At 44.7% G+C, this 144,179-nt stretch overlaps 2 protein-coding genes across 2 annotated transcripts; both read left to right on the forward strand.

The window, feature by feature from the left end:
• The first annotated feature begins 1,531 nt into the window (after positions 1-1,531).
• NAP1L1 (nucleosome assembly protein 1 like 1) lies at positions 1,532-82,558 on the forward strand. Its single transcript, XM_029597147.1, is given in 16 exon segments — positions 1,532-1,559; positions 3,068-3,101; positions 11,454-11,542; positions 13,287-13,389; positions 28,832-28,973; positions 36,523-36,607; positions 50,882-51,006; positions 52,310-52,381; positions 52,850-52,904; positions 52,907-52,988; positions 65,300-65,445; positions 65,540-65,559; positions 67,024-67,146; positions 72,196-72,228; positions 80,077-80,127; positions 81,814-82,558. Coding segments are annotated over 16 exon segments (1,209 nt in total). The 5' UTR covers positions 1,532-1,546; the 3' UTR covers positions 81,850-82,558.
• Positions 82,559-116,736: 34,178 nt separating this feature from the next.
• On the forward strand, positions 116,737-120,512 carry PHLDA1 (pleckstrin homology like domain family A member 1). Its single transcript, XM_029597149.1, has 2 exons — positions 116,737-117,324; positions 118,192-120,512. Exons 1-2 carry the CDS (start codon positions 116,835-116,837, stop codon positions 118,194-118,196), a joined length of 495 nt encoding a protein of 164 aa, XP_029453009.1. The 5' UTR covers positions 116,737-116,834; the 3' UTR covers positions 118,197-120,512.
• The last annotated feature ends 23,667 nt before the right edge of the window (positions 120,513-144,179 follow it).

Raw genomic sequence — 144,179 nt, forward strand, 5'->3', positions numbered from 1 at the left:
TTGCCTGCCACCCTGGAGAGTCAACTACTTAGCTAAAGCAAAGCTCTGCAATCAACTGAGGGGCTCATGAACTCGTGTTCAGAGCGAGGGGTCTGTTTGCTGTCATCAGATGGGGTCCACATGTTCTAGCTTTCATTCTGTTGTAACTGAATTCTTCCCAGAAAGGCAGATCTTTCTTAGTTTGGCTTACCTATATTGCAGAACTCTCTGATGCATTTAACACAGGTAATGAGTTTTGTTCAGCTCCCAAGGTTTCAAACTTTCCCTATGAAATAAATCTTAAGGTAGAAGGGGGGCAGGAAACCTACAAGCAAAGCAGCCCTTTTCCTTCTAAAATTCCTCTCTAAACCCAAGCAGTAATGCCCAGTAAATAAAGTAATGTAAACATCCCTATTTCAAAACATAAGCAATGAAGAAACCATTCTCCAAAATAAGGTCTCAGCAGTTGAAATGGAGTCGAATATTGCCTCTGTAATGGAGCTCCTCCGTGAATAGCTTTTATATGCTGTCATTTACTATATTGCCAGGCTTTTATGCCTCGGGTGTCTTCCAGGGAGAGGAAGACCACACTGGGAATGGAGCCTAGGTTTCTACCCCTTCCCCTACACATGCATATTAATGCTTTTGCAGAGTGGTGGAAATATGTTTAGAAAGCCTTGGTGCCAGCATGGAGGGGGGAGTAAGAGGGTTCATGTCTCCTTAGAGCCGTGATCCTCGCACACTCCTGCTGCCCAGCTGCTGCTGCTCTCACCCCCAGCGAGAGGCAGACATCCTCCTTTTTGCTGCCGTTCCCGCCCGGACAGGAATGGCAGTGTCAGCAGCTGGCAACTGCATCACGGCCTTCTCTTCTGAGGAAGTGATGTGTGTAGTGGGGGGCATGGCAGGAAGAAAGGGTCATGCTGCATTCAAAAGTAGAGGCAGAACATCAGCTGACTATCTGCAAGGGGGGGGGGGGGAAGCTGCTTTAATCCCTGCAGCCGATGGGATTCATTTCTTGGGCTGGAGGGAGGAGGCTGTTTGCAGCTCCCATTTGTGCTGAGGGGGAAGTGAGATTGAGAGCAAGCCAGCATGTGTGTGCAAATGAGTGAATGTGACTTTACAGCTTGCATGTAAGTGAACACACGTGTGTGGGAGTGACTGGTCGTGGACCCTAAGGAATAGGACGGAGCTTCAGCAGCCGCTACGGTCTGCTCTGTGCTGCTGGCCTGCAAGGGAAAGGGGTAAATGTTGCTGGAGAGGGCAGATTAAGGGGGCTTTTTAAATTCATGTTTCTTGATTGACTGTCATCTGAATTGAGAATTATGTGCTGTCTGCTATTTGAAATATTTTATTGGTGTTTGGAGAATTTAATGAGTTTAACTACTGTTTTGGAACATTTATTCTTAGTATAGTTGCAATCATTTTAGTTTTTGAGGAATGTATAAATAGAAATGTGCAGAGAAACTGAACTGGAAACAGCAAGAAGCCAAACTCTCTCTCTACGCAGTGCAACAATGGAAAAACAGCTTTATAGTCTCTCTTTATTCTGTTTGAGGGTCTGTTCTGCATGCCTGACCCAGGTAAGGCGGTTCTACAAGCTTGTAGCTTCTGTTTAGGGATCTATAGCAAATTGGCTTCTTCTGTTTTCCAAACAGGTGTATCGGTGTTTAGGGCCTGGTTTAATATTTGTAGTGTTGCCATTTCATAGATTTGAGTTAATATTTGAGTTTCATAAATCAGGTGTAACTTTGCAACTTAGTTTGTGCGCATTATTGCAGATCCCGGGAGTGTTAGGTGCTATTTCTTTCCACGTCTCCAGGTTTGCACTACATGCAGAGTAGCTTTTTTTGGCTTTCTTTTCCAGTTTGTTTCCATATTTGTAATGTGTGGTCTTTCTTATTTGAAGGTTGGTTTTGAGTTTGACCAAGGTGAGGTATTTTACTAGCATGTAGGCAGATGCTAATTGACATAAGGCTGGACTTTCTTGTACCTGGCTGGGATAGTCTAACCTCCAAGCACATCTCTTTGAGGCACGCACCCTTTGACAAGTGAAATAGTCTGACAATGAGGGGGGTAGCCAAAAACTTGTTGAAGCCCTTAGTGTTTGCTTACACTCAACACAATGGACAGTTTGCTAGATATTTGGCAGTGATGGTTTGCAAGCATCTAAAATCCAGCATCAGGTACTAAATCTGGATAGATCCAAACTCCACTGGAAGGCAATACAGGAATATGATCAAACTTCTCTTGCCAGTCAATCAGTCTTTCTGCTTTGTTTGGAAGAGTTTGTGTTTAAATTTGTTGCTATAATGCTTTGGTACAAAACATTGCAGGATATCAGGTTACTAGCAATGCATGAATTGCCAGGGCTGAAGCTGTCAAATATGGTGCCAGCTACTAAATAAGCTCTGATCCACTGCAGTAATAGTCTCATGCATAGACGAGTGAGTCCAGTTTCACCCCTAGACTAGTCTGCCTTATTGGGATTAAACCCCCCAATATTGCTGGAAATGGCCAGTGTCCTCCCTTGCTGACTAGCCCTCAGAGCATCTGCCTTAAAAGGTTTAATTTTAGTTTTAACTACTTAAGCCAGTGAGCTAGTACATTCGCAGCAGCTTTTGGAGTACATTATCCTTGGCTATTGAGCACATCTCAAATTAATGTTACCACCAGTTTATGTTGGCTGTTGTATACATTTTGATAGTGTCTTCTGAATAAACAGGAAAAGTTTTTTTTTGTTTGTTTTGGGGGGGTTCATATTTTAAACGAGTGCTTATCCTGGGAACTTGATCAGACTGAGCATAAGCTGCTTTGAAGGGAAAGTCTACTTGAATCTTTCAGGGACTTTGTTTGTGTACTACTTGCTATTTGAATTACCAAGGTACTCCTGATTCATTGCAAAACTTTACTCTGTAGTCTGGGGTTTGTGTACCAGTAATCTTTTGATCCATGGTTACCAGCTCTGGTCACCAACACTGATTTTCTGAGCATGAAGTGGTTTGGGTTTTTTAAAAATCTTGTTCTGAGTGACACTTTATGTGCAGAAACTTACTTCAGCATCCTAATCTCTCCCTTTTGTTTTTGCTAGGTATTGTGAACTTTAACATGGCGGACATTGACAAGTAAGTATGGACTCTGTCCTATATAAAACAATTTGAAATACCGTATTTTCCGGCATATAAGACGAGTTTTTAACCCCTGAAAATCTTCTCAAAAGTCGGGGGTTGTCTTATAGGGCGAATAATTACCGTATTTTTCACTCCATAAGATGTACTTTTTCCCCCAAAAGTGTGTGTGGGGGGGAAATGTCTGCGTCTTATGGAGCGAATATAAAAAAAATAAAAATCTAACACCACCCCCCCCCCCCCCCAAAGACCTGCTAAAAGTCCCTGGTGGTCCAGCGGGGGTCCAGGAGCGATCTCCTGGACTTGGGCCGTCGGCTACCAGCAATCAAAATGGCGCCGATGGCCCTTTGCCCTTACAATGTCACTGGGGTCGACCAATGGCAGCGGTAGCCCCTGTGACATAGTAAGGGCAAAGGGCCGTCGGCGCCATTTTGATTGCTGGCAGCCGACGGCCCAAGTCCAGGAGATCGCTCCTGGACCACCAGGGACTTTTGGCAGGTCTTGGAGGGTCAGGAGGGTGGGGGTTGTATTTAATTTGGCAGGTCTTGGTGGGGGAAGCTGAGGTATTAGTTTTAAAGGGTCAGGGTGGGTTTTTTGTTTATCGGCTCGGGTGCAGCTGATTTAAAAAAAACAAAACCCGATTGGGCAGGATGAAAAGAAAAACACGATGTGAATCTGAACCGGAATCGGTTCAGATTCACATCTCTATTACCGGTACCTCCTTCTCTGCCTCTCAGATCTCGCACATGCCCGTCTGCGCCGCTTCACTGCAGTCCTCAGGAGCGAGATCCGAGAGGCAGAGAAAGAGGTACCGGTAATAGGATACAAGGGTGGGCCAGAGGGATGCGGTACCGCTCTGATAGTCTTGGAGACGGGGAGTGCTGGGCAAGCAGGGAGAGCTGACCAAGTGTACCTTACCGGCGATTGGCTGGTTGTTGTATATCGCTTGCCGTGATTGGCTGGTTGTTGTATATCGCTTGCCGTGATTGGCTGGTTGTTGTATACTGGGTACCACATACAGTATGGTTATGTAGTGACACAGAAGGGTAGTCTTATACGGCGAGTATATCCCAAACTCTATATTTTAACTGGAAAAGTTGGGGGTCGTCTTATATGCCAGAAAATACGGTAGCTTAAATTGTATTTTCTTCAACTAAATTAGTCACTTTTTTCTCCCATTCTTTTATAAAAATCTTACAAGTAAACTCCTTGAAGATTTTTATAGTGAGTAGATAAGCCAAACTGCTTTTGTTCATTTTTAAGAACTTTTTACTACAGTCATTGAGGGAATGTGCAGGCATTTTTAAGATTTAACACATCCCTACTACAAAAATCACTTAGCACTTCTGAGGTTCAGACTTATCTGTACTATTGCTCTAGGAACACTGAAAATTAACAAGTCAATAGATACAGCTTACACAAGCTGGACTGATCACACCCCTGCTCCAAGTAGATGTTGAGATGTTATAGATACCAAATGGTTTGTCTTGCAGTGGCATCTCACTGCAAGAAACCACAAATTGTCAAACATCCCATGATTATAAAGACTGACATACCTATAGGTAGTCACATTTGTCACTTGCCAGACAAATGCTTGTGGCATGGCACAATTACACTTGCTCTCTTGCAAAGTATCACACAGTCTGCGCATACTAAAGCTCATCATACATTGTACATCCTAATAGAGAACTTTCGGAAACAAAACTACTTTCAGTTGGTGTCTAAAACTCATGGGTGCAAAAGTACAAGAAGCTAGTTCCATAACTTTGGGAGTACAGCACTGGTAAAGTTCAGTCTGAGTTTTTACTGATGGCCCAGCCAGTAAAGTACTCTGAGGGGATGCACTGGATGTCAGTTTGCAGACCTGCAGAATTTGAAGCAAAATCAGTCAAGGTATAGTGACATCCAAACAACTTCATAGCTGTTTTCTCAGCCATGGTTGATTTTGATACCATTTTTTACATGTATATCAAATTCAATAAGAAGTAATGCTTCACTGAGTAGAACCAGTTGGGCATCCTGTAGGTTAAAATGTCAGTAAACTTGGTGCTACTGACTTCATCTTGATATGTTCCTTGACAGCTACGTGGAACCTTCACTGAGACGGTTGTAGTAATTTTTAAGTCACTTCAATTATGAAGTTGAAGTCGAAGCCTATCTACAAACTTATATCCTGCAAATCAAATATAGGCTTATCAGTACCCAAATAAGTGGCCATACTCAAGCTCCATGTCCTTGGATGACCTCTTTCATTTCTTACTTCCTGATTGGCTGGGCACCATGGCCCATTAAGACAGGAATTTGCAGCCTTACAGAATGGAAGAGGCATTTTGTCTTGTTTAATTTCAAGAACTGCAACACTACTGGAATTTAGGAAACTTTTTTATATAAATTTTGTTTTTCCCCCATCCCCAGCAGACATTGTGTTCTCTCCATCTCCCCCAGCCTCAGCAGTCTCTCTAGTAACCCCCTCCCCCCACCATCCCCAGCAGTTAGGCTCAACTCATGCACTTGCTCTCAAAATATCCCCACCATCCCCAGTAACTTCTCTCTCCCTCTTCAGCCTGCATTTTTATATGCCAATTTCCCCATGATGGAACTTCAAGGCTCAGGAGCCACAGGTTGCAGACCTCTGCACTAAGTGTTTCATGTACGAAGCTTTATTTCCTGAACATACCCAGATCAGTCCAGACAAGTGGGGTTTGCCTCCCTACCAGCAGATGGAGTCAGAAACAAAACTGAGGCACTGCTACCTGAGTGCTACCTGCAGTCCCCTAGGTATTTCTCTGACTCCAGCAGATGGTAGAGGTGCAGTCTGAGATTAAGAGAATTTGAGGAAGCTCCTTGGTGCACTATCCCTCAGGTTGAGCCAGGCATCTGGGGGGGGTTGGGAACCCCTGCCTTGTGCTCACCCACATTGTGCCAGAGGCCCTGAAAGCCAGGGCACTGGTTCCCTCAGGGCCTCAAAGGCCTCTGCCTGCAAGGCCCCAGAGTCAGGGAAGTACCCTTGTGTGTTTGCTTTTGTATCTGATTTTAAAGTTAGTCACAGCCGGTTGCTGGGGGCAGAAGTTATGGCCATGAGGCAGTGAGGGCTGCAGGCCTCTGCAGACAGAAGGTAACTGCTGCACTGGTGTGCATGTGTCCTGGGGGGAATGGCATTAGCAGACAGGCCTGTAGCAGTGGTTGGTGTGGCCGCGTTTGTTTTCTCGTGTGTGTCTGGGGGCCATGCTGAGGCCAGATAGCAGCAGTGCCTGGCTGACTTTTCGATGTTGCAGGAAATGGCACAGCAGCTTACGAAAAATGTGCATCAGAGGCGAGTGAGGCTGGCGGTGTTTGCAGGCTGCAGGGCGGCCATCGGTGCAGGAGTATGTGTTATGGTGCCAGTGGGCTGGAGTCTACACACTTTAATTCTCACTCCCTCTCTCCTGGTTGTGCTTCGGGAGAGGAAGGTTCCTCAGCAGGGGTGCACCAGGGGAAGCTGACTTCCCGCCCTTTGGGGGGGGGGGGGGGAGGGTCTTTGGAGGCAGAGGGGTTCGGGGGGGGGGGGGCCCTGTGAGGCAACTGGATCTGAAGTGGGCAGGAGTCCTTAACTAGGGAACCCAGAGATTCTCCTCCCTTGTTTTTTCTCCATGGTTCAGGGGGACTCTGAGAGGGGACTCTGACTCAGCCTGGAGTAGGGGATGGATAGCCCAGAAGGATTTTTGCCAAAATGTATCCTCTTGATGCATAAAACCTTCCTGGCATGGAAGGGGGGCAAAGGGGAAAATAGGTGTGAGTTGGGGCTCCCCTATCTGCACTGCAGAAGCCTAAGAGGGCTGCAGTTGGGTCCAGGGTCAGACTGTCAAATGAAGTCAGAGGTGAACCTCATGGATTGGGGGGGGACACCATGGATGATCCGCAGGATGTCCCTTTGGACCACCAGGGGGTGGTTCCAGACGCTGACATGACTGTGGCATTGGGTGTGGACCCAGATGTAGCTAAGGATGACCTGGATCAGGATGAAATATCAGAGGGGATGATCTGAAGAGTTGTCAGTTTTATTTAAGAAGGTGGAACTATGCCCTCTTATTTCCCAGGTCTTGGAGGAATTGGGGGTTAAAATGATTCAAGAAGAGTCCGATAGTGAGGGGGTGAGTCTGTTCCTGGATGGGCTGAGAGGCCCACCCAGAGTGCCTTTTCCTTACCTGGTAAGAGCAAGACCACAAGTTAGTCACCTAAAGCAGATGTCTGTGGTCCCTGCACTGAGTCTTTGGGCCACAGTTTGTGACAGCTTGATGCAGAGGGCCTGTCTGTGGGTGCAGAAAGCACAGGATCCGGCTTTGACAGGAGATGGTACCCTGCAGTCGGCTTGTTTAGAGGCTAGGGTGGCTTATGTAGCTGATGCGGTGTATGATTTGGTTCGTACGTCAGCCAGGAATATGGTCTCGGAGGTGGCAGCTCGCAGACTTTTGTGGCTGTGCAATTGGTCAGCAGTTTTGGTTGAAGGCTCAGCTGTATAATCTCCCTTTTCAAAGGGAAGTTTCTCTTTGGGGAAGATTTGGATCAGCTGATACAGACGGGGAAATCTAAGGGGAATAGGCTGCCTGAGGATAAGTGTGCTAATAAGGTGTTCTTCCTCGAACCAGGTTCAGGGATTTGAGGAGATTCTGGTCTGGGAGGACCACATCCAATGTGTCTGCAAAGCTGATGGAGCAACTACCAGCAGTCCTTTCATGGAGGTTCCAGGGATGGAGCTGGTCAAGGTTTAGTAGTGGAAGTAAACAAAGAAGCCAGGGTGTCCCACTCCTGCTTAGAAGCCATAGGGGGCAGCTTGTCTGCTTTTTATGTGGAGTGGACCAGAATTACCTTGGACTGTTGGCTGCTAGGTCATGAGATTACATGCTTGAATTTTTGTGCCTGGTTAGGAAGGCCTTTCTAGAGTCTCACATGGTCTCTCGCAGGAGGCTGTGTGGATGCTGCAAAGGTTACTGGATCTATGTGCCATAGTGCCTGTGCTGTGGGAGGTACAAGGGCAGGGCAGGTACTCAATTTACTTTGTGGTTTCCCAAGGAGGGTACCTTCCATCCCATTTTCAACCTGTAGAAGTTGAACAGGGCCCTTCAAGTGCCGTATTTTTGTATGGGGACACTGTGCAAGGTTGTAGCAGCAGTCCGCAAAGGAGAGTTCTCAGTGTCCCTGGACTTGGAGGTGTATCTTCATATTCGGATGGACCATCAGAAGTTTTTGTCTTCATAGTACTGGGTCAGCATTTTCAATTTCAGGACTTTCCTGTCTTGACTAGTGACTAATGATGGAGGTGGCTACAGCCCTACACAAGGAAGATGTTCTAGTTCATTCATACCTGGACGATTAGAGCAAAGTCGGAGGAGTGCAAGAGGTAGCTTCAGCGGTGATGAACACCTTGCAATCAATAGGTTGGATCATAAATGTCAGAACCATCTAGTTCCGACCCAATCCTTCAAGTATCTGGGGGCTCTATCAATATTAGGAAGGGCAGGTGTTAGTGAGGAGGTTGCAGGCACAGGTGACATGCCTGCTGTGTCTTACGTTGCCAACGGTTTGGGATTACTTTCAAGTGCTTGGTTCCAAGGCAGCCACGTTAGATTTGATTCCATGGGTGCTTGTGTACATGAGACCTCTGCAGCAAGCTGTTGTCCAGGTGGGACCTGTTATCAGGACAGTATCTGCCATTGCCCTGCTGTGAGAATCCAGGTCTCCTTTCTATGGGTGGCTGTTTCAGCGCGATCTGAAGAGAATGGACCTGAAACCCCTGGCCTCGGGGGATGGTTGTCACGGACGCAGGTTCGTGTTCTTTTGGACAAAGCAACAGTGGCATACATCAACTGTCAAGGCAGGATGAATAGTTGGGCAGTAGCTCTGGAGGCACAGCATTTTTTTGTTGTGGGCAGAGCATAATCTTCAGGGCATAGCGGCCTCATATTGCAGGGATGGAAAACATAGGCAGTCTTCCTCAGGCAGCAATTGGACACGGGGAATGGGAGTTGTCCCACAAGGCTTGGAACCGCATTTGTGCCTGGTGGGGTATTCCCCAGCTGGGCCTCATAGCGACACGGTTCAATGCAAAGACAGAGGTTTCTCAGTCTCAGAAGAGGTTGGTTCGGTAGGCCTGGATGCTCTAGTGTGCCCTTGGCCATCAGGGATCTTGCAGTGATCCTGCAGTACGTTTCCTCCTTGGCCTCTGGTTGCTTTCTGAGGTGTATAGAGGCACATCCCGGTTCCATGGTGTTGGTAGTGCCTGAGTGGCCATGGTGTGTGGCTTGCAGATCTGGTGCATCTGGCGGTGGTCTGATCCCTTCAGCTGGCTCGTCGAAGGCACCCATATTTTCAGATCAAGAGGATCACTTTTGCCTCATGGCTTGGTTTTTGAAAGGTGGCAGTTGCATGTGGAAGACTTGGAGCAAGTTATCGCCACGTTTCTCCAGGCTTGTTGACCTGCCACTTTGGTGTATATTCAGGTCTGGAGGGCATTTGAGTTTTGGTGACTTCAGAGATAGGTGCATCCCCTGTAAGTGGAGGTTCCTCTCATCTTGGAATTTGTGCAACAGGGGTTGTCTAAGGGTCTCGCCTATAGTTCCATTTGCATTCAGGAGTCTGCTTTGGGTTCTCTTAGGAGCAAATGGCAAGGGATGTTCTTGGCCTCACGTTTGGACGTGGTTTGTTAAGAGGTCAAGCATTTGTGACTTAATGGTCTGGAAGTTATGCCCAGTTTGGAGCCTTAATTTGGTCTTGTTTTGTGGGGCTATGTTTGAGCCTTTGAGGAGAGCAACACTGAAGGCTTTGACTCTCTGATGGCAGTGTTTCTGGTGGCCGCCAGTTCGGCCAGACAGGTTTCAATTACAGGCTCTGTCTTGCAAGAATCCCTTCCTGTGGATTTCCCATGACTGGGTTTCCTTGCAGATGGTCCCCTCTTTTTGGTCTAAGATGGAGTCATTTCATGTTACTCTGTATACATTCTGGTTTTTCCAGAGTGGGCTAAGGATTCCCCTAGGGGCAGGGAGCTGCATCTCTTGGATGTGAGGAGAACTGTTATCTGGAGCTGTTGAATAGTTCCAGCACTTTGTTCACCTTTTTTGTCCTGTATGGGTCAGGAAGAAAAGAGGAGGCCTCTAAGGCTACCATTTCCCATTGGTTGAAAGTGGCTATTTGCACGACCTATATTTGTAAGGGCCATCAAGTTCCAGAGAGGCTAAAGGTGCACTCCATAAGATCACTAGCCACTTCCTGCACAGAATGTCAAGGGCGGTCACCTCAGGAGACTTGTAGGGCTACAGTGTGGTCCTTGTTGCGTATCTTCACCAGACATTACTGCATGGACGTGAGAGTGCAGGAAGACTCGTTCTTTGTGTTCTCGCCCAGTCTAGAGGTGCTTTGGTATATCCCACATGTCTGGACTGGTCTGGGTATGTTCAGGAAAGGAAAGTTTGGTTCTTACATGCTAATTTTCATTTCTGTAATCCACATCAGTCCAGAGACCCATCCAGTCACTGTTGAAAGTCTTTTTTTGCCAGCTGGTAGTTTGCCTTTCAGGGTATTTGGGCAGTTGTTGACCATGGTTTGGGTTTTTCAGATTTAGTTTTTGGGAGTGTTTGGTCTCCAGTTTGAGGGTTTCCAACCCTATAGTTTTCCCTGTTAACCAGAGGGATTTTGGCTTGGGTACAGGTCAATACTGAGGAGACTGCAGATGGCACTTTATGTAGCAGTGCCTCAGTTTTGTTTCGCTGACACCATCTGCTGGTAAGGAGGCAAAACCCACTTTTCTGGACTGATCTGTGGTATTACAGGAATGAAAATTAGCAGGTAAGAACCAATTTTCCTTTCCTATTGACACAAAATGGGAAACAAGAGTAGGTTCTGAGAACAGAGATAAATCTAAACTCTTGCCTAGCTAAAGGAAAATGCACAGTAATGTCCCACTTTTAGGAGGTTGTAATTGCATGAGAGAAGGCTCTGTGATAGAGCAAGGATTAAATCTGGCCATCTGATAGGAAGGACTACTTTCATTGCTGTAGAATTGGATGCAACTGTGGTCTGTTTTGGGATTATGTAGATAGCTGTTTCGCATTTGGGAAGAGGTGGACCCAGTAGATCTGACCTTTCAACATAAGCACAAAACAGTTTGAATTGTAATGAGCTTTCACATGTTTTTAAAATTATGCCTGAGTATTAACGAATTATTTGGAAATGCCACGCCATGCTTTACTTGCTGCTTTAGCAGCATCCAGAGGAAAGGTTTTTGAAAGCCACATAAGACAATCCTTAGTAAATTTACTCTTCTGATAAGCTCACTGCTGCATGATAGGCTGAAAATCTGCAACTTTTTTAAAACAGCAAAGAGCAGAATGAATTGGATCAACAAGACATGGAAGATGTTGAAGATGTGGAAGAAGAAGAAACTGGTGAAGATGCAAACAGCAAAGGTACCATAATACATCAAAGAAGCATTGTGAATGGCTTGCAAGACTACTTTAATGAGCTGCACTCTTATTTAATGTAAGGGATAGAATTGGTAGCTGTGCAAATATATTTGGTGACTTTTATCTTGATTTGCAGCAAGTCAACATAGTATTTGCGCCTGCCTAAGATGATGCATCACTATGAACCTGTCTTGCCCTGGGGAGTAACTGAGTGTACATCCTGGATGATGGAACTCTTGCATTTATGGTGCAGAAGGAGCAGAGTTTCTGTCCTCAGTCGCTGAACCTTATAGCATGAAGCAGCCATGCCAAAACTTCTAGGAGCCAGGATTTTTTCCCCAGTCTTGCTTTTTTTTTTACTGCTTTAGACTTTCATTTTTGCTTGACTTATTTTATCTAATCTTGAAACTTATTCTCCCTTCTGCAGCCCCAACCTTCACTAGCTTCTTCTGTTAGTCCATGCTAAATAGTCATTTTTAGGCTCCCAGTATCTCTTCCATCCTTGGCCATTCCTGTACTCTAAGGGAGCTTTTGTCATTACTGGGTATAGGATAACTGACTTTGGAAGTAACATATCCAGGAAAGTGTGTTCAGATGGATAACTTCAGAAGTTTCCTAGTGCAGAGATTCTCAACCTTTATCCCATCGTAGCACATCTGATGGCCAATGCTCACATGTGACACCACTCAACAATCCATAGCTGAACTAAAAAAAGCCTTAGTATTAGTTTTAAGAATGACACAAAGGAAAGATAAACCACATCTATTCTTTTTTTTTTTTTTTTTTTTTTCAAGCTGCATTCTGTCCCGTGCAGGGCCATAAACCTTTTTCTTCTGCTATCACTTTTGGGCCCAGCAGAGGAAGATAGAATGAGTTATTACTGGCCTGGAAGAGAACAAGAACAGCCATTACCCACAGACTGTCTCACATGCAGTCTCCTCCTGGAAGCACAGGTGACCGCAGCAGCTTCAACCTGTCCTCCAGCCCCTGTGCCTAACAGGAATCCTTCTTTCTTGGGGCAGCTGGGGCTGAATCTGTACCTCTTCAGGTTTGGCTCGTACTGCTCCTTCCTCAGTCCCCACACACAGATCCAGCTCACTTCCTCTTCCGGGCATTGCCAATAAGGAAGCCATAACATGCAAATGGATCCCTACCCCTCAGATGCACTCTCTAGGTGGCCCTTTAGTGCTGCAATTGGCTCTGCTACATTCCACCCAGGTAGAGGAGGAGATCTTTGCGTTCTGCTGCAGCAGAGGGAGAGGGAAGAGTAGCTGCACAGCAGGAGACTGAGGAGCGGGTTATGCTGGTCGTGGAGATGGCCACCCATCAGCTTATGCTTTGTGACAGTGGTGTGTTGCGACGCACCGGTTGAGAATCGCTGTCCTAGTGGTGGTTCCTGAATTGGAGGATAATCTCTCGGGCATTGACTAGCCACCAGTATAGTTCAAGAAACATTCCTACTAAGTTTTTAGGGGGGGGGGGAATGAGTTCCAAAACCCAGAATGTTAATACTAGCTCAGCCTAGATTGTTTACGGCAAACATACCTGCTAGGTAGTCTCGTTTCTACATCTGTAAAGTGTTGGTCCAGAGTTGGCTGCAGCTCCTGGATACAAGGAGGGAGCATACCTTGCTAGAAGGTTATGGCCAATAGATGAGGGACTAACCCAGGTTTTCAGATGCACTACAATGTTAGTATATTAAACATGTCTTTTTTTAATAGTAAAGTTTGTTTGACTTTTACTTTAGCTCGTCAGTTAACTGTGCAGATGATGCAGAATCCTCAAATTCTTGCAGCTCTTCAGGAGAGATTAGATGGCCTTGTTGGAACTTCTACAGGGTACATAGAAAGGTAAAACTATAACTTTTTACTTGCCTTGCTGATGTCTTGATATCCTACTGGCCATTAAGTTTTTTTTTTCCTTCATAACCCTACTCATTACTGTGCTTTATGAAAAGACAGATTATTTTCCAACTGTATTTCCACTGAGGAAACCTGCTGCTAGCTTTTGAAATTAACTTCTTGGCACCACGTTTCCTCCATGCAATCCTTCTTTGCTACTTATTTTGTAACCTTTAGGGTGAAATGAAATTACCAGACTCCTGAAATGAAGGCACTTCTATAGTAGTAGGACTTGAAGTTCTGGTCTTAGTACTTCTATTGAGACTCCAGTATATCAAATGGTGCTTTCTATTGACAGACACCACCAGAAGTTGGTGCACACTGGTGCTTTGTAAACTTGGAGTGTGATTGGAAGCAGAAAATCCTCTTCAGATAAACTTTTTGGAGTTACTACCCAGTATATATTAAAGGCTTCTCATCTGCTCTCAGGCAAGAGGATCTTGATCTACATGGACAATCAGGTGGCATCTGTTCATGCCTCCTGCATGAAGGCCCTGAGAACTTGGCCTTAGACCTGTTTGTCGTCTGTGTTCAGAATACTCTAGCAGACCAACTCAACTTACAACAGCCTCACAAGTAGATCCTAAATCTGTTTTGCCATTGGTAATTGACCTGTTTGTGTCCTGACAGGCAGCTGTGTTCCATGAGACCAAGCAGCTAGTCAAGCTCCTGATGCTTGCATGCTCAACTGAGTTTTCTCTAAGCATCCTCTAATTCTTTGGTTCTGGCAATGAAAGTCTTCAGGATAAAGCAGTGATCATTCTCATAGCCCTAATGTGACTTTGTGCAGTAGCCAAAGAAAGCAAATAGAATGCTCAGAATTATTAGAAAAGAGTAGAAAATAAAACAGAATATCATGTCTATCTCTCAATGGTATGACCTCTTCTGGAGTAGTGTGTAATTCTGGTCACCACATCTCAAAGATATAGCAGAATTAAAGGTCAAAGAATGGTAGATGGGATGGAATGATTCCTCTGTGAGGTAAGGTTAGGACTCTTCAGCTTGTAGAAGACAGCTGAGGTGGGAGATATGATAGAGGTTTTATAAAATGGAGTGGAACGAGTAAACGTGAATTGGTTTACTCTTTCAAAAAGTACAGACTAGGGCACACAAACCTACCAAGTTTTTTTACATTTAAAACTAAGTATTTTATTCAATGCATAATTAAGCTCTGGAATTCATTACCAGAGGGAGTGGTGAAAGCTTAGTAGAGCTGTGTTTAAAGGTTTGAAAATTCCTGGATGAAAAGTCCATAAAACATTAAGATGGAGTTATAGAAATCTGCTGCTTATCCTTGGAATCAGCAGCATGGAGTCTCTCTGCCCTGTGGGATCCTGCCAGGTACTTATTTATTTTTAGCTTTTCTATACCAATGTTCCTGTAAAATATACATATCACAATGGTTTACAGTGGAACAACTTTTGCTCTGGGCGTTACAAAGAACAGAAGTGTCGATTAACAGAAAAACTGGTCATAACGTAACATAAAAACTTATAAGTTAGTTCAGAACAAATCATCTCGAGGTAGAGGAGATGAAAACTGGATAAAACGAAGATGGAAACTAGACTAAGGTGTCTGCAAGGAGGGTTTAATTGGGAGAAGGAGTGAGGAGGATTACGTGTCCGTGAAGGCTTGGCTGAAGAGCCATGTTTTAAGCTTCTTTTTGAAAGCAGCTGGGCATGCTTCTTGTCTGAGGTCCGGGGGCAATGCATTCCAATGATGGGGACCTGCTGTCGCTATGGCGCATTTTCTGAGGGAAGTTTTCGCTTGAGGGGCATACAAGGTGTTCCTGTAGGCACTCCTGATCGGTCTAGAGGAGGTATGAGGTCTTAGTTGGGTAGATGTATGGAGAGATGTGAGGTTATTTTTAGCTTTATGGATGATCATGAGGACTTTGAAGAGTATCCTGTATTTGATAGGTAGCCAGTGGAAGGCCCTGAAGGGTGGGGGTGATATGTTCCCTTTTTTTGGTATTGGTAAGGATCCTAGCCGCGGAGTTCTGAACCATTTGAAGGGGCTTTATGGAGTTGGCCAGGAGACCGAGAAGAAGGGAGTTGCAATAATCCAATTTTGACATGACATGGATTGACCACTGTCTGAAACAGGATATTGGGTTTGATGGTCTGACCCAGTATGGCAAGTCTTAGGTTATATGAAATCCTTACCTGTCTCATTTAGCCACTAGTCTAGTTGTGGGTCTTGGACTTAAACAAATCTGGGAAGATCTGCCATGCAAATCTTCCTTCATCCTTGCAGTATAGCTATTGAGTGCAAGGACTATCCTCCTGGCTGCTTTCCAGGGAAGTAGAAAATATCTAGGATCTTAGTTTCAAGTGGAAGAGAATTTCTGCTTGGTATGAATTCAGTTTTTTGACCCCCCCCCCACCCCACACACACACTCCACCTCATTTCTCCTCCTGTCATACTCTGGGCTCATCACTTCTTTCAGCATGTCTCAGTTCCATTGCAGCTTTTCAGCAGTGGATTGATGGAACGCCTCTCCACCCTCTAGCATCCAGGCTTATGAAGGGTCTGTGGTACACAGTCTACTGGAACATCAGTGTGGTCCTGGCTCAACTTGAGGAAACCTTTCAAACCTCAGTGGTCCTGAATCTTGTCTAGAAGATGGTGGATGAGTGAGTGAATAACTGGCCCTGGTTTAATGTTATACCTAATTGTGAAAGTTCTTTCAAAATTCTCCTTTTTCACCCCAGGTTTCTTAAAGTAGTGGGTGCTTTCCACATCAGTCAAGCTGTTCTTTCCAAAACCACATGCAGACAAACAGGTTCTTCACTCCTTGGACTGTAAGAGCCCTTGTGTATTGCAGAGGACTCCATCTCACCATCATGTTTGATTCCAACCAGTTGGAAGGGCAGTAACCAAAACTTTAATTGGCTAGTAGACTATTTTATTCATTTTTATATACAGATATTTGTAAGAAACATATCTGTTTACAATAAAATGTCAAACTATATTCTGCCTGGATCACAACATATGTGGCAGAATCTGTGAGTCATGTCTTAATGGCTCATTGGATGACATCTGCAAAGCTGTCTAAATGTTCTTGATGTCTTGGACAGCTAGTTATGTGCATCCTGTTTGCCACACAGTCTCTTCTCTACCACTTTGATTTTGGGTTGTCTACTGATTTTTGCTCCTGTAAGTCAACCCTCAGCTCAGGGCTCCCCACAAGCTATAGCTGATTCATCTTGCTTGATAGTGAAAGCCAAATTACTTATTTGTAATGGGGGGGGGGGGGGGGCTCTTTGTAGCAAGCAGGATAAGTAAGCCATATACTTATTACTCCTTGCTTCCTTAGAGTAAACTACCTAGCTTCAGTTTAAGTTCTGGAAAAGACTGAGGGGCTCACAAGGCAGAGACTGCAGATGGAAACACTTCTTAACCTGGGGGGGGTCCATGTTGCTATCAGATGTCCCCCCCCACATGTTATAGCTGACTTGTCTTGCTGTCTACAGAGAACTCTGTATTCCTATTATAGGCACGCAACTTTCTTCTAGGGTAGGAGGGTCTGCACTGAAAACAGGTTAGGCTATGGTTGGGTGTGTTAATAGGATAAAGAGGTCATGGAATTCGGGTACACTTTATCTGGGACATGTGGATAAAAGGCTGCACCATAAACATCAAAGTAACAGATGCAAAAGCCAGTCTCAATCTGTTGTATAACAGTGTAATAAACGCTGAAACTGCTTGTGAAAACCAACAGACTTATTTAAATCATAAAAGAGCAGCATAGACAATTATTGAAGCAACTGAGTCCCCAGACACGTTTTGCAGACATGCTGCATTGGTAAGACAAATTACTGGTTTCCTAGCGTGTAGCCAGATTGACTCAAGACCAATGGGTTATGCTCCCCTGCCAGCAGATAAGACTTGAGTCGGATTTCAAAAGCTGACATCACCCTGTGTACAGCCCTGCAGTGACTTCATCTCTCCAGCAGATGGTGGACATACCTCTTCCTGTGGGGATTGCTGTACATTTTGGAAGGAGAAATTCTACATTTTAAATTGGAGAAAAATCGAGCCCTGCTCTTTCAGTGATACCTAAAAGGTCCCTCCCCAGTTGAGAATTCCTGAGGCAATTTCAGAGATCTGAGGCTTGCCTTGGTCTGGTAGCTGGTTCCCAGCATGGACTTGCTGCTTGTGCAGCTAAAAGGGAGCAGGAAGCAGAGTGTGGCAGTGACAGCCAAAGCTTCCCCCCCTACAGCTGGAGACTGTCTCTGTACTCAGCTGGTAAGTGCTAAACCCAGGTAAGTTGTGGGTTGTCTTTGTTTTATTTTGAGATCTACCTCCCAGTCAGACAATTAGTGGGGTTTCAGTAAGCCTTCCTCCAATCTCCGTGCTTGGTGTGCCGTGCCAACGTCATTCCCAAGCCCGTTTTGGGGTAAGGGGAAGTGGACTTCAGAGTGGGTTTAGTGGCCCCTCTGGGGGGCTGGGCCCAGTTTTGGGCTTGGTCGGCACATCGCATAGTAGGCTGCTGTGGCGCCATGTTGTGCATGGCGCCATGTTGTGCAGGGCGTAGTTGTTTCTATTACTCCGGCGTTCCGGTTTAAAGTTTAAGACATTCAGCTGTAAACGTCATTCAAGATAAGTACTTTCTATAAAACAATAAGTGATATTCAAGATAAGTACTTTCTATAAAACAATAAGTGATATTTAAGATAAGTACTTTCCACAGTATGTTATATTCTCTCTAAAAATAATCCAATACAAAAAAAAATATATAAAAGAAAAAAATGAAGAATGCAATGCAATTGAGCTTCACAACCAATGATTAAAACCACAACGCACATAAGCTTTCCAAGATATGTGGTATCCACCCAGAGCATTTTGTTTTAAAGCTCTGGTTAAAGTGTATGAGGTCTGGTTGAAAGCTATACATTAATTCATTTGCCGGATCCTTCCAGCATATTACCAGTGTTGTGTGATTTTTGAATGAGTGATACACTTGGTTTAAGCAGTTTTTTGAATAGCCATGTTGTGCATGCCATATTGCCCTCCCATAGGATGTCTGCATTCAGTGCGTTGGCTCTGCACACATCCCATGCGCATAACCTCAGACGCATACCTATGTGCATAACCTGGTGAGCACAGGAAATGATAAACTGGGCGCAAGGGCTGTGTATGTACAGCACCCCGCCTAGGCGCTCAATCTGTGTGCACAGAATTTTCAGCGCAAGCCAGTAGAACAATTAGTGCTGCCAATGGTGCTGGCAGCTAAGAAACATAAGTGCCTTTCTCTCTGTGCTGCTTGTCATATTAGGGCTTCAGTCTGACCTGGATTCCAACTTGTCAGCAATGTGAGGATGCCCCAGGAGTTGCCTCTCTGGACTCTGCTAAGCCTGGCTCCTTCCATTCAGGAGATGAGTTAGCCACAGCCTTAACTGGAAGTACCCCAGATCTGTGTACTCCCTTGACTGGGTCATCCATGGGAGGGAAATTCAGCAGCACCTACCTCAGTACCTCCTGGGCTAGGCACGGACCCGGCTGCCTTCTCTTGGGTGGAATTTTTCTAGGGTCTATGAGCCTTGGTACAGGTGCAGTCTGCTACCTTGTTTGTCCCTGTCTGCACAAACCTCAGTCGGTAAGCCCTTCCCATCTCCCAGATCGCGAGGCATGCCTTGCCTTACCAAGGGCATCCCTGGTAGGGACCCAGATGAGTCTGGACCCTTTGGAAGAAGGAGAAATTCCCCCAGGGTTGGAACCGTATTGAACCATGTTGCAGTTCTTTCATAGAATAATTTCCGGTCTTGGTTTCCTAAACCCTAAGGATACTGGGAGCCCCTGGGACAGATTCCAAGAGCACCACAGGGGATAAGTCCTACTAGTAGCTCCAGATTGGCCCAGGTGTCTGTTATGCAGACAGTCATGGTGGAGACCCCCTGTGCCTCCTACAGCAGGGACTGGTCCTTCACAAGGATCGGACTCTATTCTTAGTCTGGCCCTTGAGGGGGCTTGCCTGATGAAGCAAGGATATTCTGCAGTGGTAATTGCCAACTTACTCAATGCTTGGATGTTCTCTATGTCCCTAGCATATGTGCAGGTCCGGAGAGTATTTGAAGCCTGGTGTGAGGAATGCAGTGTTCCCCCTCCCCTTGGGCGGTCAAAATCCCACTTCTGGAATTTTTGCAGGATGCCTCGAATAAAGTTTTGGCCCTTAACTCCTTGACGGTGCAGGTAGCGTCTCTCTCCTGTTTCAGGGGCAAGGTGAACAGAACCTCCCTGTCAGCTTATTCGACATGGCCTGTTTTCTGAAAGGGCTGAAGCACTTCCAGCCACCCCTACAGTGGTCTGTTCCCTTGTGGAATCTTAATCTAGTATTGTAACTTTTGGCAGGGCCCTCCTTTCGGCTATTGCAGTCTTTCCTTGCATTTATTAACCTTGAAAATGGTGTTCCTGGTGGCTAAATGCCTGGCATGTTGCATCTCTGAAATATAGGCATTGTCAGGAACCGTTCCTCTGGCTGACTCCAGGAGCGTTACAGCTTCGTACTGTTCCTTCCTTCTTGCCCAGGGTAGTCTTAGTTTCATTTGAATCAGTCCATCTCATTACCATCCCTAGATGAGCACAAGGACGCGGAGGAATACCACCTCTGTCACTCGAATGTCAGACTTTAGATGCGGTATCTGGAAGTTTCAGAACTGGTCTGAAACAGTTCTGTATAGTAGTGAATGATATAGATTTAATTGGCATCTCAGAGACATGGTGGAAAGAGAACCAATGGGATAGTGGTATATCGGGGTACAAATTATATTGCAATGACAGAGGAGCATCTTAGTGGCCGGGGGAATGGTTTTTTTTGTATTCTTTTATTGGCATTGTATAACAAACAAACATAGGAGCAATTCATAGTTGCCATGGTTTTCAAGTTGATACAACACCATGCATAACCAAATACAGAAGAAACATCTTGGAATATTTGGGTTTGCATTGCTGTCTCTGGGGGGGGGGGGGGGAAGTTTTTGTTATGTCTGGGATGGCATAGAGTCCAACAGGATAAAGATCCTGCATGAGACTAAATGCATAATCTAATCTTTATGGGTAGAAATCCCTTGTGTGTTGGAAGGGAACAGTGATAGGAGTATACTACTTCCACCTGACCAAAATGGTGAACGACTGACAGTGAATGCTAAGACATTAGGGAAGCTAACCAAACTGGTAGTGCAGTAATGAGATTTCAATTACCCCAATATTGACTGGGTAAGTGAAATGGGGCATACTAGAGTTCCTGGATGGAATAAGACAGTTTAATGGAGCAATTGGTACTGGAACCAACAAGGGGTTAATAAACATGTGGATAAAGGTGAACCAGTAGATGTAGTGTATTTGGATTTTCAGAAGGCGTTTGACAAAGGGCAACCAAAATGATAAAGGGGATGGAACAAATTATTTTTCACTCAACGCACAAAGCTCTGGAATTTGCCAGAGGATGTGGTTAGTGTAGTTAGTGTAGCTGGATTCAAAAAAGGTTTGGATAAGTTCTTGGAGGAGAAGTCCATTAATGGCTATTAATCAAGTTTTACTTAGGGAATAGTCGCTGCTATTAATTGCATCAGTAGCATGGGATCTTCTTAGTGTTTGGGTACTTGCCAGGTTCTTGTGGCCTGGCTTTGGCCTCTGTTGGAAACAGGATGCTGGGCTTGATGGACCCTTGGTCTGACCCAGCATGGCAATTTCTTATGTTCTTACGTAGCAGGAGCAATTTTAATTCTTAGTGGAATGCAGGATTTGGTGAGACATGGTGGGGCTGCTTGGCAATAGTGATCATATGATCACATTTGAATTAATGACTGGAAAGGGGGACAGTAAGTAAATCCACAGCTCTAGTGCTAAACTTTCAAAAAAAAACAAAACTGAGAAAATGAGAACTAGTTAGAAAAAAAAACTGAAAGGTGCAGCTACAAAGATAAAAAGTGTGCAACAGGCATTGTTAAATACCATCCTAGAAGCACAGACAAGATGTAAATCATGCATTAAAGGTGGAAGGAAGGTAAAACTATTACCTGCATGGTAAAAAGTGAGGTGAGATTCTAGCCAAAAGATCTTCATTCAAAAATTGGAAGAAGGATCCATCAGAAGAAAATAGGATAAAGCATTGGCAAGTTAATTGAAAGACATTGATAAGACAGGCTAAGAATTTGAAAAGTTGGCCATAGAGGCAAAAACTCAAACTTTTTTTAAAAACATATCTGAAGCAGAAAGCCTGCCAGGGAGTCTGGACTGTTGTATGATGGAGATAAAGGGGCACTTAGAAGATAAGGCCATTGTGGAAAGATTAAATGATTTCTTTGCTTTGGTGTTTACTAAAGAGGATGTTGGAGAGACCAGTTCTGGAGGTTTTCATGGGTGATTCAGATCAACTGAACCAAATCATGGTGACCCTGGAAGATGTGGTAGGCCTGAATGACAAACTAAATAGTAAATCACTTGGACCAGATATACACCCCAAGGTTCTGAAAAAAAAAAAAGAAATTTGTAACCTTTCATTAAAAACATGTACCTGAAGATTGGAAGATGGCCATTATAACCCCTATATTTAAAAAGGGGTCCAGGGATGATCCAGAAACTATAGACCAGTGAGCCTGACTTCAGTGCTGGGAAAAATTGTGGAGACTGTTAAAGAATAAAATCACAACATTTAGATAAGACATAGTTTGGGACACAGCCAACATGGATTTACCCAAGGGACGTCTTGCCTCAAAAATCATCACACTTTTTTGAAGGGGTGAATAAACATTTGGAACTAGTAGATGTGGTATTTGGATTTTCAGAAGGTGTTTGACAAAGACCCACATGAGAGGCTTCTAAGAACTAAAAAGTCATGGGCTAGGAAGCAATGTCACTCTTGTGGATTGCAAGTTGGTTAAGACAGGAAATAGTAGGATTAAATGGTCAGTTTTCACACTGGAAAAAGGTAAATGGAGTGCCTCAGATCTGTACTTGGGCCAGTGCTTTATAATTTATAAACTATCTGGAAAGGGGTATGACGCGTGAGGTGATCAAATTTGTGGATGACATACAATTATGCAGAGTAGCTAAATCTCAAGCAGATTGTGATGACTTGCAGGAGGACCCTGTGAGACTGGAAGTTTGGACTGCCAAATGGCAGATAAAACTTAATGTGGACAAGTGCATATAGGGAAAAATAACCCTTGCACAATGCAGGTCCTTTCTTAGGAGTTACCATGCAGGAAAGATCTAGGCATCATAGTGGATAATACATTGAAACTGTTGGCTGTGTGTGCTATGGAGATAAAAAAAAAAAGCAAACAGTATTAGAAATTAGGAAGGAAATGGCAAATAAAACGGATGTTGTAATGCCCGTCATTCCATTGTGAGACAGTACCTTGAATACTGTGCAATTCTGGTCATCACATCTTAAAAAGGATATAGTTGCAGTGGAGCATGCTGAGAAGGGTGATCAAAATATGGGGCATGGAAAGGCTAAAGAAGTTAGGGCTGTTCAGTTTGGAGAAGACTGAGGGGGGGATATGATAGTCTACAAAATCATGAAAGAACTTGAACAAGTTAATGTGAATCAGTTATTTACCCTCAGATAATAGGACCAGGGGGCACTCCTTGAAGTTAGCAGGTAGCTCATTTAAACCAATATTTTTTCACTCAGCACATAATTAAGCTCTGGAATTAATTGCCAGAGGATGTGGTTATGGTAGTGTATCTGGGTTTAAAAAAGGTTTGGAGAAGTTCCTAGAGGAAAAATCCATAAACCATTACTGTAATAAGCAATAGTAGCTTGTGTTCTAATGTTTGGGTCCTTGCCAGGTACTTGTGACTTGGATTGGCCACTGCTGGAAACAGGATGCTGGGTTTGATGCACCCTTGGTGTGACCCAGTATGGCATCTTATGTTGTACTCTCTTGTTCATCCTTCATGGTGGAAGGAAGCAGGGCAAACCAGCTTTGTGGACTACCATAGCTTGCTGGATTAAGGAGGTGGAGACAGGAAAGCCATTATCTTCTCAGGTTAAAGCTCATTCCACCAGGGCTCAGGCGCTCTCATGGGCAGAAGTTTGACTGCTGTCTCCCGTCAATATCCACCAAGTGGCGGTGTCCTTGCACACCTCATCCAGGTTCTATCGCCTGGCGTAGAGGCCCAAGAGGACTCACCCTTTGCAAGGGCAGAGTTAACTGGACCACGGGCAGCCTGCTGCCCTGATTGGGGGTAGCTTCTCATTGGTCCTGAGTCCATCTGGCTCTACATGCTAGGAAAGGAAGAAATTTCTTACCTCAATTTCGTTTTTCTTAGTGTAGACAGATGGGTAGCTGAGGGTGGGATGCTGAGTCCAAGGATTTGCCTGTGGAGTGGATATCAATCCAAGAGATTATGGGTAAGCCTTCATCCAGTCCCTAGATCAGGGCACCTATATTCTTAATGTGCTTCAGTGTTTGGTTGTGTACGGTTTAGGTTATCAGTTTTTAATCACATTTTAAGGCTTTTTTTCACTAGTTGGTCCACAGTGGCTTTTGAAGAGAATACTGGAGGGCTGAGGTCACTGCAGGGATGTATGTAGGGTGACATCAGCTTTGAAATCTCTAATCTGGCAGGGGAGCATAACCATTGGTCCGGAGTCATCTGTCTACACTAAGGAAAATGACATTATCAGTTAAGTAATTTCTCTATTGTCACACCATGGCACTTGCATGTTGCTACTTCAGTAACTGTCTATGCTGCTCTTCTACAATTTTAAATCTTTATTGGTTTTCAAAAGCAGTTTCAGCTTTTCTTATTACTGCTATACAGATTTTGAGTGGCTTTTGCACTCCTTTGTAGGGATGGTCATTCATTTGCAATGAAATAAGAATCATCTTTATTTCCTATTTCGTTGCATTTCAGGGTGCTGACAAAATGAAAAACATTTTGTGGTTTTCCTATTTTTTTTGGGGGGGGGGGGGGGGGGAGAAAAGGCACATTTAAAAAAAAAGAAAAAAAAAAAAAAAGAAAAAGCCCCAAACCCACCCTAACCCTTCAAATTTAATTATACCCCCCTCAAGATTTGCCAAAAGTCCCTGGTGGTCCAGCAGAGGTCCTGGGAGCTATCTCCCCTTCTTGGGCCACTGGTGCCATTTTGATTACTGGCAGGCAACTGCCTGAGAGGGGGAGATTGCTCCTGGGACCACCAGGGTGAGGGGATTATAGTTAAATCATTTGAAGGGGTGGGCATTTTTCCCAAAATAGCAATGAAAAAAGTTTTTGGGTTCAAGGAGTGGACCAAAATGGCCCACCCTGGACCCGAAAATGAAACACCAATGAAAAGAAAATGTGTGCACATCCCTTCTCCTTTGTTTTGATTTACACTTTATCTGCCCAGACGGTTTGACAGAAAAGCCAATCGAGTTGAAAACCTTAACATGTCACCTGGGTGAGACCATGGGTGACTTGATCATTTCATTTTCATAGCATTTGGTCCTAACTTCAAGTATTGAACACTGTGTGAAAAGGGATTATACTATATAGTATTTTAACTATACTAATATTGCACTTAAGGAATATGTTAGCTTTAAGTGTAAGTCTGTTAAATTTAGAATGTTTAATGTTCAGTGATGTCCTATGTCCACTACTGGAAATCTTAAATCTTCATAGCTAGGTTGGTATTCTAGCTCTCAGCATCAAGCATTTCCTAGTATGCTGTGTTTTGTCTGAATAACCCTTGTAGATCTTGCAGGACAAGCTTTCCTCTCTTCTGCAGTCTTAACTTGACGATCATTCTGTAGGGAGCTATGATCTGCTATGTTTCTGCTTAAGATGGCTGTTTACATAACAGGAACATCATTGTTTTTCTCATATGAATCTTTAGACCAGATACTGGAATTTTACCTATCATACAACTCTCCTCCCAGTTTAAGAAATATTTTCTGAACTCGACCTATTGAAAGCATTTTTTAGCAACCTGAAATTTTAACTCTTAATTTGTTTATATGCTTTCATACCTGACCACTAGAACAGGTTAGGGTCCAATACAAGGCGTTATGTATCTTACATAAAGCAGTTCATAATGAAAATGTTGAATGGCTAAATGCAGTAATAAGACTACACACACACCATAGAGAAATTTAAGATCTGCCAATAAAGGACTTCTATCTATTCAATCATTGGTATCAGCAAGTTAACATCTGTAAGGGAAAGAGCTCTGACACTGGCTGGACCAACAATTTGGAACAAACTGCCTATAGAGTTAAGATTAGAAACTAACCGGAGACAATTTAAGAAAATTAAAATCTGGCTATACAAGCAAGCCTTTGATACAGACAAAATAGAGACCAAATAAGTATTTTCAGTATCAACTTAGAATATACCATGCAGCATAAGCTTTTGAACTGCTAATGATATGAATGTTTAGATGAATGAGAAACTTGATTTTAAATTGTAATTTTTGTTTAATTTTAAGAATGATGCTTTTGATTTCTGTACTGTTTTTGTTAGATATTGACAAATACTGTAAACCATTATGATGGTTTAAGCCAAATAGTATATAAGTTTTTTTATTTAAAGATTTTTATTGACTCAAACAGGTAAATGTATACAGCAAATGAGCCGAGAAAATAGAGAAACGTGTGTACATAAACCGTCAGAGCATGTTTTTCAACAAGGAATGCATGTGACTAGTTGCATAATGTACCATACAAAACATATTCCCTTTCACCCCCTCCCCCCTTGCAACGCAAGTACAAAAATGAGTATGGGTCCGTGAGTCATCCCGTCTGACATCCGTCCCCATGAAGGTAGCAGATGCCAGGCGAAACAAAGGTAGTCGAGACTGTATGCACTGAAGGTATAACAATAAAGAGGTAAAGGGAAATAAGTCAAAGGGCGTCACTAATCAATCTGTAGCAGTGTCTATTCAGGCGATGTAATAGGTAATCCCCTAACAAGAGCTAGGTGAGTCAAGAGTTCCCAACCACCTAATATAAGGAGCCCAAACTTTCTGAAAGGCTCCTAGTCTGTTGCGATGCACTGCCGTGAGGCGACCCAGCTGATAAGTGTGCAGGCGCGCTTGCCCTTGGCCCAAACTAGGTGGACTCTGCTGCTTCCAAAGCTTAGCTACCTCCGAGTGCGCTGCTATACAGACACTCTGGACCTTATCCAAATCATCAATAGGTTATATAAGTTTTTTTTTAAATAAACAAATAGTCTGGTACTGTAGGGAATTCCTGGTCCCCAGAAGCCTTTCATTAAGTCTTCACCTGAGGCAGTGGAGGGTGAAGTGAGGTGATCAAATTTTCTGATACAAAATTATTCAAAGTTAAATCACAAGAGGACTTTGTAAGACTGCACTTGTCCACATTGGGCATCCAAATGGAAGACGACTTAAAGTGCGTGTAGAGAAAAACCCAAAATATAGCTCCACATTGGAGTCACAAAATTCTCCATAGCACACACAGCCAACAGTTTCAATGTATTATCCACTATGATGCCTAGATCTTTCCTGCATGGTAACTCCTAAGAAAGGACCTGCATTGTGCAAGGGTTATTTTTCCCTATATGCACTTGTCCACATTAAGTTTTATCTGCCATTTGGCAGTCCAAACTTCCAGTCTCACAGGGTCCTCCTGCAAGTCATCAATCCAAGGAAAAGGATCTAAGCGTTGTGGTTATGTTAATCCTTAAGAGTCTGGCTAAGAAAGCAAATAAAATGCTTGGCATTAATAGGAAAGGAATGAATAAAACAATATCATGCCTCTGCATTGCTCCACAATCTTGTGTGCATTTTTGATCACTCTTTTGATCACACTTCAAAAACGTTATAGTGGAATTAGAAAAATGCAGAGAAGGGTGACCAAAATGATGGGGGATGGAATAACTCCCCTATGAGGAAAAGCTAGAGGTTATGGTGGTTCAGCTTAGAGGGGAGATATGATAGAAGTGTATAAAATGGAGTGGAAATGGTAAATGCAAGTGTTCGTACTTTCAAAAAGTACAGACTAGGGGATCTGCAGTGAAGTTACTAGGTGATATTTTTTGCTATTTGTCTTAAATGTATATATAGTTTTTATACTCTTGAGTATAATTAAATTCTGGAATTCATTGCCAGAGGATATGATTAAAGCTGTTCCCATAGCTGGGTTTAAAAGGTTTATATACTTTTCTGGAAGAAAAGTCCATAAAACTTTAAGGTGGACTGGGGAAATCAATTGATAGCCCAGGGATAAGCTGCATGGAATCTATTGACCTTTTGGGATCCTACCAGGTACTTGTGACCTGGATTGGCCATTGTTGGAAACAGGATACTGGGCTTGATGGACCTTTGGTCTGACCCAATATGGCAAATCTTATGGTACTTGGGTGCTGTACCCTGATCAATGTCTTTAATGGTCCCATTCCTTTATGTGATGATCCCCTCCTTAGCCACTGGATGGAGCTTCTCTGATTTGGGAGTTGAGGAATGTTGGTGTCTTGTAAGACATGCATACAAAGCTGAACAGTTTGCAAGTTATAGACTTAAGGTCCCTCTTTGCCAGAGCCCATACTTATCTACTAGGCAGCTCCTTCATTGGGACAGAATTCTGTGGAAGATGAAGTGGATTCAAGTGTAAGTGTTTTTAATTCCCAGTTCATCAGGTCAAACTCAAAGGACTACGGTGTCCTGGCCCGAAATCCTCAGCTTGAACACTACTTGTGGCCAGCCAATCTTTTCTAGGATGGGCATCTTTCTGATTTCTTGGAGATGTGGATCTGCCTTGCCGGCTGGATACAGACCCTCTGCTCTGCTGTAGACTAGTGGTCTTGTAGTTCTCTGCTGTGTTAAAGCAGACTGGAGAGTTTCTGATTAAGGCAGACTAGGATGCTTGGGACAGACTTAAATAGTATTAACAATAAAGCAAAAACTTAAACTAGTCACAAAATTCTCTACATTGTTCCCATTCATTAGGGCTTCCCTTAAAGAATGTGCTATCACTTTCCCTAACTTGTTATGTAGTGTATACACTGGGCTTAAACACATCCTCTGTAGCTGCTGTGCAAAGGAGACTTGACTTCCACTTCAAGAGCTCTCTGCTAAAACATTTGGCAGTCTAACTTCTAGACTGTTAAAAATTCACTGCTTCTAACAGTCGGACTATGAAGCTGGCTAATGAGTTTAATCCAATTAAGTTGAACAGCCCAACTACCATTTCAATGAAAGATCTGACTTCCCTGCTTGCACACTGGGTGAGACTTGGTTAGTATTGATACAAGGCAGGTGGCAAACCTTAAGGTCTCGCACCTTATGACGTCTACCATCAATGTCATGAATACAGAAAAGCAATCTTTCAGTGCTGTATCGGGAATTGTTATGAAGCAGTCTGACCTAGGAGTTGAATGTGTGTAGAATCCAAGCCACATTTGATTTCTGACTATGCTATATTTGATCTTTCAGTTTGCCTAAAGTAGTTAAGAGGCGGGTGAATGCACTCAAGAATCTTCAGGTTAAGTGTGCCCAAATTGAAGCCAAGTTCTATGAGGAAGTTCACGAGTTGGAACGAAAATATGCTGCTCTTTATCAACCCTTATATGATAAGGTAATATATTCTGTAACCTTTTGAATATTGTGTGGCTCTGTGAATGGCATATTGCAGCAAAACCCTTTAATGTTAAGCTTTCAGTGCACCTAAATGAAAGCAGTATATAGTAAGACTTCTGCCACCGCTTTGGTTTTCCAGCTTAGTCTGAACCAGGCATGGGATCCTGCACCATGAGCTTTCATGGTTACCCAGGGATTTTTCCTGTATATTCACATCACAGCCCAGTTATTGGAGTGATGATCCTTTTGTCAAGGCAGATCCCCCTTTCCCCTTTCAGAACCCTGCAGTTATGAGCCTTAAATCTAGCAGCAAATCCAGCACCAGTTATCACCACTGCAACAACTGGGATGCCCTCCTAGGGACTTTAAATGTTGCCTCTGCAGCATCTCCAGGTAACATAGACAACAGAAGACCTGAGCTGGAAAGCAGGCATGGCGTTTCCAAACTAGCCCAAACATCCTGCTTTCTACTAATATACAGTAAAGACAGTATGCACAAGAAGCCTGTTATGGAAAGGCTTGTTACCAGGTGAGATGAGCTGCTTAACTTTCTAAAACAGCTGATGTTCAGCTCCCTCTTAAGGCTGCAGATATGTTCAATATTATGTCCAGTCTCTTTTAGAGAATACTGAAAGGCTAAGATCACTGCAGGGGTATATCTAGGGTGTGACCACAGCTTTGACTCAGTCTCCATCTGCTGGCAGGGGAGCATAACCATTGGTCTTGAGTCTGTCTACAGTATAATATGGGCATCCAGGACCTCACTCACTCACAACCGCCCTTTGTACAAACTGACACCACAAAAGATTGGGTAAAAACAGGGCCGCAGCTTTATTGACCAGGAGACCCGAGCCTTATAACATTTAATGCTTAACAATAACTTATCCCAACATCCCCCATTGACCGCCGCCTTTCAGCCAAGCGGTCAATACCAGCCAACCGACTCAAACACCCCCACCGGCCCCTACACCAAGATCAGACCTCCGCCGCCATTAAGCAAGAGGTTCATCCGGTGGACTCCCGCCGCTGGCGAGCAAGGAATCAGGCCAATGCGGCCCCCGCCTTCTCCTAGCAAGGGGCCTTCCACTCAGACAATAGCCCCCAGTTGCCCCCCCCTTTAATGGCGACCAACTTTACATAATAATTGACTTGCATTGGCTCGGGCCATCCGCCATAGACACGGGTAAAACAAACCCGTGACCCCCCAAAGATGCGGACCCAATCACCGGGGAAAAATGTCCTCCAAGGCTTCCTGTATGGAATTCAAAAAGAGATCCATGCCAAGGAATGATAAGTGCACCCCGTCTTTACCAAAAAGACCTGAGGAGGAACCCCAAGACCATTCGTAACGAATGTGCCTGCCTCCCACCCTTTCTAACCAGGACCCAATCTGTTGGTTGGCCTTAGCTCTACTCCTCCTCCAAATGACCCTAGGCGCCTCAGCGGGTCGCAGGATGATATCCGACCACAAAAGAACCGTGGACGGCAACAAAAGGGACACTGCCATCAAATCGCTACGCACCATACCAATAAACTGCCTGCTGGACATCTTTCCCCAATCATTCCCCCCAAGGTGAATTACCACCGCTTGCGGAGGACCCAACCGATCCCGCTCCCGCCGCACACACGCAAGCAAGTCACCCCAAACCATACCCCTCCTCCCCAACCAAAACACCGTCACCCCCCTGCGTTGTAACTCCAGATGGGGCCCATAAGGACGTCCGCACGCATGCTTATGCGCCCAGTGGGTATACGAGTGGCCGATGATCCACGCGGACTTCCCAGCAGGCACCGCACCTGAAAAGAAAACAAAGGTAACTACTGCTCACGGCTGGGGCGGCCTGGAACGCACATAACCCCTGTACGCCCTGGAACGCCACCTGCCAATCCTACAGATGACTCCCTCCGGCAACCCCGCCTCTGAAGCAGCCGTAGCCGCCCCAATACGGAAGGAATGCGTCCCGAAGGACCGAGCGTCGAGCCCCACGGCAGTCAAGGCGGAACGAAGAACCATCTCAAACTGATACTTCGTCAGTGGCCGCATATCGGCATGAACCAAAAATTGGACCGCACCCCAAGCCCGAACAAGGCAGTACCGCGCCGCGTTAGCCACCGGGCAAGTACGCAAACCCGGAACCGCCTGTAACACCACCGAAGAACCACGGCCACGCTGATCCGTCTTGGACCGTGGTATGCGAATGGCAACCGAGGAAGTGGTGACCACCACATGCGCAGCCAAGAGGCCGGGAAACTCCACACTGGACGCCGACCGAGCAACCAGCTCACTTACCCGGAAAGCGCCGAAAAAGGCCCAGACGAATGCCGTCCGAAACAGAACGGTTTCATAAGGAGAAGAACAGACCCCCGCTAACGACTCCCAGAGCAGCACCAAGATATCATGCGTAATCGGCCACCGTCTATCCACCGGCCTCGCCGAACACCGGGACCAGCCCAACAACAACCGCCGCACCAGGAACCGCCCAGAGGGGAATCCCCACCCATGCGCTCGCATGAAGAAGGAGAACCCGGCCAACTGCCGAGTCACAGCCGCCCGAGAACCACCCAGGCGCCGGGCCTCCTCCAAGAAAAGCAAAACCAAGCCATCCGATACCGGGCCCCCCGCCCAACCAACAGAAGAAAGAAATTCAACCACCTTGCGCGCCCCACCCACGTAAGCAGACCACGTGGAGGGCGCCAGCGAAGACCTCAGCAACATCCAGGCTTCCGGGAACCAAATTTCCAAAGGAAAGACGGCACCGAAGTCCCGCGAAGATCCGCATCCGGGGCCAATTCTCGGAACAAGTCCCACTTAAAACGAGAGAGAGTCAGCGATAGTGTTAACAGCACCAGGAACATGCCGAGCCCAAACAGTCACATTGAGAGACATGCAACGCAACACCAACTCCCGTAAGAGGTCCGACACCAACAGGCACTTAGCGGACCTCCTATTGATCACCTCCACCACCCCCAGATTATCGCACCAGAATACGACTCTCTTCCCAGTCAACCGCTCGCCCCAGATATGAAGGGCCACCACAATAGGAAAGAGCTCCAGGAAGGTGATGTTCCTCGTTACCCCAGACTGAGCCCAAGCGTCCGGCCACGCCGCAGCACACCAAGACCCCCGAAAATACGCCCCAAAGCCCGCCGACCCCGCCGCATCGGTGTACAGCTCCAGAGCAAAATTGGATGTGGGGTCCGTCTGCCAGAATTCCGATCCATTGAAATCCACCAAAAATCCGTCCCACACACGCAAGTCCGCCCGCATCGGCGCAGTCACCCGAATCCTATGATGCCTACGGAGCACGCCAGCCATAGCCGCAGACAGCCGTCGCAAGAAGACCCGACCCATGTGGATCACCCTGCACGCGAAATTAAGGCTCCCTACCAAGGACTGCAACTCTACCAGGGACAACTTAGGCCGCTCCACCGCCCTCCGTACCAACTCCCGCAGCCTCCGCACCTTGTCATCCGGCAAACGCGAACGCATGGCTACGGAATCCAACTCGATGCCCAGGAAGACCAGACGAGAGCACGGGCCTTCCGTCTTACCGGACGCCAGCGGCAGACCAAAATCCCTGGCTACCCCTTGGAAACAGCGCAACAAGATGGCACAGTCCAATGTGCCTGCTCGCCCCACAAAGAGGAAATCATCCAAGTAATGCACAATACCTTGCGACCCTGACCGTACCTCCACGACCCAGTGAATGAAGGAACTAAAAGCCTCAAAGTACGCACAGGCGATGGAACAGCCCATGGGCATACACTTGTCAAAATAAAACCGGTGATTAAAACGAAAACCCAGGAGACGAAAACACCCCGGGTGAACAGGCAACAGCCGAAAAGCGGATTCCACATCCACCTTGGCCATCAAGGCGCCCAAGCCACACCTCCGAACCCTGCGCACGGCCGAATCAAAGGAAGCGTAGCGAACCGCACACAAATCCCTTGGAATACAATCGTTAACCGACCCCCCAGCCGGGAACGAGAGATTATGTATTAGGCGGTATTTACCCGCTTCACGCTTCGGAACAATTGCCAAGGGGGACCAAATCATATCGGGCAACGGGGGCTCCTCAAAGGGGCCCGCTATCCTACCTAGCTCAATTTCCGAGTGCAACTTGGCCGTCACCACCGGCAACAACCGAGTCACCGTAGGACAAGAGATCCCCCCACCCACCAACCCCTGCTCCGCACACGGAATAGTAAATCCCCCAGAGAACCCGTCAAAAAGGAGCCGAGCCACCTCCGGCTTGGGGTAAGCCCGCAACCAGGGAACCAACGCCTCAACCCTGATCGGAGTGGCCGCCCTAGCAAAGGTGTTACTTACCAGGGGCTTTGGGTCCCGGGGGAACCCCCCCTCCCTCCCCTTGTCGCCGTCCGCAGCGAGAGGAGGGGTGACCAGCCCCACAGGAGGCGCACACGTGCCGGAACTTACAATCCGGGAAAAGACAGGACGACCTATTAAACCGCCAGCAGACATCACCGGTCCCGACAGTCTGCCGCCCCGCTCCAGCCGCGGGAGGCCCCGAACGAAAAGGCCGACCAGAACTACCGCCCTGCAGTCCCGAACTAACAGGAGTCTTGGACGTCATCTGCGTCAGCCAAAGGCCCACATCCTGCGTACCCCAAGTCATGAACTTGTTACCCTCCATCCGATCCCGGAACCGCTCGTCGTAGTTCAACCACGACCAACCCTCGTACGTTTTGCTGGCGGCCAGAATGGCGTCACCATACGCCAGCAAGGGACCGTACTGTTTAGGGTCCCGGTGCCCTATGACGCTGGCCAAACGCAAAAAAGCCCGCATCCAATTATGGACATTTCTGGCCACCGTAGGATGCGCCCCGGGAAAACGATCCCCGGTCTTCCTCTTCTTCTTCCCCTTCCTCCGACCCCTACGACCCTCCATGAGCCGGAAAATATCAATAAACTTTCTGCCGTAAATTTTCTTCCTAAGGCTCCGGGGAACCTCCTCCCATAACTCCGTAAGGGCCACCAAAGCAGGCGGGTTCCTATCAGAGGCCGCACTCGGCGCCCCAGCGCCCATGGACTGACCCGAATCAGAAGAGTCGGACGAGGAGGAGGAGGAAGACGAGGTAGACGCAGACGAACTCGAGCGCCCTCGCTTTTTTCTCCCTTTTCCCTTCTTGCGCCCCGCAGCCACGCCCGCGTCGTCCCCCCCTCGGACTGGCGCCACCCCCCCCCGCACCTAACGCCCCCACCCCTCCATCCTCCAAGGCACCCACCGACACCCTCTCCCCTTCCCGAGGAAAGATAACCAACTCACCCTGAGGAAGCCGCTCCTCCTCCGCAGCACCGACAGGCCCCTCCGGCGCCCGAGGCATACCGCGCTCAGCTGACACCGCTGCCGTCCGCCAAGCCTCCCGCTGCGAAGGGCCAGGAGCATCCCACTGGCCCTCGTCCCACTCCTCCTGCGGAGAAAGAATACCAGACACCAGCGGAGATACCCCTCCGGGAGCGAGACCCGGGGCATCAACAGCAACGCCCCCGACCTCCACCGAGGCGGCCCAGGACCCCCCCAGCCCCACCGGCCCACCCGAGCCAGCCCCAAAACCCCGGCCAAGCGGCCCCGGCCTGCCCCGCCCCCGAGGCAACTCCAGAAGGCCAGAACTCTCCACTCCACTCTCATCAGACCCCGACACCCCGCAAGGCACAACCCAAAGCGCACCCCCCCGAGGCCGGGAAGGCAGACCCAAAGCTCCCCCACCACCGCCCACAGAAACCCCGCGCCCCTGTACTGCAGCCCCCCCAACCGGCGCCCGCCACCCCCTATCTGCCCCGCGAAGAGAACCACTACCAAAACCCTGCAACCGGGCACCCCGGGACCGCCCCCTACCGGACTGAGACACAGGCCTACCAGGCTCCCCAGGGAAAATGACCCCCGGAACCCCCGATAGACCCACCAAAACCGGCTCAGGAAGCCCCCCCTCAATGCGCCCCCGGCCACCAGACCCCACCCCAGCCCCCCTCACCGCCCAAAGGCCCAGCCCCCCCCACAAAAGCCAAAGCACCCATCCTACCCCGGGGACGGGATCGGGAAACACGAGCCCCCCTGCCCCTACTCAGCCCCCTGCCCAACACAGGAAAGACGGACACCAAGGACCCCACCGCATCCGCGGACTCAGCACCAGGAAGCAGAAGGGGAACTGTGGAAACCCCCCCCCCCCCTGCCACCTCGGACCCCACCAAACCCCCGAGCACTCACCCGACTGGTCCCGGACCCTGCAGCAGGCCGGCCCGGCATCAGGATAGGCAGACCGAATTCCTCCTCATCTCCAGGGACCCAGGCAGCCTCCTCCGAATCCATGAGGACAACCAGCGAGTCAGCCCAGCGCCCAGAATACACACACAAGCCGGCAGCCCCCGGCTCCCCAGCGACCTGTTCCTCCGGATCACGAACAGCACACCAGACGACAGACCACAAGAACTGGCGCTGAGGGAACGAGACGAGCGCTAATCTCCCACGGTCAACCGAGGACCAAGCCCGCCCCGCACAAAAACCTGCACGGCACCAAAAAACCCCCGTGCAGCACAAAAACGAAGCCTGCCGCTCAGAAGCCACGAGCAACTGAGCAAGCCGGCTCAACGCCCGCATAAACCCCCCCCCGGAGACCCTTGCAGCCCCAATCCCTGCCCGCCAAACAGCTTTGTCCCGCCCCCCCCACAGCCAATTAACCCCCCTACTTCCCGGCTCGAACGCACGTGCTCTCATGCACACGTGCGCTCGCACCCAGCCCGTGCCCCTACCCCCGCCTAGCTGTCGCCGCCCCGCGACCTTCTGCTGACCCCTCCCCCCCCCACATCCTGGCCTCTCAGGTGCCCACCGGGCACTCTGACTCGGCCCGTACCTGCCTTTATTCGTGGGCCTGGGCCCACATTACCCCGGCCGACCGGACACTGCGATCCGGTCGGCCTTTCAAAACAATGATCAGATAAGTAATTTCTCCAATGAATAGGGATGTACACTTATTTTGACAGATGAAACAGTTTCATTTCATGTCATTCAAAATGAAATGTATCAATTTGGTTTTTGTGCATGCTCTTTGTGTTTGAAAATTGCAGACTGCATGAAGGAAGACAAAAAATTGAAATCTGTCCTGTCCACAAAACTGAAAATCAGTGTGCACATAGCCTTAGTGAAGAGCAGGTGCCATGTACCTGCCTTTAGAAAGGAAGCAGAATGCTAGGCCAATATTCAGAAGCCATTTAAACAGATATGTTTGTCTAAATGGCATATCTGGCCACTTGTTGGCTATAATTTAGCCAGATAAAAAGTGCATTTTGGGGTGTTTCCTAATTCCTAGGTTTTATCCATGTAGCCAGATCACTTTAAGCTCTTATATTCATTGGTATGTTTATCCCACTGAATCAATGGGTTGATATCTGGTCTACTTTAGCCAAATAAGCTGTCTACTAAATGGCCTATTGAATATTGACCTGTAGGTGTTAAAGGTGGTATTTATTGCCTCTTTATAGGGAGGTGTAAGTAATGTGTAAGCTATCAGATATACTTTTTTTTTTCCAGAGAAGTGAAATCATCAATGCTGTTTATGAGCCCACAGAAGAAGAATGTGAATGGAAAACAGATGAAGAGGAAGAAATTTCGGTAAGCACATAAAATAAAATGTAAAATGTGCAATACTGAACATTGCCCCCCAAACCTAACTGACCAGAACTTAGGTGATCCAAAGTATCCAAGAAACAGCCACATTCCCAGTATGTCTTAGCCTGAAATTTACCCATGTAACTGGTTTAAAATCTGCCTCCAGGCAGGTTAAGGACATAACTTGCCATGCTGGGTCAGACCAAGGGTCCATCAAGCCCAGCATCCTGTTTCCAACAGAGGCCAAACCAGGCCACAAGAACCTGGCAATTACCCAAACACTAAGAAGATCCCATGCTACTGATGCAATTAATAGCAGTGGCTATTCCCTAAGTAAACTTGATTAATAGCTGTTTATGGACTTCTCCTCCAAGAACTTATCCAAACCTTTTTTGAACCCAGCTACACTAACTGCACTAACCACATCCTCTGGCAACAAATTCCAGAGCTTTAGTGTGCATTGAGTGAGAATTTTCTCTGATTAGTTTTAAATGTGCTACTTGCTAACTTCATGGAATGCACCTAGTCCTTCTATTATTTGAAAGTGTAAATAAGATTCACATCTACTCATTCAAGACCTCTCATGATCTTCTGGATTTTGGACAGAAGGTGCAGCTTAGCATTGTAATTCAAAATCCTATTTCTACCTGTTTCAAAATGACACTCCCTAAATTAACATTGAGACTCATTACATTTCAGGTAGTATAACATTTCTAGATGTACATAAGTTTCTCACAGGACAAGCAGGATGGTTGTCCTCACAAATGGGTGACATCGAGGATGGAGCCCACCACGGAAAACTTCTGTCAAAGTTTAAACAGAACTTTGACTGGCCCCTACTGGGCATGCCCAGCAAGGCACTGACCCTGCAGCCAGCAGGGGTCTCCCTTCAGTCTTCTTTTTTCCGCACAGCAGTTGCCACGCGGTGAAAGGAGCTCCCTTACCACGTTCCTGACAGGAATTCGGTACTTTTCTTTCCGAAGAAAATTTGCCCCTCAGGGGTCTCCCTTCGACAAATTTTTGTCACCTTCGCGGAAACCGGTAAGTTTTTTGCCTTTTTTCCTCGACTACCGTCTAATTTGGCCCTCGAGGCCTGTTGGCACTTACCGAGCCCGCGACTAAATTTGGCCTTAAGCCATGGCGACGGGGTTCCGTCGATGTCCGGATTGTACCCGGACTATGTCAATCACAGACCCCCATAGGGTTTGTGTTTGGGTAGTGAGCATGATGTCCTGACTTGCACCAAATGTGCCCTAATGACACCTAAGGGTCGCAAGGCCAGGATGGAGAAGATGGGGCTCCTCTTCCATGCACCCACCCCAACGCCATCGATAGCATCGACGTCATCAGAACCGGCACCGTCGAAGTTGCACCACCATCGTCAACCCTCCGGTGACCGTCCACAATCGATGACTTCTCGGCCGTCGACTCCTGTCCCCTCCCCGGATGGGCGAGGAGACCGGAAGGACAAGCATCGCCATCGACGGCACAAGTCTCGGCCTGTCGAGGATCCACAGTCATCGACCTCTGAACAGGCCGGACCACCGACTAAGAGGCCTCGATCAGACTTGGCACCGTCCACGTCTCGTTCGCAGGCATCGAGGAAACCCTCACCCTCTCGGGGTGTGGGAGCCGTGATCCCACCGGTTACAGTGGTCCCTCCGGCTCTGCCTCAGCCTCCCTCTCCCGTCGAGCCGGGTATTGTTACCCCTGGTCTCCGGGCTGAACTGGACCGGCTGGTCCAGGAGGCCATCGAGAAAGCGATGCAAAGATTCCAACCTCCATTGGCACCGATTCCGGCACCGCCACCGGCATCGACCCCGGCACCGACTCCGCCACCGAGGAAGGAACCGACCACCGAACCTTTGGTGGAAGCGCTGGCACCGCTACTACAACGTATGGAGGCACTTGTACATGCCCTTCCATCGATGATTCCAGTAGCACCGACAGCGCCATCGTCTCCGACTGGATTTTCATCGGCGGGAGAAACACCGTTCCTGATTCCCCCTTCCGGGGTGGTCCCATCGGTGCCTTCTCGTATATCTCCACCGATTTATCCTTTGGCTCCATCGGTTCCAAGACCGGCACCGACTCCATCGGCAGCACCGAAACCCTCGATGCCGTTCCCAGTACCGATTGTACCACCGGTTCCTCCAAGGTTTCCTTCGATGCCTTCGGATCCTCAACCAGGTCCATCGGGGCTTCAACCCCCAAGTGATCCCTATGATACCTGGGGTGATGATACATCTTCTGACACAGATTTACCATCACCGCCTTCTCCTACAGAGAGTAGAAAAAGATCTCCTCCAGAGGATCTCTCCTTTATTAATTTTGTAAAGGAGATGTCCGAAATTGTACCTTTTCAGCTGCAATCTGAGACCGATGACAGACACCAGATGATGGAACTGCTTCAATTTTTGGACGCTCCAAAAATCATCGCTTCCATCCCCATTCACCAGGTGTTTCTCGATCTCTTAAAGAAAAACTGGGAATCTCCTTCATCTGTATCACCAGTTAACAAGAAGGCTGACTCCACATACCTCGTCCAGTCAGCACCAGGCTTTCAAAAGCCTCAACTGGATCATCGCTCTGTTGTGGTTGAGTCCGCACAAAGAAAGGCCAAGCGTCTAAAGCCACACTCCTCCACTCCGCCGGTCAAGGACAATAAATTCCTGGACAGTGTGGGACGGAAAGTGTACCATATAGCTATGCTGATTTCTCGCATAGCCTCATATCAACTCTACATGACGCAATATAACAGAGCCATCCTTAAACAGATGCAAGATTTTGCTGACACATTACCTGACCAATACCAGCCACAGCTTCAGGCCCTTCTTAACAAAGGGTTTGAAGCAGGGAAGCATGAGATCAGAACGGCTTATGACATCTTCGATGCCTCCACAAAGGTTTCAGCTACTGCCATTTCGGCCAGACGTTGGGCTTGGTTAAAGTCATCCAACCTTCGCCCAGAGGTCCAGGATCGTTTAGCAGATTTACCCTGCTTAGGGGACAACTTGTTTGGAGAACAAATTCAGCAAATTGTAGCTGAATTGAAAGATCACCACGAGACGTTAAAACAACTTTCTTCTGTTCCATCTGAGGTTTCCTCCAAACAACCACTTAAGAAGGACTCTAAGAAGTCGTTCTTTCGGCCACGCCGTTACTACCCTCCATCGGCCAGGCCTCGTCCAGCTCGATCCTCTACTAGGCCTCAGCCGCGTCAGCCTAGGAAACAAAGGCCTACTGTAGCCCCTCCTCCTGGGCCTGCGGCTGGCCTTTGACTCCCCTGTAGAGAACACTTGCCAAACCCCTCTTCCAGACATTCCTGTAGGAGGTCGACTGTACCATTTTCTACAACCTTGGTTGCAGATCACCTCAGATCAGTGGGTGCTAACAATTATTGCACAGAGTTACCACCTCAACTTCATAACTCTTCCGGCAGACTCCCCGCCTCTTCAAGCGTGGAGTCTATCCACCCATTTGGCTCAATTACAACAGGAAGTATCTCTTCTTCTGCAATCAAATGCTATAGAACCCGTTCCTCCCTCTCAACGAGGCAAGGGATTCTATTCCAGATACTTCCTAATACCAAAGAAATCAGGGGGACTACGTCCCATTTTGGACCTTCGAGCCCTCAACAAATACCTTCAAAAAGAGAAGTTCAAAATGGTAACCCTAGGCGCGCTGCTCCCTCTGCTACAAAGAGGGGATTGGCTGTGCTCTCTTGACCTCAAGGACGCTTATACCCACATTGCGATCACATAATCCCATCGCAAATATCTGCGGTTTCTAGTAGGCCACGACCATTATCAATACCGTGTCCTACCTTTCGGTCTGGCTTCTGCCCCACGAGTCTTTACCAAATGTCTCGTAGTGGTAGCAGCATTCCTAAGGAAGGAAGGTGTCCACGTCTACCCCTACCTGGACGATTGGCTAATCAGGGCCTCCACCCAACAGATAGCTCAATCCTCCCTAAAATTGACAATTCAAACACTCCTTTCCTTAGGGTTTCTTGTCAATTACGAGAAATCTTGTTTAGTCCCGTCTCAAACCTTATCCTTCATTGGGGCAGACTTGGACACCTTACAGGCAAAGGCTTACCTTCCTCTTCAGAGGGTCCACACCCTAATATCCCTGGCTCGCCAGCTCCAGTCTCAGAACACTGCCTCGGCTCGCCAGTTCCTCATTCTCCTAGGACACATGGCATCCTCGGTTCAAGTCACTCCCATGACCCGACTAGCCATGAGAGTAACACAATGGACTCTATGACACCAATGGATTCAAGCTTTTCAGCCTCTGTCCTCCATAGTCACACAAGCGCTGCGCCTATCCTTAACCTGGTGGACGACTCAGGTCAACCTCCTTCAGGGCTTACCTTTTCTTCCACCGGATCCGCAAGTAATCCTAACCACCGACGCTTCTCACATCGGTTGGGGAGCCCATGTGGACGACTTCCAAACCCAAGGGTTATGGTCCAAAGAGGAAGCCGAACACCAGATCAATTTCCTGGAACTTCGAGCAATCCGCTATGCGCTCCGAACTTTCAAAGATCATCTATTTCATCAGATAATCTTAATCCAGACGGACAACCAAGTGGCCATGTGGTACATAAACAAGCAGGGAGGCACAGGCTCCTTCCTTCTGTGTCAGGAAGCTGCGCAGATCTGGGCGGAAGCCCTCTCCCACTCCATGTACCTCAGGGCCACTTACCTGCCGGGAGTAGACAATGTATTGGCAGACCAGCTGAGCCGTGTCTTCCAACCACACGAGTGGTCACTCGATCCTCTGGTAGCGACCTCTCTGTTTCACAAGTGGGGTTCTCCCCGCATAGACCTCTTTGCGTCCCCTCAGAACCACAAAGTTGACGATTACTGCTCTCTCATTCGGAGCCAGCACTCTCGGCCGAGAGATGCATTCTCCCTCAAGTGGACAACCGGTCTGCTCTATGCATTCCCTCCACTCCCTCTTGTGTCAAAGACTCTCGTGAAGCTACGTCAGGACGGAGGAACCATGATCCTGATAGCACCTTACTGGCCACGCCAAGTATGGTTTCCAATACTCCAGGATCTCTCCATCCGCAGGCACATTCCTCTGGGAAAGGACCCGCATCTGCTCACTCAAAACGACGGATGCCTCCTCCATCCCAACCTCCAAGCCTTGTCCCTGACGGCATGGATGTTGAAAGGTTAGTCCTTCAACCATTTAACCTTTCAGATTCCGTTTCTCGGGTCCTGATAGCTTCACGAAAGCCTTCCACAAGAAAGTCTTACTCATACAAATGGAAAAGGTACACATCATGGTGCACTTCTCAGTCCCTTGATCCCCTTTCCTGTCCAATCTCCAAATTCTTGGACTATTTATGGCATCTCTCTGAATCAGGTCTTAAAACCTCTTCTATCAGAATGCATGTCAGTGCGGTGGCCGCCTTCCATAAGGGTATTGGGGGTAATCCTATTTCAGTACAACCCCTAGTAACACGCTTTCTTAAGGGCTTACTCCATCTAAAGCCACCCTTGCGTCCTCCGGCCCCATCCTGGGACCTTAACCTGGTTCTTGGTCGTCTAATGAAACCTCCTTTCGAACCTCTGCACTCCTGTGACTTTAAATATCTCACTTGGAAAGTGTTATTTCTTTTGGCTGTTACTTCAGCTCGCAGGGTTAGTGAATTACAGGCCCTAGTTACCTATCCGCCTTACACTAAGCTCCTGCAGGACCGGGCGGTACTCCGCACTCACCCTAAATTTTTACCTAAGGTAGTTTCGGAGTTTCATATCAATCAATCCATCATACTACCTATCTTTTTTCCCAGGCCCCACTCCAACTCTGGAGAGCAGACCCTGCATACCCTAGACTGTAAACGGGCTCTAGCTTTTTACCTAGACCGTACAGTTTCTCACAGGAAGAGCACTCAATTATTCGTCTCTTTCCATCCTAACAAGTTAGGACAACCTGTGGGTAAGCAGGCTCTTTCTTCCTGGTTGGCGGACTGCATTTCTTTTTGCTATGAGCAAGCTGGCATTCCTTTTCAAGACCGTGTTAAAGCACACTCTGTGAGGGCCATGGCGACGTCAGTGGCACACCTTCGATCGGTGCCGCTTCCTGACATCTGCAAAGCTGCAACCTGGAGTTCTCTCCATACCTTTGCAGCCCACTATTGTTTGGACAAGGCTGGAAGACAGGACTCCATCTTCGGCCAGTCTGTCTTGCGTAACCTTTTTCCAACCTGATGTACCAACACCCTTCCACCTGCCCGGTAGGGTGCGGATGCCCTTTCCCAAATTCCACCCCAGTTGTTGTGCCTCTTGCACACCGTTGGGTGCATTTGGTGCAAGTCAGGACATCCTCAGCTCGGTACTCACCCATTTGTGAGGACAACCATCCTGCTTGTCCTGTGAGAAAGCAAATGTTGCTTACCTGATGTAACAGGTGTTCTCACAGGACAGCAGGATGTTAGTCCTCACGAAACCCGCCCGCCTCCCCGCGGTGTTGGGTTCGTTTTATTTTTACTTTCTAGGCACTGCCTGTAGCTTGAAAATCAGACTGAAGGGAGACCCCTGCTGGCTGCAGGGTCAGTGCCTTGCTGGGCATGCCCAGTAGGGGCCAGTCAAAGTTCTGTTTAAACTTTGACAGAAGTTTTCCGTGGTGGGCTCCATCCTCGATGTCACCCATTTGTGAGGACTAACATTCTGCTGTCCTGTGAGAACACCTGTTACATCAGGTAAGCAACATTTGCTATCCTAAACATAAAACTGCAAAGGGACGATTTATAATACAAATGTGCTGTAAAGTTGCTTACTTCAATACCCTGCCTCATAAATGTAGATTTTTTTTTTTTAAACCATTAACTCACAGCATGCATTTGCTGATCATTTGAATGGTTCAGCAGGCAGTTGGGCAATGACATCCTTGCTGTGTAGGACCATAAAGCTGCTCATTTCCCCTTCCCATAACTGTACATGCCCTCGGTAATGGCAGTTTGGCTGTCAGATCTCTAGCTCTGCATCTTTGAACTAAAACTAGGCCAGAGCTTGTCTTAGTATGTGAGCCTGTCAAGACCACCTGACTGTAGCAAGTAACTCACCACTGCTCTAAGGCACGGCATGATGAGCTTACTATCAGCATGTCCAGTCAAAGCAATGGCAAGCTGATGCCTAGCAAAATAAGTAACTATGGAATGCATACAAAGATATTATGGTAAAAATCCTACTCTGAATATGAAGGCTTGCCTTTTACCATTCATGAATGTTTGAGACTATCAAAAACAAAAGGTTAAGAGGAACTTGTAGCAGCTGTCTTAGGTCACTGATCATATAATTGGATAAAGTAGTGTGTTGAAATATGCCAGAAGCTGAAAAAGAAAATTGGTACTTAACTGCTAACTTTCATTCCTGTAATACCACAGATCAGTCCAGACTCCTAGGATTTGCCTCCCTTTCAGCAGATGGAGACAGAAAAATGTGTAGGCACTATCTCTTAATCTGGTGTGCCAGCTATGGTTATGCTCCTCTGCCATCTCCTCAGTATTGATCCATACCCAAGCATGATATTCAACAAAACTTCCAACAAATCAACCCTACTCCATTCCCCAGAACGAGCAGAGTTAAAAGGAAATTCGTAATATAGAACTGTAACTAAATTTGGAATACTTCTTGGAAAAACTGAGAAACCTGTCATTCTTCAGAATTATAGTAAACAGATTGAGCGGACTCGCCAAAAATCCTCTCCATCACCAGGTGGGACTCTGGACTGATCTGTGGTACTACTGGAACAAAAATTAGGTAAGAACCAATTAGTTTCTCTGTACATACTCAAATCAGTCCAGACTCCTGGGATGTACCAGAGCTTCCCTAACTGTTATGGACAGAGTCCTGCTTGAAGAGCACTTTAACCAAAATTGCCAATGTCTGGGACATGGATGTCCAATCGATAGCATCTGGCAAAGGTTTGCAGACTTCCAAGTAGCTGCCCTGCAAATCTCTTGTGGAGAAACCAGTTGGCACGCCGTCCAGAAGGCCACCTGTGAACGGGTAGAATGAGCCCTTAACCCCTCGGGGATGGGTTGCGCGCAACAGATATATGCGGAACCAATAGCCTCCTTCAACCAACATGCTATTGTGGCCTTTCATGCTTTCTGATCTTTTTTTGCACCACTCTATAGCACAAAAAGGTGATCAGATAATCTGAAACTGTTAGGCTTTGCTGCAGTATCTAGGTCACTTTCTGACATCCAGACATCTTAATTCCTTTTCCTGAGGCATACCAACCTCCAGATTTGTAAAGGCAGGCTGACTGACTTAAGTGGAACACTGAAACTACTTTCGGCAGAAAAGACGGAACCATCCTCAGATTACAAAATCCGCAAAATGGGTTCCTTATGTGACAGGGCTTGAAGCTGACACCCTTCTGACTGAACAAATCAACACTGAGAGCCACCTTCAAAATCAGATTTTATGGTGGCCCTCTTAAGAGGCTCAAACAGTACTTCACCCTTGCCCTTGAGGACTAAGTTAAGGCTCAAATGGGACACCTTACAAACAGGGGGGGTGGAAACGCACCACATCCGGATGCACAGCTAGAGTTGTTGCATGAACCTTGCCCTGCAAGCAGCCCAAGGCAGACACCTGCACACTCAGGGAACTAAAGGACACACTTTTCATTAGGTCTCTCTGCAAAAAGGCCAGAATCTGTGCCACTGATGCTTGCTGAGGATCAACCTTCTCCGTACACAGATTTGAAGACTCTACAAACCCGGACATGTGCCAAGGAAGTAGAGGTCTTGCGAGCTTGCAGATAACATCCTCCATATATCCTTTCATCCTTATTTGCCTCCTTTCAAAAGCCAAGCCGCTAGACAAAAACAGTTCATTTTATCTGAAAAAAAGGACCCTGCCATAGAAGATGTGGTAGATGGCCCAGCCTCAGGGGGCCAGCTACTACTAGCTTGACCAGATCCACAAACCAAGGCCTTCATGGCCACTCCAGAGCCTCGGTAATCACATTTCCTGGGTGGACCTCCTATTCTCCTTACAACCTTGCCCACCAGCAGCCATGGAGAAAACGCATAGATCAGAATGTGTGGCCAAGGAAGCACCAGAGCATCAACCCTCTTCTGTTCTGTGCTCTCTTGTGCAATTTGAGGAAACTGTGCCTTGGCATTCCTCTGGGGTGCCATCAGAACCATATGAGGCATGTCCCACCTGTGACAAATGAGGGTCATTGCTTCCTTCAATAGCCCCCATTCTCCAGAATCAATTTGTCTGCTGAGAATCTGTTTGCACATTGTCGGACCCCACTGTGTGGTGCTGCTATCAAGGCCACGTGCCGCTCTGCCCAGGACATCATATCTGCTTCCAGAGCAACCGCTCAACTCTTGCTACCTCCTTGGTTGATGTAGGCCACTGTCATATTGTCTGACTGTACAGTTGTGCAGAAGGAAGAAACTCCTCAGCCAACACCACTGCTCTCATCTCTAGGCGATTAGACCAGGTTGCTTCCTCCTCTAACCATTGGCCTTGCACTGACTGGGAGTAACACACAGCCCCCTAATCATTGAGACTGGCGTTGGTAGTGACTATCTGAGGCATCTCACAGCACAATGGTCCCGGCCAAGCCACCACAAGACTGGACCTAGAAAACTCTGTAAGCAGTAGCAGAAGACTAAATTGCTCTGAAATCAGATCCCACCACGATAGCAACACACATGTAGAGGTCTTAAATGAGCAAATTCCCATGGGACCAGCTCAAAGGTAGAGGCCATGAAACAGAGGACCTGCAAGTAATTCCAGACCCTGGGCACTCAGGCCTCCAACAGGTTCCAAACTTGCATCTGCAGCTTGCCAATCTGCTCCTTCATGAGACCTTGACCACACCGGTATCTAAGTGTGTGCCCAAGAACTTCAAAACATGCGAAGGAGAAAGGTGGCTCTTGACCAGGTTCACAACCAACCCAAGGATCTCAAGTGGTACAAGACTACTTTCACCACCTGTCTGCAAAGGTCCTCAAACTTCACTCTGAGCCAGTTCAGATATGGATGAACCAGCACATCCTGAGTGCTGCTGCTACCACCCTTATTACCTTGGTGAAAGTCCTTTGAGCAGTGGCTAGACCGAACAGAAGAGTGCAAAACTGAAAATGCTTCCCAAGGATCATGAGCCTGAGGTACCTCCTGATTCTGGTGGATCCCAATGTGTAAATACGCTTCTGTCAGATCCAGGGAAGCCAAGAGCTTCCCATTTTGCACTGCTGCCATGAAAGACCTGAGTCTCAAGGTTCCAGATGGAGAGCCATGTTTACTTCAAGTCCAGAATTGGATAAAAGTCCCTTCCTCCTTCGGTACCACAAAATAGAATGTCCTGTCCCCCTGGGGGACAGGAACAATAGTTCCCAGCATTCGCAGTCTTTGGATGGTCTGCTGAACGATAAGTCCCTTTGGCGAAGCACAGGGAGATGCCATGAATAGGCTTTGTAGCGGCCGAGAAAATTCTAAAGCAGCCTTTTTCCTATCACACCTAGAACCCACTGGTCCATGATTTTGTCCCACTCCTCGTAAGAATCAACTGACCCTCAATGATTGGGATTGAATGGGATTGAAGAGTGGGTTGGCCTCTCTTCATTACACAGACTTGGCTCCACTAATCCCTTGGCTGGAGCCCTCTTGGTTAGCTCTGTGTCCATGAAGTCTGGGACCAGGGTTGAGACCTCCCTGTTGTCTGCCTCTGGCCTGCACCCAGAGCTTTGCTCTGACTGAAATGCCTTTGGCCTCAAACAAGAGCAAACTGACAGAAATCCTTTGGGCTTGTCCTTCAGTAGCTTGTGCACTTATCTCCCAGATACTTAATCAGCTGTTCCTAGTCTTCTCCAAAAAGAAGCTTGCCCTTTCAACTGGGGGCATTCCCTTTTAGCTTCAAAACATCTGCTGACCAGTTTCACAGCCATAAAAGCCTCCTAGCAGAGATCACGGACACAATTATCCTAGACAAAATGAGTAAGATCATAAGCTACCACCACCTCCAACCATTCTGCCTGCTTGGATTCCTGGGGCGACAGATCCCTGGCACTCTACATCTGCTGCACTCATCTCAGGCTTGCCCGAAGCACAAAACTGCACACTGCAGCCTGGTTGCCAAGAGCTAAAACTCAAATCTCCTTGAGGTGCACATAGTTTCCTGTCCTGCATATCCTTCAGAGCTGCTGTGCCAGCTACTGGAATGGTGGTTCTCTTTGTGACTGGAGCTCTTGAGGGTACTGAAGGTGGATGCTTTGGTGTCAGCAGAGTCTCTTCAGGCAAGAGAGAAAGCTTATCCATAGTCCTACTCACTTCAAGGCCAGTCTCCAGTGTGTACCACTCCCTGATCACCAATTGTTTAACTGTCCTATTGAAAGGGAAAGTCCTGGCAGGACCCTGTAAACCAGCCATGACTGGATCTAGCGTTTCCTGGTCCAGCTTCTCATACGGTACCGCTATTCCTTACTCTGCTAGGACATGCAGTATCAGGACCCAGCTCCTCCCTTTGAAACAGGTGAAAGTCCTTCGGATCATCCCCTTCCATGGATGGAATTTTCCCATGTTCCTCCTGATTCTGCCCACTGTTGGGCAGAGGAACATGATGAGGTGCAACCCCTGGTTGGACTCCTCACAGGAAGTTACCTATGGCACCCTGCCCAGCTGGACCTCTGACCTTACAGATCCTAGTAACCCCCAGGCCCCTTGAAAGGTCTGAGCCTGGGGCAGCAGCTCCTCTTCTTGCTGGCCAGATATGCTTTGTGCATTAACAGGGTAAAGTCTGGAGAAAAGGGAGAAGGGCAATAATCCCCCCTCCAGGGGATCAGATCCCACCCCCTCCCCTATTGCTCTCTCCTCTGCAGCTGCAAAAGCTTTCAAAATGGCTGCTGCTCTCACACTTAGCAGGAACTAGTCAGCCGTTTCTTCTAAAGCAGCCAGTGACCTCCCAGGCCCGTGCTGCTGAAATGATGCCACCACAATCTCCTGCGAGGTTACCCTCCCCACCGGAGAGGCAGCAGGAGCATCTCTGGCCAGCCTTTGAGAGACTCGAGCAGTGCTCCCCACATGTGCAGCAACAGCTCTCATGCGCATGACCCGACGCAACTCAGACCGCACGGCGCATGCTGAAAACGGGATCAGGAGCCGTAAGAGCGATTCGTTTAGATCAACCGGTCTACCCGCCCCGGTGACAGGGAAAACGACAGTCGCCTTTTAAACTTTACTAACAAGTGAGAGGGTGGCAGAGGCTTCCCAGGAGCCTTGCTGAAGGGGAGGGAGCTACACCACAGCTTTCACCCCCCCCCCCCCCCCCCCCGGTGTGACAAAGCAATTTAGGATCCCCAACCCCTGCTAGACCTACCAGGAGGGATGGACCAAGCAGCCTCCTGGGAGGAAGTCTTAATATTCCAAAAAATTTTTTCGGGTACAGAACCGCAGGTTTTGCACCGCATCCATCTGCTTGGAAATAGATACTGAAGAGATGCAGGTGGCAGACCAGATTAAGAGGTAGTGCCTATGAAACTTTGTCTCATGTGCTGGAAGGGAGGCAAAATCCAGCAGTCTGGGTATGTACAGCAGAATAGGACGCCTCCATGGAACACTCTCTCAGGACCAAACCACTGTATCAGGGACCCCCTTATGATCAGAATGCTGCAGGGTCAATGCAGAGCAATCCAAATTGTAAAATGTTTGTTTGACATTGTAAGTGTTTTGGTCATTAAATTGACTTAATTGTAAGACTTGGATTTAAGTCTGGTTTGCTACCAGAGATTCTACTGCCTCGGTCACCTCGGTCCTACAAAAGAGGCACTGTCATCAGCCAATAAAATGGGAAGGGGGGTGTGCAGCAGAGAATGATAGGTTGGTGATAAAATTAAATCATGTAATAAGATTGGACTTTTTAAAAACCATTAAAGGGTCACACTAATATAATGTATGATTATCAAATCATTCAAATAGGAAGTGATTACTATGTGGTACACTATTTACAAAGTGCCAATATAGCCTTCTTGTGTTGGCAATGAGTGCCTGCTTTAGGGGGAACCTTTTAAGTGAAATGAAACATCCACTTCTCAAGACCAAAGGGTGTTTTGGAAGCTGGAAATTAAAGGCATCCAGTGGAGCAGCTTCTGTTTGTTTATATTCATGAAACTCACTAAGTCTGCATCATTCCAATGACTTACATTATTCATTCATGGATCTTTTCTAAGGTAATGGTGATGTATGGCATAGCCTAATGGTTAGAACAGCCCCTGTAAACCAGGGTCCAAATCCCACAGGCATGCCTTGTGACCTTGGGCAAGTAACTTTCCGCTACACTGTTGCTTCAGGTACAACTTAAGATTGTAAGCCCTCTACACATAGGGAAAGAACTACAGTACCTGAATGTAATTTGCTTTGAAGTGTCAAGCAGGACATTTTTTTTGTATTAAGTTATGATTGTATCCTTTATGAAGCCCTGTGATATAAGTAGACACTCCAAGGATAGGGGTGACTGCTGACCACGCTGCTGCTACTTGCTTCACTGCTCTCCAATCTAAAGCGACACAGAACATTTCTGCGCTCAATGTTCCAGTGTTATAGTGAAACATTTTTTTGAAGACTCATGAACGATGCAGACCTTAAGAGTTAACTTGATCCAAGCAATGTAGCCTCTCATACTGAGCTGCCCCATTGGATCCCATACCGTTTCTAGCTCTCAATACTTTTCATCTTCCCTTGTACAGTTCTCAGGATGAAGATGGCCATGTCTGGGAACCATTTAACGTCTTGTTTTAGGATAACTTGTTTCTGTTGGAGCGTTTATGCTTTATTAACGTATTAGTGGTCCTCTTTTAATGACTTTATTTAATCGTAGATTTTATTACATGGTTGGAGTATCATTCTGATCTCTCCCCACTTTTCCCCTTCTCACTTAACACATGAATCGTCTTTCCCACTAATACTAATCTATAATCTGCTATATTTGACAAGGTCACCTTTTCTCTGACCTCTTTCTGTTTGGACCAGAGGAAGGGAGCGTTAACTAAAAGTTAGAGATCTGTTCAGTGTAAATGTTACCGGCTGTTCTGTGTTTTGAGGGCTGCTGCGCTCTTCCCGGTGTTGGGCATTAAGACGCCCGGGTGTACTTGGTTGGGTCACCTGCTCCGTCCCAGCCTCCAAGCTCTTACAAGTTGTGCAGGTCTCCTGTGCACAGGATTCCTTTCCCCATAAGATTCTGATGTATTACTGCTCTTGACTTCAGAAGGGATTAATCTGCAGTTGCATTTGTCAAGGAGGAATGAAAGAGAAGGCAAAACTTGAAGAAGAAAAAAAAGATGAAGAGAAGGAAGAGCCCAAGGGAATTCCAGAGTTTTGGCTGACTGTCATTAAGAATGTGGATTTGTTGAGCGATATGCTTCAGGTACATTTATATTTAATGACTTCAATGCTACAGGTAAAATTGGTTTCATTTGTCAGTCTGCTTCAGAGTGCCTCCTGCCCCCGCAAAGTACCTTTTTTTTTGTAGCATTTTTTTCAGTCTTTAATGCTTGCTTGTGGGGTCTGCCTTGCTAGAGCATAACAAAGCAGCCTTGGAAGAAAAAATTACATCTTTTGAAAGTGCTGCAGTCTTGACACTTGCTGTTTGTGATATTTCCCTTCTGTTACAGAAATGCCAAATTTGTCTTATACTTAGTAGCTCATAATGTTGAGGGGGTGTGATTGCATGTGTTCTCAGTTTATAACGCACTGTAGCACTGTTAACACTCCTCTTATCCTCGGCTAGTTTTCACTCTTCCCATCTGCTGCCTTGTGAAATAGGTTTCCACTGATCAGTTGGTTCTTCCAAATTCCTAATGATAATGCCCCCACTTCCTTAAGTCTTGTGCTCCTATCCTCATACTATTGCATGATCTGCTAGCTGTAACCAGGAATGTGGTGCCATCTACTGGGGAATTGAGACTTCGCAGGCCAGTGAAAATTCCCCCCCCCCCCCCCCAACTTGCAGGCTTTCTCTCCTGGTGTGGGGGCCTATGCTGCACCTCCGTTAGTTGTCAGTCTCTGGGATGTGCAGCACATATCTTCTGCACAGCAGACCACTGTGCTTCAGCAGGGTGGCAGTGCAAGCAGAAGAAGAAATTTAAAGTGGCTTCAGGGTCTAGCAGCCAACCAGTTGGCAGAAACCAGCTTCTTGTCCCTTTTGTGCAGTCAGCTATCTGCATAAGTTTGTATGTGAATTGCATTAAAAAGGTGACTTGTGGAAGCTGTATGCAGAAGATGGAAGTGGTATGACATGCTCTTAATCTACAAGCATGATATATTTCAGCAGTTTATAACGGACTCAAAGGTATTTACATATTGCTTAAGTGATTTTGGGGTGGGGGAGGGAAGACTGCCTTCTCTGGGCAGCTGTCGAGAGCTGGTGGCACAGTGTTAGGAAGGCTGAACTGGAGTGGTGGTGGCAGCTATTCTGTCTTATCTCTTCCCTGGAGAGCTTTTGCAAGCCTGGATGCTTCCTCAGACAAATTGCTGGCCCTGAGTTAATGGTGTTTTGAGATTCTGAATGCAATCCACTTCCTCTCCTCCCCAGACTGCCTAGAAACCAGTAGTGCACACTTTCTCCAGCTTTTCATATCACTAGCTTTCAATTTGTGTAAGTATCTCCTCTTCTTGTACAAATGTGTTTAGCAAAGGTATTCTTCTAATCTAATCTGTCTTGCCAATAGGAACATGATGAAGCTATTTTGAAGTATTTGAAAGACATTAAAGTGAAATTCTCAGAAACTGGGCAACCTATGGTAAGCTTTTATTCTGACAGTCTTGAAACTTGCCATTAATTTCCATGCTACACTTTAGTCTTTGGGCTTCCACCAGTAGGAAGCTGTTCCATCTGTCCAGGCTTTTGCACCTCTGTTAGTCCAGCCATTGCAGTAAGTCCTCTGGATGAGTGAGCCTTCCTGAATGTAGCACAAATGTATGTTTGAACCAGTTGGAGCTGTTTAGCAAGAACTGAGATTCATCCCCAGAGGGAATGAACACTCCTGTCAAGCTATACAATTCAGTATTGGTAATCAATGTTCCAGTCATATTACGTAAAGCCTTGTGTTGGGCCTTTAATGCAATCTCAACTGAGCATCCACTTTAGTGCACACCTGTGAGATCTATTGCCTGATGTAAAGGCTGAATTTTAGAAAGTGATCAATGTTGGCAATTTGTTTTGGCCTGGCAGTTTTCTCCTGCAGCTTTTCTTTTTTTTTTTTTTCTAGAGTTTTACATTAGAATTTTTCTTTGAAGCCAATGACTACTTTGCAAACGAAATCTTGACAAAACATACAAAATGAGGTCGGAGCCTGACGAGTCGGATCCTTTTTCGTTTGATGGGCCAGAAATTATGGGATGCACAGGGTAAGCTAAATACCTGCTGTCAGATTTAAACAGTTGACAAGATGGTCTTGTGAGAATGTGAATTTAATCTTTCTTCCTTATAGAATTAGTGCTCCTAATACCAGATTTTCAAACTACTCATGTCCTATGAAAAAATGTTTAAAGATAGAATGAGATGGTTGGCAGCTAAGGAATAACGGTCATACTTCTGAAAACATTTTTTCCTTAAGTGCATGGAGTCATTTTTCTTAACATGAATAGTTAGATTCTGCACACTATTGAATTGCTTAGATTTAACATGGAAGAAGCATTTTTGATATTTACCAACATAGCTTGAGGAAAAAGCATTTCATTGAGTGCATCCCAGTTCTGATTATTTAATCAGACATGTTTGTTTAGACATTTTTATATACCAAACATTGTATACACTTCATGTCGGTTTACAATAAGACAATGGGCAGTCTAACGACATGTCCTAAAATCAAATAAAATATCATAAAATAACCCTATGAATAATATAACATAAAATTATACTATAATCAGTTAAAATAAAATACATACAATTCTTTCAAAATCAAACTAGCAAAATAGGGTTAATAAAATAAATATCTACTTAATATATTCTAATTTCACAGGGGGAGTCGTTCAAAATCATACTGTAGTGTTAAAAGCCTGAGTACACAACCATGTTTTTAGTGGTTTCTTAAGACTGGATATTCTCCTCTAAAAGTAACTCAAGTGGAAGAGAATTCCACAATTTTGGGCCAGCTATAGAAAGGGCCCTCTCTAACTGCATTAAGATGTGCTGATTTAATAGAAGGGACTGAAGTGCCTTGCCTAAAGACCTTAAATTGCGTGAGGGTGTATGAATATGGAGAGTTGCATTCAACCATTCGTTGTTATTGCCATAGATAGCTTTGTTTGATAGTTAATAGGAAGCCAATGAAGGTTCATCAAAACTGGAGTAATGTGGCCAAAGTTTTTGGAGTTAATACACGCGGCCGCATTTTGCAAGAGTTGTAGCGGACGAATAGTTTCCAATGGAAGGCCCAAGAAGAGGGCATTACAATCCAGTTTTGTTAGTAATGCTTGAAGCACGGTTTGAAAATCCTTGTAATGCAGCAAAGGCTTTAATTTCCTTAAAATTCGAAGTTTGTAAAAACCATCTATAGTCTTTACAAATGCCTTTAGATGAAATTCGCTATCTAGTATGGCGCCAAGACTCCTAACTTCATGTTTAATGTTTAAAGAGGGCAGCTTAGAATTAATTTCTAGTGCGATTTTTATCGGTAACCTTGTTACAAATATATAAAATCTGTTTTTTGTTAAGGGAAAGTCTCTCATCTGGGTGAGAAGTTGATTGATAGAACTATAGTAAATATCTCATAATTTCAGAGTAGTATTTAATGAATCTTTGGGAGAAGTATATGGACATTGTCCGCAAATATCAGGGCTAGGACTGGTTCATTATATAAGTCTACATAGTATTACTTCCATTTCTATGAATGTCTATCAACCCTGTAGCACTCTATGAATGTTTTACCTGTAAACAGTTATGAACTAGTGATTCTAACATGGAATGATGGTGTATAAAAGGTTTAAATAAATGCAGTACTTTCTGTGATACCCACTGTATGTAAACTTTCTACATTTATTTAAACTAGTGTCTGAGCTCTTTCAGCCACTTACGTTTCACATCTCCCATAGAAATACACTTGGAACCTTTTTTCTACAAATGATTCCATTACTGGATCAGGTTGTTCTGGCCATCTCTATGCCATTGACATGTGATTGCTCTGAAATGTGGTATTAGCAAGTAGTTCAGGAAAGTCTTAAAGGGTTTCATTTTAAATGAACTTTTTTCTTGCATTTTATTTATTTTAAAATCCTTTGTGTACTGCCTTTCAATGCAATATAGTGGTTTACATAAAAGCCATACATAATACATTACTGATAAGCATGCAAATATAAAACTAACAGAAAATGAAAAAAGGTAAATCAAAAATTTTTAATTTAAATTAAAAAAAATACCACATTACAGCAGTTTTTTCCATTGCTTACTATACTAATAACATCCTCTGCCTTTACGAACGCCTTGTTATACCATCAGGTCTTGAGCCCTTTTTTGAAAAGTGTTTTGTATCATTTAGTGTTAAGTATTCAGGTAATGTGTTCAGAGTACTGGGCCTGCTATGGGAAAAAGCATCTTACCTCACCAATATGAGCTAATCATACGAAAGAAACTTTAAAAACCCCAAAAACCCTCTGTTTTGAGATCTCAAAGCTCTTGCTGGAGTGTAGATGTGCATGGCTAGACTCTGGACTGCATATCTCTCTTTATGTATTAATGTCAGGATCTTGTATCTGATCCTGGTTCAGATTGGGAGCCAGTGTAGATCAGAGTACAGGTGTAATGTGGCCATACTTCTTTTTTTTTTTTTTTGTACCAGATAGTAATCTAGCAGCAGAATTCTGCAACAATTGTAAGGGACTTCATGTCTCCTGCTTTTAGCTGGGCTCAAATTACATGTAAAACCATTCACTATTGTACACGTTAATGGAGTCTGATGTTGCCATGTGATACAGCTACAAGCATAGTGCACTATGTGGGAGGCTCCAGCCTTATTAAACTGAATCTCCATTTTGAACGAGTTGCTCCAACCTAGAGTATCTGGTCTCCACTGGATGCATATAGCAGCCAGTCTTCATGACCTGCAGCTGGCTTTCTTGGATTCAGAATCAATCGACATTACTATTTTTAATGGCTTGTTCTATTGCTGCCTCTTCCCTCTTAACAGCTGACTGAGGTTAAGAAAGGCAGCTTGTTGCTCTTTAAGTGGCAATACAAACTAGATTTTTAAATATCAACTTGCAGCCTCCTTTTGGTTATCTTGTGGAATCAAGTTTCCATTTTTTTTTAATTTGTGTTGGAAAACGGGTACCTTAGTATTCTAGCACTCCTGTTAATTCTTGTCTAGCTGTTGGCCCTGTTGACTATCATGTCTGGTGCCTGATGTGGCCAGACATTGACAGACACACAAGGTCTTTTTTGGGTTGAAATGTTGAGGTGAAGAAGACTGTTTTTTGGTTCTTTTGAATTCAGTCAGACATTGACTGAGCCATACATTTAGGAATCCACATAAGCTTCCAAGTGCCAAGATTTCCTGAGCCATTGCTTACCAAATCTGTCCTGATCTCACAGCCAGTTAAATGTTCAGGATATCTAAGAAATAGGTATATAATTTTGTATACATAGCACCTCTTATCCAGAATGGTAAGGATCAAAGCCATTCCAGATAATGGGAGTTGTCAAAGGGTGATCCAGGGAGTCTGCCAGGCAAAATGATAGCTTCTGTCATAAAGAACAAAATTTGGTGAACATAGATGGGCATAGTTTAATGGGACAAAGCCAACATGGATTTAGCCAAGGGAAGTCTTGCCTTACTAATTTGCTACATATTTTTTTAGGTCAAATATGTGAATAAAGGTGAGCCAGTTCATATAATGTATCTGGATTTCCAGAAAGCACTTGATAGTCCCTCAGGATAGGGGGCAGTGTCCTGTTGTGGATTGCCAACTAGTTAGAGAAAAGAGTAGGGCTAAATGGTAAATATTTCCAATGGAGAAAGATGAATAGTAGACTGCCTCAGGGATCTGTTCTGGGACCACTGCTTTTTAATATATTTATAAATGACCTGGAAATGGGAACAGGTGAGGTGATCAAATTTTAACCAGTTAAATCACAGGATTGTGAGAAATTGCAAGAGGACCAGGCAAAACTGGGAGCCTGGGCATGCAAATGGCAAACAATTTAATGTGGACAAGTGCAAAGTGATGCACTTGGAGAAGGTTCCACGGTCGGAGTTGCCATTCAGGAAAAGGATCCTAGGTATCATTTATTGAAATCTCCTGCTCAGTGTGCAGCAGCAGCAAAGCATACAGAATGCTAAGGATTATTAGGAAAGGAATGGAGAATAAAACAATTTTTTTTTCCTGAGTCCTGCTTCTGTTAAGCTTAAAAGGTCTTCTATTTTGCCAAGATATATTGCTTTTCTCACTGTTCTGAATCTGTTCTTGTGGCTGGATTGAGTTCTCAATAGATTGTAGAATTCTGCTCTGTTACAATCTGGTGTGTGGTTGATTAAGCTAAAGAGAAACTCCAATAGACAGGTTTTATTTGTGTTTTGGGGGTTGCTGGAATTGCTTGCTTTCTAGGTGGAATTATATTTGCTAGTTCTTATTTCCAAGTCTGTTTAAGTGAGGAACTTAGAGCACTAGTATCTACTAGATATTTGGGGGTGGCGTTTGAATCTGTTGCACAGCTGGAGGTAGCCATAAACTAGTTAGAGCCAGTATTTCAAAGTACATGGTGACCTGGCTGATTGAGCATTTTACCTGAATCCTGCTGCTTATGTGGTTGTCTACTTACAGTTAAGATTTTAGAATCTAACTGTTCCGACCCCTGTCTTCACTTTTCTTATATACTCTTCCCTGGCTTCTAGGAAAAATTGTCATGGGATAGGTGGCAAGGTCCTTTCATGGATTACAAACTGGTTAAAGGTCAGGAAATAGTAGGATTAAATGGTCTCAGTGGAAAAGGGTAAACCATGGAGTGCCTCAATGATCTGTAGTTGGACCTATGCTTTAAAGTATTTATAAATGATCTGGAAAGGAATGCAAGAGAATCAAATTGCAGATACAAAATTGTTCAGAGTAGTTAAATCACAAGCAGACAAATTGCAGGAGGACCTTGCAAGACTGGAAGATTGGGCATCTAAATGGCAGATAAAATATAATGTGGACAAGTTCAAGGTGTTGCATATAGGGAAAAATAACCCTTGCTGTAGTTACACGGTTAGGCTCCATATTAGGAGTTACCACCCAGGAAAAGATCTAGGCATCATAGTGGATAATACATTGAAATCATTGGTTCAGTGTGCTGCGGCAGTCAAAGTAAACAATGTTAGGAATTAGGAAGGGAATGGTGAATAGGATGGAAAATATCAGTGCCTCTATCACTCCATGGTGAAGACCGCACCTTGAGTATGTACAGTTCTGGTCACTGCATCTCAAAAGTTGCACTGGAGAAGGTATAGAGGATGGTACAGCTCCCCTATGAGGAAAGGCTAAAGAGGTTAAATCCAATCAGAGAAAATTTTCACTCAACACACAATTAAGCTCTGGAGTTTGTTGCTAGAGTATGTGGTTAGTGCAGTTAGTGTAAAAAAAGGTTTGGAGAAGTCCATTAACTGCTATTAATCAAGCTGACTTGGGGAATAGCCACTAATACTGACTTCAGTAGCATAGGATCTACTTAATGTTTGAGTACTTGCCAGGTACTTGTAGCCTGGATTGTCCACTGTTGGAAACAGGATGCTGGGCTTGATGGACCCTTCATCTGACACAGCATGGCAATTTCTTATGTTCTTAATACCAATATAAAAGCTAAGCTAGATATACATATATTATCCAGTGGCAGTGTACTTTTCTGAATTGACTGGTTAGGCAAGCAAAGTGATTACTGCACAAGGTTGGGTATCGTGGTTTGTGTTGGGAAGGCTTTCACACACAAGCTTGTGTTCAGTTTAGTGGCTTGCTAGCTCTTCAACTTCCTGGTCTTTGTTACTGTTTCTTATGCTTACTGGGTGAACCGTCCTGTCCTTATTACTGCATCCTTCATGTCACAAAGCTCTTCACACTTTCCCCTTCATATCTCCCTTTTGTTAGTGGTGACACATGCTCTCCTTTTCCTGTCTTTTGCCTCTTTCACTTCCTGGCTTTGCCATTTTATTCTTTCTGGTACAGATTATAAAATTTGTTTTTACTCCCTTATTTGCTCACAGTATGAGAACTGTGTCTAAATGCAGCGAAGTGCCTGCATTGTTTATGGATGCTGTTCCTTGCCATGTGTTTATGGAGGAGCAAAATACGTTGCCTAGGGCCAATGCAAAGGCAGAAAATCTGTGCCTAAAAGCTTACCATAAACAGTGCTTTCTGTAGATAGCAGGATGAATTAGCCATGCTGTCTGGGATGTCCCAGGCAGCAGAGGTGGAGCTTTTCAAAGATCAGAGCTTTGCTTTGTACGGCTCCACATCCCTTCCCACACGGCTGAGTTTCTCCTCAGCTCAGTGCATGTTGAGACTGTGAGACCATAGTACCCATTATACCCTGGGCATGCAAGCAAATGGCAGTGCCCAGTGGACATTATCTTGATGGTTTCAGGCCACTTAGGATCTACAGGACTGCATCCAAATCACTGTCCCTCCCAGGACTCCTTGGCCTGGTGACAGGAAAATTCCAACCCAGAACAGGGGTACCCTTCCAAATTTCTTGGGTTCAGATTGTCCTACCTACAGATGTGTCCACCCAGGGATGGGGAGCCCATGTAAATGGACTCAGCACCCATGGATCATAGTCTGTCCTGGGACATCTGTCAAATCAGCTTCCTGTGGATCTGGGTGATCCAGTACACTTGGTGGGCTTTCAGAAATTGGCTGTCAAACAAAAATGTGGTGGTTCAGATGAACAACCAAGAAGAGATTACATTGACCAAGCAGGTGTCTGGGCTCTTCTCTTCTGTGTTAAGAGGTGATCCAGATATGGTCCTGGGCCCTCTCCCATGGGATGTGGCTGAGGCATGTATCTGGCCAGTTTGGAAAATAGGGTAGCTGACAGACTGGGTTGCTTCTTCAGACCCCACAAATAGTCTCTGGACCAAGGAGTAGTGGATTGGATCTTCTGCCTCTGGAAAAGCCTGGAGGTGGATCTGTTTGTGGCTGCTTGGAACAGGAAGGTTGCTCAGTTCTGCTCCATATCAGGACATGGTAAGGTAGCCATAGACTCCTTTGCTCTTTGTTGGGGCCAGGGTCTCCTGTACTCATATCCTCTTCTGCTGGTGGTAAAGACTCTGAAGCTCAAGGAAGACAAGGGGACTATGATTCTTGAAGCCTCCCATTGGCTGTGGCAGGTCTGGTTTCCACTCTTTAGGTGTCTGGAAACTCATGTCCTTGTGGCTTCTAGAAAGTCTTAAGGACTGAAGTGGAGATTTTCCATGTTATATGAGAAAAAAACACCCTTGATCCATCCTGCTCTACACCAAAACTGCTTGAGTACCTTCCACACCTCTCTGAAGCAGGTCTCGAAACAGACTCGTTAATCTAAGTGCAGTTGGCTGTCTCTGTACAGCCTATGGTTGTACATTTCATGTGGGATCTGTTTCTTATTTAAGCCTCCTGTGTCCTGAGACCTCAGTGTCTCAGGACACAGGAGGTATTGGCTCAGCTGATGAAAGCTCCTGTGACCTGATTAACCTGACCTAGAAAGTCTTGTTTTTGGTGGCTGTCACTTCAGCATGCAGGATCGGTGAGCTCCAGGCCTTAGTGACTTATCCACCCTATGCGAAGTTTTTTTTTTTTTTTTTCATGATAGAATGGTCTTACGCTCTATATTCCTGCCTAAAGTGGTGTCCTTCCATCGTCCTGCCAACATTCTTTCCTTAGGCCCCATTCTCACCAAGGGAAATGAGGACTGCAAAAGAGCCTTAGCCTTCTATCTGCAGAAGCCCATACAGTCCACCTAGCTTTTTTTTTTTTTTTCTATCAGAGCAGGCTGGAGATTGCTGTTGCCAAGCAGATGCTTTCCAGTTGGCTAGCAGACTGCATCTCCTGTTATGCCCAGGCCAGATTTCATCTTGGACACATCAGTGCTCACACTGTTCAAGCTGTGGCAGTGTTGGTGACTCGCAGGCAGTCCCATGGAGTTTTGCAGAGCTGCAATAAAGTATTCAGGGATGGCAGACATAGGCTTGGTCAATCTGTTCTTCAGAACATGTTTGAGGTTTAGAACCCTATAACAAAATACTACTGTCTGGTTTCTCTTTAAATATTTTTTAGATCAGCTATAGAAGACTATATAAATTTTGTAGGACCACTACTCATAGGGTCAAGGTATTTTACCAGACTCTCTTATGGTTTCAGGTCCATTTTACTTTATAATATTTTTGTAAATTTTTTGTAAATTGTTTGTGATTTTTTGCTTAATTCTTGCAATGATGAAAGCTCCCAATAGTTACATTTAAAGATGAAAGTCAATATGCTGACAATATAATAAACAGTCACTTTTTCAATCTCATGAATAAAATTTTTAGCGGTGAATACTCATCTATACAGCCCAACACTATCGTGTTTCAGACCCCCACACTCAAGGTCCTGCTTCAGGGGTAAAGATTACCATATTTGTTCCATGACGTTTCCAGGGCAATCATCGCAAACATATTTCTTCAAAAAGCTGTCTTCATCCAAGAATATAGGTGCGAGTCCCGTTAGAACCTGCTTCTCTTTGAACCACAGCCCATCACTAGATGCCTTTTCAAGAGCTGAAACCGGAAGTTCCTACCTACATCAGTTATCCCGACAAATGTAGACAGTCCTCATTCAAGTCTGTTTGTTCGTAACTTACTTTACCTTAAGTCTCTCTGTATGAGTTCTCCATCACGTCGGATCATTGCATATTTCCTTCTAATTTGGATATCTGTTAATCATTCTTTGACGCACTCCCGGAAGTGATGTCTGCTGTCAGAAAGCGACCTCTGTCTTCTAACAGGTCGTATTTCTATGAATACTGCCAGATATTCTAGTCTTCTATCATGTCCTCTTTGGAATAATAACACCGCTTACTGCTGAACGAACCTCTGTCTTCTATTGGATCATATTTTCTTGATTACCTCTACAAGTTATAATCATCCATCCATCGATTCTTAAGTCTCTCTATCACGTCGGATCATTGCGTATTTATTAATTGGGAGCTTTCATCAGTGAAGAATACATTGCAAGAATTATTAAGCAAAAAATCACTAAATTTACAAAAATATTATAAAGTAAAATGGACCTGAAACCATAAGTCTGGTAAAATACCTTGACCCTATGAGTAGTGGTCCTACAAAATTTATATAGTCTTCTATAGCTGATCTAAAAAATATTTAAAGAGAAACCAGACACAGTAGTATTTTGTTATATAGTTTATATATTAGTGCCTGGAATACATTGGATGTACAAGAGCCGTTGAATGTGATTGAGGTTTAGAACCCACATCTGTTCCCACCTAGGGGTCTGTTCTTTCTGCCACACACTGAGCTGAGAATTTAAAAGTATTGTCCATGATGATGCTCGGATCCTTTTTCCTAGGTTGTAACTCCTAATTTTTTTTTCCCCATGTACATCACTTGTTCTCATAAAATGTCAACTATTTGAATGCCCAACCTCCCAGTTTCACAAGGTCTTCCTGCAATTTCTCACAATGTACTAGGACAGCATTTAATTTTCAAAAGGTGACTGATATAAAATGAAAATGGTTAAGAGAAAAAAGGAGCAACTACAAAGGTTCTGAGTTTAGATCAGGCATGGATGTTTAAAAATACCATCTTGGAAGCCTAGACCAATGTATTCCACACCTGAAAGGTGGAAGGAAGGCTAAACTGGCATTAACAGGTGAGGTGAGAAGCTATGATAGCTAAAAATATCTTTCAAGAAATGGAAAAGGGATCTGAATGAAGAAAACAGGAAACTGCATAAGCACTGGCAAGTTAGATGCAAAGAATTTGGTAAGTTTGCCATGGAAGCCAAAACTCATAATAAAAATTGAGTACATTTGATGTAAAAAGCCTGCAAGGGAGTCAGTTGGACCATTAGATCAAGGGGTAAAAAGGCACTTAGGAGGACAAAGCCATAGCAGACTAAATTAATTCTTTACTTTATTTAAAAGGTTTATATACTGCTTTTTTGACAAGTTGGTCAAAACTTTGTCACTTTATCTAATATACATAATTAACATGTCAAACACATTTAAAATAAGGCAAGTAAATATAAAAAGTAGGCTGGGACAACAGGAAGCTGGGCATGGGGGCTCAGATGGAAGGCGGAAAACTGAATTAAAAAGCTTATTGATGGTTGGGGAAGGAACTAAACTCCACAAAGAAACATGTATGGAAGATACCTATGCCAGAAATGAAACAAGCCTCAGTGAATCTTGATGTACTAGGGCAAATTAACAAACTGAAGAGTAGCAAATCGCCTGGACCAGGTGGTATACATCCCAGGGTGCTAAAAACAGACATTTAAATTGTTTACAAATTTCCAATAGTAGGTCCACAATCATTAACATCTATGGTACCGGAAGACTGGAGGGTTGCTAATGAAATGTCAATTTTTAAAAAGGGATCAAGGGGTGATCCAGGAAACTACAGACCGGTGAGTCTGTGCCAGGCAAAATGATAAAACTTTCATAAACAAAACTGCCGAACATGTAGATAGGCATAGTTTAATGGGACACAGCCAACATGGACTTTGAGGTAAGCCTTCCCTTGCCTGTTTGCTACATTTTGAGGAAATATTCTATCAACAGGCTCATTTTTAGCTACATGTTTATCTGGATTTCCAGAAAGCATTTCAAATTTCATCGTGAGACTTAATTGAAAATGTTATGGGATAGAGGCCAGTGGATTGCCAGTTTGTTAAAAGAAACAAAGTAGGGCTAAGTGGTAAACTTCTCTAATGGAGTACCCCAGGGATCTATTCTGGGACACTGCTTTCTAATATATTTATAAATTAACTGGAAATGGGAACAAGTGAGGTGATCAAACTTGCTGATGACATTCAAAGTTAAATCACAAGATTGTGAAATTGAAAGACGACCTTGAAAAACTGGAAGGCAGCATCCAAATGGCAAATGAAATTTCATGTCAACAAGTGCAAAGTGATGCACTTGGGGAAAGAGTAACCCAAACTATAGCTACACAATGCCAGGAAGATCTAGGCAACATTGATACATTGAAACTTTAGGCTCAGTGTGCAGCAGCAGTCAAAAAAAAAATGCTAGGGATTATTAGGAAAGGAATGGAGAATAAAACATCATAATGCCTTTTATCACTTCATGGTGTGACATCTTAATTATTGGGTGCAGTTCTGGTCACCATATCAAGATATAGTAGAATTTAAGGTACAGAGAAGAATCCCCAAAATTATAAAGGGGATAGAACGCTTCCCCTTTGAGGAAAGGCTAAAGAGGTTAGGATTTTTCAGCTTGGAGAAGAGATGGCTGGGGTGGGGGGGGTAGATATGAGAAGTTTATAAAATGAGTTGAATTGAGCAAGTAAGTTAGTTTACGCTTTCAAAAAGTACAATGATTAGGGGACACAAGGTACTGGGCAATACATTTAAAACTAAAGAATTTTTAACTCCACATATAATTAAGCTCTGGAATTCATTGCAAGAGGATGTGGTGAAAACTTAGTGTAGCTGAGTTTAAAAATGGTTTGGATGCGTTCCTGGAGGAAAAGTCCATAAAACATTAAGGTGGAGATGTAGATATCCACTGCTTATTCGTGGGCTAAGCAACTTGGAATCTTACTCCTTGGTCCTGTCGGGTTCTTGTGACCTGGATTGGCCACTGTTGGAAACAGGATACTGGACTTGATGGACTCTTGGTCTGACCCAGTATGGCAAGTATTATTCCAAGTAGTATAATCCATAAGAACATAATTTTTTCATCTGCAAACTTGCTCAGCTCACTTGTCAAATATTGAAAAGGACCTCTCTCAGTATAGATACCTGCACAAGAACATAAGTTGCCATACTGGGTCAGTCTGAGGGTCCAGCAATCTGTTCCAACAGTGGCCAGTCCAGGTTACAAGTACTTGGCCAGTACCCAAATATTAAATAGATCCCATGCTACTAAAGCCAGTAATAAGCACGGACTATTTCCTAAGTCAACTTGATTAATAGTTTGTAGTCTTCTCTGCCAGGATCTTATCCAAATCTTTTTAAACCCAGGTACACTAACTGCCCTAACCCACATCCTTGGCAATGAATTCCCTGAGGCACACACTGTTTTTCTCCACTAAACTGACAATTTAGTCCTACAGTTTCCTAGCTTTTAACCAGTTTGCAGTCCCACAATAAGACATTGCTTATCCTGTGACTTATTTTTCTCAGGGGTATCTTATGAGGGACTTTGTCAAATCTATTCTGAAAATCCAAATACAGTACATCCACTGGCTCACCATTATGTACATGTTTACAAAATATACATAATGCAGACAGAACATCTTCTGAAAAGGTTACTAAACATTTTAGTAGCCTAACTTTTAGTATGCATTTCATTTCTGTTAATGTAATCTTGTATAGTAGAGCTGATGAGTCGGTTAAGTCCAGTTATATTACTTGTTAGTGATCCTGCAGCTTCTCTGCCACCAGAGGCTGCTGTGGACTTATTTTTAACTACTCTTTCCTTGTAGAAGCCGAAATCAACCCTCAGAGCTTTTAGTCTTTCCTTGCAGGTGCCAGATAGACTGGAAAAAAGGAAAGAACGTCACTTTAAAAACCATCAAAAAGAAGCAGAAACACAAGGGCCGTGGCACAGTTAGAACAGTTATAAAAACAGTCCCGAACGATTCCTTTTTCAACTTCTTTAACCCTCCAGAAGGTGAATATTAAGATTTTTTTTCTGTTTAAATGTTGCAACTTTTTGCTTCCTAATAAGTGTTAATGTTGTGTTTTTTTTTTTCTTTTTGTTACAGTTCCTGAAAGTGGTGAGTTGGTAAGTGTCTAGCAAGTCTACCACAGACCCCCGTCTGTATATCTTTTTGGTAAACATTTGGGTTTTTCAGGTACCTTATCGCAGTCTATGGTAATGAGAGAAATTCCTGAATTTATTCATGGAGTTAAGTGTTTGCTATTAAATACATTTTAATGCTTTAATTTCTTAAATCTCAGAACCATATCAATTGGCTGAAGCTTGAAAAAGGCATGCCCCTCTCTCACTGTGCTAAAATCACCCCAATACCATACGGTGGAGCGGGAAATCAAATATTCTAAGTGACGCTTAGTCTGCTCAAACCCTGCAGTCTTTCTGGTCCTGAAACAGCAATGTAAACTTCATCTCTGTAAGCTGAATGTTGCAGGCATGGTTCAAAATAGAATTTCAGTACGTTAATTGTGCCCCCTTTTTGAGTATATAGCATTTTAACTGAGAAACAGCAGCATTTATTTTAAATTGTCTTTTGACAATATGTAGAATATCTAATTTCTGGAGGTTTTTTCAATATCCTTTACCTCTAAAATTAATGGTACAAAACTAACAGACATAAGGAGCCAACTTTCAGCAGTACAAATTCAACATTCCCACACTCACAGTGGGCCCCCCTATCCATACCGAAGGGTGGGTAATGCCAGTGCGCATAGCAGGTCTCCTCCCCAACCCGGAACAGACTCACAGAATACCAAAAAAACCAGGATTAGGACAGGTAGTTTGCAATAACAACCTGGTCACTAAGGGGTCCAGCAATAGGAATCAGGATGACAAGGTTACAGGATTGTTCCCACGAAGACCCTGAAATCTGGCTTGTACCAAACGGGGGGCAGTCTCTGCACAAACAGCCACCGTATAGCTGGAAATCTTTTAGTCCGTTTGCCCTCAGTCCCAGACACCACGACTTGTACGCAGTCAATAAGGTCTAACATCTGCGTGCCAGAAGGGTAGAGTAAGGCGGTCCCCCTCCACCCACCTAGCTAATCTAGTATACATCTCCTAGCAGCAGAGGCCTCTAATGAGTAGGGCAAGTTCCACTTTGGGGCAAGAATTTCTGGAGTGTTGGGGGGGGGCAGGGGGGAACTTGGCGTTGTAGTTAAAGTAGCCTTACTCCCATACCTACAGAAGCTTTTGCTATTGCATTATAAAAAGACAGAATTGAAGAAATGGACATGTCACCTGTTTGTATTCAGTAGCAGAGCATTTCTGCCACTTCCCCATTTTAAGTATGAACAGGAGTGGTTGGGCTGCTTTGGCATAATTAAAACTATTTAAGGGCAAGCTATGAGCAACTGAAAGTACATTGAAAACAGTCGCCAGAGACAAAAGTAGACTTTTTTTTTTCTTTTAAGGAGTGTTTCTGGAATGGAACAGTTACATTCTTCACTGAATGCAAGTGATGCTTATGATACTTACATCTGTATATGGTAACTTACAAATACTTTTGTGTAATTGTTTTAACCTCCCCTTCAGGATGATGATGCAGAGGCAATCCTGGCAGCAGACTTTGAAATCGGACACTTCCTCCGAGAGCGTATAGTCCCCCGATCAGTGTTGTACTTCACGGGAGAGGCTATTGAAGATGATGATGATGATGTAAGGAATGCTTCTGCTATAGTGGCAGAGAAAGAGAGGGCCTGTCAAAACTATTTTGCAGCTGCTATGAATACTTCCATTTTCCTAGGAGACTGCTGCAGCTTGCTGTGTCAACCCTTTGTTGTGAATTTGAGCTGCCGCACCTTCCTGGAAAATCCAAATGAATCTTGTTGACTGAGCTTCAAGTTCATGGTCTTGAATGCTGGTATTAGAGAGCCACACTGTTTTTACATACTTGGAATGAATTGGAATATAGTTCTTCACTGCTTTCTGATGTCCACATCAAGCTTGTAGGATAATGCAATACATCTTAAGTTGGCTGCTTAACATCTCTAGTTATGACTTGGTAACTTAGCCTCAAACAGAAATCGCCATACATCAGAGTATCCACCAAATTGATATGTATGGTACAGAATTTAATAAATCACACTTCTTTCTAAAGCATCATAATTTTATGAAACCTTTTTTTACAAAATCCTTAGATCAAAAATATTACTTATTGGCTACCTAATATATCACAGATACCAATTAAACACATCCACATCATACAAACCATGTACACTTTTTTTTTACCTTAAATCTGTAGCCACACCCAATCAGTATACAAAAAAGCACTTTCTCATACAGTATATCAAACATTTTGAGAAACTCAAAACAGCAAAGTTACAAAGTTTACATGTCCAAAAATAACTTTCAGTATTTCACTAAATGTCCAAAGATATCTATAGATTTTTCTTAGCTGCCTTAACTTAGTTCCCCGGCATATAGAGTAGTGATTAACAGAGTAACATGTCCATAATATATTCTCTTCAATTTCGTTGTCATTCCATCATCACTCAATATTGGAACACTTTTTTTTTTCTCAAATCACTTAACAGTTAAAAGTGATAACTATTACAAAGGATACTTCAAAATATCAAATTTGATGCAGGGTTTATAGAAAACATTCTGTAAACACTGCTAGTTCAGCATGTTTCACTAGCAAAACTGCTTCACGGGCTCTGTAATCTAACCAAAACCCCCTGCAGTGTTATCGTTGAAAGTAAAAATATTTAAAACATCTAAAATGCACAAATACAAAAAACACTTTCCATTCTTAAAGAATACCACCCCATTGTTAAATAAGCAACTTACTATTTCAGAGAAAAGCTGGTAGCCTAATCATAGGAAAAAGTCACCCATCATTTTGCAGTCCAAAGGCTGCTATCCCCATAAGTCATAGCTCAATGAGGAATGCAAACCCACCAATCCCAACACAGTATTCCAATCACAAATACACCCTATTTAATCCCTCCGGATACAGGATACCAATTCAAAAATCCATTTTTGTTCTTGTTGCAGCAAGAAACAATCCACATTACTATCATGTTTCAGAATTACTTATAACCACAAATCTGAAATCGTGAATATTATCCTCTGCCCAATGAAGGTCACAGGGCTTCAACCCTACTACAATGCTCTAATTCTAGTCTTGACAGATCACATAGTTTCCCCACATAATATATATTACAAGGGAAATGATCACATAGACCGCCTGCGGTGTTAAACAAGATGTAAGAGTTCGCAAAGGATAAAACTTACGTTGCATCCAGGAACACTTACAATTAATGATAGAGAACATACATTACAATGGCCATAACTTTGCCTCCTATCTCTTGAGTAGACCTACATTCTGAAAAATGAGACCATACCAATGTGTGTCTAAAGTTTCAAGCTCTTTTAAAAGCAAAGAGATTGTATGGGGGGGAAAAGGTGACAAAGCTAGAATCAAAAGCTAACTCTTCCAAATTATCTGAGAAACATGTCTGGAATGTAGGTAATACTATACAATCTGACACTTCCCTCTTTTGTTTGCATATTTTAATTGCGATCTTTTTTGTACACTTATGTGCCTTCTGGATTAAACCGGAAGGATAGCCCAGCTGTAAAAACCAATCACATATTCCTCTCGCTTTCAATTTAAATTCCTGCACGATCTAACAGATATGCTGCAATCGGAATATTGTTTATCATGTGGTGTATAAAAACTGATTATTTCTATTAGTTTGCTTAATATATAAAGTTATAAAAAAGCTATGATTGTGAACTTGCATGTCTGAGCCACTCTTTGTTAAACAGGTAAGTGAGATTAGGATAAAAACCCATATAACAAATTAAATCCAAAGAAGGTTATCACAAATTGACACTCGGATGTCTCAAACCCTTCCTCACTCAAAATGACTTGAATAGTTCTGCATCTATTACTATCTGCAAACCTGGACTACTGCAACTCCCTACCCCTCGGCCTCCCTTTTACCACCATATGCCCACTACAAATACTCCAGAACACAGCCACCAGGATTCTTTCAGGAACCAAGAAACAAGAACACATTTACTACACCTACTCTCATATCCTTGCACTGGCTCCCAATTAAATACAGAGTAGAATTTTATCAATCCTCCACAAATTAATCACAGGACAACAAAACCATTGGCTAACTGAACACATTGAACTACATGCTCCAAAAAGGAATCTTCACTCAATGAATAAAAGCCTCCTTAAACTTCCTCACACAAAAATCACGCACCTAGTATCAACCCGAGAGAGAGCTATATCCATCGCCAGCCCATCTTTATGGAACCTTAACCCTAAATCTAAGAACTCAAGTTGACACCAAAACTTTCAAAAAAATTAAACCTGGCTTTTTACCAGAGCTTTTTCAGAAGATCTTAACTATCAACACCAACATACTCCCAACCAGACAACTCCAAAGAAAACAGACACCATCCTATCAACTTATGATGGACTACTAAAACCAGACATCTAAGAACTTTTCCCTATATAATCTAACCCCCTATTACCCCCCAATGCTACCCAACTTTATCTTCAAATTAAAATGCTAATGGTCTCCTAATGTAAACCGTTATGATGGCAAAACCGAATATACAATATACAAAACATGTTAAAATAAATAGTAATTCAACATAAAAAAAATCTTAACTCATTTTCAGAACACCAAATACAAATGCCATCTGTGAATCACAGCCACAAACCTATCTGACCCCAAAATAAAGAAGAATACACAAACCGGTCTTCAAATGCGATGTACAAGCAATATCAGGGGCCACAGTGGCCCCCATAACTGTTCCCTGTAACGAAATATGGTGGTAATGTGGATAGGCTTTATTTTTTTTTTCAGCTACTGGGATCAAAAATTGGATTTTTAAACTGATATTGTCTCTGGTGGGATTATAGTAAAATTGAATGGGGGGTATTTTTATAATTGAGTCTTATGTTCAGCAAATTACATCTTAGATTTAGAATGCTGTGTTGGGATTGGTGCACTCTAATTTCTCATTGTTATGCAAGATTCTTATGGGGATGGCAGTCTTTGGATTGCAAAATGGTGGGTGACTTTTTCCTATGATTAGACTACCAGCTTTTCTCTGAAATAGTAAGTTGCTTATTTAACAATGGGGTGGTATTCAAGAATGAAGGTGGTGCTTGCATTCTGTTTTGTGTAAAATCTTAACACTGCAGGAGATTTTGGTTAAATTACTGAGCCCCTGAAGAAGCTTTGCCAGCAAAACATTTAGGCTAGCGGTGTTTACAGAATCTTCTTTCTATAAGATCTAAACCAGACTGAGATTTTGAAGTGCCCTATGTAATCACTTTTGATGGTAAATGATTAGAAAGTGTTCAAACTCTCAGGCTGGTACAGTGCGCTCTGGCAGAGCGCACAGCCCGAGATTGGCCACGTGTTTGACGTGCTATTTTTACCCTTTATACAGTAAGGGGTAATAACACGTCAAACGCGCAGCCAACCCCTCAAACGAATAGCGCCTGCAACATGCAAATGCATGTTGATGGCCCTATTAGTTATTCCCGAGCGATACAGAAAGTAAAATGTGCAGCCAAGCTGCACATTTTACTTTCAGAAATTAACAGCTGCCCAAAGGCTGGCATTAATTTCTGCCAGCACCAGGAAAGTTACAGAAAAGCAGAAAAAACTGCTTTTCTGTACACCCTCAGACTTAATATCTCAGAGATATTAAGTCAGAGGCCCCAATTTAAAAAAAATCAAATTAAAAAAAACAAACCCTTAAATCAGCTGGCAGCCCGCGGGTTGAAAGCTCAATTATGCTGGCGTCTGTTTTCCGAACCCATGGCTGTCAGTGGGTTCGAGAACACCGGTAAAATTGAGCGTTGGCTGTGAAACCCGCTGGCAGCTGCTGCTCCTCTTACCGTGGGCCCTCATTAGCATACTGGATCACACGCTCAGAGTGGCCTGGACACACGTTGGGAGAGCGGGTGCTCGCCTTGGAGCGCCGGCTCTCCCGTGAATTTTACTGTATCGGCCCAATTGATAGCAAAGATGGAGTGACTGGAGAATATACAATATTATGAACATGTTACTCAGTTAACTTAGTCCCCCATATAGAGTAGTGATTAAGGCAGCTAAGAAGAAATCTATAGGTGTCTGGGCATTTAGCAAAACTCTAATATTGGAAGTGTTTTGGGAGATTAGAAAATGTTTGTATCCTTGTGTTGAATTTCTCAAACTTTTCTGTTACATTGTATGAGTGAGCACTTGTGTAATTGGGTAGGGCTATAGAGTGAAAATGTTTTGTGTATATGGTTGACCATATCACATCCATCATAGAAAAATCCATACCAAGTGTAATTTTAGCCTACACATTTTATGTAAATAAAACACATCCTGTGAGATTTTATGAAATGGCTGTTGGACTTGAGTGAAATGTGATCACTAACAATGGGCTCCACATGTGCAGCTGCTTCCTGGGCACTTGCTGTTTAAAAATCATAATCTCCAAATTAAAGTGCATGAGCAAAATAGCTTCTCGGAAACCACACATGCCTTACATTCTGGTTAGGTAAGCAACAAGCTGCACAGGGTGGAATATAACCATTAAATCAGGTTAGGTAAAGGATGTTGCATGTGATCTAGCTGTGAACTGCTCATGAAGTCGTCATATGTTAGAAATATTTGCAGTTACACTCCTCTTTGCAGGTTACTGTGTAACTTTAAATCTGTAATCTCTTTTCAGTATGATGAAGAGGGGGAGGAGGCAGATGATGAGGTAGGATTATATTTTCAGTGGTACTTACATTACACTTAATGTTGGGTCCTAGTATTTGCACGGAATGAAGATGCTAATTGGTATATTTTTTGTCAAACTTATTGAACGCACATACTCTGGAGGTCATACCCAAGGACTTTGGGGGGGTTGGTTAGATGTTTGCTTTTTCACAAAATTAGTTGAAATCCAGTGAGTCCCTGGAATTCATATGTACTGCACTCCATTCTCCTTCAGTTCCTCCCAATATTTCCCTTTCCACTCCAGGTACTGAACCCTCTCCCCCCTGCCCACTGTATCTTAGACTTCCTCCAGTCCAGTTGGCCCACAGCTTGTTGCATGCTGCCCTCCTTGCACGCCAGTGGCATCTGGTGTGAAGCAGGGAAGATAAGCCCTTGGCTTGTGCGCACACATCCTCTACTGCAGCATCTGGTTCCAAACACCTTGATTCTCCCTCTGCCTCCCCGGTCAAGCAGTGGGCAGTTTGAGAATTCAAAAGCTACAGCTGTTGTGGGTGGTGGTCCCAGTGCCTGCCTCTTTCTCAGTCTACTTTGTGGTGCCCAAAAAGGGTGGAACCTTCAGTCTGATCCTAGATCTCGAAGGGGTGAATAGATGTCACCCATTTTCTGATGATAACATTTTGGTCTGTAATCATAGCAGTGAGGAAAGGGTACCTGTGCTCTTTAGATTTGTCAGAGGCCTACTTCCACATACCAGCCTGACTGGATGATCAGTTTTCTCCATTTCGCATTCTGCAGGATGTTTTTCAGTTTCAGGCATTGCATTTCAGGCGTATGACAGCTCCTCGGGTCGCAACCAAGGTCATGGTCATTGTGGCAGCACAAAGGGATGACCAGAATGCCTATCTGGATGACTGGTTGTGTGCTGTTAGTGCTGGGGGGCGCAGGGCAAAAACTACATATAGATTAGTAGATAGGATAAGCTCCTGAAGAATGTCCTGGCTAACTTTCCTATCATACAGACTTCTCATATGGACACTTATTTTGGTCCATCACATATTCTCTTAGAATGCATGTCATGTAATGCCACAGCACCACCTAATATCCTCACGGTAACCCTGTGGCCACTTGGAGGGTCCTGCCAGCCACTACACAGGTCTGCTTGCACATGTACTTCTACATTGGCAACCTCCTACCTGCCAACTGGGTTCCTGCTTTCTTCTGGGCTAGTTCCCTGCCCGCAAGCTATCCTCAGTGGTTTCTAGGGACACTGAGCTCTCACAACCAAGGGTCACACAGTTCCTAGAAATAGACCCACAGACCAAATATACACAATACCAGGATAAAAAGCTAACTTAAGCTTTTTCTTAATAAAAAGCTTAAACAGTGAATGTATAAAACTTAAACTGTAAACAGGTAAAATGGGGATTAAACTGTAAAACTTAATGAACACTTTTCACTGCCTAGTTAGTGCCTGGGGAGGTCAGGAAAAGGTTGTCCACAGGAGCTGAACAGGGCCTTTGTGCAGAGATCTGCTCCCTCTGCACTCCCAGCTGAGACTGGAGAATTCAGAACTCTCAGGGTGAGTTCTGTCTCCAGGGCCAATCAGTGCACACAGTATTAAGTTAGCTTTCTGGCCAGTGGCATTGCAGGGTGTTTGTCACATGCACTCAGGGCTGCTGGGATGTGTATGCTGATCAAAGCCACTTTTCAGTCAAGGCAGCATACAAAGTCTCCACTTGAACTACAGGCAGAGGTCAAACATACCTGCAGGCCAACACAGGAAATGAGCTCTTTGGAGAAAAGTGCTATAGTTACACAATGTTAGCTTTCATATTAGGTGCACCCATCCAAGAAAGATCTAGGTGTCCTAGTGGATAATATTGAAATAGTTGGTTCAATGTGCTGCAGCAGTCAAAGCATACAAAATGTTGGGAATTAGGGAATGGTGAATAAAACTGAAAATGTCATAATGCCTCTATTGCTCCATGGTGAGACCGCACCTTGAATACTGTGTACAATTCTGGTCACCACATATCAAAGATAATTGTGATGGAGCAGGTACAGAGAAGGGTGACCAAAATTATAAGAGGAATGAAACAGCTCCCCTATGAGGAAAGGCTAAAGAGGTTAGGACTCTTCAGCTTGGAGAAAAGATGGCTGAGGGGGGATATGATAGGTGTTTAAAATCATGAGGTCTAGAGCAGGTAGATGTGAATCGGTTATTTACTCTTTCAGATAATAGACTAGGGGGCACTCCATGAAGTTAGCATGGGGCACATAAAACTAATCGGAGAAAGTTCTTTTTTACTCAACGCACAAACTCTGGAATTTGTTGCCAGAGGATGTGGTTAGTGCAGTAAGTATAGCTGTGCTTAAAAAAAAAAATGGATAAGTTCTTGGAGAAGTTCATTACCTGCTATTAATTAAATTGACTTAGAAAATAGCCACTGCTATTACTAGCATCAGTAACGTGGAATAGACTGAGTTTTTGGGTACTTGCCAGGTTCTTGTGACCTGGATTGGCCACTGTTGGAAACAGGATGCTGGGCTTGATGGACCCTTGGTCTGACCCAGTATGGCATGTTCTTATGTTAAGTGTTAAGGGCAGAAAAACTACAAAACATGTAAAACCCCTGTTTTGCCACAGCATGGAGTAATGAACATTTTAAAGCTCAAAACATGTTCTTGCAACTAACTTCTCATATGGATAAAAGGAACATTTTAAATATATATTAACCAAACAATAAGGAAGGCCCAGAGACTGTTCAGCATTTGGGGGCTTCTGCTGGAAAGAATATTTTGCAATAAACTAAAAAAAGCAAAGCTTGCTGTAGTGAACTTACTGGTAAGCAAACCTAAAACTTCATGAAACTTGGCAGTTATCTATAATTGGAACAGAGCCTGGAGCTGCACTCATTGCCAGATATTGGCTGATTGAAAACTGCAGAGCTGTTATAATAAGAATCATATGTATCCTATATATGGAGCATCCAATTAGGAAAGGCTTCATATGTAGAGCCTTTCTACCACCCCTTTTACAACATGGAAAGAAGTAAACAAGCATATGATGCTGCAAGGACATGATCTCTTCTGACCTAATACCAGACAGCCTGATGTTTTCAAAGTTATCCAACCAATGAGATGAGACATTGAAATTTTATTTTCCTGCATGAGAAGCACCATAAAAACTAATGCTTGGGAGCACACTGCAAGTTCTCGGCTGTGACGTTGGAACTTGTTCCTTGGGCCAGAGCCCATATGAGACTTCTGCAGGACACTCTTCTGTTCTGTTGAGATGGTTTCCTTAGTCACAGGATTATAGTCGGTGGAATATTCTGCTGGTGGATGGTATCTTCTCCAGAGAGTCTGTGTTGCCTGCCTGGATTGTACTGATGACAGATGCAAGCCTAACAGGCTGGGAGGGCTCATTGCATGCAGATGGTAGCTCAGGGTTACTGGTCTTCAATAGAGGCTTCCTGGTTCAACAAATTGGAGACCTCAGCAATTCAGCAGAAATTTGTCAAGGTTAAGAACATAAATTGCCATGCTGGGTCAGACTAAGGATCCATCAAGCCCAGCATCCTGTTTCCAACAGAGGCCAAACCTGGCAAGTACCCAAACACCAAGAAGATCCCATGCTACAGATGCTAGTAATAGCAGAGGCCATTCCCTAAGTCAACTTGATTGATAGTTAATGGTCTTCTCCTCCAAGAACTTATCCAAACCTTTTTTGAACCCAGCTACCCTAACTACACTAACCACATCCTCTGGCAGCAAATTCCAGAGCTTAATTGTGCACTGAGTGACAATTTTCTCAATTAGTCTTAAATGTGCTACTTGCTAACTTCATGGAGTGCCCCCTAGTCCTATTATCCAGAAGTGTAAATAACTGATGTTCAAGACCTCTCATATCCCCCCTCAGCTGTCTCTTCCCCAAGCTGAACAGCCCTAACCTCTTCAGCCTTTCCTCATAGGGGAATTGTTCCATCCCCTTTATCATTTTGGTTGCCCTTCTCTGTATGTTCTCCATCACAACTATATCTTTTTTTGAGATGTGGTAACCAGAATTGTACACAGTAATCAAGGTGTGGTCTCACCATGAAGCAATACAGAGGCATTGACACTTTCTGTTTTTAACAACCCTTCCTAATAATTCCTAACATTGTTTGCTTTTTTGCCTGCCACAGCACAGCACAGATCTGGAAAGGATATATATATATATATATAACTGACCATTTAATCCTACTGTTTCCTGTCTTTTAACAAGTTTGTAATCCACGAAAGCTAAAGTCATGGGATAGGAGGCAATGTTTTCTTAGAAGCCTCTCATGAGGGACTTTGTCAAAAGCCTTCTGGAAATCCAAATACACATCTACCGGTTCACCTTTGTCCTCATGTTTAACCCCTTCAAAAAAATGAAGCAGATTTGTTAGGCAGGACTTCCCTTGGGTAAATCCATGTTGACTGTTCCATTAAACCATGTCTTTATGCTCTACGATTTTGATCTTTAGAATAGTTTCCACTATTCTTTTCCTATGAAATAAGTTATAGTACTGGCTACACAAGTTTTCAAAGGAGCCCTTCTTTGCTTCGTTACAAAGTAATTATCACACATGTCCCCACTAAAGGATGGAGAACGCATATCTGAACTCTTTGAACACAAGGTCCCTGGACTGTTCAAGAGAACTATTAGATCATCCTAGAACTGAAAGCAGTCAGATACATTATCAGTCTTCACATCTTCAGGGACAGAGCATCTTGATTCAAACACCATGTTTGAACAGGTTGCCATGTTTTACATCTGTAAGCAAGGAGGAGCAGGATCATGGCCTCTGCCAAGAGGCCTTAAAAATGACACTGGATAGACACATGCTGCTCTTCAGGCCTCTTAAGTGCCAGGCAGTTGATCCACATGCTGGTAGATCAGCTGTTTCAACCAGATTGGTCTTTACAGCAGTCAGTGGCTGCTGAACTCTTTAGCATATGGGGGTCTACCATCAATGGATTTGCCCTCATAGAACACAAAACCAAATTAATCTTGTTCAGTTTTACAAGTCAGCTGAAGACTTTCCTCCTTGACTGGGGACACAGCTTCATATCTGTTTTTCCACAGTTGCTGATTATCACTAGAGCAGTGCAGAAAGTTCTTCAGGACCACACTTGTCTAATTCTCATAGCTTCATGTGGCCCAGGCAGATCTGGGATGCATCTCATACAACTTTCCATTAATCCTATACATCTGGGAACAGATCCTGCACTGACATAAGAACACAGCACATTGTACCATCCTAACCTTTTTCAGGCCTCAACCTCTCAGCTTGGATGTTGAGTGCTTGAGGATCTTAGCTTCCCTGTGGAAATTATGAACATCTCCTCTAGGAAACATTTCACTAAAGAATTATGCCTTCAAATGGCATGGAACAGGAGAGATTCGTTGGGCTGATAGTGTCTAACGATCTGATGGCGAACCAATGTGACAAGGTGATAGCTAAAGTCAGAAGAATGCTGGGCTGCATAGAGAAGAATATAAAGTAAGAAAAGGGAAGTGATTATCCCCTTGTACAGGTCCTTGGTGAGATCTTACCTGGAGTACTGTGCTCAGTACTGAAGACCGTATCTCCGAAGGGACAGACAGGATGGAGGCGGTCCAGAGAAGGGCAACCAAAAAGGTGTATGGTCTTCATCAAATGCTTTGAGGAGAGATTGAAGAATCTAAATATTTATACCCTGGAGGAAAGGGGTGATATGATACAGACCTTTAGATACTTAAAGTTTTAATGATCCAAAGTCAACGGCATACCTTTTCTGTTGCAAAAAAATCAGCAGAACCAGGGGTCACTATTTAAAACTCCAGGGAGGAAGACTCAGAAACAATGTCAGGAAGTATTTATTCACAGAGAAGGGTGGTGGATGCCTGGAATGCCCTAAAGACTAAAACTGAAGGATTTCAAAGGGGTGTGGGAAACACTCTGGATCCATAAAGTCTAGAGGATGTGAATGAAGAGAAGAGGCATGGGGATGGCTTGCGGGAATGATGGCTACTACCTGGTGACTAATACCCTTATTCAATAAACATACACAGTTATGCAACTCCAACATTGCTCTATGCTTCAGTGGCAAGAGGAAATGTGGGACAAAGGATTTGCATTCACAAATAAGTGTGGGAGTAGCTTGCTTGTTGTGGCAGTTACTACCCCCAAACCAATTAAGCCTGATACTTCACTATGAATACATATACAGAGCAGCTCAATGACGGGGGAATGAAGAAAAGAGGATTTATATTAAGACAACCAACAAGGGCTAAATTACATAGGCTGGGTAAACAAGCGTGGGAGTAGCTTGCTTATTGTGGCGGTTACTACCCTTAAGCAATTAGGCTTGATACTTTACTTTTATGCAGCTCCAGCACTGCTCTCTACATCAGTAGCAGGGGTGGAAGGAAATTAGAACCAAAAAGTTACCAATAAGGACCATGAGCTCAGCGGTCAGAGTAACAGATAAGTAAGAAAAATAATTATGAAAGCTTGCTGGGCGGACTGGATGGGCCGTTCGGTCTTCTTCCGTCATTTGTGTTTCTATATAAGTACTCCAAATAGTGTCAATGCTTTGGACTCCTTTTCCTGCAAGCCTAAGCATCGCCTGAAATCTGTTCCACCTTTCAGATTCAGGTCTTGCCACTCTGTATAGGTGCACCTCCGCACTGTAGCAGCTTACCATACTCAGCAAACTCTAATTTTTCTCACTTCATGAAAGGCTCGTGGCATGTCTAACACCCAATACAAAAACCACCTGCTCCTAGGACTCAAATGTATTCTCTCCCAACTAATCAAGCCTCCTTTTGAACCATTGGTGTCCTCTTCTCAAATTCTTGACATGGAAAATGGTGGTCTGTTGCAGTGACTTCAGCTAGAGAGTTGGTAAGCTCCAAGCTCTTGTCGACTTTCCTCCATCCATGCAGTTCTTCCACAAGTGTGGCTCTCTGTATTCTCCTAAAGGTCTGCTCGGCATTTATCAATCGATCCATGGTAGTATCTACCTTTATATCCTAGGCCTCATGTGCATGAGGGCAAAAAAGCCTTGCATACTTGACTGCAAAAGGACCTTCTTGTTGCAAGAAACTAACTCTGCAGCATCGACTGTTTGCCTCATGATCCCAATTGACCAGGAATAGTGGCTGCCAAGCTTACCTTGTCTGGCTGGCTGAGTGCATTCATCACTGCTACACCTTAGCAGAACTGCAGATCATCCAAAGCTCCCTGAAAGCTCATCAAATGAGAATCATAGCTGCTGCTGTTGCACATCTTCGAAAAGTATCTATTGAAGATATCTGCAAAGCTGCAACTTGATTTTCTATTCATATCTTTGACTCATTACTGTCTTGATAACATCTGGACAAGCATTTTTGCAAAGACTGGTTTCACAGTAGTCCTCTCCCTAGAGAGCCAGGTTGCTTACTAAGTAATTACTTCACTGCAACCCTTATCAACCAGAAAAAGCAAGTTTGCTTACCATATGCAGTATTTTCAATAGATAGCAGGATGAATTAGGCACCTGCCTCCCTGGAGCATTAGACTGCATAGCTAGACTAGCTCTGCTATGGACTTGAGGAGACTCATGAGGCAACTCCCACATTAGAACTTCAGCACATGTTCAGCTTAAAGTTCTGCTAGCTTGGAAATGAGTCCAGTGGTGCAGCTGGATGCCACCCATATGTAATGGCTAATTCATCCTATCTACAAAAAATGTAACTTATGGAAAGCAAACTTTATTTTCCAGAGCATTGAGCCCTTTTTTTTTCTCCAAGTGAAATGCCAGGTTTGAGTGGGATTGGGACCTGTCTAAATATTGCTTCTGCCTATCTGATAAAATGCTTTGATTGTTTTACTAGGAAGGGGAAGAGGAAGCAGATGAAGAAAATGATCCAGAGTACGATCCTAAGGTGAGAAGTGTCTGGTCACTCTTAATACCAGGCTTTTAACTGTAACCTGACTGCTCCATGGATTGTGCTTTGTATGCAGCTTCTTTGAGTTAGATCCAGCAAGCATGACAATTCTTCACTGCTGTCTGCACATCTAACTGTAAAACAGCAGTTCTATTTATGGGTGCAAACTTCAGTTTCCAAAAATCTTGGCCAATGAACAGAGCAACATGACACACTGATATGTCAAAGTTTTCTAGTAACTTTCAAATATGGAGTCTTTCCTCCTACAAACACTGCCACAGCAAGGTTAAATACATTTTAGTTGTGACCTTATAAAATGGAAGCTGTAGAATTCCCCTGAATAGGTAACACTTGTAATTGACCCCTTAGTAGTAACAGTTTTGCAGCAACATTAATCTATTGCAAGAGTTTTCAGAGCTCATGCACACAGTCCTATCAGTAGCAGAATACCAAAATTAGTTTCTATCTGTGTGGGAAAGCAGGGTCAGATTGTGAGATGTTAACCATTATGCAGTGAGTAGTGTTCAGGATACTGCAGCATGGCAGATTTGTCCTTGTAACATGTCCTGCTTAACTCTAGAACAGTGGACCCCAAACCTGTCCTGGAGGGCCACCAGCCAGTCGGGTTTTTGGGATATCCTCAATGAATATGCATGAGAGAAAATTTGCATGCACTGCCTCCATAACATGCAAATTTTCTCATGCATATTCATTGAGGATATCCCAAAAACCCGACTGGCTGGTGGCCCTCCAGGACAGGTTTGGGGACCACTGCTCTAGAAAATAGACTGCAGATGTCTGGTCTCATGGTTTAGTTTTGTTTTTTTTTTAAACTGAGTACTAGTAGCCTGCAAGAGATGAATAAATTGATGTAGAGAAGCAGCACACTCGTGGACTTCTCATTGTCTGAAGTGTAGCTCCAAAATAGCTGAGTGTTTAGTCTAAAGTATAATCTCTGCACCTGCTTAAATGCAAATAAAATCTGTATCTTTAAATGCAGCATTGTGTGGGGGAGAAGTATAGATTCAGGGCATGCCGATGAGCCTGGGTTTTGTGCATTGGTTAGTGTTTAGGGAAAGTTAGGATCCTAGGTTACACAGTTGGGTGGGGCTTGTCAGATCTTGGGCCATAGACAAAGCTCAGAAAAAGAGGTGCCACTAAGGTGGACTTCATTCAACAAGAATATACTGAAGATGTTTTAGGACCTTGCTAGGGGTGGTGGCTCCTAGTTTGGGTACAAGATGGCTAGAACACACACCTTAGGATAAGAGTATTCTTTCCCTTGATGTACAGATGCTGATTTAAGGTGGCCAGGGAAGCACAGCTTAAGTGAAAGATAATGGTAACTTGATTTTTGGGGAAGGCTGTGAAGCTTTCATGCTTTTTGGTCTGAAATGTTAAAACAAAATAAAGATGGACCCTACTGTTTATTATGGGGAAGAGGAGTTCAGATGCTGTTCAGTGTAATTATGCACTATGATAAAGTAGGCATGGGCTTGACTGATCTTCAGAGTCGGATGCCTTGCATAAGAAGCCATTAACTCTGGCTCTGGTGGTTAGCTACCTTTTGATGCTTGCCCTTTTTATTGGATTTTAAGGTGTTCATTGGGTGTAGTCACTACAGGAAATTAATTGTAGGCTTTGTTTAAATCTTAAAACTAACTTGTATATTTATTTTTACAGAAGGATCAAAACCCAGCAGAGTGCAAGCAGCAGTGAGCAGAGTGTATGTGGCCTTGAAGATTACCTGCACTGTAATAGCCTAAATACAACTATTAGTTACTTACAGCCTTATGTTTTGTATTTCTTGGTAGAATAAAGTAAACAAATTTTTTTGTTAAAGACAATATAAATAAAATCAAGCATTTGAAGAAACACTTCAAAAAGTAGGCTCATTCTACCTAGCATTTGTATAGTCTGATTTTCTGCTGGATATATCTAGTGGGCAGAAAATCCCTGTATGTGTGGGGGGATCCACTCCCCCAGAAGCATGACTCTGAATTCACTGCTACATAGTTTGTTCTTGTGAAGTCTTTCGTCATGTAGCTATTAGACAGCAGCTGTGAAGATGATCAAAACAGAGACCAATATTTTAGAGATTCGCCTCCCTGAAGAACCAACCAAAGTATTTCAGCCCAGTAGATTGAACGGGTTTGTCTGCTTGCACTAGCTGTGCCTTCATTACTTTGTTCTAGAAATGCAGTGACTTGTACTTAACTAGGAGACACACTTTGAATTTTGATTACTTGAGAGATCAGTAAACTTGGCTAAAAATGTCCACCAAGACCATGTGTAATATTCATAGCTGTTTGCTTGTTGATGCTATGGGTTTTGTATTTTATGTGACAGTGATCTACAAAGGAAAACCTAGTCACCATATTAAGGTTGTTTACCACTGGGGTGTGAATAAAACCTAGTATTTTCAGAAGTTAAGTCTTGTTTTTATTCAGGTTTTCTCATACAGACTTGACATTGTTCTTTTAAAACTGAATATATTTTTTATGATTTTTTTTTTCACATGATCTTTGGATATTTTTCCTTGTCAGTTTGTGCAGTTAATTTTCAGCATGATTTTATCACTTGCTTTGATAAATTTGAGCAATTTTGAGCTATCAGATCAAAAATCAGTGCAATGAGACAGGTGAGAGCCAAAGGCATACTAGGAAGAAGATATGGATATAGACAGAGGAGGCCTATGAGGATGTAAGGATTTAAACGTTTGCCCTATAGGAGTTTGCAATTTAAAAATCTTAGGTACAAAAGGCAACTGTTTCCTAACCAGTGTGCCACAGCAAGCCTGGTAAGAGTGGAAGCACTGTAGCTGTATCTTTTCCCCCTCTAATTTATGGCCTGCAAGCAGGGAAGGAGGGGTTGGAGAACTTTTTTGCTGCAGTATTCCCCTCTGCAATTGAAACGGCAGTCTCCAGCTCCCTGCTAACCTTGTGTAGTTCTGACTAAAGGGAACCCAGCAAATATGAAGCCACACTAACCTGCTGCTTGCTGAATCAGCAGGTGACAGGAGAAAAGGGATAGATGAATGCGGGGGAGGAAGGCAAGGGAAGATGGTGTGCCAGAGCACAGGCTGGTAACTACTGTACACCAAAGGGCCCTGATCCTGGCTAGGTTCAGGAGTAACAGGGAAATGGTTTTTCATAAGGTGGTGGAGAGAGGGAAAAGCATCCCACTGGAAGCAAGGAAAATAGCAAAGTACAGGAACTAATGGAAAAGTAGTAAATCTGAAGGGACCATCAGAGCATGTTAGGGTTTTTATTCTGACAGGCCAATGCAATAAAGCACAGTGCCTTACTCTGGATGCCTGTTTTGGAGGTGCTGTCACTGCTAGATTCTGAGCAGTAAGATTAGTGTCTGTATGCACATTCTAACCAAAGCATATCTGATAGCACCAATCATTTAAATTGCATGAAACAAACGTTTATTACTGCCTGATGCAGGAAAGAAAGTGCCCACAGGCTGGGTACCCAACACAAAGTTGTGCTGGAGGTGGAGTAAAGTTTACCTGCTGTCAAGGGCTCTTGAGAAACACAAATATGGTCCTCTGTTGCAATAAATATGCCCCCTTGAAAGGTAGGGTTGTTTAGCATGATTAGCATAAGATTTAGCTGTTTGGGGTTGGAACAAAAAGTAAAAGTATATAGGAATTAATGGGGTGGAGCAGCATGCTCATTTAAAGGACACCCTAAAAAAAAAATGGGTGACTTCCTTTAGTTTGGTACATGCGAATGAGTTCTTGATTTTCAAAGCTGGCTTGGTTTGCAGAAAGGCACAATTCATCCTTCTCTTGTGTGTTCATGCACTAAAGACTGCCACAGCCACTTTAATCTCAAGCATGACCTTCCATGAGAGCATAAATGCCATGGGGACAGACCAAAGGTCCAAGCCCAACATCCTGTCATGACCTGGCTTGGCCATTGTCAAAGTACTCCATTAAAATGCCAAAGAATAGGTCCAATTCTTTCCCTAATAGGGATAAGCAGTGGCTTTCTCAAGCTAATAGTAGTACCTACTAGTAGTTTATGAACTTTTCTTCCAGGAGCTTCCCTGATAAATACATAATGACCTTTCATACGCTTTTTAAACTCACTTAAGCTAACTTTCACTACATCCTCTGGTTGCAAATTGCACAGTAATTGTGCACTGAATGAAAAATTACTTTATCCCAGGACAAGCAGGATGCTAGCCCTATTGCAGGAAATCTTTGTCAGTTTCTAGAAACTTTTAACTGGCACTGTGAGGCCATTGAGCATGCCCAGCATGCCATGATATTCTCTGCCACAGGGGTCTCACTCTAGTCTTCGTTTTTCCGTGCTGCTGTAAGCAACGCGGAGATAGGAGCCCTGTGAGTTTTACTCACTATTCTGACAAAGTCATTAATTTCAAAAATTTTCTCCCATAAGGGATCTCGCTCTCACTTTTTTCATCAGACAGTGAGAAATTCACATCGTTTTTACAGTAAGTAAACCATTTTTTTTCTCTCAAATGTCCCCGTTTTCATCTGCTGTCAATACAAACATGGCTTCGGGGTTTAAAAAATGTTCGATTTGCAATCAGACCATGTCTATCTCAGACCCACACCACGAGTGCGTCGTCTGTTTAGGCGAAAAACATATTTTATCCTGCCAACAGTGTGCAGAGATGACACCTAAGGGGAGGAAGCTTAGGCAGGAAAAAATGGAGCACATTTTTCACTTCCAACTCCTTCCTTCCCTTTCGTCGACAATCATCCCCAGCTGGAGTTACCAAAAAGTCCTGCTGAAGAAACATCGTCTGGAGGGATCAGGTGATGGGACCTCTCCAACACAGTCGACTGCATCGGTAATCGAGCAAAGGCCTAAACATAAGCATTGACATCGACATGCCCCGACACGTTAACTTCCTCCCCAGTAGAACCGATCGCAAAGCGGCAAAAACACAAACACTGGCACCGTCAGGGCCTAATTCGATGGAAGCCATACAACCATTGCAAGAGTTACCATCTCCTCCACTTCCGCCGACCATTCCAGCTGCATCACAGGATTTGTCCTTGCTTATCAAGCAAGCAGTAATGCAAGCCCTGAAGGAACAAATTCCAGCAACTATGCCGATGCCAGCGAAACCACCAGTGACATCACCAACGCCGGTAACATTATAGATGACAATGGAACCATCTGCCGGGGGACACCCCGATGCCACTGGCAACATCTATTCCACCAACGACCTCTGCCACTATCTATACCGAAGTCTGTGCCTTTGGTCTTACCGAACATGATGTCGATGACTCTATCGGTTCCGGCACTGATGCCAATTTTTACACTTGCACTGATGCAAGGAAGAAAAGACAAAACTACGGTGACTTTGAGGAAATCATCAGAGACACAATCACTTTGATGCCGAAGCCTTCACCAACGGTGCCACTCCTTCCTGGGGCTCCAGGACACCCAGAGTCAGCACTACATCAAATCATCATGAAAAGGTATCAAGATTTACTGGATTCTCTTCCCTCTAATCCAAGAGAAGAAAATCCTGAGGACTCATCTCCTGAAGATCCATTACCAGGACCTTCTGGCATTCCTCCTCCACCTAGGACTTCAGCATCTCCACAACAAATCCAAGAATATGATACTTGGAGTGACACGAACTCAGACACATCATCTGAGGATTTTGTCTGAGCCATCACCACCAGATCCCCGAAAGAAATCTCCTCCAGAAGATTTTACTTTCACCACCTTTGTTCAGGAAATGGTGGACTCCATACCTTTCAAATTAATAACAGAGCAGGACACCAGACAACAAACCTTGGAGGTACTTCAGTTTGTCGACCCTCCAAAACAGTTTGTAGCCATACCAGTGCACTATGTTCTCTTAGAATTACAACATCGTCTCTGGGAACATCCCTGCTCCATTCCAGCAGTAAACAAGAGAATGGACAGTACATATCTAGTACAATCTGCTCCTGGTATCGGAAGTCGCAGCTCCCTCACCACTCAGTGGTGGTGGAATCAGCACAAAAAAGATCAAAAAGAATGACAATCGAATCCCCCAGCTAAAGACCATCGATTTTTGGATTCCCTGGCTCACAAAGTGTATCAAGGAGCCATGTTGAACTCTAGAATCTCTTCCTATCAGCTCTACATGACCCAATATCAGAGAAACTTATGGAAGCAATTCCAAGATTTTGTTCCATCTCTTCCAACTCTGTACCAAGAGGCAGCCCAGACCATCATCCACAAGGGTCTGGAGGCTGGGAAACATGAAGTCCGTGCGGCCTATGATGGATTCGAAACAGCTTCAAGGGTAGCTGCATCAGGAATCAGCGCCAGGAGATGGGCATGGCTTAAGGCCTCAGGCCTTAGACCTGAAGTTCAGGATAAGCTAGTGAATCTCCTTTGCCTGGGAGACAACCTTTTTGGATCCAAGGTCCAAGATGCAGTGACTCAACTAAAGGAGCACACTGAGGCAGCTTTCTTCCCTTCCATAAGCTCCGCCCCCCCAATGCACTCTAGGCGTAGGCATCAACAGACAGACACAAGAAGGCCTTTTTACAAAGGAGATACTATCCTCCTACATCTCGTACCAGACCTTCTAGGACTCAACAAAGACTGCACCCAAGACAGCTGAGGGCAACTAGGCCTCAACCTGCTCCGCAGACAGGGCTGGCTGCTGATTTTTGAAACCAATTCCAGAGAACTCAGCTACTTCTCCAATCCTCAGCCAGAACTTCCAGTGGGAGACCGGATATCCAGATTTTACAACAATTGGATACTAATAACATCAGACCAATGGGTTCTGTCAATATCTCAAGGTTACCAACTCAATTTCCTCTTAATTCCCACAGATTTTCCTCAGTCACTTTCATCTCAATGAAAATCACATGCTTCAATTACAAATCGAATTATCCACCCTTCTGAAACCCAGGGCTGGTGTGCTGGTCTCAGAAGGGTTATTTCCTCATTCCAAAGAAAACTGGAGGCCTTTGTCCATCCTAGACCTCAGCAATCTCAACAAATTTCTAAGGAAAAAAGTTCAGGATGGTTTCTCTAGGCACCATGCTTCCACTTCTTCAAAAAGGAGATTGGCTTTGTTCTCTAGATCTTCAAGGCGCTTACGCACACATTCCAATATTCCCTCCTCATTGCAAGTACCTGCGCGTCATGGTGGGTCAACGACATTTCCAATGCAGAGTACTGCCATTTGGACTTGCCTTTGCTCCCAGAGTATTCGCTAAATGTCTGGCAGTAATAGCACACTTGCACAAAGTGTCCATGTGTTTCCATTTCTAGACTGGCTCATCAGAAGTCAATCTCTACAAGGAGCTCTTGCTTATCTCAATCAAACAATTACTGTACTCCATTCGATGGGCTTTCTCATCAATTATCAAAAGTCCCATCTTACTCCATATCACCTGCTTCAATTCATAGGAGCAGAATTGAACGCCATCCTTTCACAGGCCTTTCTACCCAAGGACTGTGCAGAAACCCTTTCCTTGTTGGCAAAATAGATTCACTCAAACAAGCAACAGCTCATCAGTTTCTAACCTTATTAGGCCAAATGGCCTCCACAGTTCGTCACTCCTATGGCAAGGCTCACCATGAAAGTACCCAATGGACTTTAAGATCACAGTGGATCCAAGCCATTCAACCACTGCATTCTCCAATACAAGTAACCCACCAGCTACGTTCATATCTACTTTGGTGGGGTGCGCAAGGGCCTACCCTTCCAACAACCAGTCCCACAGATGACTTTAACTACAGATGCATCCACTCTGGGTTGGGGAGCTCAAATAGCCTCCAAACCCAAGGTACTTGGCCAAAGCTCGAAGCAACGTTTCAAATCAAGTTCCTGGAGCTACGAGCTATGTTATGCACTACATGCGTTCAAGGACTGCCTTTCACACAAGACTGTTCTCATCCAAATGGACAATACAGTTGCCATATGGTACATCAACAAACAGGGAGGTACGGGCTTGTATCTCCTTTTATCAAGAAGCTGCACAGATTTGGGGTTGGGCCCTGAACCACTCAATGTTTCTCTGGGCCACTTATCTAGCAGGCATTCACAACGTAGTGGCAGATTGACTCAGTCGTCAGTTCCAACCACACGAATGGTCCCTGGATCCTGCAGTTGCAACCAGGATATTTCAACTTTGGGGACAACTGACAATAGACCTCTTTGTGTCACATCTGAATTACAAAGTGGACAAATTCTGTTCTCTACATAAACAGAAAAACCAGCCAGTTAAGGACGCCTTTGCTCGCCCTTGGAACTCAGGCCTACAATCTGTGTATCCTCTAACGCTCATACCCAAAACTCTTGTGAAGCTACAACAGAACAAGGGGTCCATGATACTCATAGCCCCATATTGGCCTCGACAAGAATGGTTTCCCACACTGCTAGACCTCTCAGTCAGGGATCCAATTTGCCTGCGCGTAGCTCCCACTCTCATAACTCAGGATCAGGGTCGGTTGTGCCATCCCACCCTTCAATCCCTATCCCTGACAGTATGGATGTTGAAAGCTTGATTTTACAACCACTCAATCTTTCAACCAATGTATCTCAAGTGCTTATAGCTTCATGTAAGCCTTCCACACGAAAGAACTATTCTTCAAAATGGAAAAGGTTTACTTTGTGGTGCAAACACGATATTGATCCTTTCACCTGCCCCACTACTTCTCTACTAGACTACTTATGTCATCGTTCAGACTCTGGTCTCCAGACATCTGTAAGAGTCCATTTAAGTGCAATCTCAGCTTACCATAACAAGATAGGAGATGCACCAATATCCACACAACCTCTTGTCAGGTTTATGAGGGGTTTAACTCAACTTAAACCAATTTGGCTACCAGTCACAGAATGGGACCTTAATCTGGTCTTAACAAGACTCATGCATTCTCCTTTTGAACCCATGAATTCCTGTGATCTGAAATTTCTCACATGGAAGACTATCTTCCTCAGCCATTACATCAGCTAGAAGGGTTAGTGAGTTACAAGCACTTGAAATGTACTCACCCTATACAAAGTTCCTACATGTCAATCTATTGTTGTAATGTAAACCGAAGTGATTAGTAACTTTGTTACCAGAACTTCGGTATATAAAACTGTTAAATAAATGACAGAGTGGTTCTCCATACACATCCAAAATTCCTTCCCAAGGTAGTTATGGAATTCCACTTGAATCAATCCATAATTTTACCCACTTTTTTTTTCCAAGTCCTCAGTCTCATCAAGGAAAACGGGCCTTACATACCTTGGACTGTAAGCGTGCACTAGCATTTTACTTAGACCGCACTGCAGTCCACAGGAAATCCACTCAGCTCTTTTGTCTCTTATGATCCAAACAAACTGAGAAAAGCAGTGTGTAAACATACTCTATCCAACTGGTTATTTATTATTTATTTATTTTAAATTTTTATATACCGGAATTCCTGTATGAGATACAAATCAGTCCGGTTTACAAGTAACGAAAGAGGTTGCCCTGGTCTGGGAAGTTAGACCTGGGTTTTTTTACATAGAACATGGAACAATAACAATAAACCATTGAACATTATTACAAGTAACATAGAATGTAACAATAGCATTTAACAGATTTAACCTTTTTTTACAAAGAACTTTAGAAGCGAATATGGTCTGCAGTAGACGGTTATATAAAGGTGAATGATGACTGTTAGAATTGCGAATAAGCAAGTACGGTATGAAAATTAAGTGGCAAGGTGTTGGTGACACCCTGCAATGGTTGGATCTGAAAGTCAGGAGGAGGTGCCTATTGGAAAGCTTGCCTGAAGAGCCAGGTTTTTAACCTTTTTTTGAACTCTAGTAGATTGGGTTCGAGTCGAAGGTCTGGTGGGAGCGCATTCCATTGGTGTGGTCCCGCAGTGGAGAGTGCTCTTTTTCTTAGTGTTGATTTGGCAGGAGCTGCGGCTAACGTGCCTTTGTAGGCGCTTCTGATGGGTCTGGAAGATAAGTGTGGATGAAGTTGGGTTTGTAGAGATATAGGTGCGACGTTATGAATTGCTTTATGAATGATGGTTAATGTTTTATATAGGATTCTCTGTTTGATGGGTAGCCAGTGGAGGTTGCTCAAGATGGGGGTAATACGGTCTCTTCTCTTCGTGTTGGTTAGGATTCTGGCTGCGGCATTTTGTACTATTTGTAGGGGTTTGATGCTGTTGGAGGGGAGGCCAAGTAAGATTGAGTTGCAGTAATCAAGTTTCGAAAAAATAATGGATTGAAGAACGAGGCGAAAGTCATTAAAGTGAAGGAGTGGCTTTAGTTTCTTTAGGACCTGTAGTTTAAAGAAGCAGTCCCTGGTGGTTGTGTTTATGAATTTTTTTAGGTTAAGTTGATTGTCCAGCCATGCTCCAAGATTCCTGACGTCAGCAGAGAGCTCAATGTTTAAAGATGTGGTTTGTGTCAGGTTAGGTGTGTGGGTGTTCGGGTTGTGTGAAATCAGTAGCAACTCTGTTTTGCTGGAGTTTAGAATCAGGTTCAGGCTGGAGAGTACTTGTTTAATTGGTTGAAGACAATTCTCCCAGTAGGTGAAGGTTTTTTGAATAGATTCTGTGATAGGGATGAGGATCTGGATGTCGTCTGCATAGAGGTAATGAGTAAGTTTGAGCTGTGATAGCAGATGGCAGAGGGGGAGGAGGTAGACGTTGAACAGGTTAGCAGATTGCATACAGGTTAGCAGATTGCATACAGTTTTGCTATGAAAAAGCAGGCCTTCCTCTCCAGGGGCGAGTAAAGGCACATTCAGTAAGAGCGATGTCAACCTCAGTAGCACACCTTCGCTCTGTACCTATTCTGGACATTTGTAAAGCAGCAACATGGAGTTCTCTTCACACCTTTGCAGTTCATTACTGTTTGGACAAAGGAGGACAAGATTCAGCCTCTGGACAATCTGTCTTAAAGAACTTGTTCCTAGTTTAGTCCCAGCTTCTCCTACATCCAACCTACTGTGATCTTCAGCTGACTCATTTTCAACAACAATACTTCACTGTTGCTTCACTACAAAATGACTCAGCCTCTAGCTTGCTAATCACCCATATGAGAGGACTAGCATCCTGCTTGTCCTGGGATAAAGCAAAATTGCTTACCTTGTAATAGGTGTTATCCCAGGACAGCAGGATGTACTCCTCACAAAACCCACCCGTGGAGTTGGGTCTCATACCTTTTTTATTTTATTTTTTGCTAAAGCTTATTGCTACATATGAGACTAGAGTGAGACCCCTGTGGCAGAGAATATCATGGTATGCTGGGCATGCTCGGTGGCCTCACCGTGCCAGGCAAAGGTTTTCCTGCAATAGGGCTCAGTCAGTGATGTCACCCACATGTGAGGACTACATCCTGCTGTCCTGGGATAACACCTATTACAAGGTAAGCAATTTTGCTTTCTAGTTGTGTGCTGTCTGTTGGCTTTATCAATGGTCCCCTAGCCCTAATACTAATTGTAAGGGTAATCAGTCTTTCTCGGTTCCACCCCACTCCTGATTTTATAGACCCCTATATCTCTCTTCAGCCATCTAGTCTCCAGGCTAAAGAGCCTTTCCTCCATAGGGGAGATATGGTATATCCTTTATCACTTTGGTTGCCCTTCTTTGTTTGTTTTTCTAATTCTGTCTTTTGAGATGGAGCAGCCAGCACTACATGCAGTACTTGTGGGGCTATCACACCAGTGATTGCTCCACAGGCATTATATCTTCCCTTTTATTTTCCATTTCTTTCCTGAATACCTAATATTCTATTTGTGTGTGGTGACCGCTGCCACATGTTGAGCTGAGGATTTCAAAATTTTGTCCAGTGAGTCAGTTTTCCTGGGTGATTATTTGTGATATGGAATCCAGCATTCTGTACCTAATAGTTGGGATTATTCTTCATCGGTGTTCCTTTGTCCCTACTTATATTAAATGTCATCTGCTGTGTAGATGCCCAGTCTAAAGGTCATCTTGCAGTGTCTCTGAACCAGCTTGTTCAATTACTATGAATTTTATCTGCAACTTTGATTAGTTCCCTTTTTTCAGATCACTTATAAATATAAAATGCAAGTTTCAGAGTTAGAGAGAAGATTGGTAAATTGTTGAAGCAGAATTAAATCTGCCATATATGAATAGTTGAAAAGATTAGATTTGGAGCCATTGCCTTTGTTCTGCCTTCATGTTCAGTGTCTGTCTGAATAGAACATGCAGCCTAAAAGCTTTGAAAAAGCCAAAGAAGCAGATAACATGGACTGAGACTTCTGAAGACAATCAACAGTATAATGTAATACAAGCTGCAATTCACCATGCTGGATTCAGTCCCATCTCTAGAATCAGCTGATATGCATCTCATCTTAATATGAGAAGGAGAACATACCATTTTATGTAAAAGTGCTAAAATGTTCCCTTACAGTGCTGTAAGGAGAGATGAGAGAAATCATTACCCTTCTAAACAAGGAGAGATGTGTTTAAGGACTACCATTTGTACTCATGATTTGCCATGCATGGAAGGCAAGTAGGAAAAAATAAAGGTAGACAGCTGTAATTTTAAGCAGATCTGAACTTTGTAGTAGTTTCTAAATGGTTTGGAGCCAAAATCAGCTTGAGATTCAGCAGTAGGAGATATTAAAGCACCAGTCTTCTGCATGGCTTGGCATGTCAGGGCTGGATTTAAGATTATGGCTGCCATAGGCCAAAGAGTGGGGATGGGGATGTGTCCCCAGAAATGAAAACACAAGAGTCCCAGGTTATGGGTACCTTCAGCACTTGGTGCCCTGGGTATTTGCCTATGTCTAAATCCGGCCATGGGCTCTGTGTATACACTTGTATCATACACAAAGGAAAATAGTTTAAAAAGCTTAATGTGAAGGGCTGTGTGCAGATGAGGATAAAAGCTGAAATTCAAATACTTTATAAAGTCTCTCATATGCACCTTCATATAAAACCTGTTTTGGACAGGTTCCTGCTATTGATTTGCAATTTGGATCGCCTTTTATGTAATACTAGTTCAGGGGTGGAAAACGCTGGTCCTTGAGAGCCACAAGTCAGGTTTTCAGGCTATCCACAATGAATATGCATGAGAGATTTGCATGCACTGCCTCCATATCATGCATATTCAGTGTGGATATCCTGAAATCCTGGCCTGTTTCTCACAGACCAGAGTTGGCCAGCCTAGTGCACATTAAAAATGAGTGTGCACTAACATGAGCTTGCACTAACTAGTGCTCAAAAGAAAAAAAGCAAAAGTTTAAACAAAGCAAATTTGGCTGCACACTCCTAGTGCCTAGTACTGCTCTGGAGATACGACCACATCCACTAGAGCAAAGGTAGGCAATGCTGATCCTTGAGTTCCACAAGTTTGCTTTTCAAGATGTCTGCATTGAAATGCATATTCAGTGTGGATATCCTGAAGAACTGACTTGTGGCATTCAAAGACCAAAGTTGCCTACCCTTGGGCTCAATAGTCCAGGATTAGGCAACCTTGGTCCTCAAGTTCTGCAAACAGGCCTGGTTCCACAATGAGATTTACATATACTTCCATTGTATGTAAATCTCATGCATATTCAGTGTGGATATCCTGAAAACCAGGCCTGTTAGTAGCTCTTGAAGACCAGAGTTGGCCACTGCTGGACTTAATTGCCCTACTGCCTCATCTGGAGTGGGGGGAAAAGTTGGGAGTGTATGTGGGTGAGGATGGTGGTGGTAGTGCTATTTTTGTTTTCTGATCTGGCAGTTCCCTCCTAGTTTGGTTTTTTTTTTGTCTGATTTTTTTGAGCTTCCAAGTCAGTTAGAACCGGGGCTGGGGTCCTGGTGCTTTGAGTCTTTTTTTTCATGACTACTGGGGACCTTTTCCTATTTTACAACCCCTCTCCACCATACTCTGATCATTGCCTTGACTAGGGGCCAAGTACCAGGGCTCCTAATGGAACTCTGCTTTCATGGACCCAAAATCCTGCCACTAGGTGGCACCTTTAAGTAATGACCAAGGCTAATTCCATTCTCCATACAGGGTTGTGAACACTGCATCCCCAGCTGAAGCAGGGAGCAGAAAAATCAAATCTGGGACTGACCTTATTGTCCCCCAATTAGTCCAGATTGTTTTTCTCCCCTGTCAACAGATGGAAACAGAGGAAGGAAAGCTTTTCTGTACTGTTGGTACATAAGACTGTCACCAGCAATGTCTCAGTATTTGTTTCCAGCAGATGGGAGGTGCCAAATCCTATAGGTGGAAGTTCTGGTGGATGAGTTGCTTCCAAAGATGGCTAGATCCTTTTTGAGGGTTATCCTCTTGGCTGAGCATTGACAAGCAGGGGGTTAGTAACCCTTAATTAGCTTGCTCCTGTTTAATGGGGGGTCTGAAAGCCAGTGATGCTAGCTCTCTCTTCCCCATACCCCCTCCACCCCCAGTCTCCTCTGCTCCCCTTCTCAACTGAATTGGAGAGTAGCAATAGGATTGTTTTTCTTTTTTTGTGTGGCACCTTAAAAGTTTTTTTTAAAGGGAAAAAAAGAGGCAATGATAAGATTGCATTGAAGGAGTCCCAAGATCTGGTATTATCTTTAGGACCTGGGTTCCATGGCATCTATGCTAGATCTGGTTTCTTGGGCACCCATGTGAGACCATTACAGAAAGCCCTTTTGTGGTGGTGAAGTCCCCAATCCAAGGATTTAAAGTCCAGGTTGCCCCTGTCTGGGGGAAGCTATGTAGAGTCTTTCCGAGTGGATCTCGCAGGACAATTTTTAAAAGGGATGGACCTGGAGATTCTAGATTGGGTCATAGTGACTACAGATTCCAGTCTGAAAGGCTGGTGAGCCATTTGTCAGAAGCAAATAGTGCAGGGCCTATGATTGGAGCAGGAAGCCTCATGGTCCATCCATTGTTCGAAAACTAGAGTGAACAGGAAGGCTTTAGTGTTTTCCTCTGTTCATCTGAAGCACCGGTGAGTAGGGATGTGAATCGTCTTTTGACGATTTAAAACAATTGTCAAATATATTTTAAATCGTCAAAAATCATTAGAGCCGCGATACAATAACAATTCCCCCGATTTATCGTCAAAAAATCCCGTATGACATAGTGAGGGCAAAAGTAGTGCTGGTGCCATTTTGAATATTGGCAATACGGCGCGAGTGCAGGAGGTCGCTCCCGGACCCCCGCTGGACTTTTGGCAAGTCTTGTGGGGGTCAGGAGGCCCCCCCCAAGCTGGCCAAAAGTCCCTGGGGGTCCAGCGGGGGTCCGGGAGCGATCTCCTGCACTCGTGATGTTGGGTGTCAGGAACCAAAATGGCGCCGGCGCTACCTTTGCCCTGTCATATGGTAAGGGCAAAGGGCCACCGGCGCCATTTCTATTAACGCAGCCGTGGCCCGAGAGCGGGAGATCACGGGAGATCGCGCCGGGACCCCCCCACTGGACCCCAGGTAATTTAAAACATTTGGGGGGGGTTCGGGAGGGTGGGGGATTTGTTTTAAAGGGTCAGGGTGGGTTTTAGGGTTGTTTTGGTGTGCCGGTTTTCCCACCCTCCCCCGATTTATGATTTTTAACGATTTTAAAAAACAAACATACATGACGATCAGATTTCCCTCCCCCCCGCCAAAATCGATCGTTAAGACGATCGATCACACGATTCACATCCCTACCGGTGAGCATTATCGGACAATGACAGCAGTAGCATACATAAATGGAGGCGGGAGGCACCAAGAGCCTGGTGGTCTCCTTGGAAGTGGGGATATTGTTCTATTGGGTAGAGTGACAGTTGAAAGCCTTATTGATGTCTCATGTGGGTGAGGTGGAGAATATGCAGGTGGATTTTCTGAGCCAGCACACCCTGGTCCCTGGATAGTGGGAGTTGATGCAGGAAGTGGTTATTGCTCATCAAGGCCACTTTGAGGTGGAGAGTCCCTCTGCTGGATTTGATGGCTACTAAATAGAATGCCAAGGCTCTGCACTTCTTCAGTCAACTAGATATGGGGTTGGAAGGACCCTTTAATATCTTTTCTAGCCATGGCTTGGAGATCCTGCTTTGTTATTCCTTTGTCTATGCTTCTGACTATCCTGTGTATAAGACGCCAAATGTGAAGGAAGGATGATTCTGGGGGAGCTGTGGTTTGCAGACTTGGTGAGTCTCAAATTGGAGGGACCCTTAAGATTCATTCATATTCCTGGTTTACTATGTCAGGGTCTGATTGTTTTCGAGCAGGTGAATCACTTTTTTTTTTTTTTTCCTCACAGCCTGGCTTTTGGGAGGAGAAACTTACATTATACAGAGAAGGTAATTATAGCCTTGCTTCAAGCAAGAAAGGCTTTGACTTCCCTGGCCTACTTGTGAGTTTGGAAGGTATTCAATTCCTGATGTCAAGAGGTGGAGGTTTTCCCACTTCTAGCCTCCATTCTGCACATCCTTTTATTTATTTTCCTAGCATGTTGACAGATGGACTCAGGACCAGTGGATTTATGCTCCCCTGCCAGCAGATGGAGATGGAGCAAACTGACCTCACAGCATATATAACCCTGCAGTGACCCCAGTCTTCCAGTATTCTCCATCTCCAGCAGATGGTTGGCGTGCATCTCCCTATGGGGATTGCTTTGAGCTTTTTGAAAGGAGAAATTGGAAATTTTAAATTCAGGAAAAAACCCTCTCTCCTGCGGTGATACCTAAAGGTCCCTCCCCCAGTTGAAAATTTGAGGTGATTTCCATGGTCCCTCAGAGGTGTGTCTTGGTGTCCCAGTGTGGACTTAGCTGTTAATGCTGCTGAAAGGCAGCAGATGCAGGAGGCCAAGCGTGGTAGTGACAGCAGATGCCCTCTTCCCCTGCAGCTGGAGACCATCTCTATACTCGGCCAGAAAGCACTGAGCGCAGGTCCTTTTTTTTTTTTGTTTTGTTTTACCATAACCAGGAACATCCAGCTGTTTCAAGGTCTGGGAAATCAAGGCCGGCAGTTCATTTCTATGAAAGAACCGCAACATAGTTCCAGCCCTGGAGGAATTTCCCCATCTTCCAGGGAATCGGGATCAACATCAGTGCCATCTGGATTCCTGTCAGGAACACCTGCAGGGAGCTGAGGTGAGAATCAGAAACAGAGGGCTTTCAGGACTTCCTCCAGTCTCTGTTCTCGGTGCACCGTGCTGACGTTTGTTCCTGCTCCCGTTGGGGTTGGATCTGGGCAGCCCGGCGGGTTAAGCTGTCCCCAGTGAGTTAGGCCCTGCACTTAGGCTTCTTGCACACCGCGTGGAAGGCCGCGGTGGCCATTTTTGCACACGCTCATGCCTCAGTTGCCAGAGGATAAGAAACAGTTACAGTGCTCCCTTGGTATGAGGTGTGTGCAGTGTTGGCTCTGTGCATGCTTTGTGCGCTCATTTTTTGGGCACGCTTTTTATGCGCACAAACTTTCTTACACATTTTTTGGGCGCATTTCATTTTTGAGTGCTAGCTGTTCCGACGCACGTTTACTGCGGTGATGGCACCGGTAAGCAAGAAGCCTAAGCGTCTTCCTATTTGTTTTGCCTATCATATTAAGGCTTCTCAGCATGACCTGACTTCTAACGTGTCAGCTTTGCTCAGACGGTCAGGGAGAGTTGTCTTCCTCAGATTTTGCTAAGCCTGGCTCTTCCCATTCTGATGATGGGTTGGACCCAACCTTTACTTGGTGGATGCCAGATCTTGGTTCTCCCCTGACTGGCTCCTCTGTTGGCAAGGACATTTCTGTGGTAACAGCTCCGGTTCCTTCTGGGCTTGGTCTGGACCCTGATGCTTTTTCTTGGTTGGAATTTTTTTCAAGGCTTACATGCCTTTCTTCAGGCGCAGTCCTCCACTTCCCCCGTTTCTGTCTGGTCGGACCCTCAGCTGATGGTTCCTCCTATTCCAGTCTTATGCTTAAGTGCCAGGGCTCACCTCAGCTCCCTGCAGGGGTTCCTGACAGGAATCCAGATGGCACTGATGATGTTGATCCTGATTCCCTGGAAGATGGGGAAATTCCTCCAGGGCTGGAACTATGTTGTGGTTCTTTCATAGAAATGAACTGCCGGTCTTGATTTCCCAGACCTTGAAACAGCTGGATGTTCCTGGTTCAGATGCTATGTTAGAGCCACGGAAGAATCCTATTTTGGTTTCCTTACAAAGAGCCTGTTTTTTCCCGGTGATGGATGCCATCCAGGAATTGATTGAATAGGATGCCCCAGAGTCAAATTTTTAAAGGGGGTCGGACATCGGAAGGCCTGTATCCCTTGGATCTGGATGTGAGAGCATTTGTTTTCCCAAAGTGGGTGCTCAGGTATGTGCCATATCTAAACGGACGACTATCCCTGTACAAGGAGGCGCGGCCTTGAAGGACATACCTAATAGGATTGAGGCTATTCTTAAGCAAACCTTTGAGACAATGGCGATGAATTAACAGATTGCTTCCTGTTGTGCCCTAGTGGCGAGATCTTGTCTGCTTCTCTTTTAGGAGGTTGATGAGTCTGGAGGGAATTCCAGAGCAGTTATGGAGTCTGCTGCTGCCATTTTAGCAGACGCAGGCTGTAATTTGGTCCAAACCTTGGCCAGAGGAGTGACTTTGGTGATAGTGGCCAGGTGTCAACTCTGGTTGCGAAACTGGTCAGCTGACACAGCTTTCAAAGCCAATCTTACCAAGAATCCCTTTAAAAGCTCACTCTTGTTGGAGAAACTGGCCAGTAAATGGGGTGAGTCTTCAGTGCCTCAGTTGCTGGAGGATAAGAAACAGTTACAGAGCTCCCTTGGTACGAGGGGTTGTTGCTGGAATTCTAGGTTGTCCTTACAGAGGGCCAACCTTTCAGTGGACTCGGCCTTTCGGTAGGACTCGGTACTTTCATCCCCGGCAGCCCAAGAAAGGAGTGACTCGGACCTTCCCAAACTTCCCAATGAAGGCTTGCCGACCTACCTTCCGGAACAGGAAATAGGGGGGCGTCTCTCTCTTTTTCCAGAGGTGGGTCAAGATCACATTGGAGTAGTGGGTCCTGGAGGTGATATGAAGGTATTGCACTGGAATTTTGCAGTATTACTCGAATATGTTCATGGTATCCCCTTGTCACTCCCCATAGACGAAGCAGGCAGAATTCACACTTCAAAGGCTCCTCAGACTGAGGGCTGTGGTTCCGGTGCCCACATCTCAAAGTATGGGGCAATATCCACCTATTTTGTTCCTTTCATCCCATTTTTTATCTCAAGAGGGTCAATGTCACTTGAATGGAAACCTTATGCTTGGTAATAATGGTGGTGCAATCGGAATTTCTGACCTCCTTGGATCTGTCAGAGGCTTACCTTCATATTCCCATTTGATTGGAACACAACACAGCACAAACCCACTGGTCCTGAGTCCATCTATCTATACTAAGGAAACAAAATTATCAGGTAAATAATTCCTCCTTTTTATTTTTTTTCCCAGAAAATTGATTGGTCTAGCTCCGAGTTCTTAAGGTACAGGTTGCAGCACTGGCCTGTTATAGAGGGAAAGTGCATAATGCTTCGCTGTCCTCACATCCAGATGTAGAAAAACTTCTGAAAGTATAGCATTTGCGTCACCTCGGTTCGGCGGGTGATTCTGCCATGGAATCTTAATTTGGTATTGAAGACCTTGTGTGAGCCCCCGTTCGAGCCACTGAGGAGAGCATTTTTGGAGGATCTTGCCCTGAAGACTTTTTGGTAGCTATTTGTTCAGTCAGGTGTATTTCAGAGATGTGGGTTTTGTCATGCAGGGATCCCTTTCTTCAGCTTTTGGAGGATGGGGTTTTTATTAGAATGGTACCATTTGTTGTTTTTTTTTAACCAAACATGGTTTCATCTTTACATTTGAGTCAGTCTAAGAAATTTCCTACTTTTAGGAAATCGAATGTTCTACACATGTATGAGAGCTACATGGTTTGGATGTGTGTAAAGCTATCAAGATATTTAAAGGTCAGGAATGACTTTCTTAAATTAGATTATCTTTTTGTGTTTAGTAGTTGCAACCAGGGGAAGAAGGCATTGAAGACACCTATTGCCGCCTTAATCCATCTGGCAATAGCTTCTTTCCAGTAGGCCTTCAAGCTCATTGCACTAAGGTGCAAACTGCGTCTTGGTCTGAATGGACGTGTTGCCGCAGCAGATTTATAAGGCGATGATTTGGTCATCTTCACACACTTCTACAAGCATCAGACTGGACATTTGGGCTCCGGACACCACTTTATTTGAGAGTGTACTGCAAGCAGATCTTTCCCATTCCCACCCAGATTGCAGAAGCTTTGGTACATCCCAATTGTCTGGACTGGTCTGAGGGATAAGACAAATTGGTTATTAACTGCTAGTTTTCTTTCCTTGAGTTTCATACACCAGTCTAGAATCCTGCCTGGGTTTCTGAAGACCGCTCTTATTGAGGTGTGTATGTATGTCAGATTTTGTTTCAGTATTCAAATTGTGGTTACTGATGATTTTACCTTTCCCCTGTTTGAAGATGAAGGGGTTAATTTATTTTTTTTTTAACGTGGTTAGATTATACTGTGAGACTACAGGTGGCACGTTCTTATGTACTAGCAATACAGTAAAGCTTTTCTGTCTCCATCTGCTGGTCATTGGGGAGGGGGAACAATTGTCTGGACCAGTCTGTGGAACTCAAAGAAAATTTAGGTAAGAACCAATTTTTCTTCTGCATCGCAGCACATTACTGGTCGCTGGGCTATCCAGCCAGCCCCAGGTGCAGTTATGCCACCTCTACTATATAATGTACCAAAGCATTTACTGATCCTCATTTTTATTTTATTTTGAATAAAAATACTTTTGGCCATCTGTGAGTACAGGTCAAGTCCAGTAGGACTTCTCTCTGACTTCAGATTACTTATTTATTTTATTTGTTGGTTTTATATACCGACATTCATCATAGATATCACATCGGTTTACAGTAAACGGGGAAACTGCGTCTAAGGTGCGCTTGACAAGTAACATGGGAACAAGAAACTACGCTTAAAATACGGTTGACAAGTAACTTAAAAAGTGGTACATATAAGGCTGTTGACAGAATAAATGTCTATATACCTATAAAAGAGATATGAATGAGACTAAAGATATTGAATAACTTGCATACATAGCAGTCGAATTATTTAAGATTATTTACAGAGTTGCTTAATTGTGAGGATTTCAAATTAGATAACGGTGGTAAAGCAGAATACAGATGAGTGTAAGAGAAGGGAGTAATGGTGTGGGGAAGGGCTAGGGATGTGAGAGGAGCCGGAGGGTGACTCCTACAATACAACATTCTAGAGTTTACAGAATTTATCTAGAACCAAGGTAAGGGGACAATGCAATGTAAATTGCATTGTTCTGAAAGTTTCTGCTGTTTTAGCAATCAACTCAGTGGTGGGGAGCCCTAGTCTTTTTGTTTTCTCTTTACTATGTGGTAATATTACAAGGCTGCACACCTTGAACGGAGGCAATGTCTTTAAACAGTTGAAGACGGACATGTCATTTCTCAGCTCAACAGTATGTGAGTAATCCATTCAGGGAGGACTGTGCATTGGCTTGAGCTATGAGGGAACAGAAATTTGCAGGACTTCTACAGAAGTAACCTGGTCATCTATTGCTCCCTCCCCTCCCCTCCCCCTTTCTTTCTAAATAATGTAATTATAAAATTGTTGGAACATGCTATATTTAAATGGCCTCAGATTATTTCCAAGTGCGCTACTCTCCCCTCTGGGCCAACTAGAAAATGTTCTATATTTGAAACATAAAAGTTCTTTGCTAGGGCACTTGGTATGTTACAAAAAAGGATTTCATTTTGAAGGTGAAGTGGTGGTGTTCTTTGGGAGAGGCCTTTTAAGTATTTAATTCCCATTACAAAGAATGATATGCATAGAATGCTGAAAGGCTCTGGTGAATAAAATGTTCTTAGATGTGGATCTAAATATTTCTGACTTGCTAGGACTAGGCTCCAGTTCTGTGGCATTAGAACTGCTGAGGTATGAAATTGAATTTCAGCAGGGATCTGATTGTACAGTAAAGATCATATTTTCTTTGTTTAAAATAAGTTCTGCTTGGCTGACTTGTGGTTTGCCTCACACTTTTTTTCAAAGGCCAGCCTGCCCTATATTTATTGATGGAGTTATAAATCTATGAAGATCCTGTGGTGGTAAAATTAAGACTTTTGTAGTATAGGAAAGCAAACCAATGCACACCTAAGACAATCGCTAGCATTCAAACTTTGATTTGATTTTAATATGTGAATAGTAGTTGCTATAAACAAGTAGCATATAAGTACAAATCCCTGCCCTAGAGGCCTTCCAATCTAAACAAAAGGGGGTACCCGAGACAGTGGGAGACTTATCTAAGGTATGTATTGATGGAGAAAAATGGGATTTGAATCCTAGTTCATTACTAGGCTTAGAGCCATGCTGTTTTTAAGACTGAAAATAGCCTTCTGTCTGGATTTTCAGCAAAGCTCTTTTTTAAAGATGTACCTATTTTATTATACCTCTGGAAACTTTCCATGAGGCTGCTGTGTAGTTGTTTGTCCTGGTGCTTCACCTAGACCTGTGATAGGGATAGATTTTTTTAAAAAATCTTCAACTACATGGCTATTTCTATTTAGTGACTTCAGACTTGTTTCCAAACATTTGATCTGATTTTTTCCAAGAATGAAATCTCTTTTGGAGACCAATGTATTTTATCGGACTAACGGGTCCAATATCATAACAATAACCTTAAATCTTAGATCTTTAGTTCTTTTTTTTTTTTTTTTAATGAACAGACTGAGGGAAGGTCTGGTTAAATAGCAATGTTTTCACTTTTTTTTTCCCTGGAAGGTGAAGTTGCATAGTTCCAGCGGCAACTGGGTAGTGGAACCTCATTCCAGAACTTGTGGGCAGAGCAGCTGAAGACCCTCAGTCTTAAGCAGAAGTCGGGAGGAGGAAAGAAGGGGGCCTTATGTGATGCCTAGACAGAACATACAGTGGACGGTGATGCGAGAGATACGCTGGGGCCTGTTCCACATTTTGAAGGCAAAGCAGAAGATCTTGAATTTTACCCTAGTTGTATTTGGGAGCTAGTGTATTCTGTATAGCATGGGCCTTGTGAGGTCTAATGCTTTGGCACCTACCAAGGATCTGGCCAACGTGTTTTGCATGAGCTTGTAGCAGTTTCAAGCTGGTCCTAGAAATACCCTCTGCTGGAGACAACTAACTAGTTGGGTTTTCAGGATATCCACAATGAATATGCAGGAGAGAGATCTGCATGCACTGTTTCCATTGTATGCAAATCTATTTCGTGCATATTCATTGAGAATATCCTGAAAACTAGATTAAGCGTGCCCCAAGGACTGGGTTGAGAAACACTCTTCTAATTATGAGAGCATGAATAACTGAAGCCAGGTTATGCTGATTGAGATCATTGCTGAAGCTAGTAGAGGCTCTTGCCATCCTAGAGATGTGAGAATCCATCAGAGATTTGGATCAAGTTGAACACCTAGGCTTTGAATAGATTCTTTGGGATGGAGTGGGTTTCTTGATCAGGACAGTTGAGATCATAAGGGATGACCACAACAGCTAAGTCAGAGGAGTTCAGATTTAGAGCGGTTGAGTTTAGGTTTATGGTTACTGAGCTACTGGGCTACTACAGTGTGACAGTTAAGATTGGTGATGGAAGAAGCTGGGTGGCTCCTATAGTGTTGCAAAGTTGGAAGTCAGTTGTAAACAAGTGACATTTGGTGAAGGATTGAATACGGCCACAGATTCTACAAAAGTAGATATCAGCAAGAGAGCAGTGAGGTTCTCTAGGGGTGGACGATTCATTGGCCCACATGACAGATTGCATTGTGTTGGACAGAAAAGATTCAAACCCTTTATTCTGCCTGTTCAGACATGTCAAAGCTGACTGCTTTCAGGTACTGTAGGTATTTCCATGTCCCCAGAGGGTTCACAATCGTTTGTACCTGAGCTAATCAGGATGAAGTGACTTGCCCAAGGTCACAAAGAGCATTGGTTAGTGCAGAGGCTATAAACCAGGTAAGCCATTCGACTACGCCTACAATGGCAATGGTCCCTAGTTGCTGAATCAGGAGATTATGCTTGACTGCATCAAGACCATGCTTCGCTAGCACTGTTGCTTAAAATCAGTATTTTTCTTAGTATACGGACAGGTGAATCCAAAACTAGTGGGTTATGCACCTCTACCAGCAGATGGAGACGGAGCAAAGCTGATATAACAGTATATATACCCCTGCAGTGACATAAGCCCACCAGTCTCCAGCAGATGGTGGATGTGCATCTCTCTTCTGGGAATTGCTTTCAGTTTTAGAAGGAGAAAAGAAGGAAATTTAATGCGCCCTGCTCTCCTCTGATACCTTATGATCCCTCCCTCCCTCAGTTGAGATTTCCTGAGGTGATTTCTGTGGTCCCACAGATGAGTGCCTTGGTCCAGTAGCTGGTTTTTCAACTGGCGTTGAATTAGCTGTAAAAAAAAAAAAAAAAAAAAAAAAAAGCTGAAAGGCAAGCGGGTGCAGGAAGCCAAGCGCAGTGGTGAAGGTTTATGCTCTCTCCCCTCGCAGCCAGAGACTGACCTTGTACTCAGCGGGACCGGCGGAGCTCGGGTAAAGGGTAATTTTTTTTTTTTTTTTTTTTAATAGAGAAGGGGAGTTGAGTAAGGATTTCTCCCCCTCTTTCCCGGTCTCCGTACTCAGCACACGATCTGACTCGTTCCTGCCTCTGGTGGAGTTCAGGGGATGGGGGCAGCCTGGTGGGTTGAGCGGCCCTTGTGGCTAGGCCCCCGCTCTAAGGCTCATCTGGTTCACAGCGTGGTAGGCCGCAGCAGTGTTTTCGCGTGTTTTCAGCAATACAAACTGCCCTTTTCAGTTTCTATTGGATTGCGCTTGTGCGCCCGATTGTGTGGCCCATTGTGGGTTTGGTTGGGCGCCTAGTTAGGCACATAAGAGCACCTTCCAGGGTGCCCATTTGTGTGCAAGCGCGTGTTTTTGTGAACATTATCTGAGCATCCTGGGGGAAGTCAATTTGGGCACTTATAGACAGTGTTGTGCACCTTATTTGTGAGCACCTAATTTTGTGAGTGCACTTTTGTCAGACACCTGTTAGGGCATATTAGCAGACTGGCACCCATAGCAAAGAAGCCTAAGCGCCTTACCCTATGTGTTGCTTGTCATATTTGGTCATCTCAACCTGATGTTACCTTTATTTATTTATTATTAACTTTTATTTATTTTTTAATTTGTCAGTGCTGTTTGGAGGCTGAGGGAGAATTACCTCATCTGATTTTTACTAAGCCTGGTTCTTCGCAGCCTGGTGCAGGAATGGAAAAAGAGCTGTCAGGAGGGTTGCCTGATTTTTGTGCTCCCCTAACTGGTTCGTCAGCGGGGGAAGGTAGTTCAGTGAGCACAGAACAGTTGCCCTCTGGTTTTGACATGGATCCTTCTGCCTTTTCTTGGGTAGATTTTTTTTTTTCAATGACTGCTCTCCTTCCTTTAGGCACAGTCCCCGGCCTCAGTCCATCTTAACGAGTCAGGATCGCAAGCGGTAAGATCCTACATGCCTGGTGCTGTAGGTAAGCGTTGGGGTATGCCTGGAGCTGGTCTTCCCAATAGGGACCCAGATAGCACAGATGATGAGACCGATTCTTACTCCCTGGAGGATAAGGAAATTCCTCTGGGATTGGAGCCATATAGAACTATGAGGTTCTTTCATAGAGGTGAGTTACCGGCTTTGATTTCCCAGACATAGAAGATTCTGGGAGCACCTGGGGCTGAATCCATGTCTGAGCCGAAGAAAGATCCTATTTTGATTTCCTTACGTCAAGCCTCATGCTGCTTCCCTATTATGGATACCATTCAAGAATGAATTGATCTTGAATGGGGCACCCCAGAAGCAAATTTTAAAGGGGGACAAGTCTTGGAAGGACTGTACCCCCTGGATCCAGTTGTGAAAGAGCAATTTTGTTTTCTGAAGGTGGGTGTGTTGTGAGTGCTTTTACCAGAGGACGACTATTCCCTTAGAAGGGGGAACAGCATTAAAGGATGCACAGGATAAGAGAATTGAGACTATCCTTAAGCAGGCCTTTGAAGCAATGGCTAGGAATTTGCAGATAACTTCCTGTTCCCTAGTGGCTCACTCTTGTTTACTGCTCTCTTGGGAGGTCAGTGAGTCTGGTGTAATTCCAGGGCAGTGATGGAACCAGCAGCCACCTTTTTGGCAGATGCAGGCTGCAACTTGGTTGACACTTTGGCCAGAGGAGTGGTGTCTGCAATAGTGGCCATGCAATTTCACCCACAAATCACCTCACAGAACAGTATTTTCTTCTGCTAGATCTTTCAAATATTCAATTAAATATCTCAATTGAGTAAATCTGTAAAAAAAAATCAACACTACAACCTTTTCTCAAAACATTTTTTTCAAAAAATACATTTTTATAGCAGGAGAGGAAAGTTTCATACTTTGCTTACCCCCAATCGGGTGATGTCTTTTTGTAATCATGAACAAACCTCCACCAGCCAAATGATTTTTTGTGAATATTTTGTGTGTATTATGTGAATTAAAAAAGTTCAACAGAGTCTGCCGTATCAATGTACAAAATTGCAGTCACTTTCAAACAAAGTTGAGCTGTAACTGTACAAACATGTTCTTTAAACTTTGCTTAAAACATCTAACGCCGACTTATCTGTACAGCCGTTTACGTTCAGTTTAGTTCAGTGCGTTTGTGGCAATAGTGGCCAGGCATCAGCTATGGCTGAGAAATTGGTCGGCCGATACAACTTTGAAGCTAACCTTATGAAGTTGTCCTTTAAAGGCTCGCTCTTATTCGAGAGCTGGAGAAAATGGCCAATAAGTGGGGTGAGTCCAAGTTCAATTACCAGAGGATAAGAAACAGTCACCGCTATCCTTCAGCATTAGAAGTCGTACGATGGGGTTCAGACGTTTTTGACCCTTCAGAGGAGTGGATTTTCAGAAGGCTCGACCTTTGGGTAGATCTCAGTCCTTTCTTCCCAGGTACCCAGACAGGGCGCAGGCTCAGGTAGTGGAGCATCCCGAGCCTCTCAATGAAGGTGTGCTGACCCACCTCCAAGATCAGGTGATGGGTCGTCTCTTTTTATTGGAGGTGGGTTGAGATCACAACAGACCAGTGGGTTCTGGAGTTGAAAAAGGATGGCTATGCGTTGGAGTTTCGCAGTGTTCCTCGATGTGTTCATGGTGCATCCCTGCAACTCTGTGCAGAAGAGACAAGCAGTGGCGTATACATTGTCAACACTTCTCAGCCTGCAGGCTGTGGTTCCAGTACCCACATCTCAAGAAAATACAGGCTGCTATTCCATTTATTTCATTGTGCCCAAGGAGGGTTCTTTTTTTTTTGTTTCATACTGAATCTCAAAGATGTCAACCGTCATTTGTGTGTGACTCATCTTCGCATGGAAACCTTGCACTCAGTGATAATGGCAGTACAGTCGGGAGTTCCTGACATCTCTGGATCTGTCTGAGGCATACCTGCATATTCCCATCCAACTAGAGCATCAACAATTTCTGCGTTTTGTGGTTTTGGAACATCATCAGTTTCGAGCGCTACCTTTAGGTTTGGCCACTGCGCCCAGAACATTTTCCAAAGTTGTGGTGGTGTCTGAGTTGAGAAAAGATGGGATCCTGGTGCACCTGTACTTGGATGACTGGCTGACTTGGGCCAAGAGTCTGGAAGACAGCCTCTGGATCTCGCGCAAGGGGATTTCCTTGTTCCAGCAGCTAGATTGGGTCTCGAACCTGGCCCAGAGCAATCTTCAGCCAGCACAGTCACTAGTGTTCAGTTAGATACGAAACGGGGCAGGGTGTTCTGCCAGAGGGCTGTATTCAGAAGCTGATGGTGCAGGTGCATCTATTGACTAACACACTACGACCAATTGTGTGGTCCTAACTTTCAGGTATTCGGATTGATGACAGCAACCCTGGAGGTGGTGCTGTGGGCAAGGGTGGATATGCATCCTCTTCAGCACACTGCTGTCTCAAGACTATTTGATTCGGCTCTACCTGCCGATGGAGGTCTGCGCTCAACTACAGTGGTGGTTAAAAGCAGGTCTAAGAAAGGGTTTTCCTAAGACCACCAGACTGGCTAGTACCCATGACAGAATCGTGCCTCCGGGGATGGGGCTCTCACTGCAGAAGAGTCTCTCTGGAATGTCAATCTGCTGGAAGCCCGTGCAGTCCAGTTGGCATGCTTGCAGTTCGGCAACAGATTGCAGAGTCTAGCAGTCCGGATAATGTCTGACAATGCAACGACAGTGGCTCACATCAATTGGCAGAGAGGAACCAAGAGCCAGCAAGTGTCACAGGAAATAGCCCAACTTATGGAATAGATGGAAGTGCATCTTCAGGACATCTCAGCCTCACACATTGCAAGAAAAGACAATGTGAGAGCGGACTTTCTCAGCAGACAGTCTGGATCTAGGAGAATGAGAATTGTCACCCGAAGCGTTTCAGCTAATAGTGGATACCTGGGGCCTTCCGTTTCTGGACCTGCTGGCGTCTTCTTGCAATGCGAAGGGTCCTCAATTCTTCAGTCGTGGGAGAGATCCAAAGTACTTGGGCATTGATGCTTTCGTGCAGGAGTGGCTGGAGGGCAAGCTGCTGTATGCTTTTCCGCTGTGGCCCATGTTGGGCAGAATGATTCGGAGGATTGTCACAGGGGAATGGTGCTTCTGGTGACATCAGATTGGCCCAGGAGACTGTAACATGCTGATCTGCAATGGCTCCTGGTGGACTATCCCCTCTGGTTTCTGGCGCACGGGAATCTGCTACAGCAGGGCCTTGTTCTTCACGAAGATGCAAATTGATTTTGTCTTACAGTATGGTTCGGTTGCTGAAGCTGATTGCCACCTTGATACAAAGTTTTCCACTTCCTTAGCCTATGTACCGGTTTGGTCAGTGTTTAAGGCTATGTGTGAAGATCGAGGGGTTCTTCTTCGTTGATTAAGATCCTGCTCATTTTAGAATTCTTGCAGGATCTTTTGAGTAAAGGGTTGGAGATTAATTCCTTAAAGGTTCAGGTGGCGGCTCTTGCCTGTTTCCGAGGTCAGGTGAATGGTGGGTCCTTATCTAGATGTGGCCTATTGAAAGGAGTGAAGCATCTTTGTGGTGCCCTTGTGGAGTCTTAATCTAGTTTTTGTTTATTTGTTTGTTTTTATATACCGACGTTTGATCAAGAAATGGATTTTTTGGATTTATTTAGTGGGCCCTACTTTTTGACCAACGTGTAACCTTTTCTGGAGGTTACTGACCTTAAAAACGGTGTTTCTTGTGGCAATTTGTTCTGTGCGTTGAGTACCTGAACTACAGGCCTTGTTCTGCCAGGAGCCGTTTCTGAGTGATTCCAGGGGCAACACAGTTGCATACTGCTCCTTTTTGCCAAAAGTGGTCATGGATTTTCACTTGAATTAGTATTTCCCTGCTGTCTCTGGTCAGGGCAAGAGATGCGGAGGAATACCGCCTGTTACAGCCCTTGGATGTGAGAGGCATCTTGAGGTATTTAGATGTTTCTGAACCTCTGAGGAAGATGGACCCAGCTGTTTGTTCTCCCTCGTGGGAGTAAATAGAGTGAGCTGGATTAAGGAGGTAGTCACGGCCACCTATGTGGATCCTGAGCAGCCATTGCCTAGTCAGGATGCAGCCTTTGGATGTGCAATTTTGACTGACTGCGGGCAGCCTCCTGCCCTGTTCAGGAGTAGCTTTGGCACATCCCACTGCGTTTGGATTCACCTGTCTGTATGCTAAGAGCAGAAATTACTACTTACCTAATTTCCTTTTCTTTAATAAGTACAGGTGAATCCAACTTCCTGCCCTTGACTGCCAGATAGTGGTGCTATTGTCCTTTTGCGTGGCTGTGTGTGCCAGAGAGTACTGGTAAGTGTCAGTCTAGTCCCTAGATTAGTGTTATACTCTGAGTTCAGTGTTTTCCTGTTGGCTGAATGCGGGACTGGTTAAGTTTTGTTAGTTTGACAGTTGGTTTTTTCTGAGAATACTGATGGGCTGATATTACTGCAGAGCTCGCTCTCTTGCGCTCTTGCTCGCTCTCTCTCTCCTGTGATGTCAGCTTTGCTCAGTCTCCATCTGCTGGTAGAGGTGCATAACCCACTGGTTTTGGATTCACCAGTCCTTAATAAAGAAAAGGAAATTATCAGGTAAGTAGTAATTTCTCCCCTATGCCTTTCTATTAACTCCCCCTGCATTTCAGCCTTAGTCTATGGTACATTAAGATTTCAAGTGGTAGATATATATAATTATAATTACATTTTTTTTTCCTAGGTAGGTATGGCCTGCTTTAGGGAAGAGGTGCAAACTGCTTACCTCTAAGCTTTGCTGTTGTGAGAGACATTTTGCTGATGTGTACAAATTATTGGAATGACAGTTTCCTGGCTGCCATGTGGGTAGGTGGTTGCTGCTAACAAGGCCTGTACCATTGAAGAACCTGGATTTGATTGATTGCAGGCTCTGAAACATGGTTTAACCACAAGCAGTGACTCTTTAAAGGCAGAATGACTATCCACCTTCCCCTCAAGTGTGCTCAGAGCAAGAGAGAGATTAGCGATGCCTGGAGTAAGGGCAATTCTATGTGCTAAACCTAAAGGTATTACAGAGTTTGCCGATGATGATGATGCTGTATGGGAAGAGTAGCACCAGCTGGCAGGAGCCGCCCCCAAGGTAATGGTGAATGGGAGATAATAGATGAATAAGCTTAGTTCTCACTCCCTCCGTGGTAGGCAAGTCAGAAAATTGAGAGGTCGGCCCAGCAGAACTAAACTGCATTAACACAGGGAAAATGTCCCAAGCTGTAAATCCTGAAACTTATTTTCCAACTTTGTTTTATCTCTGGTTTAACTGTTGAGAACCACTGAATGACAGCAGCTCAGACCTCTCACATCTGCTCTATTTAACTGCTGCTGGCTTGCCTTAAGTCCCCCTTGCCTTAGGTTTGGGAAAACTAGAAGTTTACTCTGAGCTTCTTTTAGGCTTTCTGTAACTAGTTTTTTGTTTTGTTTTGTTTTTTTATTTATTTATTTAGGATTTTTATATACCGACATTCTCAATACAAATATCAAATCAAGTCGGCTTCCATAGAACAAAACTGTCGCGGTTAAGGCGTTACATTAAACAGGCGTTACATAAAACAGGGTTTCTGAACATAAGAACATAAATATTAAACATTAAATATTTTTATCTGTAGCTGGCGGCTGTCTCCACCACTGTCTCTACTTCCCCCTTCCTTACTGTGTCATTGGTGTTCTATGTCCGTCTCCATGTGTTCTCTTCAACAGTCTCATATTTCTCTTGTCTTTCAACTGCTGTCTTCTCCTTTATTTCTAAACTTTTCTCTCTCTGGCTCAGGGCTTCCCAGCCTTCTAGTCAGTGACTCCCTGGTTGCAGTCCTGGAATTTTCTACTGCAGATGACCAAACTAAATTAGGCTGACCAGCCATCGCTCCTCACTCTCCCTGTACTTGGGCTGCTTACTTACTCAACATCCATCCTCTCACCCTCCATGCTCTCCCCTATACTTCCCTCTCCCAAGCTCAACCCATCTAGCCCTTTTTGTATCCCCCAGCTGACTTCTCAACCTCAAGCCCTGGAGTTTTCAATGTGGGGCCAGAGGTCACAAACTGAAACTCCAGCGTGGACAATTAGGAACCAACATCAGGAAATATTTCATCAGGGGGTGGTGGATGCCTGGGACTACCCTTCTGGAGTAGGAAAACACTCTTAAGAATTCAAAGGGACATGGCCTAATCACTGTGGATCGCTAAAGCCTAGGGGACAAAAATAAGAAACTGGCCGAAGGGGTAACAGGCTCGTGTGACAACTTGTACCCTTAACAGAAGGCATGGAGATTACTACCCTTAGCTAATATATGCCTTGATTCTAATGCACCTGAACCACTGCTCTCCACGGTAGCAGGAGGGGAAAGGGGGAATAGGATGCAGACGCCAACAAAGAGGGCCTGATTTCTACGTGCTGGCCTACTGATCCGCAGACATAAGAGGAAAAAGCACAAGCCTGCTGCTACACCCAACTCCATAAGCAAAGCACATCAAGTACCACTGTTTGAATTTTCAAGAAATCTCATCACTCAGTGTAAAAACAAACAAAAAATTTTTTTGCTGGCTGCAATTTTTATGGGAACCATAATGTTTGGTGCTAGCTGTGGGCAGACTGGATGGACCATTTAGTCCTTTTCTGCTGTCATTTCTATGATTCCCTCACCCCCTTTCTCTAACCTGTCACAGCTAATTTATCTGCACCTTATCCAACCCCCAAACCCTTCCTCCCTCAAATCCCTCCCTGCAAATAGCCCCCCCCCCCCCCCCAAACATTCCCATGGCCAGAACAGGCACTATTTTCTTTTGGGCCTTGGGTCAAAGGTGGATGACGACTGGTGGGAAGAGAGGGCAGGCTCATAGGGATAATCCTTTTCTCTTGGTTCGGTTCAGTGGTGGGTAAGAAAAAGGGAGCAGGGGTAGAGTGCAGGAAAATAGCAGCCTGGGTGCTGTCTTTTTTTTCTTCTTCAAAAGCAGCCCACAGCGTATCTGACTCACTCCTATACTTACCTTACCTCGGTCTGATATAGGCCCTCCTCAACAACAGAATAAAGACACCATAAACAGAACTGAACTGGAAACTGCAACAAGCCACATTCTGTATGCAGTGCAACACTGGATCAACAGTAACCATAAGACATCAAATAATAAAATCAAGAAATATAAAATATATTAGTAAACCACACTAAACAAATTAGCACTATTTCAAAACAGCTCATAAATAAAAAATTCCAATAAATAAAAATGCATTGGGACATGTTTAAAATATTTCCCAAACACCCCTAAACTATTTCAAAACAGCAGTCACATCAAATTAAAAAAGAAAAATTCACCACTCTCTATCCGTGAGAATTTTTTATTCTAGTCACTAAAAAAAATGTGCAGACTAAAACTGAGCTGGAAACCAGGCCTACCCCTGTTTATGAAAAAACACCAACATTACCCTTCCTCATAAAAGCATCAAACTAAGAAATATAAAACCATACTAAAAATAATGAACAAATATTTCAAATTGGTTGATAAATAGAAGCTCCAATACTGTAAAACTTTTTAAAATGTTCTGTTTTGAAATGTTTTTGGGGGTTTGGAAGATGCATCAAATAACATCCAGTAATTAAAAATAAGGATAAAAAAAATCTTGTCCTCCTCTCTATGTGGGAATGTTTGATTTCCAGTCAGCCTAAGATTGTCATCCATTACCAAAGAGAGAGTGGATGCACAAACTTTCTCCTCCCGTCTCACCCTGACAGAAGCAGTATCCTTTCCTAACACATGCCCCCCTCTCTCACAACCAAGGCCAGCCAGAAACCTGCTCCATCTCTCTCGCAGACAGACCGAAGCATGCGCACATACACAGTAGCACCCTCCCCCCTCTCACATATGTGCCACCTACACACTGGCCCCCAGTTGAGCAGTGCCAGTCTTTTGGCCCCACTGGCAGCTCAATCTGACACGGGCTGATGTTGGACAGAGTGGCTCCACAGGCCTGGGGCTGCTGCGTCCAACACCAACTATGTGATTGGGCCCTACTGCCCCAATAGCCCAAGCCAGTGCCACCCCCTGGCAGTGTCAGTCTCCACTGGCCCATGCACATTCAGTCTTCCCCTTGTCTTAGGCCTGCTCCTCCAGCCTATGGTAATCTGCACTGGGCCGCAGCATTCCTAATGGAAGTCCATTCAGCGCCTCTGTGCTAGTGCAAGCTTTCAAGACTTCCTGATACCCCTGAAATTCAAGCAAGGGTAGTGCCACTGCAGGGCTCATGCGTGCAGGCTGGCTCACAGGCCCCAGTGCTGACTGCCACGGTGGCTACTGGCACCTGCAGAGTGCTGCCATGGGCAGTGCTTGTGCCCCCCACTGACCCACAGTGGGGGAAGCCCTGCTCCTTCTCAGAGCTGTGTCCTGTGCTATTGCCCACTGTGCTCATCCCCATTAAGTACTCTGCGGGCAGACTTCTAGATCAAGGTCCATCCAGCGGTTTTTGCTGTTTCTCAACTTCCAGCAGACTTGTGCGGACGTGGGCCAGAGCGACACCGTTTCCCTTTAATGTGTGCCTGATCTTGTACAGAAAGCATCCCTAGTACTCAAAAGCATTAGGAGGGCAGGAGCTGTGGCTGTGCGTGTGTTTCTTGGAGGTAGTGTTGCTCCCCTAGTCCTCAGTTTATTTATTTTTATTTAAACAATTTTAAATGAGAGACTGTATAGGTTATTCTTGTTTGCAATAAGCTCTCTTCCTACCTTTTAAAGCTCCATTGTTCCTCCTCGTTGCTCTGAAATGGAAGGAGATGTTACAAGCTGCCCTGACCTTCCTGAATGCTTAATGGTGCCTTCTCTTTGTTTTACTATAGTGACTGGACCTGTTTTGTTTTAAAAGCTGATTATATTTTTTTTTACAAATCCTTAACGTCAGTGCCAGAGCTCCTGTTAAATCTGATGTGTTAAAAAGTGTGCAGGAGCTTCATGCCCATTTTTTTTCCTCAGTGGGGTAAAGGCTAATAGTCTCATCTACATGCTATTTACAAGTGATGAGTGCTATTTCCTACGCATTTGTTTGGATGTGTGTTTTGGACGCACTAATCCCTTTATTGCATCGGGTGTTAGTCTAGCGGGTCTAAAACCTGCCTCCAAACCTGCGTTAACCTGTGTCCTAGCCTGCGTCTACTTTATTGTAGTGACCTGTGCATGTATAGTGCTGTGGTGGCTGGGGGCTGGAGCAGCTAGGGTGCAGTATGGGGTAGTTTAGTCTAACACTGCTGCCCAGACCCTCTGACTGAAGTGCTGAACTAAATGTTCTAATGGCTTAGCTCTACTCCAGCTGTCTTGGGGCTTGAAGTACACGGGCCCAGGTGTATCAAAGTGTGCCATGGCTGGAGTAGGAGCAGGTGTGGAGAGGGAGAGAGCCTGGTGAAGGTGACTGTGCAGTTGCCCTAACGCTATAAATAATACACCCAAGGAACCGCTTTTGTAGTGGTAAGGGAGTTGTAGAATGCTTTAGTGGAGAGGAGGGGAGAGTTAACAGGAGTGGGGGGGGGGGGGGGGGCGGCAGGGCATGACCTACTGGTGCCAAAAGCTGTACTAGAATTAAAAAATGTCAGGCCTCTTATGTTAGGGACAGAGGAGGGAGACAATGGTGTGCACCATCACCTTTATGCTGAGAGGGTGTGCAAGGGTAGGGGCTCTTCAGCTTGCAAAAGAGTGGATGGAGATAGGTTTATAAAATCATAAGTAGGATGTATAAATAAAGTGCACTTATTTACACTCTTAAAACCAAGGCCTGCCCCCCCCCCCCCCCAATTCATAACTGATGGGTAGAAGTACTTTTTCACTCTTTGCTATTCAGCTGTGCAGGCTACTGCCAGTGGTGATGGAAGGGACTAGCCCTGTGGGCTTTAAAAGAGGTTTGGACACGTTCTTGGACGAAAAGTCTATAAAACAATATTAGCCCGGATAGCTTAAAGAAAGATATTGCTATGGCTGGGCATGCCCAACAGGATTTCGCTCAACTTTTTTTTTTTGGATCTGCATTGGCCACTGTCAGGCGCAGGATGCTGGGCTGGAGGGACCTTGAGCCGCCCCTGCATCCCGTGGCTCAAGTTCTTGGACGGATCCTCCCTCCCTCTGACGAAGGGACGGGAAAGCCGGATGCTAACCGCAGCATAATAGCGCAATTAAATATAAGCAAGCATGGTAACCATCTTATGGTGCGCTGAGCCAGACAAACGCTTCCTCAGGGTATTCATGCAAATAATGTTATTGTCGGAAGGCGCCTATTGTCAGGTCCTAGACACTTCCCCCGACCCCGTTCCGTGTTTCGTTCGTAGGCTGCGTCGGGAGGGACGAAAAGCAACAACACGGCTTAACCATCCAGAGAAAGACTGAAGCGGCAGCCAGGAGCGTGGCTGATGCTGCCGAATTAGGCTGATGACAGCGGAAAGAAATGGGGTCTCATCGATGAACCTTGTTTATTACAGAAGGCTGTAGATTTTTTTGTTTTATTTGATACATCCCCCCCCCCATGCGCTTTAAGGGAAGAAAAAAAAAATAAAATTAAAAAATATTGGATCTGGCACTGCCCCAACACAATCCACCCCCCCCCCCCCCCCAAAAAAAACCCACAACCCATCCTGGCACTCTGTTGCTTCCTAAATCTCCCTTCTAGCTTCCTCCTGTAGATATTAAGGGGAAGGCGCAATCGTCCACTGGCGGCTGCTATAAGCGGAGACTGTCGGGCTGAGCTTAGACTGGGGTCATTGTGAAAATGGGGTCGGGCCGCACCGGGGATTCCTCCTGCCCTGTGAAGCCCGTGGACCGCGACTAGGAGGCTGGGGTTTGAGGCTTAGGAGCGTTGTGGGACTTTTTTTTGTTTAAGTGGCGTGGGCTACTTTCAAAAAAAAAAAAAAGAAATTAAACATGAAATGGAAGGAACGGGGGCCGTTTTTGTTTCCAATGAATGTGCATCCCTGTTATCTGACCTGAGCTGGGGGGGGGGGGGGCGGTGCATGAAGATGAGGACGGGGGCACCAAAGGCTGGAGAGCGGCCGACGGCGGGCACGGGAGAGGCGCGCGGAGGGAGGGGGACAGCGCTGGGCTGGCCCCGCCCCTGCCCACGCGCCGGCCGAGGCGGGGGGCGGGCGCTCCTTGAAAGGCGGCGGGGCGCCGGCGGCCGCCCTCACAGTCCCGGCTGGGCGGCGGGGACGGGATGCCGGAGACCGGCTGCCGCGTGGTGAAGGAGGGCGTGCTGGAGAAGCGCAGCGACGGCCTGCTGCAGCTCTGGAAGAAGAAGCGCTGCCTGCTGACGGCCGACGGGCTGCTGCTGCTGCCCCCCGCCGCCCCAGCCCCCCCGGCCTCGTCGCCGCCGCCCCGCCTCAAGCAGCTGCACTTCGCGCACATGAAGACGGTGGACTGCGTGGAGCGCAAGGGCCGCTACGTCTACTTCACGGTGGTGATGGCCGAGGGGCGCGAGATCGACTTCCGCTGCGCGCAGGAGCAGGGCTGGAACGCCGAGATCACGCTGCAGCTCGTGCAGTACAAGAACAGCCAGGCCATGCTGGCCGTGCGCTCCAGCCGCCAGAAGCAGCAGCAGCAGCTGCTGCTCGGCCGCGGCCACGCCGAGAGCGCCGAGGGAGGCCGCTGCCGGCGGCTGCGAGGCGCCGGGCTAGCCCCCCCCCCCCCCTGCGGGGCAGAGCAAGGTAGAGGCTGCCCCCCCCCCCCCTCATGCATGGCTCCCGCGGTTCTTGTGCAGTGCATATGGGGGGGGGGAACCAAACCCGAAACGTTTGCAGAAAATTATTTAACTTAATTTATTGCTGATACGGGTGACTCCGGTGTTAGACTCCGCTACCTCTATGGCATGCCTTTTTGCAGGGGACCTTCAAGCGTAAATCCTAGCCGGTTTAGTCCTAATTGTCTGGGATGCCCGGGTGCTGTTCCTAAAACACTTTCTGAGTGTTCATAAACTGTGTGTTCGTTCAAACCTAGCTAAATCTGGGACCCAGAAGCAGGACTTTCAGAGCAGGTAGCTGGAGCACTTTATCCCTAGCTAGAACTGAGCTAGTTTTCTCCCGCTTCTCTGTGCTGTTTGGTTTAAAATGAAGCGATGACAATCTTCCATATGTTGAGCAGTCACAGATAATCCACCCGCATAGATACGAAGGACGTGCAGGACGGCTCTACATTTCTGTCCTTGTATAACCGAGAAGTTTTCCCAAAGACCTGGACTGGCAAATTATAAACTTACTTTAATGCTTATCTAAACTAGAACATTGTGGGTAAAAATAGCTTGTAAATAATTTTTACTCCTCACCGGGTCCAAACTTGGCCATCCCACACAGTAGTCAATAGAGTGCTTTCCTTTTGCTTTTTACATTTGCTGCAAATTGTAGTGTTTCAGATGGAAAACCTCTATCCTTTCACGTTGCATTTTTTGATTACCTTTTAGATAAACGAAAGACTAGAGTATATTTGGCTAATTTTCAAAGAAAATGTTTGATTATAAAAAGTTGAGCATTGTTCATATATTAATACTTTTTTTTGTATTGCATGATTTTTTTTTCTAGGTTGAATTTAAAGGTCTTCGGGCAATGGAAGGACCAAATTTCTTTTGTCTTAATGGATCAAAGACTTACACGATTCAGAAAAAGCACTATTATAGCTGCTCTGTTTGTCATCATCCATTGGGGCAGACTGAAAGACTCAGCTGAGATCTGCAGAATTACAGGATGGGGCCATGGAGAGAGAACACAGATCTTGCAGACTTCTCATTATTTATGGATCACCTTGCTTGGTGCATCTGCTGGGACATGACTTACTGTAACTTGATTTCATTGTACTTTGCTTCACAGTCTACTTATAAGGGTTTTTTTTTCCTGTTTTGCAAACATTGCTGAATGTAGGTGAGTTGAATTTTTGAAGAGAAGTGTAATGCAAGAACATCATAAATGAGCTGGTATTTAAGAAGTATAAGGTGTTGGGAAAAATTATGGCTATTGATCTTGAGGTTTTCTGCATTGTGTGATGGATTCTAACCAGTTTTTATATTTGCCTTCTTCTGAAGATGACTAGGAATATAATTACAGTTTATGTTTTGGTGAGAATGTGTTGAATGTAAGCTGTGTTTCTGCCAAGAGGTAAGCAGGTCATAAGGATTTAGTTTGTGTATCCCCCGAGACTGGAACAGGTTCTTATCACATTTTACACTGAGAAATATTCTGTGTGCTATCTTTCAGTGACTGCTTTTACTAAGTTGTTACACAAGCTTAAGATTTGTTCATGGTTTTAATACAGCAAGTTTCCAAATCTGAGCCTTCAGGCTGCTCACCATGTCTTTCTCAGGATATTGCCAGTGAATATGCACAATATATATTTTCATACTTTTTATTTTGTAATTGGCTTGGATTTGTATAGTTTTGGTTATCCTGGCAACATTAGACTAGAGGGGCAAGGGGATCCTTAAGGATCAGATATGGACATCGCTTCTTTAAAACGAACAAGATCAGTGTTGGACGTGTTTCTGGGAGGGTCCAAAGTTTGGCCATCTGCACTTTTTTATATTTTACATCCTTAAAGATTTTATTTTACTGGTTTGTTTTTTTAATAAGTCTTATGTTTTACATTCATCATGTTTTGTATTGCTTGGTTTTAATTGTCCTAAATGACATATTACAGAAGAACACAGTTTGCATGGCACATAACTAACTTTGCCAGAAGTAGAGAGTGTGTTGAGTTGGGGAAACTTTTGAGTGATGCTCTGGACTTGGAAAATGTTTGAATGGAAGCTGACCTACTGCTACGTTCACCTTTAACAGACTTAAACAGGCTGGAAGCCTGGAACATTGACAGAGGCTTACGAGAGGGAGCTGGTTGCTGCTTGCTATACTGAAATTTGTGCTTCTGGATGGGGTGGGGGGAGAAATCACTGTGGGTTTTGGTATAGGCTCGCAGCTTGCTCTTCTCTGAAGTGGGGAACTAATAGAGACTCGATATGTCAGAATGTCTTGGTGTGAGACCTTTGTTTATCACTAACTTTATGAAATGCTCATTCAAGGTAATATGGAAAAGGTTCTTAATCTGGGTTTTAAACCAAAACAATTTTTTTGTTTACTTGAAGGTGGAAACACCTTTAAAAAGGAAAACCCCCTACAGTTCCTTTTGTAGGTATCTGGTTTTTGGGTTTGTTTTTTTTTTTTTTTGGAGCATGGATGAATCTGGTGATAGTTTCCTTATCCATGCACCCCAAGAATCTCTCCCATCACCCCATGGGTAACAAGTGCATTGGCTTCAATAAGTCAAACTTATTTAGCAGCAGCTAATAACATCCACCAGCATTGATCTCCTCGGGAGCAGAGGGTAGAAGAGATGCTGCTTCAGCAAAGAAATTCCCAGTGTTCGCCAATCCCATCACTTTAGATGTGGTATGCAACGATCCACAAACTGTTAAGGCTGGGACATCCTCTCTGTCCCTTTTATTTTTTTTAAATTTTTTAATTTATGAAATGCCACCACAGGGCTGCTGCAAACCAGTTATTAGGAAGTATCAAATGTGTCTCTACAGACCTCTTTGTTTTTCATTTTATTTTCCCTGGGAATTTCAAAGCTGTAACAAAAATAAAACAGTGGAAAAATGACACATCAAACAGGAGAGAACTTGGTGGGAAAAGTCCTTTTTCTACTAACTTTTTTTTTTGTTCAAACATTGAAATTCCCAGGCAAAAAATACAAATTGAAAACTAAGGTCCCTCTGCATCTCGTATAATGTCGCCGGAAATAGTTGTCATAAATGTGTGTAAAATATTGCTGAGAATTTTTGAGATGTGCTTTATTTTTCATATTTTCCCAAAATGCATTCCATTTGCAATAAAGTGGGTACTTGCTGGAAAGACTGAAAGCTTGTTTTTTTTTCCTCTGATTTTTACACCCTGCCACGTTTGGCTATGACTGGTTGAGGTAGAGAGAGGTGTTTGACTGCAACGCCATATCTGTACGCTGAAACCTTTTTGTAGCAGAGTGAGCCGCTGCCTGGATGTTGCCCTCTTTGTAGGGAGGACTTTTGTACAGATGCACTAAGTCCTCGCTGTACTTTTCCAGAGCAGGCTGTCTGTAATGTCAGATGTGCCAGGGACACTACAGGAAAAATGTGATCGGACTGTTCTTTCCATATATAAATGGGCTAATTTGGGGGAACTCTTAAAACAAATCCAGAAATGTTTTGTTAGCCTAAAGAAGCAACAGTTTCATAAGAAGGGAAGAAATAAATGTCAGGCACAAGCACAACTTTTTCCAGCCTGTCTCTCTCTGCTGTTGAAAACGACTAGTGTTAAGCTAAGGTCCTTTCCCAATACTTAAGTAGCAGAGCCATGTTTGGTCTTCACCATAAATATGCCTTTAATTGGTCCACTCTGCGGAAAGTTATTGTCCCTCCTTGACAGACAGATGTCGTGGAATGCCATCTGTTGAAAGACTAGAAATCCGGTACAGCCTGGGCAAGCTGCCTGTGCTACCACTTCAGGGCATACACAAAACTGAGAGCCAAAATTCTTGCACTTTGAGTGTTCAGTGGCCAGGAAGGGTGCCCGGCTTGAAGTCTTCATGGGTCAGAGCTAGAATCTGTAGCTCACATGCGTGGTTGTAGCATGCAGGAGCTCGGTGTTCAAGTCTCCTGCCCAATGGGGACCAGATGGGCTCGGATATCGTGCAGCAGAGGTGGTAGGCGTGAGCTGCAGGGAGAGAGGAGGGCAGCACCACGGCCCCTGGGCAAGAGGAGCCATGGAGGGTGAACCTAAAGCAGGAATTCCTTTGGTCAGGTTTTCCATGGGGCAAGGGGGGGAGGATACATCGTCTCATTAATCAAAGGTTTTTTTTGTAAGCCCCAGTTAGGAGAGAGCCTCTTCATGAATGGAGACCCCCCCCAGTAAGCTGTTTGCATCTACAGGAAGGTTGCACTATCTCCTCATTATAAAACTGAAAATCAGCAGAAAAAGGATATGGTCTCTGCTTTAGTTTAGGTTTTGTTTTTTTTTTTCTAGAAACAAAGCAGCATGTTTTTAAAAAAAAAACAAAACAGCTCTAGGTAATGGGTGCTAAGATTAGGCTACCCAGCTAACTTTCCCAAAAAAAAAAAAAAAGTTTGAGGGGAGCTGATGCTGCCATGCATCAAGCAGATTAATAAAATGTATTCTAGTTTTAAGGCCAACTTTTCTAGGTGGATCTTGGTTCTTGCTTTTCTCTTAAAGATGACTTTAAAGCAACAGTTCGCTGCTTACTAAATGTGTGTATTCCACAGCTATATTCTATGACAGCTGACTTGTGACTTTTTTGTCTTAAAACATTTCTAGAGATTTTTTGATGCATGCACACTCCTGCCTTGTTGCTTGAATAGCAGCAGCTGAGTTGTGATGCAATGGCACGGAGCAAGGAGAGGATAAAATGAGTTGTCAAAAGGCATTTTGTAACGGGTGATATTGTTAACCACTCTGTATAGATGCCACAGGCATACCACCCATGCCCCATAGAGCGGTTGGGTTCAGCTTTGTGAGGGAGGGTGGCAGAGAGGTGGTACAGGGGCTTGTCACCTACCTTGTTGAAAATCTGGTAAGGGTGAGCTCTGTTACAGATACTTTAAGTCCATACCTCTCCATGGTTTTCCCTCACTTTATTTTACAATCTAGCACTTACTGACTACAATTGTTTTGCCTTGCGTTCTAGCTTGTAACTTACCCTCGATCTTCCTATTCTCACATGTTTTAGGATCCTGCCACTGGCTGTGTGCCAGGTCACTATGGCAGGGATCTCCCTCCCCCACTATCCCCTTCCTCCATCCTTCCAAGCCAGGATTGGCCTACTTCCACCTGAGGTCTGGCCTATGACAAAGCATGGCTTTTTTTTTTACTAGCAGTGGGTGGTCCTGGCATCAAAATTCAGCCACCTACTTGCTCTCACCTCCTCTGTCTCTCTTTTTCCTTCCTGTCTAGCTTTGGCATCTCTCTTGCTACAACAGCCAAAACCTCATTTCCCCCATCGAGCTGCCTCCAGGCAGTAGGTGCATTTTATAGCGAGGGGGGGGTGATGGATTTTGGGCTATATTGTGGGGTTGCCAATTACCATGTCATTGGGTGACTAGGGTGCATGAACTCGTTACCACATTCCTAAATGTTGCTGAATACCCACTGCTCCCATAGGCACATGAAGGAGTGGGTGAATAAGACACTCTTGTTGTGTGCACTTCATGCTATCTGTTGGCAGCCGGTGGTGACGTGGCTCCTAAGATGCCTGCCTTTTTGTACTGGGGGGGCGGCCCAGACAGGCACTATCCTTCCTTTCCTCCCCCTGTCTTGTTTACTAAATATCACTGCCTGCCCCTGTAACAGCAGCTGCAGATACATTATCAGCCTACTTGCATATCTTTTGTTAGCGAAAGCTTTGGCTTTTGTGTACAGCTATGCACAACAAGTCATTTCTAATGGCAGAATCCTGGGAGACTGACATAAGAAACAATAAGGAATAATTCAGCCTCCTAAGTTTACAAAGAATATCTGCAGCGAGAATGAGAGTGCGTCAGTTCAGTCTGAAATTATGCCGGCAGCTGTAACTTGCCTGAGGTACGCTCGTGATGTCCTTGCCTGGGCTTTCCATGCATGTGATGCCTTCCTGGGCTGCAGCTCCAGCGCCCTCCCCCCACCTTCCCCTCCCCCCGGCCCTATCTAACCCCCACCTACCTTTGTCGGCAAAGTCAGCAGGCATAACTTTGTGCACGTCGGCCGGCAGCCCCGTTCCGTCCTCCGGTCCTGGGGGCTGGTCCGGAGGCCTCGACCACGCCCCTGGGCTGGTGCCACGCCCCCGGGCCTGCCCCCGAAACGCTGCGGCACGCCCCCGAAATGCCACGTCGTTTCGGGAACGCCCCGGAACTTACGCACGTCCTGGGGCTTTACGCGCGCCAGCGGCCTATGCAAAATAGGGCGCTGGCGCGCGGGCCTTTTAAAATCCACCCCATAGTGTATATGGATTTCCAGAAAGCATTTGACAAAGTTCCTCTTGAAAGACTTCTTAGGAAATTAGAAAGTCATGGGATATGTAGTAGTGTCCTATTGTGGATTGCAACTGGTTAAAAGAAAACAGAGAGTAGGGTTAAATGGTTAATTTTCCCAATGGAAAAATGTGAATAGTAGAGTGCTCCAGGGATCTGTTCTGGGACCTAATGCTTTTTAATATATTTATAAATGACCTGGACATGGGAACAACAAGTAAGGTTATCAAATTTGCCAATGACACGAAATTATTCAAAGTTGTCAAATTACAAGAAGATTGTGAGAAACTGCAAGAATGCATTGCAAAACTGGGAGACTGGGCATGCAAATGGAAAATTATATTTAATGTAGACAAGTACAAAGTGATACACTTAGGGAAAAGTAACCCAAATCATATCTACATAATGCAAGATTCCACTTTAGGAGTCACCACTCAGGAAAAGAATCTAGGTGTCATCGTTGAAAATATGTTGAAATCTTCTGCTCAGTGTGCAGCAGCAGCAGCCAAGAAAGCAAATAGAAGGCTGGGGATTATTAGGAAAGGAATGGAGAATAAAACAGAGACTAGCATAATGCCTCTGTATTGCTCCAAGGTGTGACCTCATCTTGAGTATTGTGTTCGGTTCTGGTCACCACATCTCAAGAAAGATATAACAGAAAAGGTACAGAGAAGGGTGACCAAAATGATAAAGGGGATAGAAAAATTTCCTTATGAAGAAAGGCTAAAGAGGTTAAGACTCTTCTGCTTGGAGAAGAGATAGCTGAGAAGAGATTTGATAGAGGTCTATAAAATAATGAGAGGAACAGAATGGGTAAATTCAAATTGGTTGTTTACACTTTCAAAAAGTACAAAGACTAGGGGACATGCCATGAAGTTATTAAGTAGTACATTTAAAACTAATAATTAAGCTCTGGAATTTGTTGTCAGAGGATGTGGTGAAAGCTATTAGTGTAGCTGAGTTTAAAAAAGTTTTATAGAAAGTAAACATAGAAATGACGGCAGAAGAAGACCAAACGGCCCATCCAGTCTGCCCAGCAAGCTTTCACACTTATTTTTTTTTCTCATTCTTATCTGTTACTCTTGGCCCTTATTAGTAACTTTTTGGTTCTATTTACCTTCCACCCCCGCCATTGATGTAGAGAGCAGTGCTGGAGCTGCATCTAAGTGAAATATCTAGCTTAATTGGATAGGGGTAGTAACCACTGCAATAAGCAAGCTACTCCCACGCTTATTTGTTTACCCAAAGTTTCTGGAGGGAAAGTCCATTAACCATTATTAAGGTAGAGTTGCAGAAATCCACTGCTTATTTTTGGGATTAGCAGCTTGAAATCTATCTACTCCTTGGGAACCTGCCAGGTACTTGTGACCTGGCTTGGCCACTGTTGGAAACAGGATACTTGGTCTGACCCAGTATGGCAAACCTTATGTCCTTATTGGGTATATGTGTCTGCCATTTTGACATATTTTATTGTTTTGAAAACATTTTAAAATTTTGTATGAGCTCAATTATTGGATGAAAAAATCTTCACAGAGACAGCTGTGTTAGTCTGGTGTAGCAAAAAATGACAGGAGTCGGGAGGCACTTTATAGACAAACTGATTTTTTGAAGCATGAGCTTTTGAGGAAATGAAATGGACACTGTCCTCAAATGCTTATGCTTTAATAAATTGGTTCATCTATAAGGTGCCACCCAACTCCTGTCAATTATTGGATGTTATTCTATTCTTTAGCTATTTTGAAATATTATTTTATAAGTATGGTTTTACTAATATGATTGATTTATATTCCTTGATTGTGTTTGATGAATGATTTATGAGGACTGGTGATGTTTGTTTTTCCATTGTTGCATTGCATGCAGAGTCTGGCTTGTTGCAGTTTCCAGTTCAGTTCCTGTCTACATGTTTTTGTTTATACTTTATGATCTATTTATTCTGAATTTGGTGAGGGTGAATCTGTGTTTTGCAAGTTTAGCTGCGGTGGGGTATTCTGTGTTAAAACGAAGGAGGAGGGAGGAGGCACCCTAATTGTTTGCACAGGGCAGCGAAAATGGGATGGGATGGGAGCCTGTGAGGTGGCAGAAGCTGCTCCTTACTTGGGTGCTGTGGGAAATGGTTGTGGGGCCACTCTTCCCTCCAGCGTGCTAGCTTAGTATGAAGAGCTGGCATGTATCTGAAGGTCCTGTCTGTCCATAATACAGACCGAACAGTGTTTTTTCTTTTTTTTTTTTTAGAAAAGTAGGGCAGCTTGTCCTGGTTGTATTTCACCACAGTCTGGCAGCTGTCAAAATTCTCCCTGTAGAAAAGAAAATAGATGAGATTTTTTTTTTTCTAAGCCAAGACTTCTATTGCACATCTCTCTTTTTCATTCAGCATCTTGGGTTAAAGCACTCTACAAAGGAAAACAAAATACATGGAATATATTTTTTTTTTTTTAAAGACATTTGCATGTGGTGTCCCAATCCAATTAAAGGACTCATTAGCAGGTTTGAAACCTAGAGCCCGGCTGATAAATTATCCTGCCTCTGTACTTCGAGGCACTGAGCGTGATTTACTGTAGAGCAAGTACCCAGGAGCTTCCTCGCCCGAGTGTCTTTACAGTCTGATCAATTCATGCAGGTCATCGTCTGTAATGTTTACCTCCACCAAATTAAATTTTATATTGATCTTTCCGTGAGAAACCACATAATAGATGGATAACCATTACAGCAAACCAAGATTTGCGAGCAGAAAGAAAGCTTACATTGACAAGGCTACGCATGGCTTTGTTTGTATTTTGGGCCTGCAGCCTGCTGAAAGATTCAGAGGCGCTTTTGCTAAGGGGGGGTCCTGCTAATGTCTTGTGGATCCCACCAGTCTTGATGATGGAGTAGCGCGCTGTCGCCAGCGTTTGTGTTAAGTGCGTGCGTTTCTGGTGTGTGTTGTGACCGCACTTACAGCAGAGGCGCGGTGCTGATGTGAGCTTTCCATGGCTCTCACTTTCAGAAACAGAAGGGGAGAATTCGATTTTGAAAGTGGGACCTTCTTTTTTTCTCTTTGGGGGCCCGGCCGTTTCCTCCTGCTCGTTTAGTCAGAACCAGCCTCTTTGGTGCCATCAGCCTTTGTTTACAAGTACACAAGATTCCCGCTCCTCTTTCTACATCTGCCTTCAAACTGGGCCCAGCCATTGCAGTGAGTGTCCTCAGCTGGGGGGGGGGGGGGGGGCCACGGACTGCAGCTCCCTCTGGAACCCGGCTAACGCAGACCCTAAGTCATCGAGTGACACCCGAGACTTCCTTCCCTCTGCAGCCATAGTTGGCCTGGGAAGCAGAGGCCAGGTTCTCCCCATTGGCAGCTCACAGCACTTGCCGCTTGGGCCAGCAGGCCCACCCCAGGACCTTCATGTTTCTCTTATTTAAGCCCCACACCCCACTCCCCCCACCACGGTCTTGACCACCATGACTCGCACCAAGGGTAATTGTTGAGGCTTGTTCTTTATGGCCACCAGGGCTTGCCACGATAGAGTGCACTCACTACACAAGTACTGCCTGTGTTGCTCTTGCGGCGCGCCCAGCCCTGGCTGGTAGGACCTCTCTTCAACCTCCTGGGTCACGAGAGCTGCTGGCCACTGCCACCGATTTTCCAGCTGCCACTGCCACGGACTTGCCTGGCCTAGGGTAGTAGCACTGATTCTCTCACCTCTGAGGACTGGGATCCCGAAAGCATGGAGCTTGGGATGGATCTCCTCGATCCATCCCCCTCCTTCCTATCCCCAAGGATGGCCCTAAGCGGTTGGGGGACACCAGGAGCAGGAGGCTTTTCCTCCCTCTGGGCTGGCAGAGCTGCACTAGGAGAAGGGGAGGCAGATCTACCTCAGTGGCATTGTGAAGGAGTGGCAGTGCCCTCGACTGGATGGGGCCACTTCGGCTATAGACTGCGACTCTAGCAGGCCCGCATTCTGAAGTTAGAAGTGCAAGAGGCAGCACACATCAGAACAATGTGGGCGTGGCATGCCAGTGTGAGGCCATCCCTTGTGCATTGCTCATGCGGACAGAGCCACTTGGGCCAGAGACAGGGAGAAAGCCTGCAGTGCAGGCAGGAGTTTTCTGTCGCTCTGGAGGGCAGATAGATTCTAGGGTTCGCTGTCCATCTCGTAGCTAGGTAAGTATAGTGACGTCGACCTCCCTCATGTGGACCTCCCAATTGCCGGGAGAGCGCAGTCTCCAGCGGTGGTATCAAGAGAACTCAATGAGCACAGGGTCTGCGCCAGCTCATACTCATACGCCCTGCCCTCTGCAGAGAAGCCCGGATGGGATGGGACTACGGTGATGCCTTTGAGCAGCTGACTTGCTCCTTGTGTTTTCTGCATTCTGCTTATGCCAGAGCCCAGGGGTCCACACAGCTACAGAGCCCCAGAATTCTGCCACCTTAGACGCAGGCCCTAGTGAAATCCAGGCCTAGCTGAGCAGGTTCATTGGATTGCCGACTCAAATGGGGGCGGGGTCCTGGGCTTTTTACCCCCTTTTTGGTCTCCCTTTCCTCTTACTTGGAGCTTCCAACTTAACAAATTATCCTTAAATTTAACAAAACCAGACTTCTTGGTATTACAGCACACCTCCGGCTCTGATATTCCTGCCACCCTACTGTGCAATAATGTGCCCCTGTCTGTCTCACATCATGTTAAAAGCCTTGTGGTCTGCTTAGATTCTAGACTTTCTTTCCAACAACAATTTAAGGCGACAATTAGATCTGGCTTTTTAAAATTGTGTCTACTACGAAACCTGAAGCCCTTACTTAATGCCAGTGATTTTCATTCTGTTGTCCAAGCTTTAATTTTACCACCTCTCAAACACTGCAATGTAGAATACTTGGGTCTCCCGGCTGTGGTCTTAAAAGCACTTCAGTTGTTGCAAAATGTCACTGCAAGGCTTTTATCGGACACGCCCATTTGAGAGCGTATTTCACCTGTACTTTACAGTTTGCCCTGGCTTCCGATTCAGTGGCATATAAAGCATAAAATTTCTGTTATGGTATACCACTTACTTCAGATTAACTCTTTTCCATGGGCAAATGCTCTTCTTAAGACTTACACTCCTGCTCGTAATCTGCGATCACAGACTAGAGAATTGTTGGAGGCACCCACCCATAAGCTGGCTCGGTTCCAAGAGACCGGAGAGAGAACATTCACTATTGCAGCGCCATGGATCTGGAGTTTACTACCCGTCCAGCTGCGACAAGAGACGAACGCTAAACAATTCAAGGCTGAACCGAAGACCTACTTGTTCAACCTGGCCTTCACATGACCATTGTGTTCTAGTTGTTAATATCCTAACTGGTATGAAATGCAGTTATTAAGGAAATACATTTTGTTTTTTTATTTGTAGCGTATGGTATGTCTAAATGATTATGTATGTGTTTTTTTTAAATTGTACATTGCCTAGAGTTTGGTACATTTGGTGATCCATACATTTTAATAAACTGTAAACCAGGGCATTAGAGAGGCAGCTGTGGCTTTCTTGGGCTGCAGTACCGTTAAGCAGCTGCCAGGAGGTGTCGTAGAGAATCATCCTCTCTATCCCTTCTTTCCTTGGGAAATGCACGTGATATCTGCAAAATCTTCCTAGCCATGCCCGAGGTGAAGAAGGCGCACACACATCTGCCTGTAGCACTGCCAGGAGGGCCTCGGACCACCTCTCTCACATTCCTGCTTTTTGTAGTTTAGAGCCTTGTCCCTCCGTCTCGATGTTCAGTTTTCATCTGTAAAACTGAACAAACTAACCAAAAAACTCCCAAAGAACATTTTCCCACAGGTGACAGGCAGGTAAGCAGGATGTCCTCCTCAGGCTTTTGCGACTTTGATTTGCTTCATGCCCTCTATTATTAGCTGGCCCGGGAAACGCTCTCTTGCTCCACTGAACATTACATTACCTTACAAACGCTGGAGAACAACAACGATGTCTTATTGAAGCAACATTGTAGTATTTTTCCAGAAACAGATTTTGTAGAGGCGCTGGGTAAAAATAGATCACTGGCAGCTCGTTTGCCTTAGAACACACAGCATTGTTAGTGAGTGTCAGGAAAGCTACCTGATGCTGTATACTTTGGCAATAAAATATCTGTTTAATAGCCCATACTGGCTTATAATTGCTGTAGCATTAGGGTGCCTTTGCTAACAGTTTGATATGATGTAAAATGATGAGCACTGCCCTGTTACTAAAATCAGATCTCACAATCTGTAACTCTGCATTCAGAAGTGTTTCTATCACTGTCCTCAGAGGAAAAAAAAACTCTTTTGAAACCAGGGACCAGAGAGTGTTATTTATTTCTGACCTCTTAGAAAGAGATTGCATAGACTACAATATCACGAAAATTGTTTCCCCTCCTTATCTGCATCCCCCCACCTCAGAGAGCACGCTGGGGGGAATCCCCTGTGGCTGGGGGGAATCCCCCGTGGCCAGAGGGAAGATGAGCTCAGCAGTTCTCCATGGCCAGTAGGGCTCACCGGGCTAGTGACATCTGTCACCCCTGCAGCGTTTCCGAACCCTGCTGGCCCATTCAGAAAGAAGACTTGAATATGAATCCCGGGTCTGGTCCATGACAGAAACATTGTAAGTCAGTAAGTGTGGGCTATTGTATCATCTGTGTCCTCCTGGCATCCCATGTTTGCTAATATTTCATGTCACACAAAGGCATCCTCTCCACTCTCACTGCAGCATTCATTTGTGGTGCTTGGCTCTTTAATAATTCTTCCTTGGCCTTGTACAAGTGATGACAGAAAACTAGCAACAGGGACGGGACGGTGACAGTCCCAAGCTCTGACAGCAGATTCTCTGCATGCTTAACCGGGGCAACCACAGAGCCTGGGAAAAGGTTGTGCTATGTGTCCCAAATAAAACAATTCTCATTTGATGCCCTGCCTCCCCGCACTTTGGCAGATCACCCCTCTTGTATCGCCTGATGCTTTTTCACGCATCTGCCACCCGACCCTTCGTGGATTATTGAATTATCCTAGGCGTTCTGACTTAGCCTGAGCAGTTGCTGGACTGCTACTACCGACATAAAAACGGAAAAATAATTTAGCAGGTGAGAATGTGCTTCATTGCATGTAGTCGGTGTACATTATTTTGAATTGCACATTATTAGGATTAGTTTGCTTCTCTGTGCTATGCCCGCCTTGCATTTTAAGTTGCCATCTTGTGTTTGCCTTTGGATTTAATTCCTCCTCAATAAGGCATAGTGAATTGTTTATTTATGTATTGTATGGTTCTGTGGGGGGTGGTCCTATCTGGGTAAATGTACTACCCCATGGCACAATGGCCAAAACCAAACCTCCAACACACTTTCTCATCCTACCTAGGAGATGTTTTCAGAAAACCACCCCAGGTTCAACACCCACAGGAAGGAGGATGGGTTCCTGGATTCCCTTAATGCAGAGTTTGTTCAGCCTAGGGCCTGCCACTTCCACCGTCACCAAGTTGAATCTAAGCCCTACAAGTTATGCAAGTATTAAGGGACTCTGAGTGCTGAATGGGCCCGAGTTTGCTGTGGCAGGGTATTGTCAGGAAGTGGCCAGGGGGCGATGATCTTCTTTGAATTTCCTTACTCAGTCAGGGTCAGGAAGTGCAAGAAGTCTTCTCCTGGGGAAGCTTATGAAGAAAAGTAAACTAGTTTTCCACCCTGAAACCCTAGCACTGAGTAAGCCTAGAAGGGATAGTAACATAGTGATGATGGCAGAACAGAACCAAATGGTCCGTCCAGTCTGCCCAGTCAGCTTCTTACGGTAGTATCTGCTGCGCCGTGCAGGTTACCCCCATGTTTCTGCTCTGTGCAGTATTCCCAAGCCTTATGAGAACCCATAAAAAAATGTACTGCTAGCAACATTTTTACTGGGTGATGACTTCCTTTTTGGAAGTAGGTAGGAGAGATGTAGAATAAAAATAAACGCTTTCCTCATGCCAGGGTGGCCTTTGAAAGTCAGATTCCTAGTGCAAATGTCTTGAGAGGAGTCTTCCATGTTACTGCATGTATAATATATCTGTGCAAGCAGCAAGGTCAGATCAACTTTACCCGTCCAACAGAATGGTTCATTGGCCATTGAAGCAATTTGCCTTTGGCCCAGTGTCTTACAACACACTTGAGGCATATTGTAATTGTTACAGTCAGTAAATCATTCAATGCAGTGTATTAATGGTTAATTATAAACCTAACAGCATGTTAAAATATGAATAATGTGTGCCAGCCAACACTCCAGCAGCACAGTCAGTACTGAAACTCCTTTAGAATATGAAAAAAAAAAATCCTTTTTATGAGTTCTTTGTATAGCTTATAATGACATGAAGAATGCTGTTAAATCAGACATTTACGATGCTAGTGTTGCATGTCCTACTCTCCCTTTATTCCCCTGGAAATGCTTTCTCAGTGGCCGGTGTGCCCAGCACCAGACAGACAGTGCTTAAATGTCTACTGATTCTTATTTCGGAAGCGGGTGTTGCCAACAGCGCACTTTCTTGGGCAGAGTTCAATGGACGGAGCCCCCCTGATCTTGAAACCTCTTGCATAGCATTAGAAGCATGGATAGGAGAGACTGAGCAGAACGCCTGCTCCATCCTGGGAAGAGCATCTCAGGCCTTGCAGCTGAACGTGAAAGGAAAGGACAGAGGCTGAGCTAACCCCATACTTCATATTTTCATTGCTCAAATTCCCTCTGCCTGGGTCGCAATTTGCTTGACAATTGATATTAGTGAAGATGTTTCCTTAGACATAACACTAAATTTACATTTTTCTGTATCCCATAGTCATGACGCCGAGTTCGTTTTGCCCTTGACAAATGAGCTTTCAGCACAGATTCCTAACTGTGCCTTGGCCCTTGGGTGGCTCTCGTCTTCCTTTCCAGTGACACGAGAAGAACTGGAGCTACGCTCAGAGTACAATCAGATTTCTCATTTTGGAAACTTACAGCAAAATACTGTAATGACCGTGGTAATTCTCCTGCAAGGGCTTTGGTTCGGCCCCGGTCTTGCTGTTGGAACACTGAAAACTATTTGTAGATGCTCACGGAAACGGATCCCGCGCTCATTTCCTGGCTGAACTCTCTTCCTCCCTCGGTGTGGCTCCATAGGGCAGGGCGCTGATGCCGCATTAGAAAGGAGGCAGTACCAGTGGGCATATTTAGGGCAAAGGAGAAGCACAGCGGGCACACAATTTTCAGATGTTCCTGTGCTCTATTCTGCCCCTCCTCCGTGGCCAGCAGGCACAAAGTGCACGACGGCATTTTAACGCACACACCTTGCGCCTTCTTCGTTTCAAAAAAGGGTGAAGTATATGGGTGGCTCTGTGAAGAGAGCAGGTCAAAGCTGCCCACCTGCTCTGCAACTACGGGGCCGATTGGAAAGGATCAATGGAATTTGCACTATTTTGTTCCGATAAATCTTGAGCTTCAGTAGAGTTTTAGATGTCTCCGAAGCTCCCAGACGTGGGTTTGCTGCTGGGTGCTCCGAGTTACCTTTCCATGATCAGGTTTTGAGCGTCCACAGTAAAGACCGTTGTCGTAAATCCCGTGCAGCAAGATTTCCCTCACCCTCCAAAAAAAAAAAAAAGGCACACGCCAGATTCTTACAACGTTGTTCATGTCATGAAAGTGTTGCTTTTCACACAGGCTTGAACCCATCAGTGGTTCCTTTTGCCTTCTCCTCTATTAAAAGAGCTATCGATATAAAAGCAAGACTCTCCGAGGGACAGGTTTCTCCCTTGCCGTGAGTGTTAACTAGATAAGAGGCAGCTCAAGGAGCACAGCTCCTCCAGAGAAATTCACTTGCCGGATTTATCATGGCTATCAACCTTTTCTTGTGCTTAGAGGAGCAATGGGAAAAGTCTCTGGCCATGCTTTGATGCAAAATTCCATATTCTGGACAATCCAATGTAGAAAGACATAAAAAAAAACAACCTAGTAAGACCTGCAAGAGACTTGCTGTCGCTTTTCCTCCTTGTTGGAGGTCATTAGAAAGGGGAAGCTGCCGGATGAGCACTGTTAGGCCGATGTAATATGATTGCGTAAAAAACGTGTGTCTAAACTGGGCGCACATTTTTTTTTAATGCATGAACATCTACCTCTCCTAGGCACTCGATGCAATAGGAAAATGAGCTGCCCTGCTAAAAGGGATGTGCATCGGGCACCCAGGAGAGTGGCTGTGAGTGCAGAACAACCTGGCCAGAGCTCCCCACCCCCTCCCCCGACAGAACTGTTCCCGATTGGTCCTTTCACTGGCATGTGACAGTGAATGGACCAATCGGCAGTAAGTGAAAGAGTAAATAAATTAATATTAAGTGTCGGGCCAGAACTTGGGGATGCTGCTTTCTGTGGTTCCTGCTACTGTATGGCAATGATACTAATAGGAGGAATCACAGAAAGCAGGATTTTTTTTTTTTCATGAGCCCTTGAGCCAGGCAAGCTTTAATGCCTGCTCCCGGGCAGGTGTTAAATTTGCTGCGTTAAAATGGGCACCTTGGCTGCACAACAATTTTTGGCATTGCAGAGTAATAGATAATAAATATCCTCATTTCCATGGAATTTGCATGTGATGAGTGCTATTAGCTACGTGCTCGATTGCACGTGCATTGTGGACATGCTAATCCCCGTATTGCATTGGGTGTTAAGTCTAGCGTGTCCAACCATGTGTTAAGAGGCACGCTGACCTGAGCACCTGATATTGCATTGGCCTGCTAGTGATATAGGGCAGTACTTTTCAACCTGGTCTTCAGGGAACGCCTGGCCTGTCTGGTTTTCGGGATACACCTCATGAATATGCATGCGATAGATTTGCATCCATTGGAGGCAGAGCATGCAAATCTATCTCATGTATATTCATGAGGGGCATCCTGAAAACCTGACTGGCCAGGTGGTCCCTAAGGACTGCTTTGAGAACCACTGACGTAGGGCGTGCTATAGTGCGGGGCTTCCCAACCCTGTCCTGGAGACCTCAAAGCTGGTTGGGTTTTCAGGATATCCACAATGAATATGCATGAGATATATTTACATATACGTAGTCTCCGTGATATGCAAATTTAGCTCATGCCTATTCATTGTGGCTATCCTGAAAACCCAACTGGCTGTGGGAATTCCAGGACAGGCTTGGGACACCCTGCAATATTGTGTGTGGATGCAGACATGCAGAGCAGGTTGGGCACGCTAAATGTGCAGGGTCAGACATTTTGAAAAATATAGTTTGAAAGGAAAATTCTTGGATTCACAGAGTATGAGAAAATAGCAATACATATATATATCATATATACGGTATATCAGCCCAACTGATGGGACGTTCGCACTAGTCTCAGTACTATTCATATGTATTTTACCTCTAGTTAATTTTTGTCTTTCTACTTCCTGGCTACTCTAGCCCCCAAGTTCAATCTCCTTGTTATATGTAACTTTGCTTCGGCTCTCCTGTTTGGTTAATTAGTTAATCCCCTAAGTTCCATGTAAACCGGTCTGATATGAATCCCTTCATGAAGACCGGTATAGAAATATGTTAAATAAATAAATAAATATAGCTGTAAAAAAATTAGGAAAATGGGAAACAGAACTTTATCTGAGACTCAGATTTCAAACCGTAACTTTTAATGGATTCCTCCTTTACAATAATCTTCCATCTGCCCTGTGCTCGGTACTCTGTTCTTTCCTCTTCTTGCTTTGTACCCATTCCCCTGGTGCTATCCTTCCTCTTTTCTCCATCTCCTGTCGCTTCTGTGCAGGCTCAGCTAACCTTTGCCTCTCGCTGCCCGCCAGCTCTGTGCTTTCCCTTCCTTTTCCTGGAGCTGAATATGGAAAGGCAGAAGTCTTGGTCTCTTACTCTCTCAAGCCTCTCTGTTAAGCTGGCGCCTACATTTTTATTAAGGCACTAACAGGTCATCACTTAATGCAAGTTTTTAATTTGTTCACGTATCACAGCTATTGCTAAATCATTCACATTCTCTTAATAATGATCACCACTAGAGTACATCCACCTCTTCCTAGTTTAGCACTGAGCTCCTGACCCTTTGTCTGCTTAAAAGAATGGCTTAAATCTTTCACATTGTTCTTGTGCAATCATTTAATCTTCCTCTGACATCCCTCCTGCTCACTGCACACACAACACAGGCTTGTCCTGAGTCACCCACACTCTTATATTCTCTCCTGTTACTTTTGTGGCTTCTCTCTGACTGCTCTGTATAGTGGAACAGCCTCCCTCGTGGTAATATTGGTAAGAGAGATGGCAGCTGGATGAAACAACTAGGGAACTGGGCAAACACTCTTATGCAAACATTAGGATTGCTTCTCCAGTAGTACAGGTGAGCATGGTAAACTCAAAACTGAGTAAGTATATAGGAACATAAGGAGTGCCAGACTGTAGGAGACTATCCAGGCCAGCATCCAGCCAGTGGCCAATCCGGGTCTCGTGAAGGAAGTAACCAGCAGAGCCTCATGGGGAAATCCATCCCCTGTTGTTCAGGGCACTCCCAGTTCCCAGCAGTAAGCGTTTATTAACAGAATGAGAATGCGCAATGACCCTCAAAAACAGAAACAAAATATAAACGTCCCATTCTCACCCCAATCATGTCCTCACTGTAAAGGGGAGGCTGCCTGCCTTCTAGGCCCTTGAGGTTTAGACTCTTGACCAAACAGTCTCCAGAAACTGACTTGCCTTCCAACTTAACTCTTTACTGAAGTAAAATGTCTTTCCTTATGAGGATCTGACAAACAATCCATTCCCTCTTTCATAGTCCAAGCAGAGATATGCTGATGATGCTTGGGAATGGTTTTATTTGAATGCTGTGTTGTATTTTTTTTTTATTTTTGATGGCTATGTTGTATTTGTTGCTTGTATTGTTTTATTTTGATAGTTATGTTGTATTATAATGTGTGACCCCCAGCCCGGTGTGCCTGTCCTGCACGGGGGTGAGGCCATAAATGAATTTGTGTTTCTTTGGGGCTGGAACCACTCACCGGCTGGCTCCTTCACAATCTCTCTTTACCTCCAGGGCTGGATCCTTTGACGGGCAGGAGGGAAGATTTACTTCCAGGACCCAATGTGACAGGGGTACCCTTCTGACCCATTCCCTTCTCCCTTGTGCTCCCTAGGGAGAGGGGTCTTGTCCTTGTAGTGGGTTCAGTGAGTGCGAAATAAATACTCTGGTGTCACTGTGTTTAGTGTCCAAAATTAAGGTCTTTACTGTTCAAACACCAGTGATGAATGGCACAATAAGTCAGGACTCTATCTGTGCAGGAGTCACATATCAGGGCCAGGGGAACATCCACTCTCCAGGGCTTGCTTAAGTGGGCAGGGTCTCTGGTCAAAAAACCCCCTTCCAACCTGATAAAAATGGTAACGAGTCTATGGCACAGAGAGTAGATCTTCTCTCTCTCTCCCTATGGTGAGGAAACAGCGGATGGGTGTCCTCGGTGATTTTTGGTTGCCTGTACGCACAGGTAGCAGATCTTCTGGATCACTTTGGTTCTTTCACAGTCTCTTTATTTCTTCTTTCTGGATCCCTGATGGGAGGGATCCCGTTTGCTTCAAACAGGAAGGAAGGGCAGCGAAAACCTCCTCCTGGATCTTGATATCAAAGAGCTTTCAACGGCTTCAGTGTTCCTAAGGGCACTGGGCCAGTGCTCAGAAGGGTCAAGACTTGTGTGCGCCTGTGGGAACCTTCAAAGGCTGTTGAGGAATTTTATAATAATGATAACAATATTAGAATATGTTCCAAAAATATCAATGTAACCTTGAAATTAATACAATTTATTTTAAAGCTTAACTGTTTTTAGAAGATTCAATGAGAAAAGGTTGGCGTCTTTAATAAATCTCATCAATATATTTTACATGAATGGGCTGCAGCTAAGAATCAACATGAAAAAAAAAAATCATCCTGCCTAAGGCAAAAAAAAAACCAAACCCAAAACTCCAAGACGGGGATTCTGCCAGTGTCAGGTCTGCAAATATTAATTCCTTTGACAGTTTAGAGGGCACACATCCTGCTTGGCACTTGATTTCGCTGTTCTAGGAAACAGGGCTGCATTGTGGGCTTCTCACACATGCAGCCAAGAATATGAGTTCATTCAGCTCACGGGGCAAACATTCGCGGCTCCCCATGTGAGCCTGAGCACCGTGTGACTGACATTTCTCAGATGGGAATGAGGAACGAGGAGGGGAGAAACAGAAGTGTTCCATTATTCCTGGAATGCAAAACTCCCACATGGAAGACGCAGGTTACGTGAATACGCCGATGATATAGGAGAGGAAATGCAGTAAACCAAACGAGCCCAGTCTGAGGGGAAGCCATCCTGAACACACATGGGGAGGGTAGGCAGGGCCTCGCGTCATCATATCATATTCAGGGCAGGATATTCGCTGGTGCAGCCGCACCTTTCACTATATCAGACTATCTTAAAGTTAGCCGAATAACTTTGTCGGCTGACTTTAGGATTACTCTATGGCATGACCAGAGTTGGACATGACCACTTATCCTGGAATGCTCGCACATTATCCAACTCCATTTTTGTCAGATAATGAGTTATCTTGCTAAAGTTTTAGCCAGATAAGTGGCTGAAATATTCAAAAGTCAGCATTTACCCGAACAACTGAACAGTTATCTGGCTAATTGAGCTGAATATGGACTCCTCAGTATTTGTCTAACATTAAAAGAATAAAACGAGGCTTTTATCAGTGAACCATTCAGGCAAACGGTAATGTCTTCATCATCCTCACACGGACCCTTGCAGTGCTATCAATCCTTGACTGTAGCAGCCAAGGCCATGTGCTGAGACGGAGCGTGTACATGGGGCTCATTACTCAGTAGGAAGCCGTGGAGCTCAGCAGTACGGGGTCCATTTACTCCAGAAAATGGACACAGGCTGGGATGAGCGTTTTATCACGTGGCTTTGCACCCAGCACAACTGCACAACTGCGCTGCAGCTTAGGGTTCATGTGGAGATCCTGTGTTGCTCTGGTCCTGGAATATTTCTCAAATGTGCAGCTTTTCCCTTACGACAGAAAGAGATCATTGTATTTTTTTCTTAGTCATTGACAAATACCCATTAATTCTACTTTATAGTTCTGTCTTCGTAAGAGAATAAATCATTTTAGTATCATCTTCTTTTAACTGTTCTATCCCTCTACATTGCATCAGCCACATGACGTGTGAAAATGAATGTATATAACATATTTTAAAAGGAAAAGCAGGTATTGCGCTGGCTTCCTGTTGAAAGTAGGGGGCCACAAAGGAGTTTGGTGGCCAGGCCCTGCTCGGGGACCGCAGGGGGTTCTGGCTCGCTGGCTCCCTGTGACTGGCACGCAGCTCTTTTTCTCCTCTGGCACAGCGAATCAGCCTGGGTTCCCTCTCTCCTCTTGTACTGAAGAGCACCCTGGAGGTTTGGGCCCCTATGAGATGAAGACAGCATGGGCGGACACTGCAGGAGCAGAGCAGGACAAGGGGCGGCAGGTTATAGAAATATTAAGCGTGCGACAGTGAGGGGACTCACCGTTTGCATTAAGCTGGGCCGTGAAGCCCCATTAGAAAGCTACACGCAAATAATGTGCTGAAGCAGAGAGGGGGATGGCTGAGCTTTTACTGTGGACGGAGAGCACGGGTACCCGAGCATGTGCCATACAGCGATAAGTCTCTGGCTTGTGCATCTGAAAGGGGGGGAGACAAATCCACACTTTCAGTTTGTAAGATGGATTCAGCTGTTACTCCTCAGTAACCCGCCGCTCATTCTCACTGCTTGCTTGGAAAGCAGCTTCAAACCGCTGAAATCCACACCACTGCTGCTCAGTTGCTTTTATATTTCAAAGATAACACCTTGCATTTGGAGGTTCTTTGTATTTTTTTTTGCTCTATCAGGTACAAAACCTGCATTTAAAATGGAAAAAATAGATCTGTTACTGATTGCCCAAGAAATGATGGTAGACATGGCAGCAAAATATCAGTGGTGATTAAAAATGTTTACACTTACATTGAGTTGTTTGGGTTTTTTTTTTTAATTCTTTATTTTGAAATTTTGAAATTATACCCAAGATATCACACTTGTACAGAAAGTAAGTTGTCGTCGTCACAGAAGTAATAAAAAAAATAAATTATATAACAATTACATTCTAAATTCATTGTTTCCAACAACAAAATTATAAGAAAATTAGAGGGGGGGTGGCAGAAAAGAGCATCAAATAATAGGTAATTTATACATTTTTTTCCCTGGATTTACAAAACAAAGTCAATACCCAATAGTGCTATAGCCATTTCTTTTTACATTGCTGAAGCAGTAATAGGAGTTTCCCGGGAGGATGACCGTAAAAAAGCCCTGAGCTGGTCTGGTTCTAAATATACATATTTTGTACATTCCTATATCTTATACAACATTTTGCAGGATATTTTCATACAAAGCTTGCGCCTAGCTGAATGACCTCTGATCTCATTGAGAGAAACTCCTTACGTCTCAACTGAGTTACTTTTATAACGTCCGGGTAGATCCAAATAGGATGACCAAAAAAGGATACCTGCCTATCTCTTAGAAATAATTTCAATATATGATTTCTTTCAGAGAGAAAGCGAATGAAATGCGCATAGGCTTCCTTCGATTAATCTCTGAATCCAGTGAGGTTTCAAGAAAGTTTGTTAAGTCCAATTTTCCTACTTGAGGCCCAGCTAAATCTTGCTCCGTTGTTAGCTCTCTTTGCTGTAAGTAATAAGCCTTGACGATAACTGGTGTCTCTGCTTCTGGAATCTTAAGAAGACGATCCATATAGATCTTAAACATATCCAGGGGAGAAGTTAGATGCTGTACAGGAAAATCGAGAACTCTCAAATTATGAGCTCTCAATGAGTTCTCTACTCCCTCCAATCTTTTACTGGTTGTTTTTTCAGTTATTATTAGCTTCTGTTGTATTTTTTCTGTTGAATCAACTCTTTTTTCCACATCTTCCATTTTTCCATTAAATGACATTATCAATTTGTTGTTAGTTATCGTTTGCTCTCTGGTATCTAGAGTTATTTGAGAGAGAGATTTAATGGATTGTTCTATAGATTTTAGCGCAGTCCAAACACCTTCTAATGTATTCATGGTCGAAGTTGAAATTCCAATCCCTGCAGTCATAGCTCTTTAACGGTTTTCTCTCTCCTCCGTTTTGCTTTGCTCACACCACACGGTACCTTGCAGATTAGGGATTACCACTCCCTGATGTTCCTCTTCCAAAGGGCGCGATACAGCCTCCTCCAAAGTTCTTCCCGGGTAAGCTTCCTCCTCTCGCACGCCACTGGACTCTCCCTCTCGTGTCCCCATGCTTGCTCCACCCAGGTATACCGCCTGAGGGGCTTCCATCGCAACCGTGTCGATGTCACTGGGAAGTGTGGGCCGCTTCGACACTCCGGGGCTCAAAGAGATGTCTGAGGTCAGGAGTGAGGGCGCATGCTCCAGCGTCTCTCTCCCAGCGACCAATCTCACCGGCATGGAGGCTGTTGCACCCGCGAAGAATCCATTGATTCGGGGCTGAGAGGGCTCCTGGGGGGGTAAGCTGTCATTCACCCCCCTCAGTCTCCCCTTCCTCTTAGTATGGGGCATACTTATTTAAGAAATAAATCAAAAGAATAGCCAGCCTTTCCCCAACGTTCCTTGCAGACCTATTGGGCAGCGGCCATCTTGTCCCCGCCCCTTACATTGAGTTTTCAAGTGTGGATCATACGGCAGCATCTTCCAATGATGAAGGATAGCTTCCTTTGTAAAGCTTCACTAGACATTTGGAATCAGTTGATTACTGATGCATCACTCATCAATTATTTAATCATGCCAGTCTTTAATTACCCATGACGTGCAGGCATTGAAATGGTTGATCTTAACAAAACAGTGCTAAGAGTGCTTTACCATAGAAATGGTCCAGACTGAAATGCCCATTGGTCCATGAGAATTCCTTATACACGGACCGATACAGAAAACTTTGCGGGAGAGCCGACGAGCGCTCGCTCTCCTGACACATGCCCAGGCCACTCTCCTGGGCGCGCGATTCAGGAAGCCCAGGTATGCAAATTAGGGCCTGCGGTAAAAAGGAGGCGCTAGGGACACTAGCGCGTCCCTAGTGCCGCCTTATTGGCAGAAGTGGTGGCTGTCAGCGGGTCTTAATTTTACCGGTGTCGGTTGTCGAACCCGCTGACAGCCACGGGTTTGGAAAACAGACACCGACAAAATTGAGCATCTGTTTTCCAACCTGCGGGCCGTGGGCAGATTTTTAAATTTTTTTTTTATCTTTGGGGCCTCCGACTTAATATCACTATGATATTAAGTTCTATCAAGTTAATATCACTATGATATTAAGTCGGAGGGTGTACAGAAAAGCAGTTTTTTCTGTTTTTCTGTACTCTTTCCTGGTGCTGACTGAAATTAATGCCAGCCTTTGGGTAGGCACTAATTTCTGAAAGTAAAATGTGTGGCTTGGCTGCACATTTTACATTCTGTACCGCGCAGGAATACCTAATAGGGCCATCAAAATGCATTTGCATGTTGCGGGCGCTATTAGTTTTGGGGGGGTTGGACACACATTTTCCACGTGCCCCTTACTGTATAAGAGGTAAAAGCAGCGTGTCGAAAACGCGCGTCCAAATGGGGGCTAACGGTGCGCTTGGCCTGAGCGCACTTTACTGCATCGGCCCGACTGCAAAGCTACTCTTGCACGGAGAATATAAGAACTTAAGGTTTTCCATACCGGCTCAGACTAAAGATCCATGAAACCCAGTATCCTGTCTCCAACAGTGGCCACTGGCCAGGACACAAGTACCTGGCAGGATCGCAAAAGCTAAAAAGATTCCAGGGATAAGCAGGGATTTTCCCGCATCCACCTTTTTAAATCAAGCTCCACTAACAACTTTCACCATATCCTCTGGCAACAAAAATTTAAAAAAAAAATGTTTTCTCCTATTTGTTTTAAATGTACTACTTAATAACTTCATGGCATGTCCCCTAGTCTTTGTACTTTTTGAAAGTGTAAGCAGCCAATTTGAATTTACCCATTCTGTTCCTCTCATTATTTTATAGACCTCTGTCAAATCTCTTCTCAGCTGTCTCTTTTCCAAGCTGAAAAGCCCTAACCTTTTTAGCCTTTCCTCATAGGGGAATCGTTCCATCCCCTTTATCATTTTGGTCACCCTTCTCTGTACCTTTTCTAATTCTGCTATATCTTTCTTGAGATGTGGTGACCAGAACTGCACACAATACTCCATCAATATCACACCATAGAGTGATAGAGGCATTATGCTATTCTCTGTTTTATTCTCCATTCCTTTCCTAGATAATTTCTAGTATTCTACCTGTTTTCTTGGCTGCTGCTGCGCACTGAGCAGAAGATTTTGACATATTTTCCACGATGACTCCTCGATGCTTTTCCTGAATGGTGACTCCTGATGTGGGACCTTGCATTGTGTAGCCATACAGTACAATAAACAACATAAAATAAAATGAATACAAACCCTCATGACTTCATAAATGTTAATAGCTCAACTCCCTAAAAAAACTAAAAGGTGAATTTTAAAAGCCTGGCGCGCACCAAAGCCAGGAGCTACGTGAATATGTTGGGTCGGCGCGCGCTGAGGGGATTTTAAAAGGCGCCCGTGTACGCACGTATCTGCCGCTGCGCACACAAATGACAAGTTCCGGAGAAGGGGGTAGGGAGTGGTCTGGGCTGTGCAAGGGCGTTCCTGGATTGCAACTTCAGATTTGCACGTAAATACTTATGCTCACAGGCGCGTGCCTGCTGCGTAACTTTACTTCTGCTGTGGAGGAGGTGTAAGTCATAGAATAAAGAAAATAGGTAGATCAGCGGGGTTTTAACGATAGGGGCTAACAGGGGAAATGGGAGGCTATTAAACTGGGGGGACCTGGGTGAACTGGGAACGAACTGGGAAAACTGGAAATCGCGTCAGCATGCATGTCCACTAAACTCCCCCTTCCACTTACGCAGTAGAAGCAGCATTGGCGCGCCTAGGCATGAGCGTACTTAAAATTGTGCGCACATGCGCACACGGTCAGTCTATTTTATAACACGCACACATATATGCACGTATGTTATAAAATGGCCACATTCCTGGACACGGGCTGACGAACGCGCACACATTTGCGCCTGCACGCCTGTTTGAAAATTGCCATCTAAGGCCTGGATTTTCTAAGATCGCAGGCCTTTATGAATCATGCGGTACTGGGGGGGTGAGGGGGGGGCAGGAGGCGGGCTGGCTTTCGCACCCAATAGTGCCATCGTGAAAAGTGGTGCTATTGGGCCCGCTGCTGGCAGCGATAAGGTGTCCTACCTTTTCGCCGTCAGCAAAGTTGTCGCGGAGTCCGCCCCGACGACGCCCCGACTCCTCCTCTTCCGGAGCGGACTCTGCCCCGACTTAGCTATGGCACGCGAAAAGGGACTTTTCGCATGCGATCCCCTTGGAAAATGACCCCCTAAGTATCTAAAATACTAAACACCATAACATTGTTTAAAAATCTCGGCAACTAAAGTTCAGTGGCTAAAATACTCCATAACCTAGGCTCCCAC

The sequence above is a fragment of the Rhinatrema bivittatum genome, chromosome 4, assembly GCF_901001135.1.
Source record: "Rhinatrema bivittatum chromosome 4, aRhiBiv1.1, whole genome shotgun sequence".
Lineage (NCBI taxonomy): Eukaryota > Metazoa > Chordata > Amphibia > Gymnophiona > Rhinatrematidae > Rhinatrema > Rhinatrema bivittatum.

Bases quoted from the DNA above. Each gene is read 5' to 3' on its own strand.
- PHLDA1 (XM_029597149.1), top strand. From the start codon at position 116,835: ATGCCGGAGACCGGCTGCCGCGTGGTGAAGGAGGGCGTGCTGGAGAAG.